General features: G+C 42.5%; 1 protein-coding gene and 1 non-coding gene across 5 annotated transcripts; one reads left to right on the top strand and one right to left on the bottom strand.

Moving 5' to 3' along the window:
• Positions 1 to 41,938: 41,938 nt before the first annotated feature.
• PRDM5 (PR/SET domain 5) lies at positions 41,939 to 122,008 on the bottom strand. Of its 4 annotated transcripts, XM_069459085.1 has the most exons (16): positions 121,799 to 122,008; positions 109,585 to 109,668; positions 103,008 to 103,130; positions 97,625 to 97,793; positions 94,305 to 94,479; positions 92,811 to 92,903; positions 92,431 to 92,552; positions 88,421 to 88,500; positions 86,312 to 86,396; positions 84,898 to 85,055; positions 72,213 to 72,306; positions 71,356 to 71,516; positions 67,714 to 67,807; positions 62,224 to 62,309; positions 44,355 to 44,459; positions 41,939 to 42,464 (listed from the first exon to the last, which is right to left on the bottom strand). In XM_069459085.1, exons 1-16 carry the CDS (start codon positions 121,889 to 121,891, stop codon positions 42,300 to 42,302), a joined length of 1,887 nt encoding a protein of 628 aa, XP_069315186.1. In that variant the 5' UTR covers positions 121,892 to 122,008; the 3' UTR covers positions 41,939 to 42,299. The 4 variants fall into 4 exon arrangements, with proteins under 4 accessions (XP_069315186.1, XP_069315187.1, XP_069315189.1 ...); XM_069459086.1 differs by lacking the exon at positions 92,811 to 92,903; XM_069459088.1 differs by lacking the exons at positions 62,224 to 62,309; positions 92,811 to 92,903.
• On the top strand, positions 86,908 to 87,017 carry LOC138375534 (U6 spliceosomal RNA). Its single transcript, XR_011231527.1, has one exon. It is a non-coding gene; the product is annotated as a U6 spliceosomal RNA (small nuclear RNA).
• Positions 122,009 to 144,179: the final 22,171 nt, after the last annotated feature.

Here is a 144,179-nt window from a genome sequence, read left to right as displayed (position 1 = left end):
GATCCGGGTTGATGGGCATCGGCGTCCGGTATGGCGAGAAATCTGACCAGACCCCTGGGGGACTCCGGCCACAGACAGGACACACCGTAGTATTCGAGAAAAAAAAAAATCTTTTAAAGTCACGTTCTATAAAGGGATAAAATTTCTCATTTGGGATCCTTCGGCTCTCGGGACGGCAAATGCCCCACAGCCACTGCCTGACACACCTTCTAGTAGGTTCTGGCTTCTGACAAGTCCCCATCTCACTCAGCCGTGCATGAAAGGGGTGGTTTTTATTGAAAGTCTTACTCAAATATATTGCACATGGTTTTTATACGTGCTGTCACCAATGTCTACCTGCGTCTCTTCCATTCCAGTGCCAGAAAAACAGGCTCCTACTCACTCTTTGCAGCCAGGTCTTCTCTACGGCGAATCTCCTGCTGCCAAATCCAGGCACAGGAACTTGTCTTCATTTTGCTCAGCTTGCTGATGACTCACTGCATCCTAGAACCTCCCCTCCGTCCCCTTCCTGGACAGCACCCTCTGCGGGGGCTCGTCCACCCCGCTTGCTACTCCCTCCCCCATTCCCTGACTGCCTCTTCCTTCTCAATCTCGTGCCTGAATTCTGGAATGCCCCATGGTTTTTTTTTTTTCCTGAGGTTTCCTCTAGGTCTACATTCTTGCCCTAAGAGATCTCACCCGGTTTGATGTAAAATGCCATCTAAATGTACCTCCCCGGAGCTCCAAGCCCATATTTTATTTTGTTTATTTTTTATTTTTTGAGACAGGGTCTCACTCTGTTGCCCAGGCTAGAGTGCTGTGGCATCAGCCTCGCTCACAGCAACCTCAGACTCTTGGGCTCAAGCGATCCTCCTGCCTCAGCCTCCCGAGTAGCTGGGGCTACAGGCATGCGCCACCATGCCCGGCTGATTTTTTCTGTATATATTTTTAGTTGTCCAGATAATTTATTTCTATTTTTAGTAGAGACAGGGTGTCGCTCTTGCTCAGGCTGGTCTCGAACTGCTGACCTCGAGCGATCCTCCCGCCTCGGCCTCCCAGAGTGCTGGGATGACAGGCGTGAGCCACCGCAGCCAAGCCCGTATTTTAATTTGCTTCTGTCATCTCAACGAGACGGTCACAGTTCAACGTATCCTCATGATCTGTTTCCCCTCCCGGCTCTCTCTGCTCCGTTCCCTGCCCCATCTGAACGCGGCTGCTGGGGTGAGAGGTGCCTGGATGACCCTTCTCTCCTTTCCTTATCTCCCGTCTCCAGCCCATCTGCAATTTCCGTTAGTTCTGTTGTCAAATGTCCCCTTGCCTGTGCATCACTCCCTGCCCATACCTTAGCCAAAGTGCCTTTGCTTTTTTGCCTTTGCTGTTGAAATTTGTCCCTTTTACTTTCGAATGGTCTCTCGGCTTCCATCCCTTTCCTCGGAATCCATTTCCCACAGAGCAACCAGAACAACCCTTAGAAAACTTAACTCCCATCCGTTTAATTGGCCTCCCTAAAATCATGCCCAGACTTTTGTATTTACGTATAATAAAATCCAGCACGGTAGGACGGGCAAGAGGCTCTGCAAATCCAGCAGGAGGCCTCCTCCCCTGCTGCCGTATCACAGCCTGAACCTCACGCTACCCTCGCTCTGTTCCAGCTCCGCCTGGATCCTCTTCGTGCAGCGACCCGCGCCAGCCTGTATAGTACTCAGGGCCTTTGCACGTGCCGTTTTCTCCTTCCATCCTGTCTGGTCCTTTGGATGCCTGTCCCTTTTCGCCATTCCAGCACCAACACAATCATAATCCCTCAGAGAGTTTGACCCTGGCTGTCCCAGCTCGGTGGACCTCTGCGATTAAAATCCATCCTGTCACCTTGTTCGTCTCATTTAAAGGACCGATCAAATCTCTAACTCTCTTGTTTACGTGCGTGGTCGTGGATTGCTTCTGCACGGTGGAAAATGAGCCTCTTGACACCAGGACTGCCACGGTCCCATTGCTCCATGCGTCCCCAGTGCCAAGGGCTATGCCTGTTGTATCTCCAATCCTGTAAACAGTTATCGAGGCCGGGCGTGGAGGCTCACATCTGTAATCCTAACACTCTGGGAAGCCGAGGCGGGAGGATCGCTCAAGGCCAGGAGTTCCGGACCACCCTGGGCAACATAGTGAGACCCCGTCTCTACTAAAAATAGAAAAATTAGCCAGGTGTCTCGGTACACCCCCGTAGTCCCAGCTACTCGGGAGGCTGAGGCAGGAGGATCGCTTGAGCCCAGGAGTTTGAGACCAGCCTGAGCAAGCGTGAGACTCTGTCTCTACTACAAATAGAAAAATTAGCCGGGTGTGGTGACGCTTGCCTGTAGTTCCAGCTACTCCGGACACTAATACAAGAGGATCACTTGAGCCCAGGAATTGGAGGTTGCAGTGAGCTAAGATGATGCCACAGCACCTTAGCCTGGGTGACAGAGTGAGCCTGTGTCTCAAAAATAAATAAATACAACTCATTAAAAAAAAAAAAAAAGAATGTAAAAGAAAAGGGAAAATAGTAACCTTTTGGTTGCTCAAAACTTGGCGCAAACTTTGATGACAGTCCTTAAACAGATTTTTTTCATCAGAATAGGGTCAGCACACACATTTGCCCCCTTATTGTAACTTATTAACTACTCATCCTCACTCAATTAATGTGTTTATGCCCACTTTTTTCCTAAGCAGCAGTTATAGCCTTTTCATAAATGAAATTCAGTGCCTACTTTTCTCAGAGTAAAAGCCTTATGTACTGATTTTCCACAAAATTGGTTGAGCAGAAAATGCCCTCCTTTCTGCCAGTCGGGATGGGACATCTCATGCCTTCGTTCCTCCCACACAATTAATCTCAGAAGACATTAGTGGAAGGAAAACGGTAACAGATGGACAAGCTTTTCGTTGATGGTGTTTTTCTTTCTTTTTATGTAGGAGTACATTGTAATCTGTTGCAGAAAAAGAAAGGGAGGAAAAAAAGCAACTAAGCACCTTTTTCTCCCCCAGATGGGCTGCGAGGATCTTCTTTTGCACGTGCTTTTGGTTGCTGGTTCAGCTTTTCTTCGGAGGTCGGCAGCGGGTCATTCGCAGAGTGTTGGCAACGTGTGCCAGGTTCTTTGGAAACAGGGTCCTCCCTGTCCACTGGGCTTCCAACACAAAGAAAAACGGTCAGTCGAGAAGCCAAAAGTCATGTGAAAAATAAAACGGTCAAAGTTTTTTTTTTTTTTTTTTTAAAAAAAAATAACGTGCAGATCGATTTTTATAACTCACTCCCTGCTTTTAGCTCTCTTTCTCTCTGTACACAGATCCATCATTGAATTTATCAAGTCTATTTTGAAGCCAGCTGTCTTGTTCTGATGACAGCACACGACACAGGCAGACTAAGGTTTATAACCTCACCGGAGATGCTGGTGCAGAACCAGACTTTGTTAACTATTCACGGCAATCGGAACAGCATTGCTAGAAATACCAAAAATATATAGTGACCACATGTCTCTAATACTCCAGATTTTAATCTATCTCCTGGTTTTAGCTATATTTGCAGGTCATTCTTTGAAAAACGAGCGTCTGAAATGACGAGGGTATCGTGACAGTTATTAAACCAGCATATTCATAATCTGTCTTATTAGAGATTGTCGAAGTGTTAGAGACTTATTTTAATCTATTACCTTTCTTTCCTGATTCCTCAAGAGAAGCCAAGTAACTTATTATTTTATTTAAATGTGGAAGGTGTTTGACCATTTCATGTAAAAATCCTGAGAACCATAGTAGTAGTGAATATTTATTGATTACCCACTATGTGCCAGGCACTGTGCTACATACTTTATGTCTGTGATCTCATTCAAAGAACTGTGAATGCTTTATAGTCCCGTTTTCTTGTCCCCATTTTGTGGACATGAAAATTAGGAAACCCCACCAAGGTACAAAGCCGCTCCCCTGCCTGCGGCTGCAGAGAGGAACAATTGAGCAGGGGCTCCCAGGTGCTTCCACGGAGAGCAGGGCTCGAACCCTTCCTCCTAAAGACCTGCCTAGGACCAAGGGGTGCTCGGACTGGGAGCTCCCCGGCCCTCCCTGGTGCTGCTCGCCCAGCTGCTCCATCAATCTCAGCAGGGCACACCCCAAAGCGGGGGGACATCAGACCTGCTTGAGCACCCCGCAGACAGCTCAGCACCAGCTCGCTTCTCCCTGGCATGGTCAGGGGTTGACCTTTGAGGACCTGGGGTCAGGCCCACAGGCCAGACCCAGCACCCTCATGATTTGAGCACGTCGCTCGGGGGCATGGAAGGGAGATTTGGAAACTCATCTTGGGAGGCGAGGGAGTCCACATGGACAGAACTGAAAAAGGGCTCGGTGTGGGGCCCACAGCAGAGCCCTCGGGGAGCCCCCGGTCCCCACAGCAAAGCTGAGCTCTCAGCCCCGGTGGGATCCTGGACAGGGAGGCTCCCGGCCGGCAGCGCCGTCGCTGGAGAGCTCGGCTAATCCGAGCTCCCGGCTGCCGGCAGATGCCAGAGGAAAACCGGGGAGCAGAGGGAGGGGGCAGAAGAGTTAAACCCACTCCCGACAGCCAGACTCCGAGTCTCAGAGGGCTCCACGTCCACAACTCTCAGGTTACAGAATCAACGTACACGACTCAGTGGCGTTCCTACATCCCGATAACCGTCAAGCTGAGAGTCAAATCAAAGACTCAATTATCATTCGCAATTATTTTTCAGGTCCTTGGGCCCTTTTGATCATTTTTCTTAGACTTTCTCTTGCATAGTTTTTACACTTTCCTTTTGTAGTTTCATTTTTTTCAGTTTCAATTTTTCCCTCCCAACCACTGCCCACATTTGCTGTGAGGTCTCGTTTCCAAAATTACACAGTAACAAACCGAATTCCTTCAGATTCCTTCTTGCATTAGTGGAATGTGGACATTGTCACACGCTAATCGGTATTTACTAGTGGTTCTCGCACGATGACCTCCCTCAGCACCTCCGGGTCCCAGGTAGGATAAAACCCAGGATTTGCTTCCTCTCCTTCCAGTTCAAAAAGGCTTTCTCTAAAAAATCACTGCTGTGCCTACATCTTTCCTTCCACAGGTGCTTTTTTTGGACTCTTGAATTCCATCATGAACATTCCAGGATCTATCTTTTAATTTTCCCAAAACTCTTTTCCAGTTTAAACTCATTGACCTTATCATATGCTTCCTATGGCGACTGTCGCAGCACCGTCATTATTTAAACTAGGAATATTTACACAATGAATTTGCAGGAAATCTTGAACTTAGCAATACTGTGTTCTTCTGGCATTTATATTTTCCCTCACAAGCAGTTTATCTTTTTCTCCATCTACCCATATTTATTATCGCATACGTAACTTAGAAATATCACCAGATCTTTGGCATGGCAATTGTAACACAGAATCATGGAACACTGGAAAGAAAAGTATATTTATGATTTATAATTGCAATGCCCTGTCTTTAAAATGAAAGAATTAAGTGAAAGTCCTACCACAGGCATCTTCCCACTGTGATGTTCAGGACCACCTTCTCCCACCGACGTGTGTTCATTGTACTGTTCGAGTATACGATTGAGTGACGTGTGATGTATTCGCAGAGGTGTGCAGCCATCCTCATTGTCTGTTTCCAGAATGTTCTCATCACCCCCTAGAAAAAAAACCCAATACTCATTAGTAGTCACACTCCATTCCCCCATCTCTCCAGTGCCTGGCAACTACTAATCTACTTTCTGTTTCTGTGGTATTACTTGGTCGGGGGATTTCATAAAAATGAAGTCATATAATATGCAGCCCTTAATGACTGGCTTCTCAGCATGTTTTCACGGTTCTTCAAGGTTGCACCATGTATCAGCACATGCTACATGTATCAGAATGTGCTACACGCATCAGAATGTATCAGTAATGCTACATGTATCAGAATGTATCAGTATGCACTACACGTATCAGAATATATCAGCACTTGCTACATGTATCAGAATGTATTGGCACGTGCTCCATGTATCAGAATGTATCAGCACATGCATGCTACCTGTATCAGAATGTATCAGCATTCATTTTTATGGCTGAATACCATTCCATTGCATGGATATACCACATTTTGTTTCTCCATACTTTATCTGATAAACACTTGAGTTTTTTCTACTTTTTGGCTATTATAAATACTGCTGTGAATATTCACATACAAGTTTTTATGGATACATATTTTCGATTCTTTTGGGAGAATATACCTAGAAGTGGCATTTCTGGGTCATGTATTATCGTAACACTATGTCTCTCATTCTGAGGAGCTGACAAGACTGTTTTCCAAAGTGGCTGCACCATTTACAATCCCACCAAATGGTCCCATTTGTAAGGGCCTCTGGTTTTCATACAGAAACACTCAATCACAATGCCATTAGGACCTTCAGTAAAGGTAAATTGTGCAATTGAGAATCATTTACTCTTTCACCCCATTTACTATAAAGCAGAACCATTCCAGCAAAGCCTTGATAAATATGAGCCTACTTTTCTTTTATTTTCTTTAACTTCCCTGACAGTTTTCAAGTCTAAACTTTTCCCACCACTGTTTCAATCTTGAGCATTACAACTTCGGTGCAATACTGATCTATTTGGAGCCCTTGCTGGGGAGGCCCTGCTTGGTCCTAAATCCCTGAGTTACAGCGAAGATAAAAATTCCCTCGTGAATCACTGTGGAGAGTTCAGCACTGAGGCTCCGGCCCCCCTGCCCCGTCCCACATGGCTTGCGTTTCGCCAGACGTAAATATAGACATTAAAGTGATTCATGGACCTTCCTTCAAATCCAAAGTGGAAAAAACAAAAGGAAATTTGATGGTGAAACTTATCAATGTCTTCGCCTTAAATTCAGTTTATACTACACAGGCAATGAGAGTAGCAACTGAAGAGAAAGAATCACCCAGCATTGCTAAGGACATCTCTATTGTAAGAGACTAAGAATCTGAACAATTTTTACAGTCTTTCTGAGCTGTTCTTTTTTATTTAACTGAAGTTCATAACATCACATGATATACAGAAGACAGAGCTATTAATAGTAAACCCTCTGGGGCCTGCTTTCTCACCCACACACTCCCTGTAATTTTTTTTTTTTTTTTTTTTGGTTTTCAATGACTCAAGTAACAGGATCTTACCATTTCCTGTTGGTAGTAATTTTACAGGTTGGTGGTGGCCCTAGAGGTTACAGTTATTCATGTCTGATATTCAGTTGGACTAGATAGTAATATGCTCAATTTCATTTTGTTACTTTAACTTTTTTATGATAAAAATCATATATTTACATACTGTTTTATTCCTCCTTTTTAGCTAATACATAGTCCTGATTTTATTTCTTTTCTTTTTCTTCTTTCCTTACGTATCTCAAGATTTCCTGAGATGTCAGTTTTAAGATTTGAAAAGTGGAGAACCAAGGGGGCAGAAAGCAAGTACTGCTGAATTCCAGCACCTTGGCACCTGGGGGAAGGCGTTAACCATCACAGTAGTCAACCACGGCACTCGCAGGAGGCCAGAATGTTCCAGATTCGCCACGTGAGCTGCCATAACGCTCAGAAGTGAGTTTCAAATTCCAAGAGCTGTTTTCTTAGAGGTGCTTTGAGGGATTAGATGAGAGAAGAAACTTTCAAGTGCAAGTTTGTAAAATACCCAAGATGATAAAATTCTCCCTAACGGTCCAAGCTGTGCACACTTCATATATATTTTGCTCTTACAGTTTTACTTTATTTGTCCTCATGTGTGGACTGTGGTGTTACCCAGGAATTCATCAATTTCGAGCAGAAACTGTTTTTTTTTTTTTTTATATTGAACAAACCATGCAAATGTTAACCTTTAGGGCTTGTCACCTCTTGGTTGCATTTAGGATTTACACATTGCAGCCCCTGCAGGGAAACTATATTAGATTCCGCAGACCTCAGAGGTCTGATCCCTCAGTTTCTATGGAATTGTTTCACTGCCCAAATGGAGGTAATAGAAAACAAAACAAAACAAAACAAAAATCAGAATTATCTGGTTGGGAGATATTTGGAAAGAACGAAGAACATTACAGTATAAGCCTACCGAGATAACAACGGGTTATAAGTCACTAAAGAATTATTTCAGGAAACTGTAGTTTATAGAACAGAGGAACAGAATTGGAAAACTGTGCTTTGCTCCTTTTCATAACATAATTGGAGATTAAACATTTATGTTTTATCCCTGATGCATTATGATGAGTATATTCAACACTTGAAAAGTTAGAATTTAATTATTTTATTTATAAGGCTGGGTATGTAAAAATCTGAGTATTCATTACATATAGGATATGTACAGGTAATACAGTTTATTATGTATTAATATATGCTGTGAAAAATACATGTAATTAATTTATCAAATATCAGAATAAAAGGTGTTTAATTATTTAAGTATCTTATTTAATCACCACATATTTTTAGAAAAAGTACATTGATTTCAGATGTCCTTTCTGAAGACATGCATTCTTTGTTCGTTATAAGGTACTCTGTGGTCCTCTTCACAACCATCTGCATATTTCAATCTATTTAAAAATGTTTGTTACAGAGTGGGAAAAAAGGAATGTATGCACAGTATAATGTGAATATGTTTGTGTCCAGAGATCTTCTACATCTAAGAATGTTTGGGTTTTCAGTAAATTTCCACGTGTTCATTAGAAAAATGAACGTGTGTCCAACCTGAATGTAGTGATAGACTTTAAATCATATTATCGTACCAGCAACTAGCATGTGCTCTAGCACCTTTTTATGAGAACGGGACAGAACGCTGACATTACAGCTGCTCCTGGGAGTGAGTCTGTCCAAAGGTGACGAAAGCCTTCCAACCAAGTTTGTGAAGAGGAAATACTATTTCAGTATTCGATATTAATCAATGAACGTTCCTAATTTTTTAACTGCCAAAGAAACAAATGAAAACACTTATACTTGCCAGATTCTTCGAAAGCACCAATTTTTCTTGTCTTCAATATCATGAAGAATAGATTTTAAGCATTTCTGAGTAACAATCACGATGGTACTGCATTCGAAATGTTTTAAAACAAGCACTTCAGAATAATCACATTGTGAAAAGAAAGAAATCCATGGTTTTGTGTTGTCTATATATCACCAGTGAGTGTTACTCAGAAAGGATTTGAACTCCCTAAGCGTATGTGTGTCCACCTCCACCATTAAAGTGGATTCAGGTGCGCAGCACGGCCGTCGCCAGACAGGCTTCTTTTAATAATTAACGGCTGTGGTCTTATGGCACCATCCGACTGTATCTGGATACACTCACGTTGCTTTTACAAGAGTTTCATACAGTTCCATGGTCTGCAGAACATGTGGGAAATACCTCATGGTTTCTTTTATTAATATAAACTATTTTCACTTTCTCCAATGACAAATTGCCCCAAATTAGGTTTTTTACACCTATTATGACGGAACCTGATGAGAAATTCATCTGTAGACCACAGCTGTGTGTACTGCAAGCATCATAAACCCCTTGGTGGTCAGGGAGGGGATTGTTCATGCAAAGACCAAGCAGAAAGAGGCAGTTGTTTATTTTGCTGGGAGACAGAAATCCTAGTTTTTCAAAATTTTCAAAGAAATTAAAAACATTTGTTCTTGATATTCAAAATCGCCATTTTTAAACTCTGTCCAAAAGTGTGTTGTTGCAATATATTATGAGATAGTGTTTGAAATCTTCTGCTGAGCCACTATAGTCAAAAAGAAAAAAATTCTACTTTTTTATTATTATTTCAACATCTAATGAATGCCAGAATTGCGGCGAGCGCTGCGTGCCGCAGGAGCGATGCCCGGTGAACGCACCATTTACACGGAGCAGAGAAGACAGATCTGCGAGGGGACAGGCATGTGACCCACGCACACACTGATGCCACATGCCCGACACGCATTTGACACACGCGTTTGTAGTTATTCTTACCTGGCACAGTCGGTATTGTCTGGTGATTTCCCACAGACGACAACTGCCCTCCTACAAAAGAGACCAAAGGAACATAATGGTCTGACTTTTGAAAAATTACTGACAAGGAATGAAAACATATTAAAAAAAAATCAAATTAAATACTCACATCAAAGACCTTTGCAGCAAAAATTAGAAAACCACTGAGAAATCACAAATAAATTCCATAAAATTGAAAGGGACTTAATTAAGCCCCTTCTTTTGCTGGATCATTAATGCATTTATTAGAGACGCTTCTGATTTGATTACTCCACCGCGGAGTAAAACCACGTGACTGGTTGTTAATAAGTGTTGTCATCAACACAGGATGAGGCCAATCTCTAAATTTCATGGGTTTCAGGCATTTTCCTTTCACATGTCAAGAGCACCATGAATATCCTCAGTGTCTGAAGTATACTACAATAAAAATATATTAACACTAATACTTCATGAAATAATTATAAAAACGCAACAATATTGCATTCCCTGAGTAACCATTTACTAGATTCGTTATTTTATTCTTTAATTGTAGGTATGGGAAGGTAACACTGTCCGTTGAGATGTGTTTCTATAAGAAATACAAGATAGAGAATATGTATTTGTAAAAATTCTAACATGCTTTAAGTTAATTATAGTCGACCATAGTTTTAATCAAGATAGAACACATGGCAGTAAATAATTATTTAGGTTTGCCAGCATAAATACCAAAGGAATACAGATTCTCATAATTTTTCTGTTTGTTCCATTTTATTTTAACATTAAACAATGTTTGATATTAAGCACATCATACTAATTTTCTTTAAAACTTTTTAAACTATTAAGTTATTAAATTGGTTCACAGAATATCTCAGTGCAATTACAATTTACTAAATTCATCTCATGACTCAAAATCCTTTTTTTAGAAATTAGCACACCAAAAACGTTTAAAATCCAACTCCACAAAACATGCAAAAACAAAATATCGAATGGTTGACCCTGGAATAGACCTAATAATGAATTAGTAAATTATAAGTTTTTTTTCATTTTTCATTTCAAAAAGGGCAATGAACATTATAAGTTTAAAAATTAAATAGTGTCTGTCAAAATATAATGGGACATGGAACTTGAAAATTCTAAGTTAAAAAATATTTTTGTAAAGATACATTTTTTCAGACCAGAATATGAAATTGTTTTTGGGATTGTAATTCTCTCAGAATCATGGAGAATCAGACCCCAAAAAATAGAAAAAAATTCTTCAAGAATGTGATATATGCTTCAATTTATTTTTAGAATAAGATAGATATAAACAAACAAACAAAAAAAAAATCCACATTCTGTAAAGGAGGTTACACAGGTTTTCTTTAGAATATAAATAACAAGAAAGCAGGAACTATTTCCTCTATATGTTCCAAATAATAAATACCAAAATGCTCAAAAAATATTCCCTCACTAACAAACCAGCACAAGTACCAAGTATTAAAAATAAGAACCTAACATAAAAAGGTGCTTCAATTCATCATCTTGAAATAAATCTTAAAGGACTTTCTGTTGTGGGGTGGTTCTTTACCAGGTACATATAGGCATAAGGGACCAAAGTAAGACATTGGAGGCTGGAAAATTTTTAACTCAGGCAAACATTTTTTTCCTCTTAAATAGATGCAACTCAAACTTAGAACATTTAAAAATCATACTAATAAAAAAGCCATGAGACAGGTTATTAAAAGGTTATTATATAAGAATTCACATTCTGCCAATTGAACACTTACTAACATTTATTTACATAATGCTCATTAAAATACTTTAAACTGTTGTGTATTAAAGAAACACCAATAAGCATCGATAGCCCTTTATAGCATAGAAAAGAAATTTATTGACATGTTTAGGCAACATAATTTTCTATTTAAAATGATCTTATACAAATAAAATATTTACACTTGGCAACATTGTGACGCTGTAGTTCTAACTGACTTGGGGTGTTTCTCTTTGCCTGCTACCTGGACTGGGGGTACACACAGCCATCTGCAAACACAGCCGTCTGCAAACACACTGCTTAGTCTCAAGACCTACGGGGGCAGGTACGTCTTGTCACCCTCTGGCCTACGTTACGGGCCTGCCCTTTTTATCGTTCCGAGATGAGCACTGATGTGAGTATAATCAAATGCCCTTTGAACCAAGTGAGCAGAATTTACTGCTAACACATTTTACAGTTTATAGGGTCATCAGCTTCTGAGACTTTTCCAAGCTTGCCTTTGCATCTATAAATACAACTGATTTATATCACAAAATGGGCATGAAATATAACACTTAGTGTTTTATTTTATAAAATTCCTTACCTTCTATAGGAAGTATAATTTATAAAAATCGTTAACAAGATTCTGTTTTTCCTTCCGTCATCCATCTCAGCAAGCAATAGTAACACAATTCTTCAACAGTGAATTTTCTGTATGGGAGAAAAAGATGTCATAAATATTGTCAATTTTTGAGTAATTATAAAAGTATCTCATAAGCCTTAATGAACACTTCTTAGGGTTATCTTTGAAAAATAAAATAGTAGATAAATTAAATAAAAAGAGGATATTATTTTGAAATACTATAGAAATTTTATGTGTCTACTTTTTAGTTTTACCAACCACAACCTTTAACATTTTTCTGAATATGCAGAAATTCAGTTTCAAACACTGCAAGCCACGTTTCCGTTGAGCTCCAGTCTGAAGTCAGTGGTCTAAGGCAAGAGCAAGGTGTATATAAATGGAATCCAAGTCTTGGAGAAACCTCAAAAAAGGAATTTTTAAATCCTTTCTTATAACAACCTAGCTGTTCAAGTTAGTTTCCAATCATTTCAATCTTTCTAAATAAAACTACTATTTTTATAATAAAAATTTAAAAAATAAAATATTATCTATTTGCCAAGAATGTGTGTATTTTGATATAAGGTCTGGGATTTAAATTAATAATGGCTTGGGAGACAAATATTTCTAAGCAAGAATAATTGAAAGTATTCTTAAATTCTAAGCAAAAGAAAAAAATGAAAATGAGTAATATCGATCCCATAACTTTTTCTGAATTTGAGGTCAGTTGGAGTTGAATTCAATGATACATATTACATAATCATCCTATAGGATTCATTTGCCCAGACAAAAGTTTAGTTTACCTTAAACTCAATTGGTAGCAAAACCATTTTAGTTCTAGTACAATAGGAATCTGTTCATTGAAGTGGCTGTTTTAACATTACAAGTCCAATTAAAGAATTTGCTGAATGCACGCCACTGAATTATTGTCTTATTTTTAACTTAGGATGAAGCCTGGAGATGTCCAGTATGACGGAGTACGTGTGCTTACGAGTGTTCTGGGTTATAAACGACAGAACCAACTCTGGCTAACTGCAGCCAAACGGGACTTACTGGATAGTTTCCATTTGTAAATTTGGAGAAACGCTGGCAAATAAAGCTGAGAGAACAAGAAGGAAACGAGGGAATCTAGGTCACCAAGAACCCAGGCACAGTTCAAATGCTCCCCTGGTGCAGTCCCTCCCCGTGTCCTCCCTGCTGAGCCCCTTGGCTCTCAACCCTGCTTGCCCCGCTCTGATGGGACTCGACTTACCCTACTTCCTGACACCAGTTGTTCAGGCTCAAAGTCCTATGGAAAAGGCACCTCGCGTAGGTTTGGAGAGATCAATCCCGTATTGAAAGCAAATCTCTAAAGGGTTTTGGATTGAATTGTGCCTCCCCCAAAACGTACACATGGAAGTCTTAATCCTGAGTACTTTCGAGGGTGACGTTATTTGGAATGAGTGTCTTTGCAGACATCAGCAGTTAAGAAGAGGTCATGCTTGAGTGAGGTCCTCATTCCACATGCTGGTGTCCTTATACAAAGGGGACATTTGGGGACAGACACACAGGGAGAATGCCAGCCAAATGTCAGGACAGACTGTGGTGATCCAGCTACCAGCCAACAAGTGCCAAAGACAGCCAGCAATCCTCAAGAAGCTAGGATGGAGTCATGGAGCAGGGTCTTTCTCACAGTCCTCGGAAGGGACCACCCTGGCCAGTCCCTTGGCCTCAGACTTCCATCTTCCAGAACAGTCAGACAACACATTTCCATTGTTTAAGCCACCCGTTTAATTTCATAACTATCCTGGGGATCGTGGAAGTTCAGTTCGCAGAAACCTCAGACCTGCGTGGAGATCGCATAGCTAGAAAATGGCGCGGTGAGTTTTCCAAGCCAAATGTGTCTGCCTGCGGGTGCCCTGTTCTCTCTGCTGTAGCGAGGAATCCCGTTCTCCCTGGGAGAAGAGGAGTTGCCGGGAACCGAGAAGAGTCGGGAAAAGACGTAGAGGTGCTATGACGTTTGGAATAAGAAGATATGCATGAGACTCACAGGTCATTTCACTGGGATTGTCCCTGCTGGGGACAGAGATCTACCGACAGGTAGACAGTGGTGAGCACGGAATGTTCCAGGAATGACACGAGCATTTCGGGAGCTTGGGGAGAGGCTAGAGATCGGCAAGATCCGCTAATGTAGAGGTTGACAGGGAACAGTCACAAGTGGCCTTCCGTGCCACGCCAAGGAGCTGACTTTATCACAAAACACAGGACACACTGAAGGCTTTGGGGAGGTGAGATAACTCTGGATATGAACTTCTGCAAGGACGCACCTGGTAGCACAGTGGAGACTAAGCGGTCAGAGCAAGCGAGGTAGAAACTGATTTGCGATGTTCCAAGAAATGACAGTAACTTGGGTCAAATAGTGACAGACAGAATCAACAGGAAAGGATGGATTCTAAAGATCTTAAGAGTATAAGCCTCATAAGCTTTGGACTTGAACATACAGAATGAGGTGGGCTTAAATGCCATGGAGGGCCCATCTCTCTCTTTTTTGTCTTTTCATTTTCAGTTATTTGATACATTTTGGTGTATGATTTTCAATCAGTGATCTGAAAGGAAGACTTTTATATGGAAATAGTAAAAAAAAAAATCAAACGTACTTGCTATTTCAGTCTAAAATAAGGATTGTAAATCATTGCAGGAAGAATGTGGGAAAATTCAATTTTATCTTTAAGTCAAAACAAACCATAACACATGTCATTCTATGTTCAGAAAGGGGTAGCTTGTGAGTTGCCTTTTCTTCCCCGTTGCAATCAACTTCTACATGTGGGTACTACGAACACAGAATACAAAAATATGTTACACATGCACAAAGATATGCAAAGAACCACAAGATCTACCTCTCATGGAAGAACACTGTGACATTCCAATTTGTTTCTCTGGAGGAACTTCTCCTTCAAAACACAACTCCTTCACTTGGGTCTGGAAGGCATTATAAGACAACGTCCTAGCCTGTGCAGAAGGTCAGATCAGCTTTCCTGAATCCACAGCCAGCTCGGAGAGCATTCCCAAGGAGTAAAAGCCACAAATCAAACTCAAAAAGGAATTCGAGTTGGTGGGAAAAGGTAGAAAGTCACAGAGCACATGCAAGATGGTGACGAGATGAGCAGCTAAGCTGTGAAGAGATAGATGCTCAGTCGCTTCTAAACATATTATCTGGATTTATGCTTTGCTCTCTGTTGATCGAGTGTTGGGACAGCTGTGAAAACCACCTAAGTCCCAAGGCATTTTGGAAATGTAACCCGAGTAGGAAAGTTCAAACTTAGGTATAACCGTCACAGGCCTGAAGACACAGCCGTGAACCAGGATGGCGTCAGTAAAACTCACCTGATAGGCACCACTGGATTAATCCTACAGCATTTTTCTCCCATTATTAGTATCCAGATGAATTTTCAAGCTCTGTTTCCTTTAAGATTTACCATTCATCTAAGGAATTTGAGTCTTCCAAATTATTGCTGGCAATCATGTACTACATAGTGTGTTAACGGCATGGTACAGAAACCATCTTTTGCAATTCACTGATGCCAATATAGATCACTGATACTTTCGATGCTTCTTATACCATACGTTTATCTTCAAGCCACCATGGAAGCACAGGTGAACACTCAGTGGCAAGGCCTGGTAAAAACATATCTTACTTTTCCTCTCCATCCTTCCCCGTCTGAAAGCAAGCTGAATCTACTTCAAAATGAATCTGAAGATATCTCATATGCAAAATAAGGGGCGATGATGCAACATATTTTATATTTTTACCATGTTTACTCTGATATACGCCTGTCAGCATTAATGATGGCATGAATGTAAGTCTAATTATTTTTTATCCTTTTGCACCTTTGTAATGTCAATGAACATACTCGTCATTTTTCCCTCTAGCTAAATGACATCCTCTAACCTTTGAACACCTTGTGCTGAAAAAGTGAGATCACAAAAGTAGTGAGGTGTTAAGACATACTGTGTTTCACATGCTTATAAAAATCGTATCCACTTGTAGACGCCACTTGGTTTCATTTTTCCTTCCATCTGATATTATCTTCCCTCTGCGGGTATCAGAGGGAAAGGTCACTCCACTGGGCGATAGAAAATTGTGGAAACGCTTATGGAATGGAACGCACAATACAGACATAGGAAAATTGTCTCGGGGGCCAATCCCAGCTGGAATTTGAAGTTCTAGGAGGGTCTGGAGCCAAAGGAACCATTTTAGGGCTGTTGAACACATTTCTCTTTGTGAAACTCGGTTGGCATCTCAAAATGAGAACAGCATCGTCCACAGTTCTCTGCAAAGGTGAGAAATATAAATGCAGAGAGATTCGATCTTAAAAATAAATCCTGTATTCTCACATTTTGTCTCTCCTTTAAGCTCTTAAGCATAGTCCGCCATGCTTCCTTACGGATCCTGGAGGTGACAGAATCCCTGTCTCCCCTGCAGGGTCTTCGGTGCAGCTATGAGGGCCTCAGCCGTCTTCCACCCTCACCATCACCCCAATGAAGCCACAGTCTGTCGGAAGATGCAGCTAAACACCAGGTGAACGAGGGCTGGAAGAGAGATCTCTGTTCAGGTGCTCTGGGGCAGAGCAGCGTACCTCACAGACAGCTGTTTTTTCACCAGTATCCTCTCCCTGCTCTAAAATTGACTTGTGTTTAAGGATCAGAACTGCTCTTAGATTTAAATGCATTCTGGAGATTTTGTCTGGTAAGAAACAAGGCCATTTACCCTAAGGCGTCTGCGAAACCCAAATTCTAAAACCACATTAACATTTCCTTCTTGTTGTCTTCTTCATCGTGAGCCCCAATCCCAGGCAAAGAAGAAAAAACACATAAAGCAAAACGCCTGTAAAGAAGTTTCTAGAAAACATCTTCCATGAAAGAACAGCCTCCATTTGCGTGATTTTTTAAATTATTTCTTTGTTCACCACCCGCAGAGATGTCTGTAAGTAGAACCACATTTGGACTGGCGTAAAGTGTGATTGCAATTTGCTGTATCCAAACCTCGCAGAATACAATGGTTCTTCTACACCAAAGTTCAGTCCTGGGTGAGGAGGAAGAAGACGGGCAGTTTCTTCTGGGAATAATCTCAGAATTTGTGCTGAATCAACAAAATTTTTCAGTTGTGTGTGAAATAATGATTGTTAGGAGGAAAAGCATCAGAAAAACCTTGTGAGTCACTGTGGGACACAGAGACAGGAAAGACAAAGCTTGATACACTTTTGCCCCGAGCTTGCTTTATGGGAAAAAAAATTTTTTTTTTTTTAATTTCAGCATATTACGGGAGTACAAATGTTTAGATTACATACATTGCCTTTGCCCCACCCGAGTCAGAGCTTCAAGCATGTCCATCCCCCAGACGGTGCACACTGCACCCATTAGGTGTGAATATACCCATCTCTCCTCCCCCTCCCACCTGCCCAACACTTGATGAATGTTACCACCGTATGTGCACTTAAGTGTTGATCAATTAATACCAATTTGATGGTGAGTACATGTGGTGCTTGTTTTTCCAGTCTTCACTTAGTAGAATGGGCTCCAGCTCTACCCAGGATAATACAAGAGGTGCTAGATCACCATTGTTTCTTATAGCTGAGTAGAACTCCATGGTATATATATACCACATTTTATTAATCCACTCACGTATTGATAGGCACTTGGGTTGTTTCCACATCTTTGCAACTGTGAATTGTGCTGCTATAAACATTCGAGTGCAGGCGTCTTTTTTATAGAATGTCTTTTGTTCTTTTCGGTAGATGCCCAGTAATGGGATTGCTGGATCGAATGGTAGGTCTACTTGTATCTGTTTAAGGTGTCTCCATATTGCTTTCCACAGGGGCTGCACTAGTTTACAGTCCCACCAGCAGTGAATAAACAAAAACTTTCACGAAGAAAAATACCAACTTCAAGATAAATGATGAAATGCAATCAGTACTTTAGGTAAGGGAAGAACAATAACACTTTGCCCTTAAATACAAACCATAAATATTTTGATGCTGATGGGTAACTTCCTAGGACTTGGGTAGAAACATTTATCTTATTTCACATAGTAAATCACATTTCTCTCCTCTGTTATAGCATTGAATGTGACAGTATGAATCTCTTCTCTTCAAAATATACTAAATTGTTCAAATAAATCTGAGTTGCCGTCAGTCCTGCCCTTAGGCATAAGCCAAAGAGGCTTCATACTTTCGAGTTCCCACATAGCATCAAAACGTAAAGGAACAAATGTCTTTACTGAAGAACAGAGGGACCCCTCCGTACGTGGTGTTCTGCCAGGACTGTCACCTGCCACCCGAAACTCCAAACATCCTTTCTTATTCTCGAGACTGTTCCGGCCTCAGCGAACTATTTCTCCGCATCACGAGCCAGGCATCCTTTCGACTGCATCTAAACGCCATGAAGATCCTAGGTCATGCATTTGCCGATTCCAGAAATACGTAACGCTTTGGTTAGGTCGATGTTTTTATTCCACTGGACTAGAGTCAATCATCATTACACATTTTGGGCAGCAGGTATGATTAAATACCTCTGTGCTTTCAACTCCGCAGACCCCCGGAGAACCCCGGCTGGGAAGTGCTGAGTGGGATCTGTCCGACAGAGCAGGAGACGTTAACATCTCTGATTGCGGCCCGAGTCCAGACTCCTTGCAGTGTTCATCCCACACGGTAACCGCCACGCAAACTGAAGCACCTCAGCTGCCATGCACCCCGCCCCCAACACATGAAAATCATTTTTCAGCAATCACAGTCAAACAATCCTTTCTTATTTAAAATGCTTTAGGACAACTATCCCCTAAAACATGGACAAGAAGCGTGGACCAACAGGTTTGCATACAACAAAGTATAGGGTAAGCAACATCCTACTAAATACAACATGGAAATTACATGTTGGGTTTAAATGTACACGAAATAAGTATTCTTTCCTTCTTACTGACAATCTTCACTCCACTTGAGAAAAAGTCAGTGGCCCTATGAGACCCAGACTCCAGTGAATAAGTAAAAAGAGCTGGCTTTTTGCGTAAAGCAGAAGTTGGGCAGATCCTCTAGGTGGTCGTTCCAGCCTCGTTCTGCAGGAATCTGCCCAGCGGAAGACCTGAGGCACTGCCGAGACCACCGGCACCGGCTCTTCCATTCCACACCTGTCCCCAGCTGTTTGTGTCTGCCAAAACAAGAAGGTAACGATTAGGGTAGGGGACAGCCAGCCAGGCGCAGAGATCCATAACAGGCTGGCTGTGCCAAGACGAGAGATGTTCTGAAACGCCCCCAATGCTCCCCCCAAAGCAGCCTTGGAAACCACCATCCACTCACCTGCGTCCGGAAACCACAGCTGCTTCTTGTAGAACGTTCTGGGGCTGAGGCTGGCAGCGGCAAGTTCCCACACAGCGTTCGCTTTTTACAACGTTAACTAGCATTGCTGACTCTCCACCGCTGATAGAAATGCCAGATTGTCAAGATTTCCCTGGGAGAACCGCCATTCTTCTACGTCAAGAAATGGTACATAAAATTATCAATCGACACACCCAAAGCATCAGAGTGGGCATAAAAGAGACAGAGATCTTTTCTGAAAGTAAAACGTTGCTGATGTGTGTGGCTCTTCCTTCCAGCCATCGCCATTCTCTGGACCATCGCAGATGTCTGGAGTTGTTGGAAGGAACCTTCGCGACCAGTTGGGCTCCTCTGGCTCTTTGCCGGGCAGGACGAAGAGATCAGAGGAGTAAAATAACTGCGTCAAAGTCACAGAACTCATGGTAGATCCAGAGTTAGGACTTGGGTCTCTCGATTCTCATGTCACTGAATCGGCATCAGGGCGTGAACATACAGTGTCCAAACCACACGTCCCGACCCCAGCTCAGCGGAGGATTCCACCCTCCGCCCTCCACAGTCCCCTTTGCTCCGGGAAACTGAAGGACACTTCAAACTGCTTGTTTTCACCATGACCCAAACAATCCCCTCTTAATCTAAACTTCAGTCCCCGACTTCCGCTTTCTCCATAGATTCCAAAGTCACAATGATACGAAACTTCCTTCCTTAAACTCGTATCAGGAGCAAGTACATCCCTTTTGATCCCGAGCCTCTGGGAGCCGTCGGAGAGGCAGCCGAGAAGGCTCAAGACCTGTCGAAATGGTTTCTCCTTAAGGCGAATACAGAAAATGTTCCCGTCTTTCTGAACAACTCTCCCAACAGTTTGATTCTTCATAAAACAACAAACCTCCTAGATAATTTCTCTGAAGTTCTATTTTACATTCCATCTTGCCATAATGGCTTTAGTCCCGTTGTTTTGCCTTGTGTGAACGCTGTTGCTTCTTCCTCTTGTCACAACCTTACCATCTTTTCTCTTTAAGACCCCCGCTAGGTTAATACAGTGATTTCCATCTTTGTTCCACTTTGAACCCCGTGCCCCACGGGTCCCAGTTGGAGCTTTTAACCTGAGACTTCCAGAGATCTAAGAACCGCTAGAAATCTGATGCAACAATTTTGTGTATGTGCATATTTGTTTTTATGGAAGGATTAACCACAGTTCGGATCAAATACTCAAGAGACTGACATTCAGGAAAAAGTTAAGAGTGATCGCCCTGTAAAATCAGACCCACACAGCACGCTGACCTTATGCCTTTCGTGACTGTTCCGTTTGCTCCTGCAACTGTGTCCTCTCTCCTTCCATGTGTGACTGTCATCTGTCACCTCCCTGCTGCCCTGGCCCGCAGGGCCCCTCAGCCTGGAGCGTGGAATGCACACAGCCCGCCTTTTCCTGTAGCGTCTGAAAGAATTATTGCTAATTTAGCCTGAAACTATTTTACCAGTTTGATGATTCAATACAGGATTATAAAAGGGACTAACTCTATAGAATGATACATTTTGGTTGATTAGCAAAATCAGGTGATGGATCATCGAGTGAAAATATTCTGGGAGGAGGCACTATCTTGGTTGTGTTTCATTACACAAATAGCCAATATCATAGTGCTAAAATTCAAGACCAGAAATAGCTCTCGGCATTCAACAGTGGGTAACCACGATGCCCAGTGCACAAACTTAGGATTAAACAGGGGTGGGGAGGCCGGCACGCTCGAAAAAGATGAGGTCGTCGGGGGTGCACAGCCCAGTCAAGCTGGTGAAAGAAACATTTTGCTTTCTGATAAAGTATTCTCCAATTGTGTGCATGCTGGCTACATTGTATACAGTTCTAATTAACTTCCAAAGCAATTTTCAGAAAGTAACAAATAGGAAACATTCTATATAAGATGGAAATGTGTTTGTTTATTACCTTGGTGAAAGAAAGACAGCTACTCTATTTCCCCAGTAGAAATTATTATCAGCACTGTATCATTATAATATCATACGACACTCCTGCCAAATGGCTTCTTTTTATTTACTTCATAGTGAAAACAAGAAAATCATGAATAACTTGTTAATATATCCATGATTGATTAGCTGCCTGGTATTCGAGAAACTAGTCATGAATTATCAGCCTCTGCTGGAATAAAATGTTGGTTTCAAATTTATTTCTTCAATAGAAAATCAACGTAATGAATTACATGTCTTATGCAGACAAATGACAGAAAAAAAAGGTGGTTTCAACACATTATTGTCACTAGAACAATGATTTGAACAAACATGCTACGTTTTGAATGTTGCTGTTAGGTAAGAATCCAAACTTTGAATGTTTGCAACTCTTTACGTGAGGTTCAAGGTCACCTTACAACGACAGACTACGACTGATGTCCAGGGCATTTCTAGTTCTCCCTGACACTGCGTCATAACAGCAGCTATGATGACTTTTTGCTCTATGGTGCCAACATGCCAGGCACTGGCCATTGCTATTTAGGACCCCAGAAAGGTTTCAAGATGACCGTGGTGTTCATTTTGGGATACTTGGGACAGCAATTTTAACTTTTGATGTTTTTATCTGATTCTTTCTAATCAGCAAAAATAAATACGTAGTTGATTTACAAAAGACATAAAGCTTCTTCACTGGCATTTCATGACTTCTTTAAATAATAAATAAATTTGAATGCAGGCTAAATTTAAAAGTCATTTTGCATCAGTTCAATGATGACAATTTCACTGCAGGCATAGAAAAAAAGCTCTACATTGCTACTACAGACAGTGTCTACTCTGAGGTATTGAGTTACCATGCAATAATGAATATTTCCAAGACTTTCGGCTTTACTGAACATCTGCTTTTCACAACCACATTTTAAGGGGGGAAAAAAATCTAAGAGACAGAAAAACATACAAAAATCCCCAGGACGGGAAAAATTTTCTTTCTCATCTCTTCCATAAACCAGCCCAAGCTTCCTAATGGAAACCACCGATCACGTGAAAATATTTTAAATGTCGCTTTGTGCCAGTCTCTTTAGTGAAACAGAACACAGGGGTGAAGGTGAGCGTGGTTTTCAGAACACTCTGCAATAATCCGTGTTTCCAAACCAGAGCAGAGAGGCCACAGTGACCAGACAAACAAATCTCCCTTCCTGCTCCTTCCAGGGCCGAGCCGGTCTGCTCTGTGTCTAAGATGCACACGCTGAGTTCTCAGAAAATGCACAGACAAAACACGAGTTGCCAGAGGAGTGAGAGACTTTTCACAGATTGTGAAAATGCTTTCCTGAAAAGTGGGGTACGTGGTCCACTCCACGTCGAGTGAGAAAATGAAAACCGATCCGGTGATTCTTGTGGACGTGAGCTGGTCACACAACCCTCCTTCGCGGGGCCGCAGCAAGAACCCTGCCTGAGTCATCAGGTCTATCTTAGCGAAAATATTTTTCTTCTGGATTCCTATTTTCTGAGTACCTGCTTCTAAAAAGCCTATCACGTTTTCTATGTCCTAGAGGTTTCACTGACCAGAACGGTCTTACTTTTAATGATTTGAGACAGATACATCCACCGATAGGAAACCGGAGTAACATTCTACTTTATGTTTACTTCGTATTCTGTTAGGAATGCAATTATATTTACATTTTAACGTGATAATGGTTATAGAGTTATGTCAGTTATAGAATGACCCCAAACCAAAAGAATAAAGAATAGGGCATAAGTTTTAAGCTAAAAATAGTTTGATCATCTTTGATTTTAGATCCTGCATTTTGCAGAAGAGGGAAGAGATGTTTGCTGAGGGTCTCAAGGATTTCTCCTATGGCAGCAGTTTCCCTTTTTTTATGGTTATAGCTAGAAAATGAATATACAAAGGTGATTTCAATGAATATACAAAGATGTTCTGGGGTCCTATTTTTTTTTTTTTTTTTTTGAGACAGAGTCTCGCTTTGTTGCCCAGGCTAGAGTGAGTGCCGTGGCGTCAGCCTAGCTCACAGCAACCTCTAACTCCTGGGCTTAAGCGATCCTACTGCCTCAGCCTCCCGAGTAGCTGGGACTACAGGCATGCGCCACCATGCCCGGCTAATTTTTTCTATATATATTTTTTAGTTGGCCAGATAATTTCTTTGTATTTTTAGTAGAGACGGGGTCTCGCTCTTGCTCAGGCTGGTCTTGAACTCCTGACCTTGAGCGATCCACCCGCCTCGGCCTCCCAGAGTGCTAGGATTACAGGCGTGAGTCACCTCGCCCGGCCGGGGGGGGGGGGGGGGGTCCTCCTATTATATTAAAAAATAACCTCCTTAATAATCCCTGTATTTCTCCTTAAGGACCACCATAGCCATCTGCTACCTCCAAAACAAAACCCGCAGAGAAAGGTTTCTACAGCGGTTGTCATTAACTTTCTCGTCTCCAACTCTCTCCTGCCCCGACCGTACCCAGGCACCCACCACACCGCGGGAGCTGCTCCTTCCACATCCTCAGTGGTCTTCCTTTTGCAACCACCTAGTTCTGATATTCTATGACCTATCAGAGCTGTAAGAGCAAAATTAATATTGATTAAGAATCATTTTGTTGGTATCTTTCTCGCTGACCTCCTTAGCCTGCTATTTAAATGATAAAAATAATTGAAACAATTTATCAAGTGTTTGCTGTATGTTGAACACGGTGAGACTTCCAAAGAATATTAAAAAACAATTTTCCCAAATAAGCTTCCTTTCTACCGTGGCGTGATGGGTGCTCGAGTCCTTGAGGAACCGGGAGGTTGGAACTTGCACCTACTGGACTTGTGTTTCACACCTGGTCCGGCTGATTCCGGTGCCTGGCGCCCAAGTCCCCACACGCTGCTCTCCCCAGACCTCGATTCTCCCCTTTGTGCTCTGTTCTCCACACTGCTCTCCAAGTGCTCCCCCTGATAACAATGCCCATCACGCCAGGCCCTTCCTGAACCCCCACAATCACTTCCTGTTGCCTGATGTTTTAAATCTGTCCTGCTCTCCCTGGTGTCATTGGCCTTCGAGAATTTTCTAGCCTTTTTCAATTTCCCCGAGTGCCTTCCACGCTCCCACAGCACCTCAATCTTCCCCAGAAAAGCAGCAAATATTCTGTCTTCCACATCTTAGAGACCACACATTTCAGCTTCCTCTCATCCCTGAATATATTCTCCAAAAAATAACAAAACAGAGATGCAAAAATCACGTTGGCTTTCATTTCCGAGGGGCCGAACCAGAGTGAATGAAGTAGTCGCTGCACAATGAGAACTTCACATCGTTTCATTGAAAAAAAAAAACCCTAATTTTAGCCAATTAGAACTTAAGTGACAACTAACTGTGTAAGGAAGACTGAAAGGATTCCACGCCGTCAATACAAAGCTTTGACACCTTTTCTGATTTTCACATACGCGGTAGACAGGTTAAAAGGATAAGTCCTAAATTCTCATCAGTTCAGCAACTGGGACCACACGCAGACACACTCAGCGGAAGGAGGAGTTTTACTGCCTGTGATTTGCAGCATTTTGGGAAATTCTAAAGCATTCTTTCCCCCGATTTTTCTTGTGAGTTGCAAAACTAGCTTTTGATGGGAAAAGAGAATTTGCTACTCACCCTTGCAAGGTGTCTCTTTCACGTGTGAAAAGCACACAGGTGACAGTGTCAGATGTTTCCCGTGTCCTCTGGCCTGTGAAATCCAGGGCTGTGAGACCTTGTTATTGGTGAGACTCGGGTTGGAGGGGCTGGAGCATCTCCTGCCCGGGGTGTCTGCCCTCCCGGTGCTGCCGTACCGTTTTATTTTCAAAAAGCAAATATTAAAGATTTTGTTCTTCCATTTCGAGTCTAAAATCGCTATTATTTCCTTCTATTAAAAAATAAAAATTATCCTGGAACTCTGAATTTGTGATTAAAAAAAAAAAAGCAAATGTTATATGACATCTAATTGCTTAGAGCACTTTAAATCCAATCTCTTTGTGTAAGTTCAGGACCAACTTCTGAATAATAAGACTCTGAATACAAGTACAATTTCTAGGTTGGTATGAATTTGCCAACGTGTCCAAAGTATGTCCATCTGTAACTCATTCAACTTCCACAGTCATTCATTCATTCATCCAATCTCGGTGCCTAACAGCCAGCAGCTGTGTATTAGTGCTTAATTCCTTCTGTCATTCCTGGAACTCCAACAGCCCTGAGTCACAATGACAGTGTGTCACAATGACAATGCGTCACCCACACACGGGCTGAACACTTGTGTGCAGAGCTGAGCTCCACGGTGACCGATACCACCATGACTTAGTGCCTCAGTTCCTCCCGTGCCCTTGGGTAGACAGCATCAGTGCGAGTTTTGGGTCCCTTTGAAGATGCAGGAGAGGTGACAGCCACCTGGACGGCAGAGATGCTTGACCAACCAATGAAGTATTCTGAAATCTGGGACGTTCACGTAGGTGAGGATAAATTAGTCTTAAAAATAAACTAAGTCTGATAAAGCCTCAGGAGTGGAAACTAGCCAGGATCTCAGCTAATAAAAATAAAGTTGAGGCTGAGGCGGGCGGATCGTTTGAGCTCAGGAGTTCGAGACCAGCCTGAGCAAGAGCGAGACCCCGTTCTCTACTAAAAAATAGAAAGAAATGATCTGGATAGCTAAAAATATATATAGAAAAAATTAGCCGGGCGTGGTGGCGCATGCCTCTAGTCCCAGCTACTCGGGAGGCTGAGACAGGAGGATCGCTTGAGCCCAGGAGTTGGAGGTTGCTGTGAGCGAGGCTGACGCCACGACACTCTAGCCCAGGTGACAGAGCGAGACTCTATCTCAAAAAAAAAAAAAAAAAAAAAAGACTTAAGCAACTGTTAATTATGTCAGGCATGAAGGTCGTCACTGAGGTCATCACTTACAGTGCATTATCACATTTAATTTCATCAGATGTCAGATTTAATGTCAAATGTAGAAGTAGGTATTATTGTGCCTATTTTTTGGATAAGCAAACCGAGATATCAACAGCTCTTCAATTTTGGGTGTGACATGTAGGATTAAGATAGCTTCCAAACTCACGTGGGATTTGAAAGACCTTATTCTATTCTGACTTTAGACATTTGGGTGTATGCCTAACAGTAAAATAATATAGACTTTCTTGTTCATGAGGAAGACACGCTTCTGCTGGGAATCACCTCTAACAAGCTTGAGGTCTGTGCCTTCGTCTACGAAACACTTTAAAAACCACAGGGAGCTTAACCATAAAATGCATCTGAGAAACCACCATCAAAAGCATGTCCTAGCTTTTCAGTAATGGTATTAGCCAGCATTTATTAAGTGCTTGCTCTTAATATGTGACCACCCGATAAGCCAAGTCATTATTTCTCCATTATGCTGATGGGGAGACAGAGAGATAGAGCCACAGGGTCACACGGCGGATCAGTGTCTGAGCCAAGATGCAAACCCAGGCCTTCTGGGACCAGAGTGTGCCCGAAGGCTTCCCTTTTCAGTCACATTAATTTTACCTAAATAATATTTCCAGAGATCCTACTATCTAAACAGACCTGGGGTTGACAGCCTAGAGAACACACACACACACACACACACACACTACACACAATCACAGAAATGAATGAAAATAGCACATACTGTGTGCTAAGCCCAATGCCGGATTACATGGGCTTAAAGCAAAATTTCTATGTCATAGGATAAAGCTGTCTCTTCCAAAAATCAAATGATTTTGAGAGCCGTGACATTCACAGGCTGTCACGCAGCATGCTTTACACAAGCCCAGCAGCTTGATCAGAGCCAACATCTGGCAAACGTACATTAGATGCCAGGTCTCTGCAAATCCAAAACTGATCGTCCCTTCCTTGTACTTTGCAAGAAGTGTAAGCGAGGTTCCCACTCAAAATTTATCTGGAGAAGTGAAATGTAAAAATACTACAGTAACAAAATATTTGAATAGAGATTCAAGCCAACAACGAAAGTTGTCATCTCACTACATTTCCTGAAAGCCAAATGGCTAATCCTCTGCACATCTTCGAAAAAGTTAAATATATACATACATGAATGCTTATATTGAAAGAGAGGAAACTTGCTATTTCTGTTCTTCGAGACTACTTAGACTAATTTTCGGAAGTTTTCTTTTCCCGTGGATCTTCTATTCATGCAGTAGCAAACTCTTTATTATTTCCTAAATAATCCATATCCTTGAAAATTCTTTGGAATGCCCTTCCCATGTGAAATTCTATTCATGCTTCAAGACGGTTTACATGCCATTTTCTTGGACAGTGCCACCCCAATTTCTCTATCATAGTAAGCTGGCAATTACCACATTGTGCAACAATTATTGCTGTATGTATCTGTCGCCTATTAGTGCATAAGCCATGTTCCTTTGGTTATTTTCTAAATTGTTTTATGTTAACATATTCCCTTTGGCTCACCTTTTCCTGGAATTAAACAACTGTATCATAAAGTATTCCAGGTGTATCTTTAAAAGATTTCAACATTTGTTCTGGAGAACTTTGTTCACTGCCTATTTCGTGTGTATTTTTGTGCTTTTAAAATCTCTTACGTTCAATCCTTATTTCAGTTTTTAGCCTTTGATTCCTGAGAATTTTATTTCTATTATTTCTACATTTACTACCCTGGAAATATTTTTTATCTGACTCATCTGCCTTTTCACCTTATTCATTCATTGAACAGTTTTTTACCGAGCAAGACTATGGAAAGACCAGTAATGAACTAATCATCACCCTCATAAAGTTTAAATCTTTATTCTGCAATTATTTGCTGGACTTTCTGTTCCATATCTTTTGTTAGCCTGTGAAGAATACTAAAGAGTTTTATAAGTCTTTTCTTCCTGCTCTCATATTTAAATGTTTTCTGAAATAGGATTTTGTTGTTCTGAATGTTCAGGGAGACACACAATTTCCCTTGTGCCGTTTAACATGCTTAGCTCCTGGCTAGATCACTGGCGTCTACCACAACTCAACTCTCTATGCGGCTCCGCTGCCTGTGTCTACATCTCCTTCTCCTCTACCCGATTGTCAGACGGTACAGAGACCAGCACCTGGCAGCATAAAATCAACAGCCTCTCCTCCTACAAGGACACTCCTAGGTCAAGTGCACAAGGTCCCATCACCAGGCCCTGCTGCTCATCGCTCGTGCCCAGCGCTGACCACTAGACAAACCTCCTGTCCAGCAGTTTCCCTGAATATGGGGAGAAAGATCCCAGTATGGGTGCTGGGGCAGGAGGAGGGAAGCAGCACTCGGTCCACCTCCAGAAGGGAGTGCCCCCGCTATGTCTTTTTTCTCTTTTTGAGACAGAGTCTCGCTCTGTCACCCGGGCTAGAGTGAGTGCTGTGGCGTCAGCCTCGCTAACAGCAACCTCAGACTCCTGGGCTCAAGCGATCCTCCTGCCTCAGCCTCCCAAGTAGCTGGGACTACAGGCATGCGCCACCATGCCCGGCTAAATTTTTTCTCTATATATTTTTAGTTGGCCAGATCATTTCTTTCTTTTTTCAATAGAGACGGGATCTCGCTCTTGCTCAGGCTGGTCTTGAACTCCTGACCTCAAGCGATCCTCCCGCCTCGGCCTCCCAGAGTGCTAGGATTACAGGCATGAGCCACTGCGCCCGGCCAGCCCCCCTATGTCTTAAAAGGCTCCTTTTCACTTTCACTGTCACAAGAGCAAACAGACAACCTACAGAATAGGAAAAAATTTTTGCATGGTACACATCCGATAAAGGACTGATAACTAGAATCTACGTAGAACTCAGGAGAATCAGCAAGAAAAAAAATCAAACAACCCTATCAAAAAGTGGGCAAAGGACATGATTAGAAATTTTTCAAAACAAGACAAAAGAATGGCCAACGAACATATGAAAAAATACTCAACATCTCTAAACATCAGGGAAATGCAAATCAAAACCGCAGTGAGATATCACTTATTCCCAGTGAGAATGGCCTTTATCAAAAAGTCCCAAAACAACACATGCTGGCGTGGATGTGGAGAGACAGGAACACTCATTCTCTGCTGGTGGGACTGCAAACTAGTGCAACCCCTGTGGAAAGCAATGTGGAGATTCCTTAAACAGATTCAAGTAGATCTACCATTTGATCCAGCAATCCCATTACTGGGCATCTATCCAAAAGAACAAAAGACATTCTATAAAAAAGACGCCTGCACTAGAATGTTTATAGCAGCACAATTCACAATCGCAAAGATGTGGAAACAACCCAAGTGCCCATCAATGCACAAGTGGATTAATAAAATGTGGTATATATGCACCATGGAGTTCTACTCAGTTATAAGAAACAATGGTGATCTAGCACCTCTTGTATTATCCTGGATAGAGCTGGAATCCATTCTACTAAGTGAAATATCCCAAGAATGGAAAAACAAGCACCACATGTACTCACCATCAAATTGGTTTCACCGATTATCACCTAAGAGCACATTGATGAATAACTTTAATCGGGTGTCGGGCAGATGTGGGGGAGGGGATGGGTGTATATGTACATAAAGAGTACGATGTGCACTGTCTGGGGGCTGGACACGCTTGAAGCTCTGCCTTGGGGGGGGGGGCCTGGGCAAGATACGTAACCTAAACTTTTGTACCCCCATAATATGCTGAAATAAAAAAAAGAAACAAAAACCAGCCACAAAGAAAACTTCTTACCTAAAGAAAAAAAAGAAGGAGTCAGGGAGAAACGCCCGCACCTTCGCGCCATCCACCGCAGGGCAGGGTGCTGCCGGCTGCCCTGGTGGCCGTCCTTGTCCTCCTGCGGCCACACATGTGGCTACGGGCAAGGAAAGCAGGGAAAATGGTCCCGATTTTTATCCAGCTGTATCACTTTTAGGTGAAGAATGGGTCAATAAGTTTGACAATAAACATTTTAAATACATCTTTAGATATGATTATTGAAAAAATAGCAACATGGTAAAACAGATGATGTTTCACAGTCATTCCTTTAAATATTTGACCTTCACCATTTGGCAAAGATGAATCCAACGTCGTGACATGCAGGATAAAACGATGGAATGCATTTTCATGCCACACACATGTGGGCATCATACTTCTGTTAATTGGAACCCTGTGCCACATAAGCCCTGAGTGACACATTGGAATCACATTTGTCTCATCCATGCATCTTTAGAAAACATGTCCAATAAACTGTATTGGAACACATTTTTTCCATGTGGGGATTTGAAATGAAATGCAAAGAATAGGCAAACAAACCCACATTTTGAAAGTTGCAATCTGTATCCAAAGAACAGTCAAGCGTGCAAACAAAGCCACATTGTGAGAGTTGCGATCCCTATGAGAAGAGTTTACAAACTGTATCCACCCAGCGAAGAGCCAGAACAGGCTCTGCGTTTGCAAAGGAGTCTGCGCTGAGCACACAAACCGCATCGCTTAACGCTGTGTGGTCGATGCTGCAACTGTGGGCAGATAATGTGGGCTGGAAACATTGTTTCACCCACGGTGTCTGGTGATCACAGGCACATTAAAGCACTTTTGCTGATCACAGGCACGCACATCCCTCACTGGTGGCGACCATCTGACACAGGGACCCGCACGGATCAGGGGCTCATCAGCACATTCCTCTGTGTGTGTCCCCCTCTCCCCCAGAGTCTTCTTGAATGGCTTCTCCTCCCCCTACTCCCTGCACAGACTACAATGCAAACACCACCCTGGGACAGATGTTCATCTTTTCAGGAGAGGAAGCAAATACAGCAGATTTTATCAACTATTGTTCCCCCCCCAATACAGCAGATTTTGTCAACTATTGTTCCCCCCCAATACAGCAGATTTTATCAACTATTGTTTTCCCCGAGCTTGGTCTGATAGGAGCAATCTGAGTGCTTTGCCCAGGACAGAATCCTAGAGCTCCTTGTAATCAGTGGCCCAAACGCAAACAAAAGGAAGACCTTGGGTGTCAGGCACCCCCCCCCCAGACTATCTTAAAATCCCTTCTGTATGCTCTAGTCTGCAAGAATTGCAAAAATAATCATGCCCCACAGCATGCAACCTCCACGCTCATATGCCATTCAAAGTAAAACAGTATTTTTTAAAGCAACACAAAATGACCATGCAAGCTGATATTTGAAATATCCCTTTTGTAAATCTCTGCTGTTAAAGTCTTGGGTAAATGCATTGAAGGTGGGCTTTTAAAACTCTACTTCCCTTACGTTGCCCTGTCAGCTGGTGCCCGGGCGAGCACGTGGGGTGCTGATGGAAGGTCTGGCCGCGACCCGCCTCCGGCCACCTGCGTGGAGGCCACATTAAGACATCTTACTATGCCGCCCGTGAGACAGATAATCCCGCTCCTCACAGGCTCGCACTGCATCCTGGGCTGTTCCTGCCCGAGCAGTCGGCTGCAGTCACACTTGCTGTGCGTGTTCCAGTGCCTGCCCACGTCCCCGTGGGGCGGAAAGAGATTAAGCCCCTGCGAGGGCCAGATTGCGGGTGTTAAACGCTCCACTACTCGGCCTTCTGCGGGCCCAGACGTCAGGTGGGCACCACGGCTTCCAGAACACAAGTGACGCAGAGACAAGTCCAGCCTCCGTGCGTCAGGGCGACCCCTGCTCGGGAAACACGTGCCGCCCAGGGAGCGTGATGGAAAAGTCCACGCGTTAGACACGTCTCAGAGTTCTCCTGGGCCATTAGGGGATCACAGGCCGCCTGGTTCTCACAGCCCCTGTGCCGTCTGCCCCTCTGCAAACCGAGTGCCGACGACGGATATTTCTGGTGTTGGGAAGACGACCCTCCTGCATTTCTGTCTGCCTCACAAGCAGGGACACCGGCTCCCCCTTTGTTCTAGAATATCATTCTAAAAATGTTGATTTAGCGAACAGCCTTGTCAGACAGAAACGGCGCCTCGCTGCAGAGTGAGGGGCAAGTCTGAGCACTGTCCAGTGTGATAAAAAGAACGTTTCCCTCCAGAGCTGCGGCCGGCAGGCTGATGCCCGTTACAAAGGATCTGGGTTCCCTGGGGCCAGGGCTGCTCTCTTACCGCAAAACCTAGTCCCCATGCAGTTCCACCTGGCATTCTTCAGATTGTCCTGTAGGACTTGGGGCTCGAGAATGAGCACAAAAATGATGATCCTCTGGCTGGTGTAACTGGGAGTAATAAACTGTCTTTTGTCTCTGACCCAGGAGTCCCGAGTCTTCTGCTGGCATCCATGCAACTGGCAGGTTAACTTACTTACCACATTGCAAGCTGAACAAAAATCTCGGACCCTTCAAAGTTTTTGACAGAGTTTTCAGTCCTTATCATTTTATAAGGGCATAGCTATTACACGTTTGAATGTGTGTATTGTGCATTTCTCCATCTCTTGATCTGGCTATGTGCATGCACACGTATAATAAGTCAGTATTGTGATATATAAATGTCTGTGCAAAAATCTTGTTTAATAATTCTTAATGTGACAGTCGCACCTTTATGGCCTGAAAAAAGTGTCGACTTGCTCATGAGCTATTTATGAAGAGAGAACTCAGAACTCCATGTATTCCCCCCTCCTTTTTTTTTTTTTTTTTTTTTTGACAGAGTCTCACTCTGTCACCCGGGCTAGAGTGCCGTGACGTCAGCCTCCCTCACAGCGACCTCAAACTCCTGGGCTCAAGCGATCCTCCTGCCTCAGCCTCCCGAGTAGCTGGGACTACAGGCATGTGCCACCATGTCCCGCCTAATTTTCTATCTATGTTTTTAGTTGTCCATATAATTTCTTTCTATTTTCAGTAGAGACGGGGTCTTGCTCTTGCTCAGGCTGGTCTCGAACTCCTGACCTCAAGCGATCCTCCTGCCTCGGCCTCCCAGAGTGCTAGGATTACAGACGTGAGCCACCGCGCCCGGCCCATTTATTCCCTTTAAAAATGTATTTACCTTTGTTGGTCCACTTACTACCAATGATCATAACAATAACTACCCCTTGAACTCCAAAGAGAGGGAAATGATTCACTTTTTGTCAAAATTACACAGCAAATAAATGCACCTTTAAATTGTGCACTAGCAAATCCACTATAATGTTAAAAAGTAAGTCTTAGGCTTTTTTGCTTGTCTTAAAAAATGACATGGTGTATTGGCATGAGTGGTCATAATAATAAACATAACCCCCACTGGGTTCAGGGAACTTTGAAACCTCAAAAAAGATTTTGTAGGATCAAATCATGGTACCATAGAATGAGGATGGTGAAAGACAACATCCAACCCCTATCCAACATCTGAATCTTAAAAATCTATACAATCATTGAATAGTAATTTCCCAAACACTGTGTATAAATCTATAAAATCACTGAACGGTAACTTCCCCAACACTATCTCCAGGAAGAGAGAAGCCACTCTCTGGAAACACTCCGTTTGAATATTTGAAGGACAAGATTCTTTTGAATTCTTCATCACATGGAAGGAATGTTTAATTTCTCTGAATTTCACATCCAATTCTGCATCCGATGGAACCAAATTTTCTGCTACGGATTCCAACGTCAGAGCTGACAGTTTTCAGCTTGGTGACGTACGACATCTACCATGTCCCAGCTCAGTTTCCTTATCTGTGTCAGGGGCACAATGATGGTGGCTTCGTCGTGTTGGGGGGGGTAACATGAGCCTTGGCACATAGGACGTGCTCAGGTGACGGAGGTGACGGCTGTTACTCACCTTCATTTCAGGTCGTGTGTGTGGGCGACACTGATGTCATTTCCTAGTGACGACGCTCGGGTGACAGTCGGACCCGCGTGCACCACTCTGTACCTCGCTCCTCATCCGCCCAAGCTCACATTAACTCGGTCTTGGTGTTAATCCTCTGCTGGTCTCGGTTTCCATTTTGGTTTCAATTTGATGCTAGTGGGACATTTCTGCACGGAAAACGGGGTCTTTAATCTTACACAAGTTATTGAAGACCGATGGTTACCTTTGTTCAATTTGACTATGGCTCTTACGTGGCATCTTAGGTTTCTAAGATCGGAAAAAAAAAAATCTCATAATGACTGAATTTAGGTTTAAATTGTTACTGAAGAAAATACAACTCCAGAGCTATTCCTGTTTGACACTTACAATCTCACTAATTCTTCATACAAAATTTACTACATTTTATGTTGAATATGAAAAACATCTATATTCGAATGCACCCTCAATCGCTTACATTTTTTGAATATGTACCCTTGATAAATATTAATTCATTAAACACATACACACCCTGCCATATATTAACATATACTATAAAATATATAAAACTATGAGTCTTAAAGAAAGCAATTAAATTTGAAGTAACGTATTAAAATTTTAATTTATTAACTGCAGTAAATGGTGGTGGATGTAAATCCTGATTTCAAATACTCTTGATAATTCTGAATTGCTGTGGCCATTCTCTCAGAAGATCTAACTGCTTTTCTCTTGCAATGTGGCTGACAAAGAAATGATCATAGAAGAGGTGTCAGTGTTACTCTTTTACTTGTTGGTTGCTTTTCTTCCATTACTGGGATTGTTTATAAGGAAATCATGGATAGAGATTTTTTTCAAGCCTGTGTTTATCTTGCGAGGTATGGTATTCAGGACCAGATAATGATCCATCTACCAGCTTCACTACCCAACCTGCCCAAAGCCGATGAGCGAGGACACCACAGTGAATCCTCTCCATGTCGAGGAACTGTCACCTCCCGTACCTGATGCAACATGGGACCCCTCACATGGAGCCCGAGTAAGGGGATGAGTGTCAATCCCTGTACTGAAAATTAACAAGGCTCATTCTTTTGTTACAGTTCAGAATAAATTCTCAATAGAAATTGCTAATATTTCCTTCTTGCCATTCCCATGGATCCTGTTTCCTAACTCTGCTTGTTGTGAAGATCTGTGTTGTGCTGTGTTACACAGGGAAAGCTGCCTTAATCGGGTGTGGAACTTGGAACTGTCGTCTCTGTGTAGGATTTCACCTTTCATCAGAGCAGAGGTGCCTCGTCAGTGGTCTCATCGCCCTTTGCCGGTGGGGGGACACTCACCACGAACCTGTGTCTAAAACAGTGGCAGCTACATGAGCTACAGCTACCGGGCCGTGAAGAGTCTGCACGTCCATTGTGTTTTTCCAAAACTGACAACCTCGATCAGATGTTTCAAGCCGACAGATAAATTTCCTAGGACTCTGAGTGATGGAGGCCACCTAGGTCGGCAAGATGCACTGCAGATGAACTGGCCCGTCCGGCTTGCATCTGGGGACTGCACTTGTTAAAGTAGGTGACACAGCACCACTTGCCGAGAGGCCAGAAAACGGATGATTGCTGGGACGCCTCATGGCGTGCGATTTGTCCCAGCAACTCTGACTTTATGAAGCGTCCGTCGGAGTAGCGATTTACAACATGCCTTAATGCAGCAGCAGCTGAGCGAAAGCCAACGAGATTTCCCGGGGTGCCGAAGTTCCAGATTGTGTCTCAAAGAACCACATCAATTATCGTGACTCTTTTTGGTCAGCCGTGCGCCGTGATTAATTGGAGGGATCCAGAGTTCCGCGTGTCCGATGTCACACACTTCTTCGCTTCCCATCTGTCTTGTTCAGGGTTGACCAACAAGTTTCACTTCTCGTAGCTGTCAACGCCCCGGCAAATGCCTCACAATGGGGGGGAGGGAAGCACCAAAGACGGTGGCAATAGTGACACATAAATGAATAGCAAGAGAGCAAGGATTTGGTAGAGAGGCAGGCTTGGAAGCATTCAAAAGGGAGACGTTATTATTAACTTTGATTCTCTTCAGTAATGTGTAAAAGGCAAAGCCTTCTACTGGATCCAACCAATTTACATGGAGATGTTGAGTCTCGTACCCCCGATTAATAGCATCAGAAGCAGGTAGAGGCTTTGCCTCAAATAGAAACTAACAACTGATTAGTGATATAAACACATTCGTGGGAACGAAAAATTAATACATGGAGAAGGGGAGTTGGATCTCTGATGTGAAACCGCTTAGCAGAATGGAACCTTTTTATTTTCTATTACCCAGCAGATGATGCACAGAGAATTATTGTCTATCTCAGGCTTTTTGAGGTTTCCAGGCATTTAATACTCTTAACTAACCTCCATCAAACATTTCCACAAATAAAACCCTTCCTAAGCCACCTAAATCCTTTTTTTGGAAAATGGAAGGTTTATCAGCAAACAACGAAAATGAAAACCAATGAATCAAATCTAGAAGTTTCCTGTTATTTTGAAACGTGCTATCTTCAAGTGGGAGAGAGAAATAGCGTCTCCCCCTCTTGCATAAAGGACAGTCTCCCTGCAGGGGTGGATTCAGCCAGGGCTCCGGCCACAGTCGGCGACCTTTCCTCCCACACAGCTGGTACGACATAGGGAAAACAAGGCTGGAGAGCTTTGGATATTTAGTTTAATTTCCCCGAGTCAAATATGCTCTTGACTAAGTGAGTGAGATTTGAAGCCTCTCACCCTTTCCTCTCCTTGCCTTTGAAAAAGTTTTAAAAGTGGGCTGGGAATCACAAGAGGCTAAAGCGAGAAAGACAGTCCTTATTCAGTTCGGTCAATAAATCTTTACTGGATATACGTGATGCACCAGCCACTATGTAATTATCCTAGACTAGAACCTAATTCTAGCATATGCAAACATCAATCATTTTGCAGTTTTAATATATCCTGAATTTTTCAAGACCGTAACTTACCATTTTGAGAAATGGTTGCTCTTTGTTTCGTTTTACTCTGTTTGTTCCGAAGTTTTCCAGGAATTACTCCACGTTTCTCAGATCACAGTCAAGGTGCTGACGCAGCTCATGGCCTCTCGGCCACCAACGAGCACACGTGGGTTGGGCTGCCCCTGAGCTCTCCCAGTCACTCAATTCCACAGGGACGTCCTACTATTCCAGCACATTCCGGTGAAAAAAAACCAATCCTCTCCCCACTGAATTCCCTTTGCACCTTTATCAAAAATCAACTGTCCCTATATGTGTGGGTCTATTTCTAGACCTTCTATTTTATTCCGTTTTGATATATTTGTCCAGTACTTAATCCTATACTGTCTTGACTAGAGTTTGAAGCCAGGTAATGTTAGTCCTCCGTTTTATTCTTCAACATCGTTTTTGCTATTCTTGGGCATTTATTGTTTTGAGATCAAGTTAAACTTTATTCTGACAAGTTCTAACTTTTCTCATGCCCTCATCTGTATTATTGTTTTATGACATCTTTGTGTAATTATTGAATAAATTGCCACGTTTAAAATACTACTTGATTGCATTCAGCAAAAAAAAAAATTTTTTGTTTTCTATATGAATTTTAAAATCAGCTTGTCAATTTCTAGTATATGTATATTTTACATGTATATGTATATTATATATATATTTTAAAGGCCTGCTAAAATTTTTGTCTGGACTGCATTGAATCTATACATCAATTTGGGAAGAATTGGCATTTTAGCAATATTGAGTCTTTATCCCATGAACAAAACCTATTTCTTCATTTATTTAAGGCTTTAAAAATTTTTTTTTAGCCATGTTTTATAGTTTTCAGATCTTCTGTATCTTTTATTAGATTTATCCCAGTTTAGATGATCAAGCTTCTGTGGTTCTACATCCTTTTTCAATTTAAGCATATGCATTATTGACATTATTTAAAGTCTTCGTTTCCTCCTGCCATCTAATGGGCCAAGACAGCAGGGGTTCAAGGACTGAGACCTTATTCTAATTGCCTAAAAGTCTGCATGATTAGGAAGCTAAATGTGCTATCAAATAGTTGCATAACATTTTTAAATTTTTATTTTAGATAAATACTACATATTTTGTAACTAAATAGAAATATTTGTTTTAGTATCATGTTAAGCATTTTTTTTTAAAAGGAAGAAAAGAAATTTGAACACTAGATCAGCACCATTTAGTACAAGATAGCTGTTACATTTCATGCTATTCCATGAGCCTAGGAAATCTAGAATATTCTGACATGCCCACACTGAAGGTTCCAGAGGTAATTTTCGATTCTGTCATACAACACATTAATAACATGGTGATAACCCAGTTTTGAGCCCACGCTGGCCTAGGCTGCGACTCAGCTCCAAAGAACCAATGCCCCAGGGGATTCTGAGAGCTCAAAGTTACATGAATGTGTCGTTTTTAAATCCACTACTCAGGTGGTGATTATTTTTGGTATCTGGGAAACCTCAGAAGATGGGGGCGGCACCAAAATAATAAAACACCCCCTTTAAAAAAAAAAAAAAGAATACCTAAAACATTAGCCTTAACTTTCATTACCTGAAAATCGTATTTGTGAGCATCGGGTTATTTTTGCTCAAGATGCTACTATACATCACGTTTCATTCATTCAGGTTTCTTAGTCCTCTTCACATGCTGTTCTGTGCGTGACCAGGAACGAGATGAGGGATAAGGAAGGTGTTTCTCTCCGACACCAACATGGCTCAACTTCAGAGAGACGTTTCAGATTTTAAAATGGTTAGATGTGCAAACTCTAAAGGCACGAGGTCCAGAGATAATGGTGATCATATTTCCTTCTTTCATCAAAAACAACTTTAAAACATTCCTTTAGATTTTATGATAGAATTGTACTAGTCACAGTTCTATAGTAGAATAAAATACTAACGCCAAGTCTGGTAGGGATATTTATTATAGATTTATAATAAAATAAAAAAAGCTATTGGAGTTCTGCTCTATTTACAAATGCTCCGCTGATATACATGCAAAAAACGTCAATATTTAATGGTGAAATCTTAGGGCTTTCAAGAGGCACATTTCTGCCTACCTACTTACCTTCAAAGATTCAAAATCTCAAGGTGAGTTTTCATAAGCAACATTTAGGTTTGTGAAGGAAAAAAATGAATATTTGTAGTTCCTATCCTTCTTCCCTTCTGGCTTTAGGAGAGGAGGCCGCATGCCACATTTAAAGCACAAACTGAGGCTGTGCACGAGACTCCCGTGTGCGACCCACGTGACACTGCCGTGAGCCGGCTGCAACAGGTCAGAAGGTCTATGAGCAACGTAGGCACCTGTATGTGTAAGCACCGCACAAACGGATCCTCTTCAGACAAACACCCCCTCAACACATGCAGAAGTTACAAGAAACACGTTTCTTGAAAGTAGCATTTTAGCTGTCCTGTGCAATGCCAAGAACAAATGACCAATAAATCCTTTTATGCCACAAGTGTCGATCATGATTAAACAATAAAGCCTTCGTGGCCAATAACACACACACACACAAAAAAAAAAAGAAAAAAAGAGGAAAATATTAATATAAGCCAGTGATTGCGAAACAAGAAATTCAAGATGCACAAATATCACAAATGTTAATATACCATGAAGACAGTAATTATGAAGGGATATCCGAATCCACCCACCTTACTGAATACTCGTTAAAATTACTTCGCCAACTACCAATTCTGAGTTCCTTAGACTCCATGGGCACGTGAGAGGTCGGCCTTTTCCTGAGAAACGTAGCTGAGCCAAAATCTTTCACAGCAGGAAACGGGAGAAAGACATTTCCAAGTGGGTACCTGGACTTCAGCCTGTCTTAGAAGACACTTCCTCTGTGACTATCTATTTACGTTTTTAATTTGTCAAACAGGCTTTAAAAAGTTCTCATCTTTTTGTTATTGCTAAGTGATTTGAAAGCTGCAGCACACAAGTGCTAATAAATCTGAAACCATAAATAATCATCTTTTGGAGAAAAGGTTTCAGCAGTACCAACAGTCTTGTGACGGCTCGTTTTGGCTTCAGTCCTGCGATAGGAGAGGATGACGTACGCGTCGGTCCTTCCACACCACCTGCTGAAGATTCTCTTGTCTATACACCTTCAGCAGGATGAGGCCCAGCACCTCTTCCTGGGTCAGGTCCTGCCAGGGTGACACCGGGGTGTCGAGGGTGATCTCCCAGCGGCCCCGGGAACCGTGATGCGCTGAGACCACACAAAATCGGTGTTTGGCCTCCCTGCAAACGTCACAGTCAGCACATAGTTGGGACACGAAGCGTCCGAAAGAGTAAGCACGACACATTCCAACAACACACACCACCAAATTTCACAGCTGTCCTTTCATATTCAAATGGTATCAAGCACACTGTCATGTTCAACCGAAAACGTTCTGTATCTAAAAATACATTGTTGAAACAAATGACACAGTGAGAAGTACGACGGAAATTTATTTTTATAAAATAGTCTATAATTTCAGGTACAAAATGCTATAGATAACCATACTTAAGGTACCTTCTAAATTAAAATTCTAGGATTTGTATTTTTAAAAGTTATCTCTGGTGAGTTTCCAATTCAATACAATTCTGTATTTTACAGAGTTTACATGTCTACATTGAATCTTTATGTTTCTTTTTAAAGCTAGATGGAACTGGGCATGAATATATTAATTCTAAAATGAGATTCCTGACGTCAAGAACTGCGTCTACGGATAATCTTTCTCAACTCCTTAGAGCCAACAACTTCCTTAAGATTATACTTCATCTCTTTTGAGTGGGTTCCAGCTAGAGAGGTGCAGGATTTCAGTTGCATTTTAACTTTTTTCTGTTTTTTTGGATTCCTTTAGGTTATTCTGACATCACAATTACACTGTATCGTACCGACTCCCCAGACAAGCTGTTCATTGTGTGCTGCTGCCGAGCGTAACGCTGAAATACAACCTCAAGAAATTACACTTCTTGCTTCCAACTTCCCTTAAACATCAGTAATAATTTCAATCATAATGGCTGCCAGATTTGTATTTTTTATTCTGGATTCCTAATTATATGGGATGATTGAAGATAATTCAGGAGGGTTTCAGAATCACCTGCTGCCAAGATTCTGGAAAATGTCTTTTGCAAATGGAATGTCTGTGCGCTGAGGACGCTGTGCCCGTATGGAATGGGAGAGAAAGGACTCGGTCATCGAACTAACGTGGCCAAGTCCCCACTGTCCTGCCACTCAGTCAGTCGACAAAGACGAGGGAACGAGTCTGTTTCTGCTTTCAGTTATACGCATTTGTACATCGTTGGTTTCTAAATATCAACAGTATAAACTCAGGAGAGGCAGCCAGATGACTATTTAAATGTTATGGTCATTTCTGTGTAGATCTTATAAAGGTCGTCCAGACCACGAACGTCTGCATCTGAATAATGAAATGATGCTTCCCAGGAAGTCTCTAAAATGAGCAATGTTTTAATAGATGGTTTAGTTCTCGAATATCTTTTTTTTGAACTCATTTTTGGATGGCGCTAGTAGATAAGACAAATTCTTGGTTTTATAAAATATCAGGTATTAAATATTTTTATTCCACTACCGTGGCTTGAGACTTTGATGACTCTCACCCTTACCCTTATTTGCCAAGAAATAGTTGGATATCTTGATTCCTTTCTACTGAAGTTAATGATAGCCAGCCGAGATAACCAGTATTTGTAAGTGTGTGCACACACACAGAGTAACAACAAAACAAGCAGGTCTGTCAGGGGAGTACATTAAAAACTTCATTACAGAGAGGTGGCCAAGAAGCAGAACCACGATTCTTTTCTCCGTTTTTACAAGACAGAGTATTTATAAGACGTAGGATTCTGCGAGGCCATGGTGTTGTTTTTTTCCATTCGTACCATTGTTTTTTATTTTATTTTATTTATTTTTTTTTTTTGCGTATGCGTCTTCAGGGTCTACATCTACAGGCAAATAAGGACTGCGGAGCCAGCAGGTCACTTCTGGCGGCTTCTGCCGCGTCGATCAGGTGAGAAGAGTCTGGGATCCCCATCAGGACCCTTCTGAGCAGTTTAGTTCCTAACAGCCCCCACTTAGCCGTCAGCGACGCCGTGGATATTGTCCATGTGCACTTTGAGGTAGTCGTTCCTTGTAAACTTCTTGTGGCAAAACTGGCATTCGGCCAGGGGACGATTGGGATTGTGAGTCATCTTGTGTCGGATCAGCATTTTCTTCAGGCTAAAAGCCAAGTCACAGACCTAGAAAAGACCCAAAGACACCAACCACATTACAGTGAAAACCTGAAGAGACACCAATTTATCAATGACACGATACACACTGTGCAAATTTTCTTTTCTTTTTTTTTTTTTTTTTGAGACAGAGTCTTGCTCTGTCACCTGGGCTAGAGTGCTGTGACGTCAGCCTCGCTCACAGCAACCTCAGACTCCTGGGTTCAATCGATCCTCCTGCCTCAGCCTCCCGAGTAGCTGGGACTACAGGCTCGCGCTGCCATACACCCGGCTAATTTTTTCTATTTTTAGTAGAGAAGGGGTCTCACCCCCTTGCTCAGGCTGGTCTCGAACTCCTGACCTCAAGCGATCCTCCCACCTCGGCCTTCCAGAGTGCTGGGATTACAAGCATGAGCCACCGTGCCCGGCCATGTTTAAAATATTTAAAGGCAATAGAAAATGTAAAGGGAAGAAAGAAGAATCATAAGATCAACACAATTTAATCTAAAATATACTGAAAATAAAAAGTTTAACTCTATCTGAACAAATAAATGAGAGAAATGTCAATAGAGCAACATTAGTATCAAGTGACATGGGCTGGGAAATTGAGGATCATGTTATTTTTCTTCATTTGTTTCTGCATTTTCCTCATGCTTCAGGAATTAAAAAGTAAACTTTGATAATCAGAAAGAAAATATTGTTTTGGCATGAAAAAATACAGTTAATGGTGTGACGGTTCTATGTGCTCCTCGCCCATCCAGCAGTGAGACTCCTGCCCTGCGTGTTTTCACTCCCCCAGCAACTCTCGGGAAGGTCCCCACGGCGCCCACACTGCAAATGCTATGGGTGCTCTCGAGCTGTCACCCAAATGAATTCCCAGCATCGTTTGACATTCCTGGGCACACCCCTCCTTCCCTTAGCATTTCCATAGCGACCCACTGTCCCTGTTTTCCTTCCGATTCTCCAGCCGTTTCTCCCTCCCTTGTCCTGTCCGGGCCCCTCTTCCATCCCAGCCCTGCAGTCTGGACCTTGGCGCCCTCCGCTCCGTTCACCTGGTTCTCTCTCCCCTGGTGATCATGGTCATGCCTTATTGTTAATCATTTACGTGGAGATCTCAGCAAATAATACCTCTGCTCCAGTCCCCTCTTCTGAGCTCACTTTAAAACGGTTCATTTTGGCCGGGCGCAGTGGCTCACGCCTGTAATCCCAGCACTCTGGGAGGCCGAGGCGGGAGGATTGCTCGAGATCAGGAGTTCAAGACCAGCCTGAGCAAGAGCGAGACCCCGTCTCTACTAAAAATACAAAGAAATTATCTGGCCAACTAAAAAAAAAAAAAAAATATATATATATATATATATATATATATAAAAAAAACTAGCTGGGCGTGGTGGCGCATGCCTGTAGTCCCAGCTACTCGGGAGGCTGAGGCAGGAGGATCACTCAAGGTCAGGAGTATGAGACCAGCCTGAGCAAGAGCGAGACCCCGTCTCTACTAAAAATACAAAGAAATTATCTGGCCAGCTACAAAAATATATAAATATATAGAAAAAATTAGCCGAGCATGGTGGCGCATGCCTGTAGTCCCAGCTACTCAGGAGGCTGAGGCAGGAGGATCGCTTGAGCCCAGGAGTTAGAGGTTACTGTGAGCGAGGCTGACGCCACAGCACTCTAGCCCGGGTGACAGAGACTCTGTCTCAAAAAAAAAAAAAAAAAAGAAAAGAAAAAGAAGAAGAAAAAGAGGGTTTATGTGCTGCCATGAAACCAAGGTAAGTCAGATGACTACAGTGTGGTTACGTGGATCATGTGATCAAAAGCTACAAACCGCACGAGACATTGACAAGTCGAGATGAGTACTACAAACACACACACACACACACACACTGGAGGACGCTATGGAGAGAAGAGAAAACCCGAACTCACGTCACACTGAAAGGGCTTCTCTCCAGTGTGCGTCCTCCTGTGCTCGTCCAGCCCCCGCTTCTGGCTGAAGGCCTTGCTGCACTCCGAGCACTTGTACGGCTTCTCCTGCAACAAAACAGACCCCAACACGCCCATCAGTGGCCAGATGCAGAGCCCCCCTTTGCCAAGCTGCGCGTGGAGGGAGGGAAGCGAACTTACCAAGGTCTCGGGGACGCTGCAGTCAGTTCACAGGGAGGCTATGAGCCATTTTAAATTTTCAGGGGAAAAAGCAACGTCCAACGTCTGCCAGACGCTGCAGACTCCGAGCTGCAGGTGATCGCGGTTTCACCATCAGACCGTGCTACGTTTCTGTCCGGGAGTCCTGTCTCTGCACAGCTGGATTCTGGGGGGTGGCTGAGATCTAGCTACTTAAACTCAACTCTTGCATGATTTCTTTTGGCCCAGAGGGACCATAAAAATTCCCTGAGACACTGAGGGGCAGCAAACAGCCCTTTTCTGAGATGCCAAGATGGTCCGGGGGGCTCTGATCTGGATGGTGCCTCCTTTACTATCTCAGACGGATTCCTGGGAATGAAAACCTCAAAACTAATTTTTCTACAGAATTTGGGGTAAGTCTAAAAACTAGAGCTCAACTGTGATTTATGTATTTTCATGTCTATTTACCCAGTATTTTTCCCTGGTGAATGTTCTCTTATAAAATCTAAATTGCTTTTTAAAAATGTTTTTATGGTAAAAACAATAAAAACCCTCTTAAGGAAAAGAAGTGTCTCAAAAGGAAAAGAAAAATGTCCGAATTCCTTAGCCGTCTTTTCTTTTTTTTCCTCTCATGGCCAGGACCCTAGTTCATCCTTAGCCATCTCTGATGCTGCAAACCTAATTACATCACTATCTTAAGTCTGGATTGAATTGTGAAATAAATCAGTGAACACTGTTCCATTCAAACAGCCGGCAAGTTGCTACTTAGCACATCAATAAAAAGTTTTGTTTAGATTTAAGTAAACTCGCAATGCGATTTTTTTTTTTTCAAATATACCTTTAAAAATACTGCTCTAACACTTTTTTGGATTTAGGCAGTGTATGTGCCTGTTTCCTGTTAACAAGCTGTACTTCTATCTTCTCCTTAGTATTAAGAAATTTTAACTTTTTGCAGACCAACAAAACAGTATGTAAACAGGCAGACAGAGAGAGGTATGCCCCCAGCTAGCTTAGCAAATCAAATAATCTCAATACAGGCGCCCCAGCTCCGACCTGTAGCATCTCCCACCTGCTCAGGAATGATCCCTGCCTCAGACCTGCTACTTAGCATTTCCTTGCCTTTCTCTATATTTTTACTACCTACATGTGGATAGGACCCTAAGCCAAATATAGTATTATTTTGCCTTTAATCGTACATAAGTATTAAAGTACCAAACTGTGTGTATTTTTGTGTGTTGATGTGAGATGTACTCAGCATCACCTTCATGAGCTTCTAGTCCTCCCGTTAGTTCTGTGAACACGAGTAGCTCCTACTCAGCAATCTCTAACGCTGTGCAGTATCACATTTGATGGACGTATACCACATCTAGTTACACACGGTCTTCAGTGACAGATAACTAAGTCTGTCCCAACTGCTCACTCTTACAAGTCACGATGCTCCGCATAATCCCGTGCATGTACACTTGGACACAGGTGAGGGAAACTCAGTCAGGGACGTACATCGAGAAGCGGGATTGAATCTTCAACTTTTCTACGCATGGCCAAATAGCTCTACAAAGTTAAACCATTTCATGGTCCAATATTCAATGCATTCTTGGGATTCTATCACTGTATCTTACTAAATTTGAGACTCATTTGTTACGTGAGTATATATATAAATCCAAAACTATTATGTTCTTGGATAATAGGATTTTTTTTTATAATTCTCACTAGTTACATGAGGGTCTAGAAATTTAAAAGCATTATGTTTTAGAAAATAGGATCTTTTACAATTTTGAACTGACTTCTTATGAGTAGTCATGGTTTTTTACCTTGAAATTAATGTAGTTGTAATATAGCTAATAAAAGCTTTTGAAAATTAGTATTTGCCTGGTATATCCATCTTTTTGCTTTCAGACAGTCTATATTCTTATGCATGAGAAATGACTCTTGTAAACAGCATACAACTGCATTTTTTCAATCCAACCTTTTCTTTTTTTTTTCCTCTCTTTTTAATTTCAATCCAAACTTTTCTATGGTTCAAAGATGACTTTTTTTTAGATGGCCCCACGATCACATTCTACGTCAGTCGAGCAAGAAAGGTTCCTGCTCCCTCAGGCCAGGACCCAGGACCGTGAAAAGTGGCCGTGTTTGCCCTTCAAATATCCAACTCTGCGTCCCAGATCTTAGGCAGAGTCTACACTGTGCCTAAAGGTATCACAGGAGGAAATAAAATTCCTGACTGATACCGGTCAGACTGTGTGGTGCCCCTTGGAAGATCCGCTCAAGCTCACCCTGGAGAGGAATTCCGATACGCAGTGAATGTCATCAAATCCGTGTTCGAGAATCCCACATACACCAGGGGTAGAGCCAAGAGGTCACCGGCCACGTAGCTCAGGAGTTCAGAGAACCAAATAAACTGAGACAGGAAAAAATAAATGCATTTCCTGCCACCTCCTGGCTTTCCTTACTGATCTCTTCTCATTACCTGTAACCAGCCGTGTCAAGAAAACAGCAGCCCTTACGTGGCCATCGGAGCTGAACGGAAAGGAAAGGCACAGAGTGGCTGCGTGGAACAGGGAGACACCTGCTTCTGTTCCTGCCCCTTTCTCTGAAAATCGTGGAACAAGTCTTGTCTCCAGAGCATTCCTGAACATACTGAGCCCTGACTCTCCAGTCTAGAAGGATCCGTGCCTAAGTGCGAGGGTGCAGGAGAACTTCGACTTCTAATCTCCAAAGCCCACCCTCGTCACAAAGCCCACCGAGGACCATGGTGGTCAGGGTCATCCCATGGTGGCTGACACGGGAAGGGACCGTGTGACACAGAAAGCTGAGGACATCATCACAGAGCTGAGGCCAGGCCGCCTGTTTCCCTCCCGAGGACACATGGGCAACAGGCCACAAGTGCGTGTGGCCGGACTGTGCAAGCGTGTCTGCTGCCGCCAGACTTCCGAGGACTCTCCCATTCCTCCCCCACATGTGAACTCACACAAATCACCTTAACATTAATCGTGTCCTAATTCCATTACTGCTCTTCCTCTATCTTTCACTCCATTACGAAGATTTTTTAATATGAGCACAAAATCTGATTCAATAAAGTATTACGGAAATTGTTTATACCACTGTCAGAGTGGAAGAGGTAGTATAAATTACACATTTTCAACTCATTAGCTGGATTTAACTGGAGACAAAATGATTAGAGGTTCTTGATTAATTCTGTTTCTGAATGATTACGCAATTTAACTGACAAATAGCTTGTCCTTTGTCAGCATAACTTGGGCACCATTACTAACTGGCGGCAATCTATTTGTCAGTTAAATCGTGTCATCTATCGGAGGCAGAATTAATCAGGAGTCTAATCAGTCTGGCTTTAATCAAACGACGTTTGTCAGGATTCATTCAGAAGGTCGGCTTTACGGAGCTCTGTGCCCTGTGCCCTACGATATAGCTAACAGAAAGTCCTATTTTTGTGCTGCTAATACAAAAGAAAAGCAACTTCACATGTTATATTTTTTGTCAACATGAACTGAATTAATAAATCCCAACATCATTGGAGAGGGTTCTGGAGAAACAAAGTTACACTTTTGATGAATCTTGGAGGGATCTGACTGTGAAGTCCTTTGAAAGAGAAATTCAGTAGAGGCTCTCTTCTCTGGTAGTTAAGCTAAGGACTGTTCCCAAAAAGTGCCAATCCTGCCCCAGCTACACAGCCGACCAAAGACAAGGATGGCTCCTACTCGGGCTGTTGGAGGGATCCGTCCAAGGATGAACCATGGGCAGATTATCTGTATACAGTAGGTGCATCATATCTAAACAGTCCCTGTGGTTGCTTCCTGTGGTTTACATTAGGCCACAGTCAAAGAGAAACAAAATACAATCAATGAGCTCGTTCTCTTGCAGTCAGAGGCCAAGGTCAAGGTGTCAGGAAGCCCCAGATGCTGAACACATGTTCTTTCAGAACAGTGAAAGCCCGACTCCAGTAAAATTAAGAAAGGAAAATTAGTAAGCAATGAAGAGAAAACGGGCAGACATGGCGAGGAACGTCAGAGCCTGCGGTATTTTGCATCTACATGAGGTTGGCTTAAGACAAGGTTCAACTGCAGAGCGAAACACTAGCTCTCGTGCGGTTATATTTTAAGTGAATACACTCGACAGAGCGCGTTTGTCTTGCTCAAAGCTGTAACCAAGCCACGGTGTCCGCACTTAACGAAGTAACTTACACATGAGCAACCTGAATATCAAATGCAATTAATTCAGAGAAGAAACTCGGCAAACAGGAATCAGACATGGGAGCGAGGCTTTGTCTCTCTCACACACACAAGGATGTATCAGAATGTAACAGTTATCTTTTGTTCCCAACTAATTTCACTTGGTTACTTTTTCTAGATTAAATTACTTTATAGCTATTAATGTTTACCCTATTATAGTTCAGAAAAATGATATCCTTTGCCAGATGATCATTTCCTGTTTTTTTCCTTAGAGACAGCGTCTCACTCCGTTGCCCAGGCTCGAGTGCCTTGGCGTCATCATAGCTCACTGCAGCCTCCACCTCCTGGGCTCAAGGGATCCTCCTGCCTCAGCCTCCCGAGTAGCTGGGATCACAGGTATGTGATCCCACCACACCTGGCTAATTTTTTGTTTTTATTTTTTGTAGAGACAGGGTGTCTCTACGTTGCCCAGGCTGGTCTCAAATTCCTAGACTCAAGTGATCTTTCCTCGTTGGCCTCTCAAAGTGCTGGGATTACAGGCATGCGTCACTGCGCCCAGCCTCATTTCCTATTTCTAAATTTAAAAAAAATCTTTAAAAAGCAAGAAGCATATAAAATTTGGTATGAATTTCCTCAATATGAAATTTCTAAATAAACAGAAGTTTTATAAATTTCTAGTTTCCCTTTTTTTTTTTTTTTTTTTTGCTGCTATAGCAGCAGTTGATCTTCTCTTAGTGGACACACTACAAACTGCCATAGACAAAATCGGCAACTTATAAACAAATGGGCTCCATTATATTTTTAAAGGATTTGGGAAAAATTCATTTAACTCTCAAACCTGCTCACATCTGCAAAACGGTTTCCTAATTTCCGATGTGGAACATGGAGCCTCAGGTGTAAGGATGGTCACACACAGTCTCAGTCTCGGTCTCTTTCCAGCCCCACCCCGGCAAGGCCCACTTGCCAAACCTCCCCAGACGAGGCACAGAGCAGCTCACACCCTCCGCGGCGGAGACTGTGAAACCCATTCTAGTATTTCCAGATTCTTCCACGTTTCTAGATGCCGGGTAAAATCAGTGATCCTCCCTCAGTAAGAAGGGCGCGGTGACCCCAAGATGACGACGACCTGCCTTTATAAAACGTCACACGGGCAGCAGAACTGCAGGTGAGATTTGGAGGAGCGTTTGCGAGTTTGGCCCCAGGGATTTCTGTCCCACAGGGCAATGGGGACAGACATACGGCTCGCAGTGCAGCGTGTCACACCCCTACCAGGGCCTCTCGGTGGCCCTGTGCCACCAGCCACACACTATCGAAACAGAGTTTCCCTCTAACAAGCAGCCTTGCCTAGAAAACTTCTTTCACAGATGTTTACGGCCTTTGTGGCTGGCTTTTCATTCACCGGCTTATTTTCATAGCTGGTGTGATCTTTCAACACATGACAAAACGTACCCATGGCCCAGTAAACAATGCACCTAAAAATTACAGCTCTCAGGAAGCCTACGGAAAGGTAGGAGGATATTTAGAGCAGGTTTCGATGTAACACGCCCATGATTGGTTTTGCATTGTAGCTAATGGAAAACACACTTTCTATAAACTAGGAAAATGAATTGCACAATCCATATATAGAAAACTAAAAATAAGCGCAGTAAATAGGATATAATTTTTCGATTAAAGTGTTGCATAAAAATCTTTAAATAGCAATGAGGCCCCTGGTCCCTTTTTAAACAATCCTCTCGAGGCCCACGGAATGATGCATGTAAGGGAAGTGACCGGCGGCCAGAAAGCCCCAGCCCTGGCCAGAGGTGACAGAAGAGCTCGCCTGGCATAAAGCAAGCGGAGGGTCATTCGATCCAGCTCAAAAGCCTTATTTCCCTGCAGGGGTGGCCCTGATGAGTCCATTCGGAATAGTGAGTCAAAACGGACCACACTTCTCCCTCATACACTCCCGATTTCTAGTCCAGATTTCAGCCGTAGCTTCACATTCGAAATTTTAATCTTTCTAAAAAGCTCCCTGGGGCTCACCCCTAGAGAGCCTGATTTAATTAGTCTGGGCAGGGCCAGGCCCTGGCATTTGAAAAGCCCCCGAGGTGCGATGAGAAATGAGAACTTCTTATCCGGTCCGGTCTGCTCCGCTCTAAGGGAATCCTCGTAACAGTAACAGTTACAACAGCAACAGTAACAACTTCTCCTTTTCCTCCTCCTCTTCCTCACACTCTGCCACCACTGCCCTGTGCACGAGCTGCCTGCTTTGCACTGGCTGGCGAAGCGCTGAGAACTTTTAGAAGCTTCCCCCTGCCCCCCATGTAATTGCTAAGCGATGCTGCAAATTCGCTATGGTTATTCTCACTTTACAGATGAAGAAACAGTAGCTTAAAAATATCACCAAGGTTACACCATCGGGTAGAGAGGGCACAGGTTGAAATAAGGCACTCCTAATCCCAGGACGCCGTCTAGAGCAACCCTGCCAGCCCCCTGCCGAAGCCCCTTCCCTTCCTCCGTCCGTGCTGGCAGAATCCCGGCTCTGTTTGCTGCTTCCCTGCCGCTGGGTTCAGACCCCTGGAGGACGACACGCCCCGGCTCGGCCAGAACCCTGACCCTCGATCAGGCTCAGCCAGTGCCCGTCGAAGCTCCTGAACCTGCCTGCACGTTGGAATCCTCCGCGGAGCTTCGGGAAGCGCGATGCCTGGGACCCACCCCCAGGGACTGCGAGGTCACGGTCCTCGTTGTGGCCGGGGTTTGGGCGTTTTTAAGCCCCCGGCCCCGGGGTTCTGATCTGCAGACACATTTGGGAATCTGGGCCAATGATGGCAACTCCTTAGCTCAGACGGAAGCACAGTACTGCGACAAAGCACAGGAAACTCAAAGCCCAGAGACTGGCTACTAACAATGATCACGTGCGACAGTCTAACAACACCGGCTCTAAAAATGGGAGCAGGTGGTCTCTCGTGCAGCAACATTGTTCTTACACACAGAGTTATAAAGGGGAGCTGAAAATGTATCTGCTGATAACAATTCTGAGAACAGCGTTAGACGTGTGCATTGCAAAGAGTGTCCTTTGTAATCCTGGAAAGAAAAGGAATGCTGGTTAAGTCAAAGTGTTATTATTTAAATGATCTAAACGTAAACTGTACTCGCCCTGCATAATGATGGTTTAGATTTTATTTTCAGAAATGTTACAGAAGAATACTAATCATATGAACAGGAAAATTTTATTATAAGAAAAAAGATATGCTCACCATCTTAAAAAACTATGAATCGGACTTTGAAATAGAAATGCAAATTATAACGAAAATATAAGGAAATATAAAGAGAAGAGCTAGAAAAGAATATAATAGAAGTAAATATGATAAAAACTATAGGAGATATATAGAAAAGATACCAATATATGTCACACCTACACAAACACATCCCTCTACACACAAAGATGCATGTAGTGTCCAAGACAAAAATCTCGAGTTTCAGATAACAAAGTGAAGTCAACTATGAAAATAATAAATTTTCAGATTTGTATAATAACAGCATAGCTCACTGATGGAACTACCTTGGTTCTCTTGTCATGCATTGTCTTCATTGCTTTTGTTTTATGCTAACATTTCGCTAACGAAAATCAAAACCAGTCTTATAAATTTATGATCGCCCAAGTTCTTTTGCATGGTGCAGAGAACTTCATTTATTTACCAATGAAACATTCCTGACAAATTTACCGTCTCAAACACACTAATCCACTATACAGGAGAAATGTAGGAAGAAAAAAACTACGTCCTCTATAAAGGTCTTTTCCTATATTTGAACAAGTACGTTAAGCTTACATACCAATTAGTTTAACTGTTACAAGCTCTGTTGACAAAGACAATCTGACAGCAATCAAGAGAATTTCCATGATTGCGTGATGTAACTGAGAGTAAGCTCATCAGCAGAAGTCTCCGTTGAGTATAGAGCAAGACATTGTAGCAGGAACCGCGGAAAACAGAAAGGTTTAAAGTGTGTTCCTCATCCTCGAGAATAAAACGGATTTGCCAAGAAAACCCAGGGCGGATGGGGTAGATGGACTCGCAGTGCAGTTATCCAAAACCTTCAGCGTTTGTTGCTACACGGTCTGAAACGTGGCACGTAGCAAACACCAAATACCCCGTCAACGCTGGAGGATGAGGTAGGAGTACGGACAACGGCGTGAAATGAGAATTCGACACTGTCACAGACCCTCACATTTAAGAAGCAGACCCAACCCGTCCACAGAGAGCTGAATTCATTCGACTTGCCCACTTCCAGAAACAACAAGCACACGCTCTGACACACATGACCGTGGCAAGTATAATCCCTCTTTGAATAAAACCACAACGTTTATGTCGGGGTCTGTAGGAGAAAGGAATTATGCAAATGCTGAGCCTCAGAAATGGGATCTCTCACGCTCAAGAAATAACACACGTATCCCATTACACAATTCCGACAGTAACGAGAGAGCACACAGCAGAACGGCGCTATCGCACATGCCGCTAATTCGCTCGTCACCGACGGAGCATTCATTTCGGCCAAGTTTACGTCAACAGGTGAAACAAGCCCGTCAGAGGCAATCACATCGTCGCTATAAATCACATCTCCCAGTCACCACACCACACAGACGGCAGGGGGCTCGAGGCATACCTGCCCCTTCCAAACTCCAAAAGTGCTGAAAACACAGCCTGTCTGTTTGCACAGGTGAGGAGTGCATGGTTGTCCTGGCAAAGATCTGGCTAGATCTGAATTTGTTCAGAAAGTCATAAAATGTTTTGACAGAAATTCGGCACAAAAGGGTAAAAACGGTGGGACCTGTGTGGACAGAGAGCCCCAGTCACTGCCACTCCCGAGTGGGACGTTGCATGTCCCCAGCTGCCGTGGTATGACAGCCACCCTGCCGCAGCCTGTGGTCTTGTGACTGGCCCAGGAGCCTGCCGAGGTCCCGTACCCTGCACAGGGACCACCAAGGTCCCACGCCCCGTGCGGGCACCAGCCACGGTCCCACGAGCTACTCCACAACAGGTAGCGGTCCTATGACACACCCAGGTGCCCGCCAAGCTCCTGCAAGGTGCTCGGACACCCTACAAGGTCCCACAACACGCCTGGGAGCCCACCAAGTTCCCGTGACCCACCCCGGGGACTGGCCAAGGTACTGCGACCTGCCCAGGTGCCTGCCTACGACCTGGGACCTGCCCAGGTGCCAGACAAGGCCCCGTGACACACCTGGGTGCAGGCCAAGGTCCCTCAACCTACGTGGGTGCCGGCCACGGTCTCCTGACCTGCCCAGGCTCTGAGCCAAGGTCCCACGACACACCCTGGTGCCACCCAAGGTCAGCCACCCGCCCCCATGGAGAGGGACTTGCCCAGCCCCCGCCCGAGCTTCCAACAGTGGCCTGGGGACCCACCCACCAACCCAAACGAACATCCCCCGATACTGGCTTGTACCCCGACAACCGCAGGGGAACAGCCGCACTGCGGTCTCGGTGCATCTGCCCCTCTCCTGCCAGCCAAGCATCTGGAAAAGGACACGAAGGGCCACCTAGAGACCTCGCGTCCTCCTCACCAAGCAGGGGCACTGCCAGCAGAGGAGGACAGGTGTGCTGCAAACCCACCAGCCCTGAGCTGAGAGAGGAGCTTTCAGACAGGAACAAACCAGCTAAAGAATTTTCCTAACATAAAAAAAAAAAAAAAAAAAAAAAAAAAAGCTAGTTTGATTATCCTGAAAGGATCACAATAGACTAATGGCAATGAACCTCAAACAAAAGGAAATGGCGAAGATATCAGTAACAGATGTCGGAGCGTGAATCCGGATCCCACCTACTGGGGAAGCCGAGCGGGCCCGAGAAAGGTTGTAGCAGTGACAAGTTGTTATTTCTCTGAGTGAGAAACTGACACCAGCATTCTTAGAGTTTTTCTAGAGGATTGGTTCATACGATACAGACCTCCACGCTCCAGAACTGCGGTCCCCAACGCCCGGCCCGCGGCCTGGGGCTGGTCAGCAGGTTGTTGGGAACCCGGCCTGCAGCTCCGCCTCCCCCACCCCCGCCGGTCCGTGGAAAAATCCTCTTCCATGAAATTCCACCCACCCTGCTCAGAACATCCCAATGGCTGTGTGCATAGTAATAAAGAACAAAGTCTTGGCTGGGCGTGGTGGCTCACGCCTGTAATCCTAGCACTCTGGGAGGCCGAGGCGGGTGGATCGCTCGAGGTCAGGAGTTCGAGACCAGCCTGAGCAAGAGCGAGACCCCGTCTCTACTAAAAATAGAAAGACATTATATGGACAACTAAAATCTATATAGAAAAAATTAGCCGGGCATAGTGGCACATGCCTGTAGTCCCAGCTACTCGGGAGGCTGAGGCAGGAGGATCGCTTGAGCCGAGGAGTCTGAGGTTGCTGTGAGCTAAGCTGACGCCACGGCACTCACTCTAGCCTGGGCAACAAAGGGAGACTCTGTCTCAACAACAACAACAAAAAAAAAAAAAAACAAAGTCTTTAGAGATAGCGAGATCCAATCTCCAGTCCTGGTGCTGTGGGGACTAGTCTTGGCATTAATGACTTAGACAGGGACAAGCTACTCACCCTCCTTTGCAACAAGAGATGGGACACCCATGTCACAGGGTCTTGTCTTCATGCTCGGCACCCAGGGGCCCAATAAGCATATTTTATGTATCATAGTAACCTACTTTCCTCTATTTATTATTGCAATATGCATACGAACAAATAACATAATTCAAGATTGAAAAAGGCACACAAATCATGAAAATAGAACTGTGTGACTTTATGAAGAAAGAAAATTATGCATGAACTTCAAAATAGCATTGCTCTTGAAATATATTAGCAGGACCTTCATATAAATAGCTCTTTATTTCCAGATTCTTGTGGTATTTTAGTAATTAAAACTCTATGAAGAGAGTGCGAGATGAATATAAAAGTCTGCTTCAGAAAGAAAACAGTACAGAAAAATGTATTGCTTTTCTAAGAAGAATGCACTCCTTTCTTTTAAAGATTAATTGTATATTGCCTATCTCAAAAACAAAGCAAAGCTCTCTTTATGTGTATTTCAGACAGCATGTACTTTCCTTTAAGTTCTGGAGTATATTATTAAAGTCTAAAGATAACAGAGTGCTGCTGAAGCAACAATGAGCTTAAATGCTAAATATTTATAGAGTTTTGTTTTAGGTAAATCTGCAAACTGCTCTACATATACTCTTTGTGGATAAACCAAGTTCCCAGAGGAGTTTGGTAGACACCCCTGAAACACAACTGCAAATGGGGCTCCCTGAGCCAGAGAGGGGAAGTTGTTCTCTGACACCCTCTGCCCGGGCCCTGCCAGGTAACGCGGAGGGGCCGGACAGGCACCCGGGCCACAGCCCACAGGAACTGCCGCCCTGTGATTAAGCCACTCTGGCCCCCGCCTAGTGGAGGCTTCAGATGACTTAGGCTGCAAATTCAAGAAAGAGCCCAATCCACAAACCCATGAAAAATAAGTTATTTTAGATTTATTTATTTATTTATTTATTTATTTTTTGAGACAGAGTCTCACTCTGTTGCCCAGGCTAGAGTGAGTGCCATGGCGTTAGCCTAGCTCACAGCAACCTCAAACTCCTGAGCTCAAGCGATCCTCCTGTCTCAGCCTCCCGAGTAGCTGGGACTACAGGCATGCGCCACCATGCCCGGCTAATTTTTTCTATATATATTTTTAGCTGTCCATATAATTTCTTTCTATTTTTAGTAGAGATGGGGTCTCGCTCTTGCTCAGGCTGGTCTCGAACTCCTGAGCTCAAACGATCCGCCCACCTCGGCCTCCCAGAGTGCTAGGATTACAGGCATGAGCCACCGCGCCCAGCCTATTTTAGATTATTAATCAAATAAAGTAACAGTAAACAAATATTAAACAAACCAATAACGCATTAAGTCTTAGAATGGTTTCTTAGGCAGCAACAGATAACTAGAACAAGTGCTACATAGTGTACAATGCTGAATAAGTAAAATTTTAATTGCATAGTATATTTCTGTATTTTAAAGTGATTGACATTTCTGGACAGTGTTTAAAGTGAGCACTTATGATACTAAATGTTCCTACACAGAAGTTAACTGTTATATCAAAATGTCACCATTTACCAGTGGGAGCTATCTGTTTAATTAGAAATATACTTAAAATTCAGTTTTAAAAAATTACTCGTCATTGTTTAGAAAGGCACATGCTATTCTGAAAAAGATCTGAGAGACCTAGAAATCGGTGAACTTTAAGGCTCTCATGTTGATATACTATATTTCATCCATAAATCAAAGACTGATGGCAAATTTGCTTATATAACACTGAAATCTGTACAAATAAACTAAATTAAGGGCATTCTTTTTAAATAAATCATAGGCCTTGCAGGTGGTGTGATCTTGGGGTGGCCGAAGTGAATAGGTTTGTCACCATAGGGACATTTTCTCTTCAATACTTTTTCAAGTGACAACCAGAGAGTCTTCAACTGGGTTGTCCAGTAGTAGTGAGATTAGAGCATTCATCTTGGGGCACCAGGAATGTAATTCTCACTGCCAGGGTGGGTGGTCCAGCAATCTCAACCCTGGGTGGCTCCCCTTGTGCCTAGACGGTGGGTGGGGGACATTCTACCTTCTACTTTTAGAACTTTCTACTTTTTAACACTTCCTGACTGAAGCTGTTCAAAATACACAAAGCTCTGTTTTTGAACTCAGCAAACTTACCGTTACAATCTGTTTCTGTTTCTCCTTTTTAGATGGTGGCTCCCGTGAGGATGGGAACCACATCTCACACCCCTTTTTCCCCAGCAGCTACGTGCCCAGGAGGTGCCTGGCACCCAGCACGTTAGCCGGTTTGTTGAATTAATGAAGTGGAGCTGGGCGTCCGCCGTTGGCTTAACTCTCGCTTCATCAGAGCTTCCTTCCCACTTAACACGTGGCAGGCAGGTGAGCGTGCGTCCCTTCAGCGGGTATGTGTGACCTGCCTGCCGTGTGCTCCGGTCTGTGGGGCCACAGGGCCTCCCTGGGTCTGGCAGGAAAGATGAGCACGAAGGACGTTGTTTTAAGCAACACAATAGTGACACGTGTGCCAAGTGACGGGGCGGGAACGCACTGAACCTCGAGAGCCACAGCAGAAGCTCCCCAGCTTCTTATGCCCTGGCCTCAGGGGTTCTAGAATATCACTCCTGCCGCCTTCTGTTGGTCAAGCAAGTCCTTGCGCCCAGCTCCGATTCTAGGAAGGGGATGTGAGACTCCAGCTGCTGATGCCAAGAGCAGCTCGTGCCCCAGGGAGGATGGGGCCACTGGCACCGTCTCGGAGATGGCCTCGCCACACCGCTACTCCAGCGTCCCGTGTTTACACGGCAGCACGAGCTGCCCTTTCCACCCCAACATCTCAAGCTGGGCAGGGACACAGTGGATGAGAACGCAAGTACCGTTAAAAGATTCCATGGAAAAGTAACATTTGGTACTCGGGGTTCAGCTTAGTCTCTCACATCAGTGTGACACTACTCTCGTAACCCTAAATATAGCGAACAGAATTTAATGCCGCGAAAGAGGTGTGTCTATTTTCACATGGGATAATTAACCAACCCAATGAATCTGGCGAGAGAATGAAATCCAATTTATTTTAAATTTTCTCCTCTTACAAAGCCTACAGAAACCCAAAGATCAATCACCATATATCTAGTAGAACACGTAGACCCGAAGTCCCTATTTTAGGAGTCTCACTTGGCGTGCCAGAAGAGCAAAGTCCACCGAACTAGAAAATGGAAAACTCTTTGTGGGCGATTTTAAGAGGGCAGCCTGGCTCACGGCGCACGTCACACACAGAGTAAGAACAAAGGCTGCTCTTGCCAGCACGCTGACCGTCAGAAAGCGTTTTCACAAAAGAGCAAAGAAGAGAAAGAAAAGGGGAAATCATGCTGTCAGGCCTTGAAAAGGAAGCGATTTTTCAAATGGTCCGATTTTCCCTTTTACAAAGGAAAAGCACCTTCTTGCAATGGAAAAAAGAATGCTCAGTTTCACGCAGGTATATATCGTGAGCCAAATGTAATACAATGGTATTTTAAAGTCATTTATCTTAAATTATTTGCTTGGCAAGGCATGTGAAATTCCCCAAGAAATATGTGGGTTCTAGAAACGATAGAAGATTTACTTATTCCAAAATCTAATCAAAGATGTTTTCAAACGGTGGCCGTGGGCCATACCCTGCTTGTTCCCCTAGCACAAAAGCTGATGAAGTTTAGAAACTTTAAGAAATTTTACATTTTCTCTGACATTATTATAAACTATTTTAAAAGTTATAAAATTGGTTTTTCATCCCTTCTTCCCAGCTAGATATATAAAAGCAGAAACAGTGGCGTGTGCTCCAGTTCCGAACCCGGCCGCCCTCCCTTCCCCGCACTTCTGCCCTGAATCTACCCGCTGCCCTTCCTGATGCCACAGGGGACATCCCCACACCCCACAGTGCCCCTTCTGGCCCCCCAGGTTCATCTGTGACTCTTCCCTCTTCCTCGCTACCTGCACGCAACACACGTGCACACCTCGTCAGCACTTGCTCAAAGGTGCATGCGTGTCCCGACTCTCAGATCCCGTGGGCCTGGTGTGGGCCCCCATGCACTGGCTCTGGCACGACTCCTTGCCAGGTCCCCCTTCCGTGACAGCTGCCTCTTCCCGTTCTCACCGGAGGGTGACTTCACAGCAACCCTTCTAAGGGACAGTGCTGAGCACGTCACTCCTCGACTCCAAACCAACCCAAACACACGCGCAGAATCGGTACCAGCTTCAGTCCCCACCGGTCTCCACTCCAGTCATCCTTCCACAGGCACCCTCAGGCCGAGTGACAGGCACAGGCCACCCTAGCTGTGCCTGCGGGGGCTCCTCTCCCTTCACTCAGGCCACCACCTCTGCCCGGCCTGGCTGCACCGTCCTCCTCCAGACTCAACTAAGGTGTCACCCTCCCTCTCCAGCATTTCCCGAAATCTACTCACCCTCCCGCTCCCCGACTCAAGACACTTGCTTTTGCCTCCGTATCCTGAGCTTTTCATCCAGGCCTCGCAATGTGTCCCTGAGGACCCAAGCTGATGTTCACCCTTAGGAGATTATTTTCTGTTATCAGCCAAGGCCGCGTGGACCCTACGCAGTGCTCCTGCAGGTGGGGAATCCTCTCACCTCTTCCTCCCGTCCGCGTGCGGCCCTCACTCCTCTCGCTCTAACATCCTGATCCGCATAGAACAAACTCTTTCCTTTTTCCTTCAACATCACGCTTTCCCTGCACCCGCAAAGTTCATCAGCTTGATGCACTGGTCACGATCTTTTGGACGGTGTTCAAACGCTCCATCAATGCACCCCCAAAGCCCCTAGGTGAACCCAGCAATGCCCGATGCCCACGCTCCCACCCCAGCACGGGCTCAGAGCCGCCGGCTCTACTGCAAAGTGCCGGGGGAAAGTGCAAAGGGCAAAGGTCTGCTAAACCCAGACCTAAAATCTGAACCACCTGAGCATCTGGGATGGGAAGATTCATGAAAGAAAAGTAACAAAGCATAAAACAACATAACAGACTTGTTCCTTGTAACCAATGGCAATTCCGTTTTAATTCTGCAAGGACTGATCTGGCTGTTCCTACCAACAAGGCTGAAAAGAGCTGTGGTCTTAGAACCCTGAAACTTGTATAAGCTAACTGGTGCTTTACGTGGTGTTTGAAATGTAGGGTTTCTGGAATAACTTTCTAACGGGTCCAGGTGCCTTCCGTGTTGAAATCAGAAGTAAATTAAACAAGACATGAAGCTTTCTCTGGGAAATGGTTACAAACAACAATTTCCTTTGAACCTAACTTAGAAAATGGATATTTACGAACTTGTGCCCCAAACTCCCTGAGCAACTGTTTTGGCTCCAAATGTCTAAGACAATGCAAACATAAATCCCATAATTTCCAGATGACAAATTAATTGAATTAGAAATAGCACACTTTCTTGAGAAAACCCAAGAAGTATCCCCCCCCCCCCCCGCAGTGATTTAAATAGCCTCGCATCTATGGTATAAGCATGCCTATCTTCAGTTATCAAATGAAACAAAATACTATGCAAATTTTGGTTAACATCACTAGTTTCTAGTAACAGAAACCAGGGCACTTTTGCCTGTATATTGGCATCTTTTAAATAAATACATTATTGATACTTTTTTGACAACTGCTCATGTGTAAAATAACCTCCTAATCTAAAACTAACTTAAAACCCTTTATTCATACTCAGTGTAAAATAAACATTTTGAATATTGTACATTTAAATTATACTAGTAGTAAGAGTAATAGTTGCTTAATCCTTTATAGTTTGTGAAGTACTTTTATATTTAGGAAGTATTCTAATTCCTAATATTCCTAATCATGTAATACGATATTACAAACCAGAATGAGAAAAGTGCTGGTGGGTTTGCTTTAATGAGTGGAAAACTTCCTTTCTTTGCCATGACAAGGACAATTAGAGTCCCTGTCCCTTCAACAGGACCTCAGACGGCCTCTTTTATGCACTACAGAACTGATGTGGAAGTCTAGAATGACATTACACTGAGAAGGACATTATTATTACATGTTTTCTCTAAAGTGTTTATTTTACAGCTAAGGTAAGAAGTAAAATCCAGGAGAGGCCTAAATTAGAATTGCTCTAAAGGCGATCATGCACGTCTCCTAAAATTTGAAAAAAATGTCATTTATATACAGACCACAAGCACTTTTACAAGGCCAAACGGAAAAGGAACTGTGAGGACAAGAACGCACTGAGAAGGTATGCAGAGCAAACTTGAGACCAGCTATGGAAAACAGCCCAACGCATCCAAGTGGACAGCCCAGAGCAAGCGCCTAATTGTGCCCCAGCTGGAACAGAGAGCTAAGAGACGTGTCTGGACGGTGGCTGAGCTGCTCACATGCTTTTAGAGGCGAGAGAGTCAGACGCTGGAGCCAGGGAAAGCCACACACAGCAGGACAGCCGTCCAGCGCGGGAGCTGACAGCCAGGAACCAGGGGCCCTCGCAGGAAGAACGCAACCCAGTGCTGGGGATGCCCCGCAAAGCACGGAGCCGCGGGTCCCGTTTTCCACCTCCCCTCGTCATTTCAAAGATCGGAAGCTCCTCTCCTGTAAACGTACTTGCTCGTAAGTATGAATGGCCAAATGCTGACAGACTGGCCTCTACTCAAACACGTTCCCATTATCGGCGAATATTCTGAAAGATAAACCCTTTAGTGTTAAATGTTAAAGTCTATTTATCTAGCAGTTTGTCCTTTATCATTCCTGAAAATTGGTTCACAATTCCAAGAATGGGTAACCCTTTGGGATTTGAATTTCTGTTTTTCTTTTCCATTGTTTTGCCTTTAGAAAGATCCTCCAATGTCCATCATGAACGTAAACACAGAATTTCAGATAGGTCGCCTTTGTTTTCTCACGGAAAGCTAAAGACATTTCTTTTGAGGTAAGTGTGGTTTACCTGACCGGCGTGAGCGAGAGCCTTACCCTGGTGTGGGTGCGGATGTGCATCTTCAGCCCGTCGTTCTTACTGAACCCTTTCTCGCAGTACGGGCACTGGTAGGGACGCTCGCCTACAACAAAGGGAAACAGAGTCGCAGGGTCAGCCCTGGGCCACCAGCCGCACGCTCAGGTCACGGCCACCGCACGGCCCCCGGTCACCGCAGGTTCAGGTCCCGGCCACCGCACGGCCCCGGCTGCTTCAGCAAGAGGCTCAGGCACAGCCGGACACACACCCCTGCGGGCCGGGTGGGACGGCCCTGTCCCAAAACCCGCGTCCCCCTGGGGAGGACACTCGGCCCACGGCACGTCCCGGGCTCGGGCGTAAACGACACTCTCACCGCACATGCCTCTTAACACTCGACCCCAAAGTCAGTCTCCTAATTTTAAGAATCCGTTAAAAATATTTTATAGTAATCAAGTTATTCTGTCACTAGACTGCTCGTTCCAGGGGTCTTTATTTACCTGGTCCATTGATACTTTAAGTTTCATATAAATGAATCTGTCTCAGGATTATGAGTTTCAGACTAATTTCGTAAAATTCATGTGTGTTAAACAGAACCTTTGGTGGTTACAACACTAGACAACCACCGATCCGTACTTTCTGATACAACTGGCACCTCTCCCCTAGATGTTATCATTCAGAGAAAAGCCAAGATTTTTTACGGCAAGCAAACACACATACACGTTGCATTTGGAAAAAAAAAAAAATCATCCAAAGTGCAACAAAGAACAATCGATTTTAACGTAACAGAAAAACTTCGCTAATTTCAGATCACGCAACAAGTCTTTAAAAAAAAAAAACTACCACTGTGAGTTTTAGTGTAATAACTACTAATGTCCAAAATGCTTTGACAGACTATTAAAATACTCTTCCCTTCTAACTGCGTATCTGTGAGGGGCCAGACTGTCTCCACCTTCTGCAATCGAAGAACCTACTGCAACAGGACGAAGAAACAGACACGAGAATCCAGCCGTCTCCTCTCAAACCAGACAGTGATTTTCAGAAATATAAAATAACGTCTTCCTCCTCACTAAATGCTTTCTGGTTTGGAAAGTGCAATTATTTGTTATAAAAGTATGTTACGTTAACACGTAATGGGATTGGGATTGGTATTTTTTTTTTTTTTAACAAACTAGCAAATATTTTAAAATTCTCTAATATGGTAAACAGCTATAATGTAACCCATGCACACAAAAGCTTTCAGAGTCGTTAGTTGTTAAGAGTGGTGTGGAGTGACGAGGCCACGACTGAGCCCCTGGACCCTGAGGCTGCATCAGCTGTCCTCTCCTGGCTGTCCCCACCCCACCCTCCCTCACGGTCCCCACCACTTCATCGTGTCCTCCCTAAATGATACACAACTAACTACTCCCTGCAAAATAGGGCGTGACCCTGATCCATGTCATGCTATAACACAACCATCAACTCGCTGGGCCCAGCATTGAGAAAGGGACTCATAAAACCACATGACTCCAGAAGGAAAAATAACACAAGGAGAGAGACAAATGCATTTGCAGAACTCAAAATGTCATGAGCGCTGCTGTCACGGTAGCGAAATAACCGCGTACGTCTGAGTGGTCATGGAGCCGGGCTGCAGCCTGGGAGGATAAATGTACGGGCAGCATTTGGGGGACAGGACAGAGCAAACAAAAGAGAAGCAAAAGCATCGTTTGTTCACGCAGGAGAAGAAATCTGTGCCAGCACCATCACGGAAACCCAGATGCCAGCGCCAGCCAGGTTTCTGCAGTCAGCCACACTGTGCAGGCCCCGACCACGGCCAACACGCTGAAGCCAGGTGCCCGGCGGTCGTCACCAAGCGCGTAGGCTCGACACCAAAATGACCCAAAGCAGAATTATAAAATGAGAAAGTAAAACAGTCTGATTTTAAACCGAAAAATCTAGTTTTAAGTAAATAACTAGATGAACAATTGGTTACATAATTATTTGCATAGACATAAACAAATACATAAACTAACCTCTCTTTTTCTTTCTCTCCCCTTCTTTAAATATTACACACACACACACACACACACACACACACATATATATATATATATAAATAATCTCTATGTATGTATCTATCTACCTAACTGTCTGTGTTGGTTCCCTGTGCTCACACTGATGTCTGGATTTAGGTGGACAGCTCTCTTGATCAGAAAGCCACATTTCATAGGACAAAATCTGCCCCAGTTGGCCCAGATTCATACACACACTAAATAAATCATACCTAAAATTATGTTGATTTTAGAAAATTCTTTAAATTATATACAACATAGAACATGGTGTAAGACAACAACAAAAGCATGATATATTTAATATTTTTAACAGACAGAATTCTTGAAGCTCAAAAGAATCCTCTTATTGCAACTTTGCAGAGGATGATAATTAAAATTTTAGGAGCAATTACTAGTTTAAGTGTTTTATTCTTCTCCACTGCCCATCCTTATTATGAGTAAAATGAGATGTAGGCACACAGAATTCTCAAGGATGGAATTATGTGGCCTAATCAAGTGCTTGACTCGATTGGTTTTGTCTGTTCTGTGCTGGAACCTGTGTTTCAAACATCCTGAACAATGTAAGTCCTTGGCTATAAAAACACACTGTACCAAACGTAACACAATTACGTCATGTCTCGGGGCATTATTATAAACTTAATATCCAATGTGCAGATACAACGCACTTTCCCTGCTCCCTAACTGCCCCCCACCCTGCACAAATCGCATGCACGAGCACAGACAGACACGAAATCCCTAACTATGGCACAGAGACATCTTCCGAGAATCACTGACACCGAGTGGAGAGCTGTCGATCCCACTCTTGCCCTCACCTCACCCCAACTCCACACAGCCCCAAGTGCACCTAGGAGAGGGCGGCCCCGGGACACAGAACAGACCACTGGAGTGCAGGGGCTGGCTCCCACCTTCACAACTCCGTTCCTTCTTCGCCGATGACTTGCCGCCTCTGCACCCTCAAGCAACGGTGCCAGCAGCCGGCGCCCCTCCGGGCACACCTGCCCTCAGCGCAGCTCTGCTGCTCAGGCCCTCGTGCTTCTCTCTACTTTCCTTCTTGCCACTCTCCGCTTCCGCCACACTTTGTCCCGAAAGCCACACTTTCCCTAGATGACATCTAATTCAGAAGACCTTCCTCTCCTTCCTTAGAGCACCCGTTATCCCACAGCCAGCTGCTCTGGGTTACGTGTTTCATTTGAAGGTGCTTAAGTGGCTAACTAAGACAACGAGGACCAAGTTGACTGTGTGTCTTTTAGCTTCAGCCAGAAAATTTCCAAAATAAGAATCTATGTTCCATTGTTGTCCTTCCTCCACCTGTGTCTAATATTCACCGCATTGTTTCCTGGGTCTGCTTAAACCATTTCTTCATGCACAACACAGCTGCTGTGCTGGACACTGTGCCCGGTGCCAGGGACACGGTGACACAGAGCAAGCCCGACACCACGGCTCTCCAACAGGAAGCTTCAGCTACACAATCCAATTACACAGTTCACCGCATAACTGGAGTCCAGCTACTAAAACAGTTTTCAGGCTAATGTAAAATCCTCTGGTTATCAAAATTAACGGTATTCTTTCAAGTCTTTCTTAAATATTTATCTACATGATAGATGAAATCCAGAAAAGGTTCTTTCACGAATGTTTAGTTGTTCATTTACCCCTCACTAGGGCGTGGCCCTTTTTCACTGGAGAAACTGCACAGAAACTGGTAAGAAAATAAGTACCTTTTAGGGAGAAAATCCATGGCATAAAAGATATCACAGTCACACCAACCTTGTATCCAGTAAAATCCCATAGCTTGCAAGCAACATTGCAAGGACTTTTTCAATTTAAAAAGGTCACATTTGACAGGACCTACAGGAGGGGATTATAAGAGGAAGCTCTTAACCTTCCATAAAAAGCCAAACTGTTACTCCCTATTCCATCCATTAAAGTCATATGTAACATAAATCACAGTTACATCACAGTCAAACATTAAAAATCTTATGTTCACTTTAGATGTTTCACTTGATTTGGGGGGGCGGGGGGAGGTATCTGGCTATTAAGTATGAAATGTCTGATTTCCGTAAGTACTAAGTTTGACAGTTGGTATCTCTGACATTTCACTTTGACACTTGTTTTATTTTTATTGTGAAGGTACATCCTCCTTCTTTCAAAATGCACATTTTGGTTTGCAATTATCTTTCAAATTTTTTAGAGCCATTTTTGTGAAACCATAGATACAAGTTTGAATCTGAGTTCCATCGTGGAACCAATGCAGTGCAGACAGCTCGAAATCTCAATGGAGTGTTTGGGAAGGACGTGGCTAATGAACTCAAGCACATGTACGGTTTGAGAAGTTCCGTTGTGGGGATTTTAATCTTGACAATGAGCCGTGTGAGCGACCTGAGACCAAGGTGGATAATGACGAGCTAAAAGCTGTAGTGGAAGCAAATCCATCTCTCAACCTACGCGTGGATTAGCAGCAAGGTTTGATATTACTATTTAAATAACACTGGACCATTTGAAACAAACAGGCAAGGTAAAGCAGCTGGATAGATGGGGTCCACACGAATTAAATGAGCATCACAAGAGAAATCGTCTGGAAGCTTGCCTTTCTTTGCTGTCACGACATAAAGGTGAACCATTTTCACACTGTATTGTTACATGTAATGAAAAATGGATTCTTTATGACAATTGCAAGCATTCAGCACAATGGCTGGATAAAGATGAAGTGCCGAAACATAGTCCAAAACTGAATATTCACCAAGTAAAAAAAGCTAATGGCGTCTGGTGGGCCAGCGCTGGTATTATCTGCTACAGCTTCTTAAAACCTGGTCAACTGATTACAGCAATGTCTACTGCAACCAACTGGATGAAATGATGAGGATACTTGTGATTAAGCAGCCGAGATTGGTCACTAGAGACAGGCCAATCCTCTTGCAAGACAACACTCAACCACATGTCACACAAACAACTCTGCTCAAACCACAGCAGCTGGACTTGGAAACCCTCTGTCATTCACCGTATTCACCAGACCTTGCACCAACTAACTGCCACTTCTTCCAGGTTTTGGACCACTTCTTGCAAAGAAAAATATTCCATTCTCAACAAGCTGTGGAAAACGCCTTTTGCGATTTCATCACCACTCGTTCTCCAGGCTTCTCTGCTGCTGGCATGAACAAGCTGCCATTAAGATGGCAAAGCTGTGTGGCTAGTTTAGGTGCAGACTTTGATTAACTACACTGCTTCTTGTTTGAGATATCAATATCATAAACCACACTTTTGATTTGAAATCAGACATTTCATATTTAATGACCTAATATACTTATTCAAAGTTTTTCCAAAACTGGGTTTTATAACACTATGAGGGAGAGAAAACAGGCAGAAATCGCAGTTAATCTCGGGGATTTTGTGCTGTTACAGTGTTTCCCGTCCGGCAGCGCCCGACGTTTCTGCGTTTGTTTTTCTCACCAGGTGCCGGCGTCCTACCTGTGTGGCTGCGGATATGGACCCTCAGGGTCCCGCTGCTGGCGAACTTCTGGCCGCAGTACGGGCAGACCTTCTCCTTTTCTCCCGTGTGCGTCTGAACAGAAAGGAGCAAAAAGGAACGTGAAGAATGAGGTAGGGATGATTAAGTGCCTCTGACAATAGCAAATCCTTTTTTTCCAGGATTAGGTTTCATTAAAATGATTTAGTATCACAATGAGATTTTAAACAATTTATCATGGATATTTCCACTGACTCAAAAAAAAAAATCCTTAGAATTAGGCAATAGTGTTACTTTGAAAATAATTCTGTAGTTTACTTTCGAAGCCCCTGTGGAGGCCCATCTAAACATGATTAAGTGATGCAGAGCCCAGAACGTGCCGGCAAAACCACACGCTCAAAAACGGGGCTAGGGCTGCCAAGAAACACTTCCTCTGAAGCATTTTTCACATTCTTTGTGTGCATTTAACTCTTGAGGACAGAATTAATCTTAATAGAGTCATCTGTTACTTTCATTGTGCCGTCGGACTAGACTGGTTTTATTGCAAAGTAGAAGGAAATACAAATCTGACTCGACCTTCACAATCGGCAGGTGTTAACGGGGCCGTCAACGTGAAAGAGCAGTTCTGCCCTCAACGTACCTTTAATCTAGGCGTGAAACAGTCACAGGGGAGGAAAGGTGAGTGAGCACCGTCAAAAGCAAGTTTCAATAAATGTCGGAGGAGAGTTCAAGGAAAAAGGAGCGGCCCTTCCCCAAAAGAGGCGGCACATGGAGCATTTTAAACTGGCCTCAGGATCTCATCAAGAGAACAGTTTTCCTCCATCAAAACAGAACGTTCCAACACACGAGGGGCTGAGCAAATTCTCAAGCTCTTGTGTTTCTCAAACTCAGGAGGAGAAAAACAGGGAACAAGAGGCAATTCCTGCAGGTATCTGAACACCCTCCGCAAGATGCTTTTAGAATGTTTTTCAATGATCATCTGAAATTTTATAAAAGCATATAGTGCATCATCTGGATTACAATCACAAACAGCTCCCAGGGCCTGTGTCTCCATCTGCTCTTATGCAAATTACTGCCAAGTAGTATTATCTGAATTGCCATGGACAAATGAAAAAAAGGCAGGAAAGGGTTTTTAGAAAGGACATGTTCTCAGAGAGGAAAACTGGCCGGGATAGAGAAAAAGGGGTGAGGCAGTGACCTCATCACCTGACAGCTTCAAAGAATAGCCAATACAGCAAAACATCATCATCTTCCATATTAGATTCATTGCTAATTTCAGTGTAATTGGTTTCGTAGCCTTCTTGGTATTTAATTTGCAAATTTGCAATTACGTAATCTGCATTTCGGTGTGTACCGTTGAATTTACAATTTGTAAAAGCATGAAAACTAATACCTTAAGTCAACATCTGTGTCTTTTAGAGTTTTTTTTCCCTTGCAAGGATTTATGTTACACTCAAGTTTGAGAAACGTGGTCTAATCAACTGCTACGCCAGCCAGCAACACTGCACAACAGGCATCTCCTGGATTCTGCATTTGGCAGGCACCTAACTTTCCATTTTCACTACAAGCTCTTACACAAAAGGCTTACACATCTTTACACACAGCGAGAACCTTTACTGCCCTGGTCCATGTTACGGTTCAGTTTAAAGGAAAAGGTATAACATCTTAACTTATAACAGACCTATCTTCTCATTCCCTGACACAAGGGGGAAGGAAATATGGCAAATCTTTCTTGATCAGTATAAGGTTTTTGTAGAAATTATATATACATATATATTATTATTACTGGATTACTCCAAACAGGTAACAACCAATTTCTTTGTACTATCTTTCTAACAATCACAGGATTTCTGCTGCTGCTACTTAAATGTGACACTGCTTACCTCTATGACCTAAGGCACTTGTCAGTGGTAGAAGTTTTAAACTAAAGGATGTTAATGGTGTATCAATGAAAAAAACTGAAATATTCCTCTCTCAAAGATAGGTACAGGATTTAAGACATTAATGGTATGATGTGAAACCACCTTAAGCACGGTAAGAAAGCAGGGCGTCAGCTCACTGCGAGAACAAGGATGGGTGAGAAGAGGGGGTGAAAACCTCAGTGGAAATCACGGGGGGGGGGGGGCGCAAAACCCCACCTGACGGGTACAGCGAGCACCATGTGAGTGACAGACACACACACACAGCTGTGACTCCAGCATCACAAAAGTGACCCATGTAACCTACAACATTTGTACCCCCTGAATATTACGAAGTTTAAGAAAAATTGTTTCTTAAAAAGAACAATGCTGGATAAATGCATGATACGAAAATAAACATAATACTACAAAATATACTCTGAGACAATTATTATTGCAGACAAATTACAAAATCTCTTGAAAACTCATACTTTCCCTCATTTATTGAAAAACAACAAAGAAATGTGTTGAATTTATGCAAAAAAGTAATTCAAGCAAAGAAAGTTGAAGGACTATCATATTCAGAGATTTTAAAAAGGAAGACAATATCATTACTGAGCATTAAAGACAGAGGGAAAGACATTTACTAAATCAGTCCTTTCGAAACAGCTGCAATCAGTACAGGCTCTCCGGCAGAAGTCACACCGAGGCAGACGTCATCTCTCCACATTCATTCAGTACCACCCTGACTGCCAGCAAACTGCCACACTTCACAGTTACTTCTAACGTTAACATTAGAACCCTTAACTGCATTTGATAGAAATTTTGCTACTTCAAAAATACACTTAATGTGGGCACTAAAGTTATTTTAAAAATATCTTTAGGGGATATTGGCTTACCATCATTAATATAATAGTGCCGTTACATTTTTTTTTTTACTTTATTTTCAACAATACTCCAACCCACGCAAATATGTTATAGCAAATTATTTTATAGTTTTGAGAACTCTATAGCTGAAATCTATACATGAATATCACCTCTTTCAAAAACTGAATTAATGAATTCATTGTACATTCTTTCCAATGATGCCCTACACAACAAAAATAATGAACTACTGCTGTGAAAAAAAAACACACTTCAAATATATTTATTCCACAAATAAAAAGCAAACTGTTGATCTGCTTGAGGTAATTATCCAATTAGCATAATGTAAAAAAAATAGACTCCCCAAATCACTGTAAGTGAGAACATCGTTTTATTGGAGTTAAACACCCACTTACCAAGTCCCTGTTCGGCACCGGGAAACTCCCTGAGCCCTAGAGATGCAACACGAAGGACGAGTCCAGTCCTAGAAGGGCTCAGGCTAATAACTTGCCAATAAACACAGGAATCAGTTTTCAAAAACAAAATTATTAAGGCACTACCCATATTTCTTCAAAAGAAAAAGCCTACGTTAATCCAAATATGTATAAAAATTGATAAGCTCCTGCTCAGTGAGTACTTTGTACCAACCACCTATGAGCCCAGCTAAGAGTTAGGGAGAATCTGCATCTAACCCTGAGGTTCTCTTTCATGGAAAAAGGTCTAGGCTGAAAAATGAAGGAAGTGAACAATTTCTGTAGTGCTGACATAAATAATGCATTTGTCATTTTAAGTCGTTAAACGTAAAATTATCACATGATAATATATACGCCCATATTGCGTGAATATATAATCCATTCAAATTAACAGAAAGCGTCTACTTACTTTCTTATGACTTCTCAGCACTGACGGTGTAACAAACGCCTTATTACACAGCTCACACCTGTATTTCTTGTGTCTTTCATGGACCACCTGGACGTGAACATTTAACGTATCCTTCCTTTTAAAGGTAGCGTCGCAGTGATGACACTTGAAAGTCCTCTCACCTGAGCAACAAAAACGTCAAATAAGAGAAACATCAGCTGCAACAGCAGGGTCCTATTAGCTCCTCCTAACGTGTACCAGACTTAGTGTTGTTTTCTCCCAATAGCTCATCTGTTTATTTCTTAAACATATAGTAGTGATTTATTAAGGAAGATGGAGAGTTTTGCTAGTAAGTTCTGGAAGCTGGAAGCTGGATGCAGAATTTTCATTCCTTTTTATATTTAAAAGCAGATTACAGGCCGGGCACAGTGGCTGACGCCTGTAATCCTAGAGCTCTGGGAGGCCGAGGCGGGAGGATCGTTTGAGCTCAGGAGTTCGAGACCTTCCTGAGCAAGACCAAGACCCCGTCTCTACAAAAAAAAAAAAAAAAAAAAAAAAAAAAAGAAAGAAATTAGCTGGACAACTAAAACTGTACATAGAAAAAATTAGCCGGGCATGGTGGCATATGCCTGTAGTCCCAGCTATTCGGGAGGCTGAGGCAGGAGGATCGCTTGAGCCCAGGAGTTGGAGGTTGCTGTGAGCGAGGCTGACGCCACGGCACTCTAGCCCGGGTGACAGAGCGAGACTCTGTCTCAAAAAAAAAAAAAAAAAAAAAAGCAGATTACATACCTACTCACAGGTATGTCATCTGGGAAAGGCTCTAAGAACAAAGCACAAGATAATTCCTTCTCTCCTTGACTGCCGGCATTGAGACTTACTGTTATGTATCAGCAGGTGTCTCTGCAAAGAAAACGGGGTCCGGAACAAAGCCTTGCACTCCTCACACTGGAATGGTCTGTCCTCAGAGTGGGTCTGCAGAGAGAACACAGAGTCAGGAGGATCTAGAATCAACTCGTCACTACGGTAATTAGAGCTGGGATTCATGCTGTGAAAGCGCAAAGAAGGGAGGCTGGACAATAGCTTGTTTCTTCCGGGGACATTCTTCCACCATAAAACGGGAAACACAAATATGCTGTGTTCACAAGGGGAAAATAACTATTTGTAATCCCTCACATTAATAATTTGATACACAGTAAAGGAAATAATTCCTATTATTTTAAACTGCTAATTTCTGGATACACACAGATTTCTCAGGACCAGTTCTGCAGAGTAAATTGGTGTGTGATTTCTCTAAAATCTAACCCCCCCAGGCTTTACGCTGGTATGACATTTGCAACATAGACAAAGGAAACTGTTTTCGCCCTTGTCCTTCAACTTCACTGAATAACTGCAACTAATTTTTAGTCGTAGGCACTGCTTTCCCCCTAAATTCCATCAGAGCATTTCTTCATGGTAGAATTAACCCTAAGTAACATTAGTTAAATATTTCGTTTGTGGGAAATGCCATGGTAAACACTTTACATGATTTTTTTTCATTTGATTCCAACAATAACTTGATGAATAAAACACTATTACTGTCCCCAGTTTACAAACGAGGAAACTAAGGCTCAGAGAGTTCCGGTAACTTGTCAAAGGCACAACAAGCACAGATGCAGTCAACACTATTAAGCAACAAGACTAACAAAAATTAAGTGATAAACAAGAAACAACAAAAAGTCACCAGCTAAATCTAAAATTCAAAATATAAAGCAACCAAAACCGCAAAAACGTTGTTTACTCCACTTGTTATCCATTACGGCACTGGTATAAACCAATTTGGCACAAATTCGTAAATAGCTTCTTATTCTACCACGGATGGCAAAATAAAAAGTCTCATAAAAAATATCAAAAATTGAACTATGTTCTTTTAATATTATACAATGAAACAAATCACCTAACAGTTGTGTTTTTAGGACACATGTGATATAAAAATGAAGGCAATAATTTAAAGGAATTCACTTATCCCAGCACATTGATTTACATATTTTCTTAGTTTAATAGACATAGTAATATTCAAGTATTACTCATTAACACAATGTGGATGAGGAAGAGATTGCCATGTTTGTATTCAGTTGTGAGAAATATAGAGAAAAAGGATGAAGGGAACAGATATTTAAGCGTCAGCATAAATTATAAATATTCAAATGTGCTATTTAGCCACAGAAATTAAAATGACAGCATGGAAACACACACATAAATAAAACAGAAAAAAGAGAAATTTTCTTTCATTATGCAAAATATATTAACATTTAGTATAGAAAAATATGGCTTTTCAAATTGGTGAGAGAAGAGCGAAATATTTAGGAAATGCTTTTGAGGGAACTCTCTGGAAAAAAATTAAGTTGGGTCTATTACTCACCTCTTACAATAAGATAAATTCCACATCAATTCAGGTATATTTCAAAAGTGAAGAATAAAACCCTAAATGTACTGGAAGAAAATATGAGTGAATTTTAAAATAACCTTTTAGTGGGAAAAGGCTTTCTTGCATGGCAGAACACCAGGTATTTAGATGAGAGAAATACATTTAAAACTGCAAAGCAAAAACTTCCGTGACAAAGAAAACATGTGCAACATAAGATGAAGTTTAACACTGGTAATATAAAGAGGTATGGTATATTAATAAGATAAAAACTCCAAAAGAAAATGGGCAAAGGACTCCCTCCCAAGCAGCACTCCCACACATTTCATTCATTGTTTTATTTCGTGCCTGATCTATACTATGCACTTCACCCTCCTAAATATAAACCTTATTTTAGATGCTGCGGATATAACAGTGAACAAGAAAGAAAGCCCCTGCTATCATGAAGCTTCTATATTAGAGAGAAAGACACTCAACAAATAAACTGTGTACTGTATCAGAAAGGGATACATGCTATGGAGAACAATACAGCAGGAAAGAGGACAGCAAAGGTTTCAGAGGATGGGGTGGCCATTTTAAACAGGCGTCAAGGAAGTCCTAGTTGAGGTGGTGACAACGGAGAGAAGCCCTGGTGGACACGAGGGAGCAGGGGCAGGTACCGTGTGACCCAGGAGACCCGCGTGGCTGGAGCCGCGTGGGAGGCGGAGAAGTGGGGAGATGAGGGCGGAGGAACAGAAGAAGTTGGGGGAGAAGTAAATCACAGAAGCACTGGTTGGCCATTGCAGGCACTTTGTCTTTTATTTGGAGATAGACGTGAATCCCCTGACGGTTTTGAAGGGGCGAGTGTCATGATCCGCCTGACATTTAACAGGACTGACATTTAACAAGACTGTATCAGCTATGCTGACAACAGGATGCAGGGGACAAGGAGAGCAGAGAAGTAAGAGCAATACGCCAAGCAATAGGTAATTAAGGCTTATTATCTCTGACACTCCCTGGGTGGTGGCCACAGATGTGAAGAGAGGTAGCAGGATTCTGTATATCTTATCAAAGTGAAGAGGTTTTGCAAAGGGACTTGGATACAAAGCGTGAGCCACAGAAAGGAAGAAGCATGCGTAACTCCAAGATGTGTGACCAGTGCGAGGACGGATTAGCCACCAACAGATACATGGAAGAGCGGCAAGAAACAGTCTGGGTAAAACAGAAGGGGTTCAATTTTGGACAAGTTCAAATCATATGAAAAGAAATCTAGTAAACAGTTCGGCATCTCAAGTCTAGATTATGGGATATAAAACTTGGAGATGTCAGATTACACATGGTATCAATGTTTAATATCACGAATAGAATAAAACAATGAAATATTAAAAACATACTATCTGTGATCCATCAGACTGCCGAGGATGAAGAAGATGGGCATCACTGAGCGCTGACTGAAGGCTGAGAACAGGCGATCTCACACGCTGTGCTGGGGAATGTAAACTTTCCGGGCAGTGTGGCTCTACGCACCAACATGACAAGTGCGCACACCCCTGACTGGCCAATTCCCTTCACAGAAACACACCTAACGAGTTTTTGTACAAATTTGTTTAAAAGAAGGAAAACTCTCAAATGTCCATGACGAGGTACAAACCTGGTTGACTAAATTATAGTGGATATCATAATTACATATTTATTTTCTTAGATATGGAAAATCATGACATATTTTGAGTGGCAAAAGCCGAATGCACAGTGTCGTGTGCAGAGTATCATTTGAGCTGTACACACATATACACTCACACAGAATGGAATCTAGGAAGACACTGTATAAGCCACTGAGCGGGGTTTTCACAGGACAGTAGAAAGGGGTATTGGACAGAATGTTTGCTTTCTTCTTCATACCTTTCTTTGCTGTTTGAATTTTCTACAATGAGTAGACAGCATTATTATAAAAAGAATGAATCTATTTTATTCTTAGAGCATCTAGATTGGAACAAAAAACTGCTACGGTCTTCCAAAAATATTACATTCCATGCCAGATCATTCTTTTTCATTTTCCCAATCTAGGACAAAACAACTTGTGGAAATGACTTAGTAGCCTGATGAGGAAAGAACCTGGGAGGCAGAACGCCTTTCAACTGTGTTCAACCAAAGCCACAACATCTAGATATTGGCCTAACATCAAAAGCAAATTTTAAGTAGTAAGCTGTTAATATACACCCAGGGGAATAAACACTTATGTCGAAACTATCCCAACACCACCATCTGGGCTGAGATGGCAGACAAGCTGTGCGTTCAATCCGTAGGAAGACCGAGACCATCTCATTTAAGTAGAGTGTAGTAAAATGCTTGTGTGGTGTAGAGAGAGAACCCCTGTCGCCAAGGTACAATTTATTTTACAAGTACCAGATGAAATTAAGCTTTTTAAAGGTGTCATGATCCAATTGTTCATCTCTGAAGAATGCCAAACTTTTCACTGATTTATTAATTGAATGATCCTTTACAGACCTATAATGTTCTACAGAGCATAATTTGTTTAAATGCCAAGTCACTGCAGATGATACCAACAACTGCCAGTGTAACTAACGAACTAGTCCGTTAACAAATACTACGGACGGTATCTTTTTATATACCAATTCTTTTTGTAGACCAATTCTTTTTATGTACCACATCTGATTACTGTTGCAGATGGAGAGAATGCATTAAGAAAATCTGTTGCACTATTTATAACACCTATTAAAACAGAGGTCAAGCTATCGCTTTTCACTAATACGACCTTGTTCTAGAAAAATCCCAAAGACACCGCCAAGAAACTCCTGGAATTGGTTAATATATTCAGCAGAATCTCAGGTTATAAAAATCAATGTACACAAATCAATAGCACTTCTACACCAACAACAGTCAAGCTGAGAGTCAAATCAAAAACTCAATACCATTCACAACAGCTACAAAAAATAAAATAAAATACTTAGGAATATACCTAATCAAGGAGGTGAAATACCTATACAAGAAGAACTATGAAACACTGATGAAAGAATCCACAGATGACACAAACAAATGGAAAAACGTATCATGCTCATGGATTGGTAGAATCTACATTGTTAAAATGTCCATGCTGCCCAAAGTGATTCACAGATTCAATGAAACTTCCATCGAAATACCAGTGTCATATTTGATCTAGAAAAAATACTTCTGTGCTTCATGTAGAACCAAAAAAGAACCCAAATAGCCAAAGCAATCTTAAGCAAAAATAAATCTGGAGATATCTCATTACCAGACTTCAAACTGTGCTAGAAGGTTATAGTAACCAAAACGGCATGATATTTGGTACAAAAATAGAGGCACAGACCAACAGAACAGAACAGAGAATCCAGTTATGAAACTATCCACCAACTGATCTTCGACAAAGTATTCAACAACATACACTGGGGATAAGAAGCCCTATTCAGTAAACGGTGCTGGGAAAAGTGGACAGCCACGTGCAGAAGAATGAAACAGGGTACATCTCTCTCACCACTCACAAAAATTAATTCAAGATGGATAAAATACTTAAATGTAAGGCATAAAAATCATAAAAATTCTAGAAGAAAATGTAGGAAAAACTCTTCTAGATACCATCCTAGGCAACGAATCTATGACGAAGACCCCAAAGACAATTATACCAACAACAAAAATAAATAAATCAGACTTCATTAAATTAAAACTTCTGCACAGCAAAGGAAAAAAATCAACAGAGCAAATAGACAACCTGCAGGATGGGAGAAAATATTTGCAAACTGTACATGTGATAAAAGTCTAATAGTCAGAATCTATGAAGAACTCAAGCAAATCAGCAAGAAAAAAAAAACTCCATTAAAATGTGGGCAAAAGACATGAACAGAAGTTTTTCAAAAAAAAAGATAGACAAATGGCCAAGAAACATGAGAAAATGCTCACTAATCATCAAGGAAATGTAAATTAAAGCCACAGTGGGATATCGCCTTACTCCTGTCAGAATGGCTATTATTAATAAAGTCCAAAAACAATAGATGCTGACATGAACGCAGAGGGAAAGGAAAACTTATACACTGTTGGTGAGACTACACATTAGTATAACCTTTATGGAAAACAGCATGGAGATTTCTCAAAGAACTAAAAGTAGACCTACCATTCAATCCAGCAATCCCACTACTGGGTATCTACCCAAAGGAAAAGAAGTCATTTTATCAAAAAGACATCTGCACTTGAATGTTTATTGCAGCACAACTCACAATTGCAAAGATGTAGAATCAACCGAAGTGCCCATCAATCCATGAGTGGATTAACAAAGTGTGGTGTATGTACACCATGGAATATAACTCAGTCATGGAGAAGGATGAATTAAGGCCTTTTGTAACAATTTGGATAGAACTGGAGACCATTATCCTAAGTGAAGCATCTCTCAAGAATGGAAAAACAAACACCACACATACTCTAATAATCTGGGACTAATTTATGGGCACACATGGGCACAGAAAGAAGGAAAAAATCATTGGAAATCAAGAAGGGGGGAGGAGGGAGGAGAAGAAAGGTAAATACTTACCAAACAGGTACCATGAACTTTATTTGGGTGATGGGCACACTGATAGCCCTGACTTCAGCGTTATAAAAGCTACCCATGTGACAAAAACACTTGTACCCCCTTAATACTTTAAAATTTTAAAGAAATGTTTCAGAAGGTTTTTGGCATAGTGTACATCAATTATCAAATTAGTACATGTCTAGCCACATATATCAAATATTAATTTCAAGAAAGCAGGGTAAAACTTTCCTCAGGGCCATTTACAATTAAAAATTATAAACTTGGTTCTCAGTAACATACATAGTATTAAATAATAGTATTGCTAATGGTATTTCTTATTTGGGTTATGTGCAAAGCAAGAAAACTATCAAAAAATTAGAAGAAACAACTAAAGATAAAATAAATTTGGAGAAAATATTCCACATGGATATTTGTTAGAACCATTACGTAAAAAAGAGAAGAGTTTGGTGATTGGAGACTCAAGTCTGCATATCATAAGCACATTACTGTCCCACTGGCCACATAATAAACCTAAACCTACATAAAACGCACGTCATCTGGCTGTTTATACGGTCTGCGGATTAAATTTTTACTGTCAAGTTTATAACTGGCTTCTTTAAAAGGCCTCCTCCTCACAAAAATAAACTGAAACTGGAAAGATACTGAAGAATTCAGTTTCTTTAAGCTCAGTACAGAAATGGCTAGTTCGTTCCACACAGAGAAGTTTAAAGCATAAAAATCAGGTGATTTTCCTGCAGAACAATGCCTTGCACAGCCAAACGCAGCTTTCCAATGCTTGGGAGTCACAGCTCCGTGAGTATCAGGCCGGAACCCCACAGAGCTAACTACGGGGTCCTCACATCCGCAGGGACGCCCACATCAGGGCAAAGGGAACATGCCGAGAGAAGAAATAAACGGACTTTCAGAAGAAGCCTTAGAAGGCAGCAACTGAGATTCTCACTAGGGAATTCTTTCCCTGCACAACAATGCTAAGAAACGGAATCTCATAACTCTCATCAAGAAAGCGTCTAACAAATGCTGCTTTGGACACACACACGACTTCCCAGGCTTACTCTTCTGCAATGTAGCTCTTCAAACGTGGACACAGCAACCACGTCACGTCACGGAACTATCCAGGTAACAGACACCTGTAGCTTCACTCAGGAAGAGAAGAGTTTTCACACTAATCACAGTAATTGTAGAGCAGAGTTTTCTGCATAATAACTCACATGTAACAATTCATAGTAACATCACTAGCTCCTCTAGTGGATACCTTATTTCCCAGGCAGGATGGCCAAATAAATTTGTAACTTTTCATTGAAATTTATGTACCATCCATAAAGAAACAAGTGCAGATTCTTAAAGCACAAACAACAATAGGGCAATCTAGTCCTACCAAAAAATCACACTCTCTAAATATTAATGCCAGTCCTTGAATAGGAAATAGTTTTTTATATAACATAAATACCTAGAATTGTTACTAAGCTAAGATTCCAAATGTTTGGTGAATACTGGATCAGGCAAGACAGTTAGATAAAGTCAAATATTAAAATGTGCTTTGTGTGTGTGTGTGTGTGTGTGTGCACGCACATACATGTGTATATGTGTTTAAGCCACCACACAACTGTCTGAAGTGTCACCAATGCTAGAAGACTTATTCTAAATGAAACCACATATAACAAGCTGATCTGCTTGTCCGAGATCATACAGGTGTCAACTAATGTCAAAATATCAGACTTCAGTCAGCTTCTGACTTTAAATACAGAACATCTAAGATGAGACATCGGGGTCAAAGCCTGTTTCATACAGAAAACACTGGCCTCTGGCATGTGCAACACACAGTTCCCATTTGTGCATTTCCAGTTCGCATTGGTTCAGGTTTGTGGCATCTTCTCGTATGATAAAAACTGCTGTGTAACAGGGAATATTACATCTTATTTATTTGAAATAATTTTTCATGAATTTTATTTACTCAGAAAATACCTGCCACATTCAGAGCACACTGGTCAGTAAGTGCTATGAATTAAAGTGCAGCATCTCTCCTCAAAGCTTATAGGCTAAGTGCATGTGTTGGAAATCAGAACCCTTATGTACACTGTTGGTGGGAAGACAAATTAGCATATGCATTATGGAAAATAGTATGCATAGTCCTAAAAAAAAAAAAAAGTTGAACAGGAGGACTACCCTATGATCCAGCAGTCCTCCTGGGAATGTGTGCAAGGGAAACGCAATCAGTATGTCAGAGTGAGACCCGCATGCCCATGTTCACTGCAGCACTGCTCACAACCACCAAGAAATGGAATCAACCCAGGAGCCCATTGATGGGTGGGTGGATGGATAAAGAAAACATGGTGGATATACACGATGGAATGCGATTCCGTCTTAAGGAAAGAAAATCTGTCACTGTCCACAGCATTGAGGACATGAAGCTAAGTGAAATAAAGCCAGCATGAGACAAATACGGCATCATGTTAGTTACATGGGAAACCTAAAGAAGATCATGGGGAAACATTGCGGATGGCGGTTGCTGGGGACAAGGGAGGGAGGAGAGGGGACAGGCGGGGGTGGGGGTGGGGGTGGTAGGGAGCTGTTGGTCGGAGGATACAAGGTTTGGGTCAGAGAGGACGGATACGTTCTGGAAATGTAACAGCACAGCATGGTGACTATAGTCGATAATAACGTATACTTGAAAGCTGCTAAGAGAATAGATCTTTTTTAATCTTTCTGATTCAACTGTCAAAAATCATATACATATGGTCTACAACATCATGTTTTGATACATGTATACCTTGTGGAATGGTTAAGTCAAGCTAATGAACATGTCCATTACCTCACATCTTAATTTTAAATGTTCTCACCACAGAAAAAGAGAGTAGACTTTGAATGTTTTCACCACACACAGACAAAAAAGATAACCATGTGAGCTGATGCGTGTTACTGAGGTGGCGTCCATTCCACCATGTCTGCATATATTAAAATACCACGTTGTATACCATAAATATATTGTCAATTGTGCCTTAATACATACATAATTTTTTAAATAAATTATACACTACTATCTTGCCATATGCTTGAAAAAACAATTAAAGTAGGGTAAGCCCTTGGCCATGAGCTAAAGAAGCTTCAGATAGTGGCCGGCATCTGGTATCCCCTGTCAGGTTCGAACTCTGCGGGCCCCTCGCGATGCAGCATTTCCCACTGTGAACCTGCGTCTAGCACACAGACGGTGACTCGGTACAATCCGACACCTTAAACAAATGAGCACTGCTTCACCCACGGCGGGACTGAGGAAGAGGAACCGGGTCCAAAGCTGAAGGAAAAAGTGGCTGTGATCTAATTATTGACCGTTTGTCTCCAACCCGCATCTTATTTACTTTTTTATTTTTTACTATGTTAAACTTACACCGTTTATTCTGGTTTTAGCACCTAATGCATAATCTTTGTAGGAAGAAACTTGTTATTTCTAACAGAATTCCCTCTAAGGAATTTCTGAATTATATTGTCTTTTAACTTGTTTGACCGTGACTAAAGAAATACTTTTTATTTATAAATCTAATACACGTGCACACACACACACACACACACACACACACGTATTATTTCATAAAATGACCTTTACTCTATTTTTTTTATTTCAGCTCATTATGGGGGTACAAAAGTTCAGGTTATGTGTATTGCTCATGCCCCCCAACTCTTCTATTTTTAATGGCTACTTGTGACCCAGTAACTTGATTTCAGAACTCACAGAGTGGTCATGGCCCGAAGTAGAGAGTCATCACTTAGACCCAGTGGGATTATTACAGGAGAAGCCGAGACTAGATTTCCTCATAAGCCTCTGAAGTTCTATCTCCCTGGCAGGCTACGTAAGGGGCCAGGAAAGAAGGTCCTGCATTGGAGCAGACACACACCTGTCCCCAAGGAGCTGGTTTACGGCTGCACCAGGGAAAGCCCGAGGTGCTCACTTCCATCACCAAGCAAATGCCACCAGCCCTGGGACCCGGGTGGTCTGGCCCATGCAGACACCCCCACAGCAGGAGGGCAGCAGCAATGTGCACCCCCCGAACTGCGCTTTGCACTGTCTGCGGGGAGCAGAACGGACAGCAAAGACTAACTGACCAGTTTCTGTCGTCTTGTTTGTGAAACGTTTGTCCAACTGGGATTTAAAGAATCGAGGTAAAGTTGGATCCAGATAAATAATCTCTCTATTTTAGCTAGGTCCTAAAATACAATTATAAATTATATCAAATGATTACCAGAAAAGAGCAGGGAGATAAACTAACCTTTGAACCAGTATAACTAGCAAGATGATGAAATAAGTTCTAAAAAAAGAAATCACTCCTTCAAAATTTCACTCTATATCATCATAATCACAACAAAAAATACTTACTTTTTCGAGCAAGTTTAAATGTTAAAAAACAAAATAACTCAAATATAATAGAAATGCACAGGTTACATACTCAAAAAAAACAAAAGTAGAATTAATTTATTTAAATACCAATGCTTGGACATGCTACATGATGAAGATCACACTGACTCATTCTGACTTCCATCGTATATCCTTATTTTCCGTTTCCTAACTGGCCATCAAAGAATGATGATAGAAGAAAGGGGTTGATGTGCTGTTTTTACATGATTCTTGGAGAATATTTCAGATATTTTCATATAACCATACCAAACATATGCTAGTACCGTAACAGTGTGAAACATGTTTGTCTCGAGCAGAAGGCTTGAACACGCTTTCTATTTTGCAAATTATAGGCATTGTTGTTTCTGTCCTCCCGGAGACATCATTACTTCTGCAGGATTTATGGCTGAAACTGTGAGACACGGAGCAAAGATTCTGAGCCAAGTTCCCATCTGGCAAACTGTAACATAATGCAAACTGTAAAAAGCTCATAAATGTGGGCAGTTTCATCAAAGACAAGAGCTAGAGGGTTCCAGAGACTGAGGAGGAAACTAGCCAGATAATTTTTTACAGTCATGTAATTCCGAAGTAGCAGCAATGAACATAGTTCTGCCCCTGAATATACCATTGAGGTAAATATAAAGATGGTATGAAAGAAATTAGGCAGAGATGATTTGAGACAGTATCAATCAACTCTATTTATTCTTTCATAAATTTGCCTTTTATATTTCTCCTTGGACAAAAGCTGAAATGGATATGATAATTTTTTAATCATTTTAAAAGAGATAAAATGATTTCATTGGAAAGTGCCCCATAAATACTGAAGTGACTATAATCTCCGTGGACTATTACAAGTGAAAAAGCAAGTAACAAGTTATTTTTTAAAAGATTACATACATGCTATTTAATAGCATGCTAAAATATATCAACCAAAAATCAATAAGCACACATTTGTCACATCACAATTATGTTTTTACATGCATTCCTAAGGATGTTGAAGATCTTTGGACAAACCTCCTAAATTCAATTCCAACATTATTTATTTACTTACACAAGGTAGATAAAACCAATACATTCTGAAGCAAGAAGTTCAGCAACGGTAAAGTGTAAGAAACGAAGACAAAAATCAACAGAAGAAACGAGTGTCAAGTTCTAATGCAGAGAATAGAAAACAGCTGGACAAGCAGGCCGAGGTCACTGCAGAGAACTGTGGATGACAGAAGGTGCACTGTCTATCACGTGCACATCGCACGTCTACCCTAACATTAGGGTACGCGAGCGACACACCAGAGCTGTGTCTGGGGACAATTTACCTGGCTGCACGGATTGCAGTGAGAAGCGACAAGGACCAAGAAAGCCCCTTCAGATGAGGACCGAAGCCATCCAGAAGAGAATAATCAGGACACGGAAAGGTCAAGGTCCAGGACGGGACGACTGGGAAGGTGAAGAAATCACGTAGAGGATGGAGTCTTTATGATTTGGTTTCTAATTTCATAATGTGGCCAAGACTGAAGAAAGAGACTGGGATGATTATATAGTTGTGTCATTAACAGAAAGGGGAAACCCCAAAAGGGAAGTTATCTGGGGCAAAGCGAATGAGAAAGTCATCCTGGGGCTGCCGAGTTCATCCTGTCAAAAAGACGCCCAGCTGTGCATCGAGGAAGAGTTAGACGTGCGTCTAAAGCTGGGAACCAAAGAGGATCAGTCATTTGGAATCCGTCAGCATGGCGCTGGAAACAGAAGTCACAGAGGGAGCGGACATTTCTCAGGGAGCGAGAACACAGGAGAGGCCACAGCCAAAGCACCCAGGATAACCCCCTGGGGAGGAAGGGAAATCACAAAAATGTTGAGAGAAATGGGCAGCAGACCTATGAAATTATGCCACAAAGATGAAGAGAATTTCAAAAAGGTCGCATAAACAAGAGTGTCAAACTCTATGGAATGAAGGAAGAGAATAACTATTTTGCAATGAGAACAACCCCGTGGCCTACAGATTGACAGACTGGCCGAGAGTCAGGATGCCGCAGGCTTTGCCTGTCAGGACGTGTCCAGAGAGCACGGAAGACACACGGAGGCCGGGGGGTTGGGGGGGGGTCCGGCCAACAGAGCAGGCGTCGCCAGGAGAAGGTCCCCAGTGGTCCCAGGACGTGCAGTGCACCCCAGATACACAAAAACGTCTTTAAACAATTGGAAATGATATCAGCAAATTAGTAAGAAATAGTAAGATTAATGAGCATTTACCTTCTTGTGATTCTTGTAAACATTTCTGTGGGCGAATCCCTTTCCACAGAGCTTGCACTTGTAAGGTTTGTCTTCGCTGTGTATCACCTTGTGGGCACCCACTTGATCGAGCCTCTTGAAAGACTTGTTGCAAATCTCGCAATGGTAGGGCCGTTTTTCTGTGAAAAGTGAGTGGAGACAGTCTCGTATCTAACAAAGGTGAAGGCTGAGGCAGGAAGTGTGCTCACCTGGTACTGCTTCCCGCGGCTGAGCAACCGAGGCACGGCCCAGCACCCAAGAGGGACCCACCACCCCATGCCCCGTGTTGGGAAAGTTCACCTCCACTCCCAGATGGCGCCTGAGCCTGTTCTCTTACACAGCCGGTTTGTAAACTGAATGTACCAAGTAGCTTAGAGATAAAGAAGTTTGCATTCGAGAAAGAAGTCCTATTTCCAGACAAAAAGGGCTGATCTGTATGAGTACATCAGAGTCACAGCCCTGACTGCCGAGTGGCCCGACAGTGACGGAGAGAGGCCAGAGCAGTGTCCCGCGGGGCGGCTGGGCCCGAGGAGACAGAGCTTCCGACGCGCCGCAGGAACTAGACACTCAGGCATGTAAAATCCCTATCTACGTAATATTCGTACAATGTTGACAACTAAATAAAAATGTGTATCGAATAAAGCATACTTGAAAGCCAACGATTTTTTGATCTCTGATTTTAATTTACTAAAATACCTACAACTATCTCCAAAGTGGACATTCAAAAAGATTATGACTTCAATGGCCTCAAATTAGCGATCATATGCGGCACTTCAGAAAGGGAATCCACACAGCAAAAATTATTTTCAGAGCCGATTTTTCTTCAATTTGTATAAGCGACACAGACCTATTACTCAAACTTGCTTAAAAACAAACTATGGCTTAAAAAAACTTACGTTCTCAAAACCTATTTATAAATTTCTCACTAAAAAGCACCAAATAAGATGCTTTATTAGCATCTTATTTGGAATGTACAAGTGTCTAGAAACGTAGGAACTGCAGTTGTTGAACCTCTACCGAACGTCAGACGCTGCACCGTCACCGCACACGATGACCTCGTCCAACCTGCGTGGCCATTTTGAGAGACAGGTGCCCATTTCAGAGGAAGAATAAGGAAACTGAGGCTCCAAGAGGACTAGGTGACACATCACGTGGTAACTCTGAAGATCTTCAATATCATTTAGTCTAACTACCTCTGCTTTATAAATAAACTTAGGTCTAGAGAATTAAGTCACTTGTTCAAAAGCACATGACTAGTTAACGTCCAAACTAGACTAGTTAATGTCTAAAACTAGAATTTATAGCCAGGACTCCCGATTACCACTCAGAGTACCTGAAAATGACAAACCAATTTCTTTTGTGGCGATTTCAGTATCAACAAAAGCATGTAGTTTACCTGAGTGCGTGATCATATGACGTTTTAGCTGATTGGCCGAAATAAATTTCTTCATACATTCTTGACAATCAAATATCTCGTGAATCTGCGAAAGGTTAAACTGACAGTTCAATCAACTGTCAAATCCTAACAAATTACATACAGTGTGAGCAAAAATGTAAGCATGTGGACAGTTGCTACTGTAACATCCAAACTATATATTACAACGTAGCCCTAACTTACTCGTACTAGCCTACATAAATTGATAATGTCATGAATGTAAGTTGCCTAGTAAGAACTTATCACTAAAAGAAAACGTAAGATTCACAGTCCTTAATTATGTAATATAGCTGACTTAATTAATACATTAAATTTATACTCTGTAAAGATTTATACCTAGTAATTCTGAATCTGTTGTCACGCACCAATTTAGACTTGGAAATAAATATGTAACCTGCAGGTAATAAAATTACCTTTACAGTAGGCAACAGTATTTTAAACTTAGATATGTATGTCTCAGACTAGGGCTCTGCTTCAGAAGCCACAGAGAGGAGGGGCAGGAGAAGGAGCCCGAGCAGACTGGCTTTCTGTGCACAACGCCTTTAAAAGCAATCCTGGTGCTGCTCACTTCGGCAGCACATATACTAAAATCGAAACAATACAGACAAGATTAGCATGTACCCTGTACAAGGATGGCACACAAGTTCATGAAGCATTTCATATTTTTAAACAAGCTGATCACTTCCCAGCTTTTTGGCTAAAATCTGATACAATCTAATAAAATCACCACTTGGAAACTGAAAAAAAAAAAAAAAAGGTAGTTCCATGGCACTCAGAGGGCAAACAAAATCACACCCATCAGTTCAATGTCCCATGTCATAAGTGAGACAACAAAGGCCCAATGTGACTTTGGGGGCAGTGACAGAAAAAGAGGAGACCCCCTCCCCTGACACCCAGTCCAGCACTCGTCCCCCTATTCCTCCCTGAGGATCAAAGTCACCCAACAGACAGGATATAACGCAACAGTTTAACTACCATACATGTTAAAAGTTAAATCCACAGCACATGATCATAGCAACTGGATTAAAAAGTCATATGAATTTTAAGTCTTGTCAAATCACTTTGGAATCCAGCTATACATACATAAGCAAAGAAATAAAATTCGTATTATAAATCATAACAAAAGCAAAATTTTGTTTTCACTAGAACCATGTCCCCTCTCCTTTGGTATAAAAATCACTAAAATAAAACATTTCAGGCTCTAAGCTATTCCAAAAAATATGTGACATTAGAAAACGATCATTTATATCTTTGTTATAATAATAAAACACAATGTGAATATCTGGACCCAGTCACGATGCAAACGAAAATCAAACTTCTATTATAATTCTATTTTATTGTAAAGTCTAACTAGTTGCTAATGTTGTTAGAGTTAATAACTGTCATTTATTTTTCAGATGAACTTTTCACATCAAAATAATAACAGCAACATATACTTATTAAAAATGTTATTTTATTTCCTCCTAATATGACCATTTGTTTCTGTGAACACTTGGGCATACAAATCTATGAGTTCATGCTTAATCACCTTAATGGGAAAAATGGCAGAAAGTAAAATCAAGTTCACTAAACATTATGTTGGCAACTTTACGTTATTATAACATAATATTATATTACTTTTATTTTTAGCTTGTCAAACTACTGCAGCTTATCTTTGTTGCTGCAGACGAAACTAGAATATGCATTCATTTTAGTAGCCAAATGCCACGGCCCTGCACATTATAAATACATAAAAATGTACAGTTTCCTCATAGATTTATATTTCCTGAGCAAGTAGCAACTGACAAAGCTGGAAACCAAGCTGGGGTGTTATGAACGAGGAACTCACCTAGACCTGACACTGCACAGTGAAGAAATAGTTCCACTAACTCTGAATAACAATAAACAATTTAAAATATCCTTATGCAGTTTACTTTTCTGCATGTTGGCCTTGCATTCTAGAATATATTAGTGCTTAAGTTAATGACATAGCTCTGTCTTAACACAAAACAATCAACTAAAAATTTGCATGGCCGACACTATAAATGACCAGAAGATCTCATGTTGTGATGACTGTCAATGTCTACTGACCTTTCTATGTTCCTGTAGGCTTGATGCTGACGAGCACCTTTTATTGCACACGGAACATACGAGCTTTTTCTTAGGATCTCCTAAAATAGAAATAAAATACCATCATGATTTGAACGAGACTATTAAGAGGAGCAACAGATACAGTTTTTCTAGGTGATACGTAATTTAATCTTCACAATTCAGAATTCTAAACTATTCAGTGTTGTAGACACATCCGCTAAACTCAAAGAGTAAGTTGTATTTTAAACCCTTTCTTTTTAAATCTGAGAAATCTTCCATTTCATAGACTGCTTTCTACTCTTATAAACAGGCCTTTCACTTTTCCATGTGCTAATTACTGTATAATATTAAAAGAGAAAAGCACATATCCACAAAGAATTCAAATCAAAATTAACCAAATGTGTTTAAGAAAAAATTAGATTTATCAATTCATAAATTGATTTTGCTACTTCTTTTACATTTCCATAGCATGTTTTATTTAATCAGCTAGGTTTTTAAAGATGGAATTCATAGATTATGCTTTTCACAGCACCAGACTCTTGTAAAATCTATGAGCAGATGCTTCATCAAATTAATGTTAAGAAATAAAATAAAATCAAGGACAGTAAAACATTATATTGACAATTCATATTACACAAATCAAAACAGCCCAATTTCGTCTGCTCACATAATGATTATGCTTATAATAGCTCATTTCATATTTCAAATTTCACAGTGGTTATAGAAATGAAGAGTCAATAAAACATTTTTTTAAAGTGACGTAAAAACAGTATCATCTGTACCACAATAATAAACCACAGAATGGTTTACCAACTTTTAATTGGCTGATTTCAAATATACAAAAAGCACAAAGCACACAGTACAATGAACCACCAGGTTCTTGTCACCGGCCCATGATGACAAATCCATGGCCATGGTGGCCCCAACCTGAACTCACGCACTACCCCACCCCCATTATCCTAAAGCAAATCCCAAACAAGTAAAACCAACATTACAAAATGATCTGACTGTATTATAAGACTATGTTTATGAAAGAGAAACACATTTGTAGAAAATGGAAAATATGAATTTTTGTGCTATTATTTGAGCTACCTATGTCCATGTTTTTAATGTGCTAAATATTAAAGCCAAGAGAAACTTTCTTAGCGATTGACAAGCAAGGGGCCACAAAAGGGGAAAATTCTCTCCAGCAAAATGGGACCTGGTGGCCTGTATTTGGGCATCGATTCCCCATACATGTCTTTCACACACGAGGGGCCAACTGAGAAAGAACATTCCCTCCTTCCCAGCTCCCGCTGGTTGGGATTGTCCACCGCCCACCAGCAACGCCTTGTCACCCACCCCAACCCTCAGGGCAGCTGCTCCTCAAGACTAGGCCCTGTCCTGCCACCAGGCGGGTCACAGGAGGACAGTAAAGCAAGGAACAGATTTCTCCACCAGCCCTCTCACTTAAACCCCGTGCCCCGCCACCCCTCGTCCTGCAGGGTCAAAGGTAACATATCCAACCCCCAACCCCACTCTTCAACCTTTCTCCTCCTCACACCTCCTTTTCTTCTTCATCCTAGAACTCAAATCCTAGTTCCCCTGAGAAGAAATACAGGAAAAGCTTATGCTTATTCATCTGAAGATGCAGATAGATATCATCTCCCTTAAATCCGAAGTCTCTCTGTTGGCACCCACAGAATCTGAGCAAGAGAGAACGATGGGAAGTAGGCTGAGGAGCTGAGCTCCCCCGACCTGTCTCTAACTCAGTAAGTGAGGATTCTCACGCCCTCCCAGCTGCCACAGGTTCAAGGACAACAGCATCCACAAAGCCACTGTAGCCCGTTCAGATTCAACTTACAAAGGACTCAGGAAGACGTCACTTACAGCAGTAGAGGGTGGTGGAGGAAACCAACACAACTGTGCCAAATCCATATTCACTTAAGTACTCGAGTTTCAGCACACTGCGAGTTAAGGATGGTTTCAGGAGCTGGGCTGAGGACCTACCTACCACATATTACGGTTTCTATGGAAAAAATGTGGTCCACATTGTAAAAAATCAGCTTCTCTCCTGATTCATCACCTAACAAGCACCATTGGCCATCACAAGTAGAAGCTGCAAGATCTTCTCTTTCCTTGAATATCTTTGCCTTTTTCTATTGCAAAACATTCTACAATCACATACATGAGTACTGCTTTGCTTGCTATTCCCAACAAGGAATATTCTTTCCCAAAACATCTGTGTAGCTCATGGAAGAAAGGGGACTATGAATGAGACAATGAAACCATGTACCAATTCCAGCAAGAGATATGGCATAGTGACCTTCAGCCAAAATACGGCAACATTTCACATTTGGTATAATCCACAACATAGGAAAAATAAGAAAACAAAATTTCCTTTCATGAATTATTTCCTACAATTATTTCTGAGTTTCCAGAATGAGTTAACAGTGTAATAATATCCAAGGACAATTACAAGAAGCGTCAAAGAAATGTTCTTACAGCACAGCCTGAATACCACATGCCCTGTAGCAAGAATGCAGAAGTTTCCAGAGTTTCAGAACACAGCTGGCTTTTCATTTAGTGCAGCAAAGTTAACTTTGAAACAGACATGAAAGTTCTGTTACAATATATTGCAGACATAGATGAAGAAAATTAAGAATAGCATTTTAACCAGAACGGCATTTAAAAAAAAAAAAAAAGATGGCAAATCTATCAAAAAGTTGTGCTTGCCTTTTGCAGTCATAGGGAAGGTCATCCACTTCCCAGAGCCAAGCGCAGAAGTCAACACGTGAGAAAAGGACCCGCACAGCAGAACACGCAGAGTCCCGCGAACCTCCTTGCAGGAGGCCTGAGGCAGGAAACAGTCGACCCTGACAACGCAGCTGCCGCTTCAACTCAGCACATCCCGGCCCTAAACGCAGGCACTCGGCAAAGCACGTCCCGGCCCTAAACCCAGGCACTCGGCAAAGCCCGTCCCGGCCCTAAACCCAGGCACTCGGCAAAGCCCGTCCCGGCCCTAAACCCAGGCACTCGGCAAAGCCCGTCCCGGCCCTAAACCCAGGCACTCGGCAAAGCCCGTCCCGGCCCTAAACCCAGGCACTCGGCAAAGCCCGTCCCGGCCCTAAACCCAGGCACTCGGCAAAGCCCGTCCCGGCCCTAAACCCAGGCACTCGGCAAAGCCCGTCCCGGCCCTAAACCCAGGCACTCGGCAAAGCCCGTCCCGGCCCTAAACCCAGGCACTCGGCAAAGCCCGTCCCGGCCCTAAACCCAGGCACTCGGCAAAGCCCGTCCCGGCCCTAAACCCAGGCACTCGGCAAAGCCCGTCCCGGCCCTAAACCCAGGCACTCGGCAAAGCCCGTCCCGGCCCTAAACCCAGGCACTCGGCAAAGCACGTCCCGGCCCTAAACCCAGGCACATTCGCTGCCCGCCAACCCCATCCTGAGCAGGTAACATCCAAGTGACAGTCAAATTTTATATTTGTTTTACTGTTTAGGAATTCATACAGTGTTTATTAACCCAAATGCATTCAAATGTCTGTGTCGAAATGTAGTTAAGGATTTTCTTTAATATAGGAGAACTTTAAGCATTAAAAAAAAATAAATCAGATTTTAGTGTAAAAATATTAAGGCAGAAGGGTGTCACTTAGTAGTTTCAAAATGTATCTACAATCATCAACCTTAATTTATAAAATAAATTTCATATGCTAAAACATTAAAATTGTTGTTCAAAAAATATTAATTCTTAATGCACCTGACAAAGTCTATCTAGCTACACCAAGCACAACTAGACTCGAGCGAAGGTCTATAGTTATGACTAGTTCAGAGAGGGGAAAAATGACAAATGCTGCTGAAATCAACCTAAGAAAGAGTTTTCTGCGAAAGAAAAAACCCACGGCGGGAGCCACACATCTGTGTGAAACACAATGGAAAAGCCAGCTCTCTCCCCGGGAGTGAGAATCAAACACAGATCACCACGGCCCGGGGAAAGGAAGCCCCTTGAATAATGACACCCCCATGACTCCTCACCAGTGTGGACGTTTTCCTGGTGCCTTTTCAGGGCATCCTTGCTCTTCAGCCTCTTCCCACAGCTGCCGGCCTTGCACACGAACCTGGCGTCGCCCCGGCACGTCCCCTGATGCTGCTCCAAGCTACAAGACAACCAGCAAGGGGACAGGGAGAGGCAATGGCCAAGACGTACCTAGGGAAGTCAAACTTCACAGCAAGCTTTGGTAACACATGCTCCCTGTGGAGTCTCGGGACCATTCCATGCATTACCTCTGCGGGCAAGAGGAAAAGCATTTACGTTCTGAAGCCATGGGACACGGAACTGCTAACAAGCACGGAGGCCGCATGCAAACAGTGACCCACAGCCATACGACAGTCATCTGAGAACTCAGACACAAAACCTCAATGCTGAGCTGAAGGAGGAATTGCAAACAGAGCACTGAAAACCTCGCGAGGAATTCTTCAGACTGCTTTTCGCTGTGCACTGAAGAACACTAAGGGGAAATAGGGAAAAAAGAGAAACAAAAACTGGAAATATGAGACCAAAATGTATAAAAATACGCCAACTTTGAATAAAGTCATATTCATAATCCCCTTTTTCATTCTGTCTTTTTTGCCTTTTAAAAATTTTAGCACTTTAAGTCCCAGCTTGGCAAGGGTAACTTTTGTATAAATATATGATACTAATTGCAACAAAAGCTGACTAGAATGCAATTTAAAGACTCTTTAAAAGTATAAAGCCCTTGTTTTTTTAAGAACCTGTAAAAGAATCTCTAAATATGTCATCTCTTGCTATTATATAAAGTTTTGATGTTTTAAACATTAAGCTGAAGTTTTGAGCAGAAATTTTTCAACTCAAATTTTATAAGTAAAAGCTGATGCATATAATATATGGAAATAATCTTAATATGAAATATAGCATATTTCAAATTTTACTTTAATGAAACAAAAAATGTAACATTAAAACTATGTTAAAGATTTCTTGCTCATATGTAAAGTGACATTCTCTTAAAAATAGAAGTTTGGAGAAAAAGTAAATGAAGGGAAGGGAATGCAAGAGAGGAGAGAAAGAAGTATATTGATGGTGTGGGATCATGTCACTTATATGAATTTCATATTGGAATTAATTGGTTTCAAAAAAATGACAGCCTACAGTGGCATTGAATATGCAAACATGCTTTTAAACTACTTAAATTCAATTATCTAATTAAAATAAAAAACCTGTAGTTAGTAAAATAAAAACATGTTACAAACACATGTACCCACTTTCTCACATTTAATAATTGGTGATCCTATAAAATATTTAAATAAAATGATAAATCTTATGTTGTAAATTATAAATTATTAAAATAATAAAGGCACAGAGCAATGGCTGGGATCATTAACTCCACGTGTTGTCACATCCTGTACCTACTCATCTTTCATCATTCCTCCAAAGTGGCTGTCAACCACACAGTGCTTCCCAGAATGTCCACCAATTCTTTATACTCTGAACTCTCTCCATTTCTTGAGCTTTTCTTTAACTGATTCCAGAGGGAATAGAAAACATAGACAACTAAAACTTGATCTGTCACCCCAAAGGATTAGCTAAATTAAGTACATCTGAATTTCAGATTAAACCAGTAAGCTTGATATTTGATGGCAAGCTATTAAATGGACAAAGATGAATTAGCACAAACAATATGGACTTGTTAGAATTGATGACCGGAATATTTCCAACATCAACATACACGAGTTAAGGACAATGACAATGGAAAAGGCTTAATTTCTCTGTCACTCAAACACACAAACATGTGCACACACACACGTGGGTTAGAAACTCTAAGTCAAGCCAAATGAAGTAGTTTAATAAAGTGTTAGCTTATAACTTTACAGACGTTCTTTAATATACGCACTGTCTTTGCAAGGCCTGCTTAACGGGGAATTTCTTCCCACAGTTCTTGCACTTGAATTCCTTCTCCTCCGTGGGCTTCTGGTGCAGCGTCTGCAGGTGCTCGGCGAGGATGTCCTTGCTGGCAAAGCTCGACTCGCAGTGGGGGCAGGCACAATCCTCTCCCCCACCAGGGTGACCTGCAGGTCGTGGGGAAAAGCGTTTGCTCACAGCCAGGAACGGCTCGGTTTCACTCCCATTTTAAAAATCAAAATTAACGTGCCTCATGGTACCATATACATAAATTCTTACTATCTCTGTGAATATTAATGGTACTGTCCAGAAAACAGGAAGTGTTACTGGAGAGAAATACATTATTGTTTAAATATTTTTATATGTGTTTTCACCAAATGAATCCAAAATCAAACTCAATATGTAACCTATTCCTATAATGTTAACTTCCCACAGTTCTTACAAATGTTAAATTACAAAACAGAAGTTTTCCCTGCAATGGGTCATTTTTAGCTCACCTTATCCTTTCACAAGGGGAAAAAAATCCAACCGAGCCATACTACGTTGAATTATCAAGGAGAAACCCACATAGAATTGGAAAAAAAATCAGGGTCATAAAAACATTGGTTACAATAGGTATAGTGAGTGAGACTCTACCGTCCCATGTGGACTGATGCAATTCTGCCTGAATTTATCAGAATGCTACGTAAATTACACGTATTTTTTTCTAATTATCAAATAAAATTACATTTAGAAAATACAGAAAATATGAACAAAATTAAAAACACCACTAATCCCATCTTTAAGAGACAAGTGCTATAACGTATTTCCAAGCCTGACTTATCTTTAGGGCATATACATTTTATGCAATCTAGGAACAGGTACATGTATGATCATACTTAATATGCAATTTTACATGTTGCTCTTTTTTTCTCATTTATTGTCTTTTCAAGTCAAATGTTTTGGGTTTTTTTGTTTTTTATTTACACTTAAAGTGCCATAATTTATTTAACTAAACTCTCCAGTGTTAGACATTTGGGTGGCTCTTTTGCTTCTTTTGCCGAGTTTTTGTTTAGTCTCTGCTTTTCTAAACAAGACACTAAAAATTCTAAAATCAAAATAGCAGCAAAGTACTTCGTCTGTACATTTAAAAAAATTTGTTTCGGTTTCTGTTGATTTTTTTTATAAGGATAATGAAAACTGGTATTTTGATAACTAAAACAGAAAGTAGGTCAGTAATAGATAAGTAGAAGACTTATTTTTAAATCAAAATAATGGACATAATAACTAGCCCTGAGGGTAACATAAAAACAAATGCTACAACGAAGAAAACACAGAATACAGAAATAATTCCCATCACCTGGAATCTGATATTCCAAACAGCATAACGCATACTTGAAAACCAGCACAGACCATAAGCCCGTCCTTACCTTCCTCTTAAATAATTCAACTAAAATAAAGAAACAGAAGCACAAGCTGGCAATGGCGAGAGAATGTTCATACTGTCTCATGTTAATGAAACAAAAGCCAAACTCCGTAAAATAATTTAAAGAGGTTTATTCTGAGCCAAATTGGAGGACTGTGACCCGGAGCCACGCCCTAGAAGCCTTGAGCAAGTGGACTGGCTGTGGCTGGGTCACAGTTTGATTTCATACATTGCAGGGAGACAGGGGTTACGGGTAAAGTCATAAATCAATACGTGGGAGGCTACATTGGTTTGGCCCGAAAAGGTGGGACATCTCTAAGCGGGAGGGGGTGGGGCTTACAGATTACAGGTGGGTTTAAAGATTCTTTGACTTGTAATTGGCTAAAGACATGAAGCTTTGTCTAAAGGCTTGCAATGTTTTAACACAAGGAGCTGTCAATCAGAGACAAGCCACAGGACGTACATTTGTTGTCCTGTGGAGCTGCAGGTCCGTCTTGCACACCCTTAGGCCTGTTAGTGGGTTACAAAGGTGTCCCCAAGAAGGGAGGGGGCGTGATGAGGCAGGTCTGACCTCCCTCCTCCTGGCAGGATTGTTTAAGGATGTCCCCTTGGCCACGAGGGGGTCCATTCAGTCAGGGTGGTGGGGGGTGAGCCTTAAGGTTTTATTTCGGTTCACACTCAGCTGATGACGTACGGTTAGAATAGAAAACTCATATGAAAAGCGTTACTACCACTGTGACTAATGAAACCAGGGCCACTTCAAGTGGCTTATGCTACACAGAATGGAAAAATGCTACATAGTAAGCACCAGCCTGCTATGGTTTAAAGTTCATGTATCCCCAAAATTCATATGCTGAAACCTAAATTCCAGTGGAACAGTATTAAGAGCTGGGCCTTTAGGAGGGGCTGGGTTATGAGTGCTCTGCCCTCGTGGGTGGGATTGGTGCCCTTATAAAGAGGGAGCTCGTATGCCCCTTCTTTCCCACGAGGACACCACTAGAAAGTGACACCTAAAGAGCGACGGGCCCTCCCCAGACAGATCTGCTGGCACCTTGATCTCGGCCTTCTCAGGCTCCAAGACCACGAGCGATAAATTTCTGTTGCTTACAGAGAACCCAGCCTGAGGTATCTTGTGCTCATCGCCCAGTTGGACTAAGATACAGCCCGTTACCAAATGTGAATACCCAGAACATCGTTCATCTACCCCCCAACTTCCCGCAGGAGTAAAACAGCATCACAGAAATGAGGCCCAATAACTGATTGTTCCCCGGATGCGGACAAGCGAGTGACATCTGTCTCCTGGGCTGCAGGACTGATTTAGTGAGCCCTGACTACGGTCCCTAGTTTCGGTCATCACACTAGGGAAACCCGGCCACCCCACAGGCCTATGCTAAGAATAGGAAGAGATGCCCGGAAGCCCCGGATTCCCCAAAGATTTCAAACGAGAGACCAACCCAGATCCCGCCTCCAGGGACCATCGCCCTCAGACCCTGCAGGGCCTTCCTGTCACCTGCCCTCACCTCCTCCCAGGTGCAGAGAAGGTCACGACCCGGGGAAGGAGCGACTGGCCCGGTGTTTCCAGACGGGCAAGAGGTGGAGCGACGGCAAGAGGACAGAACTCCGCACTGCTGGCTGTCCCGACGTGAGAGCAGGGACAGCCAGGGGCTGCCTCAACAACGCCGCACCCCTGACCCTGGCAGTTCCACGGGGCACCTCCGTCCCCGTCCCCGTCCCCAGCGTGCTTTCCCTGCTGTGAGACAGACGAGCCCACAGCCGGGAACCCTGAGAGTAGTTTGGACAGAAACTTGCTGTCAGACCGTATCACAATGCAACTAGGATCCAACCCCAGCGCAAACCACGCTGCGTCTGCACCCTGTGCTCTCAGGTCCCCGTGGAAGGTGCGGTACCTTTTCTGCCGGCGGCGGATTCAGAATCCTCAGCTTCCCCTTCCGTGAGGACTGTCACGATGTGCTGCTCCTCCTCATCGGCCTCCCTGTCGCTGTCCAGGTAGCCGATCAGGAGTTCTGTGTCCGTTTCTATGTCTTCAACTGCCAAATAGAAAATGTTTTCCCCTTCCTGAAACACAATGTTTTAAAAAGCTGAACCATTCATTTGTTTCTGAGAGTGATTAAGAAATCGTTTTAAGACACACTCAGGACCATGTGCCCAAGAAAAATCACTATGACACTTTTTTTATATCTCCAATTGATGTGGATGCTGAAAAAAGGAGAGTGACAATATTGTCACCTGGCAAATAAAATATAAATATATATTCTAAGAAGATAGTGGCACTTATATATACACACACGTGAAATATGGATAATTATGTCAAATTTTTAAGTAAATTTTGCATCATGAATTGGCCTTATGCAAATAACCCCTTGGGGAGGCCTATAAATGCAGTCTGTCAGGCAACGGTGGCATTTCTACATCCAGACAGAAAGCGATGAGACAGCAATGATTTTACTATGATTTACATTAAATGCAAAACTGAAAGAAAAAACAAATTTTCACGTTTCAGAGGAACTGCAAACAAATTTTTTCCCTGAAAGAATGTACAAAAAGCTAAATCAGAAATAGAAGAAAAGACTAGACATCCGGCGAGTCCAAGGTGTTGACTGAGCTGGCACCTAAACTCTGGCCTCCTAAACACCGCTGAAATGAGAGAGGAGAAGGGGGAAAAAAAAACAAAAACACCAGGTCCACCTTCAACATATCAAAACTTGTTAGAAGATCGCAGAGGACATGGCTGAAATGAGAGATGCCCAATGCAGAGGGAACCTCAGCCAGCCTCAGGCACGGAGGGGGAAAGCTGCGAAGAACCACCTTTCCGAGGAAACCCCAGACAAACTTCACACTCGGAATCAACCGGCGCAGAAAGCCCCCCTGGCCTGGGGCCAATCCCCGGGGAAGCCGGGGCTGAAGCTGCCAGGCTGGCCGGCCCGGGACAAAGCTCCAGCCTCGCTTTCCTTCCATCGCTGAGGGTTTGTTCCAGGAACCTTCCTGGCTGGACCGTGGAGGAAAAAGGGAAGCAAACCACAGCCGGGGATTTACTGAACCTTCCTGCTGGGCAAACACGCTCCACCTGTGAGTGAAACTCAAAGTCTTCTCTCCTCTGGCAGGACCCAGACGTGGGCTGCAGAGAGGGAGGGGGGCGCAGCGGGGAGGAGGCCAGAGAGGGAGGAAGAGTCACGTGTCACGGACGTACAGGTGTGCATGTGTGTACACACACAGAATGCTCGTGGAAACTGGAAAGGTGTGCATCAAATTGTTGATGCAGTCATCACTGTCGATGGAAAAGAAGCCAAAGTCTGTAAAATAATTTTAAGGAGGTTTATTCTGAGCCAAATTGGAGGACCACGACCCGGAGCCACACCCAGGAAGCCTTGAGCAAGTGGACTGGCTGTGGCTGGGTCAGTTTGGTTTTACACATTGCAGGGAGACGGGGGTTACAGGTAAAGTCATAAATCAATACGTGGGAGGCTACATTGGTTTGGCCTGAAAAGGGGGGACATCTCGAATGGAGGGGGGCTTACAGGTTACAGGTGGGTTTGAGGATCCTTTGACTTGTAATTGGCTAAAGACATGAAGCTTTGTCTGAAGGCTCGGAGTGTTTTAAGATAAGGAGCTGTCAATCAGAGACAAGCCAGAGGACATACACCTGTTGTGTAAACTGAGGACCTGCAGGTGTATCTTGCATACCCTTAGGCCTGTTAGTGGGTTACAAAGATGTCCCCAAGAAGGGAGGGGGCGTGATGAGGCAGGTCTGACCTCCCTCCTCCTGGCAGGCAGTTTAGTTTAAGGATGTCCCCTTGGCCACTAGGAGGGGGTCCATTCTGTCAGCCAGATGTGGCCACACCCCCTACTATAAGGTATGAGAACACAGGGGTTAAGAGAGAGGACAATGAAGACAGATGACCTGGACTGAAATCCAACCAAATGACTCCCTGGCTGTTGGTCTCAGGCACGTTACTTAGAACTCTCTCGAGTGTCAGTACCCCTATCTGACAAAGGGAGATAAAACTGTAACACCTTCTTCATAGGGTCACAGTAAATATTAAATTAATAAATATAATTGTTTGCTAGCACGTAGCAAGCATTCTGTGCTAGCTGCCATCATCATTAAGGATTAACATGTATTTCAATTTTATCACTGTACATGACTTATGAATGTTTCTATAAATACCTACTTTCCCTGCCCATAAGCTACAACCCGAATGAAAATCATAAATTAAGAAGTAATGAAACTCCCCTACATATGCCCACAGCAGAGCTGGTATTTACAACCTCACAGGACCAACTGCTTGCAATTTTACTTTAGTTTAAAATTTTACCTTAATGAAAGACAATTATGTACCTTCCTGGAAGACAACCCATTCAAAGACAGATCTGCAAGTTATTTAACTGATATTTTTACATTGTTATTGAAGAAAATTACTAGACAGTTGTACCTGACTATTTTGTAACAGGTAGATTCTAGGAAATATTGTGGAAATACCGTTTACATAAATCTGATAAGAAACAGAAATAGAGAACCAGAAGAAACTAATTTTGTGTGTAAGTGATAAAATCTTTTTGCTATTTTTGTTGGTTGTTTGGTTGCTTGATAGGTTCTGTTGCTATTTGAACTCTGCATCAACACTCTGATGAGCCTGTGGATCTTGGTGGCTTGGTGACAATGTAAAAGTCCTATGTGTACTTTAAAAACATCAAAGTTGCTTCTCTCTTTAGAGATCCATGTCTGACCTTCTGGCTCTTTCATACTAGAATTTCATGTGTTGCCAGAGAAAATCCCAGGATAAACCAACTTCAACCGTCACCAAGGGAGGTGGAGATGGGAGACCGTCGTCTGTGATGAAACCTCTCCCGGGAACGGAGAACCTAAGCAACAGCGGAACGAGAGCTGAGCTGTGCCCACCACCTCAGTGCCCAGCCCTTCTCAGCTCCTTAGGACCATCCCCACTTCCCCACACCCTTCGTCATGTTGACCAGGGCCCATTTTCCCAGATGCTGCTTTTTCTTAGAATATCAAACCACCTTTTCACTTATGTTGATAACATATGGCAAACAGTCCCAGGGAAGACATGTCTGGGAAAAATGTTCTTACCACTCTCATCTCTGAAATTTTCAAGTCATTCATAATTTCAACTCTAAATAGTGTAATACTGATTTTAACAAATAGTTGTCTCCCAAAAGATCAGAAATTTTTAAAAGCCTGCAAAACACTAATTAGTTCAAATATTTTTTCAAATACTATACATACATTTTTTTCTATTAGTGTGACAAAATTAACATTTAATAAGAATCACTCCTTTCTTATGGAGCTTAAGAATGTTTGGATTCATTTTAAGCTATATCTTTCACATTCAGAATTTTCCAGTCGTAGCTGGAAACTTTTCAGAATTCTGAATGTACCGTTCAAATGATTATTCTGAAAAGTGTGCATGTGGGAAAAACTGTTTGCTTACTAGATCCTTCTTCGACAATCCAGATACTTAAATCATTTCCAAAGCAAATTTTACAAAATCAAATGAATTGCAAAACTAGAAATGTAATCAAGTCTTCAAGAAGGAGTTTCGATCCTCTGCCAAAGCAGACCTCAACTTTGTAATCCCTCGTTCAGAAAAGTTGGACCAAGTATTGACATTTTCCACCAAGCGAGCCACATGGCCACAAACGTTTCTCATTTATTCCACTCCTGGGACATACGGATCAAATAAAAAATTTCCTGAATACCCCAAATTTCAGATGCAATTTGGAATGCCAGAGATTCATAATGTCATGCAGGAAACATGATTTTCTCTTGCCGACTCAGTGTTTCTGGAATGCAATCCTCAGGAGACCATTACAGCCGATTAGAAGGCTGACGTTTCTTTCAGCCATGTGACCCAACTATTACGCTGTCTGCCCTCGTTCAGATGTGGCTGCGAACCCTCAGCAGTCTGCAACTCTAGCTACTGTTCAAATACCAGAGGTGTCACCTCCAGGGAGCCAGCACAGATCCCTACTGCTAACAGTGTGCTTGTGATTGTCCCTCGTGCCACTGATTTTATACTCAGAATTGAATGAAATCAGTGCAATCCTCAACAAATTATCAAACTATAAGAATGTCTACAAATAAACGACCAGATGCTTATGAAGCTTCTAGAACAGGATCTATGGTAGATAATCCAGCACTGTTAGTTCCTCACTCTTTTCCCTTCCCTTCTTGCTTCTGCCAACCACAGCTTGACTCCCTGTTCTGCAATTTAGGATTCAAAAGGCTGAGCTTTCTCATTTGATCAGTAAATTCTTTGCCAGAACTCAATGTTCCCTTATGCTCTTAGTCATCTGATCAATGCATTTTAATTAATGGGTCACTCTGAAAACTGGATCTTTTTCTCTTCTTAAGTTACACTGAAGGACCACCTAAGCTCAACCATGGTCTGCATGAGAGCCTGGTGTTCTGTGCGGCAGGACACAGGCAAACAGGACTCGATAAAACACGGCTCCCCCCAGTCACCCCGCCTGGGCAACACGGTGCCAGACAGTGGGTCTAACGTTACGCCGGGTACTTCTGTAACAGTGTTCTGGATGAGATTAACATCTAAATCTGGGGGATGGAATAAACTACATCCCCCTCCGTCATGTAGGTGGGCGGCATCCAGTATATTAAAGGCCAGAACAGGACAAAGGGCTGACCCACCTTCAAGTAGGAGAGAGTCACGCTGCCTGGCAGCCTTAGAACTGGGACCCTGGCTCTTCCTGCCCTTCAGGGCTCCGGACTTAAACTGGTGCATCAGCCCTGTCGATTCGGGCCTTGCTGGCCACCATGATCATGGGAGCCGATTTTATATACTTGTTGCATAAATATTATTATTACATATATATGTTACATACACACACACATACACATATGCGTATATGTATCTCCCCTATGGGTTCTATTTCTCTGAAAAACCCTAACACCATAACACACAGAGCATAGCACTAAGAACCAAATAAACTTCCAAACCAAAAGTACTATCAAGAAACATTCCCAGAATGAAATAAAAGTGCTTGAAAAACAAGATCTGCCAAGGTCGGCGACAGACTACATAATCCATTCCCTCAAGAATTCCCGTGAAGCGAGCGACCTGGCCCGCCCTCTCCTGCACACGCTAACTAGAGGGGACGTCTCTGCTTCTACCAGGCAGTGACTGTTATTTGAAGCAGGTCACGGGGAAATAAACCTAAAACAGGCAGCAGCGTCATACATTCATTCATTGCCCCCAACAGTGCACAGGACCAACGAGCAGCAGACGAGCTCACCTGAATGGCAGCCAAGTTCTTCTGCTCCTGGGATGGCGCCTCGTGCACGAAGCGGAGCCAGTTGGAGTGCCGCGGGTTGGTGGCGTCCAGGATGTACAGAACCTCCCCCTGGCTCCCACGCACCTGCAACACACAAGGCCCTGCGTTTACACCTGAAGGCAGGATAAGCCGTGCTGAACACATCGAGGGTATTTTTTCATACTTAGATACCTTTTCTATCGACAGGTGTTCCATGCTGGATTAGCACGCACGCTTCCTTCAGACATGCGTACAAATAGGGCCTCGTATGTCACCTGGCAAATATACAGATGACTTACAACTGCAACCCACTCTCAGAAATACAGCTGTTCTCTAGCCAGAATTATTTCTCTCTGTACGTGTATTTTAATGTATGTGTTGCAATCGCAATTGTTCAGGAGATAAATCACAATTGCAACCTTCTCTCTATAGAGGTGACTTCATGCACTACATCTTTTGTAAAACATTTTCTTTTCAAAATTATTAAAAATAACTGAAAAAATTTTATTGTACTGGATGATTTCAGGAGATCTATTTCATGCATTCTTTTCTGAATATTGAGAGGAAACTTGTTATCAAATTGACTTCAGCAAATAGCTGAAAATATCTTTCACACTGTTACCTTTATTATTTTATCCAAAAAAAACTTTCTTTTACTTTACCATAGAAAATACAAACGGCATTACTGTGCCATTTGTGGCAAACCTCCTATATTCACTTTGTCCTTTATTGTTCTGGTACTAGCTTCTGTATTTCCATTTAATTCTCCACTTAATCACTTTCTTTATATAATTTTTTCCATAAAGTTTTTATACTAGAAAGCTATGTAACGATATAGTAATTAAAGTATCCATTTTCTAACACATATATGCAAAACATACTACATATATGTAAATACACGCATAACAAGAGTTCTATATAATTGCAAATTAGAATCTACGAAAGTATTATTGTAAATCATGCTGTCTGCATAAAATGTTTAAACAAACATCTTAAATATGTTACATCAACATGTAGGGAAAATTATTTTATTGATTTTCAAAAATTATTGGAATTATTCCACTGACATCCATTAAATCAGTGATATGTTTCTGTGTAATACTAAAAACAACCCACATGCCTGGTACCCTACAAGATAGTATTTCACAAAATGTGACAGAAAAGTAAAATGTAGTCCTATCCAAGAATAAAGCTGTTTATTGAAAAGATATTAGATACTGCTTCAGTTTTTAAAACTAAAATAAAATCGAAAATTCGGTCTGGATTTCAAGGGCTCAACAGCCATGCAGAGCCAGTGGCCGCCATCTTGGGCAGTGGCCATTCGTACACTTAAGGTTAAATGGGGTTTTATAAAGTGTTATTCTAGAAAAAAAGGTTTGACTGCAAATACGTTACTTAAATTTTCCTCCTTTGTCCCTCACTTTGTAGCTCTCGATGCAAACCAAGTAAAATCATGAAGTAGGATAGAGTTCGAAAGTGTAACAAAAATCAGTCTAATCACCTCAGCACTGCACTTTCTTAAAGCTGGTTTTCTTTTCTTTTGCCAAATGTCTTCTTTTTCTAGCACACAACAATTAGAAATCTAAAAACATAGGGACCCTGATTACCACTAATTTAATGACACTCTTTTATTTTCATTTATTCAATAAATACTAAAACTGATAACCTATACCCATTAAAATTTCCTGCACTGCTAATGGTTTTACTTCCAAAAATGCACACATCCATCTCCTGGAATTCTAAGGATCTGAAATACATTCTCTGAAACTGATCCTAAGAAGTTAGCTGAATTTTTAATGTAAGGATTTAATGTGTTTAGAAGATTTCTTAGAGAAACATGACTCTTCAAATGAAATTTTGCACAAAATATTAATGGGTACATAAAATAGTCAAAAATAACCGCTAAAGGGTACAGGGTTTCTTTCTGGGGAGATGAAAATATTCTAAAATTAGAGAGTGGTGATGGTTGCACACTCTATGAATATACTGAAAACTACCAAATTATACATTTAAAAGGGTAAACTTTATGGTATGTAAATTGTATCTCAATAAAGCTTCTATTAAAAATAATTCACAAATGCCTGCTGAATTCATGCCTAAACTATTAGTGAAGAAAACAAGGCTCTCAGTGACCACGTATCAGATAAGCAATGTTTACTAGTACACATACTGAAATAAGATTTACTTTAAGAAACTCATAATTGTTGGTCCTATAGAGGCTTAGAAATATACACAAAAATATTAGCAAGAGTGGATACACAGAAAAAACATGTGGGACTTCATCTTCATATGCATTGCTTTAATTTTTTACATCATGGGTGACATGTAATTAAAAATAAATGTTTTGAAAACATAACCACCTGGTTGATATAAGCATCCCCCTTAATTTACACTCTTCCTACCCTTATTTACACTCTCTCCACTTGAAACACTTCCTCCAACCTCTAAAATTACATAAAAGCACTGTTCTTTGAATAGCTCTTATAACCAAAAACACTTTCATTAAGTGCGCTTTCTATGTTCCCAATCAAAACATCTGCATATCATGGAAATAATGAACGACACAAATATTAGACTCATTATCAGCCATTAAGTTTCACCTTCTCTGCCAGGTATCTTTTGATCTAAGTAAACAAACCCAGCACCTAACATCTCCTATCTGGGACCGAGCAAGCATTCCTGACACACTTGTTGAATGAAGAAGTAACAAATGTGGTCACTCCCATGGGGACAGTGCTTCTCAGTATCCTCCCTGACCGTCCTCCCTCATCAAAGGACGCTAGATCTGTTCCTATGTCCACCCTTCTTTGAGCTCTGAGAAAATGGCGACCTACACCAGCTCCAGGTTATTCCTGACCAAGGAAGAGCTATCCTATTCCCTTTGCCAGTGTAAGAACGGACATGTTACCCACCTCTGACATTTTACGGGAGCTCTACCAGGGGAAAAGGATTTTTGAAAAGATATCCTTTTTCCTTATAGACACTATCTTGTCTGAAATCTGCCTGATACTTGCCAACAGCTTGAGGACTCAGCCACCTTGGAAGTGGGAAGAACTTGGGTGACAGCATCCCTGAAGCCTGCTCGATTACTGGATTTCTCTCACTTGACATAACATCTGTCCTCATTATTTAAGCAAGTTGGAGTTGCTGTTATTTGCAACAAAATTCATCTATTTCATAAAATGCCTGTGGTGCTATAAATAGTGATCAGAACCACAAAATGGTGCACAAGTACTCTAACGATACAGAAGTTGTTTTTTTCTCTCTCTTCTTAAGAGCACTACTTGGCCACAAACTCCTAGCATTCTTCTTATCAGACCTCAAGTTTGGCTCAATGGCCACAAGTTGGCCGACTGACTTAGGTAGGCGCCACAAAACCAACACAGAACTTTCAGAAAACACAAAACATCCGGTCGCTTTGCATTTACCCCAACTAGAGGGCTAGTGTCAACGGAAATATACTGTGACGTTTGTTTTAGGAGTCCCAGCATCCTATAAGGCTTCATAGGTGGTATTTTCCCACAAATGTCTACACTAATTGATTCCATTTGGAACCTGAAACAAAATGTTATCATCTGCAAAAGAAAAACATTTGGTGGAGAGATTTCTTTGTTCCAAACACCTAAAAGGACTCCCATAAACAATAAAGAAAAATAAAAGCTTTTAAACAATTGAAAACATTTTTTCCAAAAACTGAAACACACTGGAAACCTGGTACTGAATCAAGTTCTCAGCAACATAACAGCTGTAATCACAAAATAACGACAAACAAAGAGAAAAACATATAAACAAGATGTCTAGTCTCATGTCTAACCAATCAGCTCCTTTAAAAACTGTATTTCAGTGAAAGCACCGTCTTCATGAAAAAGAAAAAAAATGTCTACAAAGTAGGCAAAACCCAAGTAAAACACTAAAGGAGTCATCAAGTTGTTTTTTTAACCTTTAAGTTACATATTTTCTAAGAATGCCAATGGTAAAAATAATTTATGATTATTCAATCCATTTATTGCATCTGAATGATTTATTGAATGTTGAATGGGAAATGAACTTTTATTCAATTACAGTTATGTTCTAGACACTGAGCCAAGACCTGGGGAACAAAGATAATAATAAAGCAGTAATAAGACTATGCCCTTTCTTCAGAAGTTCACAATAGCGTCCACCCACGCTGCCAACCCTCCCATTCGTACTCTCTGACCGCCCTGCCTGGGATATGCCGCCATCTTCCACTCCACCCATGTGGCTCAAGCCAACTGCGTAAAGTCATTCCCGACTCTTCTCTTTCAGCACACACTCCAACAGCAAGCTCCACGGATGTGTGTCGCTTCCAACACACAAGGCGAGCCAACCACTTCGCACAACTCCATCGCGAAGGCCCAACTTCAGGGCCACCAAATCCCTCCCTAGACTCCATGGCCTGGGATTTTCATCCCAGTGTTCGGTTGTTTCAAGTAAATTTTCATTGAAGTGTAACACCATCACTTAAGTGCGGAAACATCAAGCACACAGCTCAACGATCCCTCACGAAGTAAACACACCCATACACACAGATCAAGAAACAGCACCCCAGAATCTTCCCAGGTCCCCACTTCTAATCACTACCCTCACGATGAGGTAACTACAGTCCTGATTTATAATTCTATAGATTAACTTTACGCTGCATTTGAACTTTAGATAAAACAGAATCACATAATTATATTTCTTTGTCCCCAGCTTCTTTCCCTCAAGGCTGTTGCTTAGATTCATTCATATTGCTAAGCATAGTAGCGATACATTCATTATCATAATAGTTACACAATACTCTATGAATATTCCAAAATACATTTGTCTATTTACTAGTAGAAAGAAATTCGAGTTATTTTTAGCTTGGGATAACTTGTGATAGTGCTGCTATAAAAATTCTCATGCAAGTCTTTTAGTAACATACACATTTCTATTCACTATTTGCCTCATGGACTTGCTGAGTCATATCTTGGGCTTATTATATTCAGCTCGAACTATTAATGCTAGATGGTTTTCAAAGGGATTGGACCAATTAAAAAACCCAGAAGTCGTGTATGGGAGCGTTCAAGATAATCCTCATCTACCATCAGCTGACTTTAGGTAAAGGAGATCCTCCTCCATAGGTGTGTGGCCCTCATCCAATTGTCCCCAGCCCTAATCAAAAGGAAAAACTGAGGCCTTCTGGAGAAGAAATTCTGCCTCACGACTGCAGAGATTCCAGCCTGCAGGCCTGCCCTTAAGGTTTCATACTTGTCTCCTCCACAAAAGTGTGAAACAATACCTTGAAATAAATCTATTTGAATATATATACACACACATACACACACACACACACACACACACGCGCGCTCAACAAAGATACATATAAAATACTTTTGGTCCTATTCCTCTAAACACCCTGACTAATACACACACAGGCAGAGACTCTCTGTGTGTAGCTCTCTCCTCCAGTTTTCCTCCAACCTTTCCTGATTTCCTGAGTCCACCCCTCTCAGCCCTACCTACACATATGTCAGGCCTTCGCCTCCTCACAGAAACCACCCAAATAACTCAAATATAACCCAACAGCCTTGGCCACACGGCAGTGACTCAGCCAATAGCGGACCACACGCACAACAGTGGCCCCATGAGATGATAATACCACATTTTTACTGTACCTGGTCTATATATTTAGATATATTTCGATACGCAGACACTCACCATTGTGCAACAAATGCCCACAGTGTACAGTACAGGGACACCTAGGAGCACTGGGCCACACCACACAGCCTAGGTGTGCGGTAGGCTAGACCATCCAGGTGTGTCAATACACTCTATCATGTTCACACAATGACAAACTTGCCTAACAATGCATTTCTCAGAACATATCCTTTTTGTTAAGCAATACATGACTGTATAATTCTTGAGGCTGAGTTTTCCAGATTTTTGTTTCAACAGTTTCTACACCTCCGCTTTCCTATTTCTATCCCTCAGACCCTTCTTCTAATAGCTAGAACAGAACAGCAACAAATGTAATTGGCATGACGAAGCTGAAAATTCTCAGAATACACAGACACTTGCATACAGATTCCCGCAAAAGGGAAACTTTAGATTGCAAAAGACTGTCTACGGTATCGCAGTTCTTTAATTATATGCTTTTAAAGGTAAGATACATTTTACGGTGAGATTTTTGTGCCAACATGAAACTCAAAATTACTTCTATACAATTAGAAGGAAATACGGAAATAAACATTAAAGGAAAAGTATAATTTCATTTATAGAAATCAAATTCTAAATCGAATGCATGCCTGTTTTGAAATCCAAACCACCTTACACATGAAAAACTTATTTTTCAATGATGAACTATAAACTTCAGTTCGAAAAGAATTGTCTAGTAAGGTATTTCAACAGTCTTTTTTTCTAAAAAAATGCTAAACTTTCAAGTTACTCATGTTTAAAATTAAAACATTTTAAAACTTAAATGCTTAACTGGAATCGATATTGATTCATGTAGCCTTATAAGTACATTAAATAATATATAAGAATACTTTTAACATTACAAGTAAGTCACACTCACCTCCCACATCAACCTGTAATCCATATTTTCATCCAAATCTTCAGGCATTCTCTTCTCTCCAGCAAAGGGTCCAAACTTTTCACCCTGAGTAGCAAGAATTATATTGAAAGAGGATTAGTACAACAATCAAGTTGCTAAAATAAACCATTGTTTTCTTCTGGATTTTTTTTCCCTCTAAACCTTCATGCCCCATGATATTAACCAATTTGCATAACACAAAATATTTACATATTTAAAATCCAACTTAATCTGTCTTGAATCTCAGACCCTGCATCTACAACATAGGAGCCCACATAAAAGGGTTAAATCGCTTAACCTTCAACTCCTGGCAAAGAACTGCGCTGTGAGCTTCACGTTTCAATCTTCTTCACGGCCTGTCAAGGGATCTTGAAAAAGCACCGAGTTTTGCTTGACTTGAGAGACAAGCCCACCAGGCAGAGAATCACCTGGTTTCCATAAGATTTATAAATTCATCCCTATCGTGAATGAGAGGGAAGTAAGGCCTGCCATTCTCAGAGGGAGACTGTTCATAAATAAACTTTAAATTCACCCGTCGATCTTTCCATCAGCCGAGCGGGCACACGTTAGACCGAGGTTTCGCCAAGCGTGTGCTCTGTGGCCCACCTACGTGACAATCGCCAGCTGTTGCTTCCAGACACGGAACCCTGGGCTTTGTACAAGTCAGAATCTGGGAGCAGGGTGTGGGGAGCCCCGGGCATAGCCCCTGAGAGGGTGAACTACGAGTGGCTGGGGACTCACGAGGACACGCACGAGGGCAGGAACATGCTTTCTCTCTGCAGCCACCGAACCAGGGACTGCAGAGACAGAGGGGGCCAGTCGTGTCTGTCCAACCAGGCACTGTGCAAACACGTGTGCAGAGAGGACACAGACCCACGCGTGCCTTTGTGAGCCGCCTCCACACCTGCCTAGGACCACGTTTCCCTAGAATCCGCCCCTTCACATAGATGCAGTAGGAAAACAAAAAACAAAAAACAAAAAACACCACCCAACAAAATCTGCAGGGGAACTTCTGATGAACATTGTTAGGGAAAAAATAACCACTGATGTGATGTTTCAAGGAATATAAATTACTTAATGAACAACAGAAAACCCAACTCCCGGGAATAATAAAATTTTAAAGTTGAAAGAAATTACAAACAGCTAAGCCAGGCCCTCCATTTTACGGCTGGAGAAAAGAGGTCCTAAGACGTCATCAATGCTGGCAAAGACTGTTTCTCTAATGTTAACCTCAGGGCAGGAAAGACCTAGAGGATTCTTCAAATTCAGACTATAATTGCAAGTAACTTAAACACAGGCATAGCAAAGCAGCAGGGAGACTGCCGAGTATTCATAATAACATTAGGAATGTGAACACAGAGAGCAAACTCAGGAGAAGCTGGGAGCCGGCTCTGCGTGGCAATCCTCTCTGCTAACGTGGGCTCTCAGTGACACGTCTCAGACAGCACCAGACAGCACGACACCCCAAAGACGGTTTCTTTGAAAGGTAATCATTCCTCTCCTCGAGATGGGGCCTGACCAGTCTTTGAGGGTAGCTAAGAAAAGCTGCATAAGAAATGAAAGAATGTGGGAGGGGAATTAATATTTACTTCACTACTCTGTGCCACACTCCCCACCTGAGAAAACCAAAGCTCAAAGAGGCTCAATGACGTGCTTGAGGTCGGTCACCCAGATGATCAGGGACAGGATCTACTCCGAGTGGAGGCCCAGGCACCTGCCGCTGTACCGAGCCACCGCCCCGAATCCTGACGCTGGCACCGATGGCTCAGAGCCCGGCAGCCTGGTGGCACCTTCCCAGCTTCCCACTGACCACGATCCAGTGGTACCCCGGGCCGTGCCTTGCTCAGTGCACAACCTCAGCACCCTGACTGTCGCATGGAAGAAACTCAGTGAACTGATGTGAAAACTAATCTAGAAAACAGACCAAAAAAGTAAAGTGTGTGTTTTTTGTTTTTTTTTTTTTGTAATACATTGGATGATTTGCTATTAATGGAAACGGTTCAACTTTCCGTCTACACAGTCGTGGCCTTTATCAGCTACTGCAGAAGGTAACAATGATCTGAGCACACACGTTCCAAGTAACTGATCTACCCAAGCCAGTCAGTTACTCTTTGAAGTAAAAATCTGGAGGAAAGAAAAACTGAATCAATCAATTCAGCAGCATTCGAAGGACTCAAGAGGAAGGAATGGGAACCCAAATAAATGCAGTGGGGTCAGGGAATGCAGGGGCCTGCTTGGATGCAGGCCTAGTAATATTATTAAAGGACTTCAAGCTTGGAAAACGCAAACTAAGAATCAAAACGCTGACATTAAACCTTCACCATTAATAGTGAATGGTCACTATCATAAACTCAAACCACCAGGTTACAATAAATAGTGGCTTTTAATTTATTCCTCAACTCTTAGTAAGAAATACGTTTTGCATCTCAGCCTAGCACATTCACACATACACACAGAAACACATTTATAAAATTAAAATATTGTATGTATTCCTCAAAAAAGTACTATCCTTACTCTGTACAATGTACTCCCATATTCTCTACTCAGTTACTTTGTTTTTTAAAAAAGTAAGTCTTTTGGCCCAATAAATTAATTTTAGAATTTACCAACGAGCTGTTCAAAAAACAATGACATAAAAACACAGATAGAGGGAGTGAATTTATTAACATAAGTGTATTTAGCTCTCTGGCTTTGATGAGATTTCCTTCAAAGTACATTAGTGAGTGTACCCGAATGATTTGATCAAATACACTTGAGTTTCTGTGCTGCAAGATTATAAAAATGTAAATAGCAAACTCTCAATTATCCATAATACTTGTGGTAAGAAACAATGCAGATATTTAAAATATAATTTACGATCAGCTTTAGGTGAAGATTTCATACTGACTAGACCCACTCTCACTGCCCCAAGAATTCCAGCACCAGGTACATCCACCTTTTCTTTGCTCATTGTTGTCTCTATTACACAAATAGCATTTTCTAAAAGTTGGGATTATAATTTTATCTTTGGTTGCCAACCATTATCCTATGGAGATTCTAACTTAAGCATAAGCCTATTCTACCTCAATGGGCTTCAAACCTGCTTGGGTAGCACAGCTATTTTTTTATGAAAAAAAAAATTGGGAGAACCTGCCCCGTAGTTAATTATTTTTTCTCAGTGGAATCATATGAAGTTGTCAGTATTTGACCATTTTCAAGCTACAGTATGAAAGTTTTTCGTGTGATTCATCATAAATTACATGCACGTATATTAGTATATTAAACATCTATGGGGAGGTTCATAATTAACGATAGGAAGGAAACCCGTATATTTCAAATAATCTTGAAAACTTCAAACATATCTGGCTGACTTCCTGTCATTGTTGGTTTTACTTTTCGAAAAAAAGCTGCTGAAGATCTCACACGAGCAGCAGCAAAACTGCCAGCGCTTCCGTTTTCTTGCTTTCCATTTGTGCCTGCATTACTGAATTCCCTTCGCTCTGTGGTTGTTTTGCAAGAACCGTCTGAAAATTCTTTGCTTGTAACTGTCTCAAGCAACCTCCAAGGCTGAGCTCAGCAGTGAGGAAACAACACCAGACACCCCACAACCAACAACAAATATGTAAATGATGCATTTGGGAGTGGCCAGGAGGTGAGTTGGAAAGGACACGCCCACCCAGAAAGTTTCTTCACTCTAACTGAATGTTGCTACATCACAATGTAGGCCCAGCATTGCCAGATAGGTGCAATGACTGACAACTCAAATTTGCATGTGAAAATACTACTTTCCCATATTGGCAGTGAATTTCAAGTTTTCAAAACTCTGTGCAGGTCAAATAAAACGTAGCTTCAAGACAAATTCAACACATACATAGTCTGAGTCAAACTCACTTCTCAGACTGACCCAGGGTCCAGCCCAGAATGGTGCTTCTTTGTTTACTCAACTGTTTCTGAAGAAAGCAGATAATTAACACATTCTATCTGTCATGCACTAGACTGGACGGTAATTTTTAATTAAAAAATGTACAACTGCAATAATGTGGGCCATTTTCTCTCATTTTGCTTCATACTAGGAAGAGGGTGAAAGCAAGATCGACTGCAGGCGTTTCTGTTAGATCTGTGGGAAACACACTAGCTGGGGCTTCGAGAGACTCGCATCCTAATCCCTGTTCTAGCCTTAAATGATGGCACAAACCTTCTGAGCCTCCGTTTCCCCAACTATAAAACTTAGGGATCTGAAGTAGTTAATTCTAAGATTTCTTCTAGCTCTTAAATTCCATTAGAAAGGGCTTCCACAGGACAAATTAGAATAATATGAGAATCAAAGAGAACTGGAGTGCAATTAACTGGAAACACATTAACAAATTCCATAGCGATTGTCAGATAGAGAAAAGGAAATTTAAGAAAACACCTCATTGGCCATCATTAGAGGATCATAATTTATGATAGAAATTCGTGAAGAGAAGGCGGCATTCTGTCCGGCCTTTTCAGTAGCAACCACAGCTCAGCATCACCAGCCAGCAGCTGGGGGTGACGGCAAGCTCTTCTCCACAGGGAGATGCTCACTGATAAACAAAGGGCAAATATTCGATTTAGCAAATCACCGTTTTGAAATCTGGTCACTGATCCGGGAAAGTATTATCCATGGATGCCAAAACCACTGGGTAATATGCCGATCGTGAAAAAGATACCCAGGCAGAACCAGCTCACAGAGTGCTTGCTAAGCGCACAGGAAGAACAGTACCTGTATGGCAAAAAGGGGACCGCAAGCCAGCATTGGCATCACGCACAGCGGGGCAGACAGACACGGCCCCGGGATAACGTAGCACTAAGTCAGCCAGCGTCACTCTGTCAGCCGTTCTTGCCAAAAATACGTATATCTAACTTCCAGACCGCAGGAAATACAGAAGATAGGGAAATAAGTGAAATAAAGCCCTGCGAAAACAATCAGATAAATCCAGATGTGAACTAGTCTACCAACAACCGGCCTTATGTGTTCAGAAAGTCACTGCTATTAAAAAGCGGGAGGCACCTGGTGAATGGACATAACTAAATGTAACGTGTCGTCCTTGATCAGACCCTGGTTCAAAAATAAACAGCTATAAAAACATTTTGGCAACAACTGGAGTCATTTAAATATGGGCTGTTACTTGAAGACATTAGGAAATTACTATTATTTTTGTTGGCGTTAAAATGATATTAGGGCTATTTAGGAGAATGTCCTAATCCGGAAGAATCGAGGGGTAAATCGTCATAATGTCTATATTTACTTTGAAATGGTTTAGCAAGTAATAAATATAGATGAAATAAATTACATTAAAGGGAATCAATCTTCTGCTGCATCATTTATGTTTGAAATAATGATGGCTCTTCACAGGAGTCTAGAGTCCCGGCTTAGAACATAATTAGGTTTCAATGTTAAACTGCGGTGTGTGTTCTTGCGATACAATTAAGCCTCCAACAATGTATTAAATACGTTTCTCAAAGGTTCAGTGTGGAAAATTTCCAACTTCTTTCCCTGCTAGGGATGCTGAGGCACCGACTAGTTGCCTCCGTGTCCATTCTCCCGAGTACTAAAGCACTGACCTTGTGAAGGGTACTTAGCGTCTCCAGGTAAAATACCACGCTCACCTGGAGGAGAGGAGAGGAGCGCAAACTACCGGCAAGCAGAAATCATTGTATGGAATTATCACAAAAGTTCTTAAATGAAGCCGAGTCAGCTGAAAAGTATACCCAATACCAATACTTTGGCTACTTCCTCTTTCTCCCCACCTGGGATAGGAGCGTGATAGCTGGTGGAAAGAGCTATTTGATGGTACACACACATGCAGAGAGAACACCACCCATGTGATTTAATGAGAAAAAGAACCACAAAAAGTCTCTGAACAAATGAACCGAAAAGAAAATACAAGATGCATAACTGGTGTGTATACACACACAGCTGATGTGTAACAATAACTTGGATATGTGAAACATGTAAGCTAAATAGCAACTCTTGAAACAACAAGGATATACCTTTAAAAGAAATTCTATTAAATAACGCAGCATTCATCAAAACTGAGAGAAGTTGTTGGGGAAGGCAGGCAGTAAGGTAAAAGCATTCTAAAAGTTTTGTCGGGGGAAAAGGCAGGAAGAAAGGAGAAGAGGGAAGTAATAGGAAAATGGAAAAACTTGTGGGGGGGAAAAGTGTTTTGTGGGAGAAGCACCTGAATTCTAGCTATCAAATGGTAAAATCATGTGCAGCTGATAATGAAAAAAAAAGTACAGCTAACAAAGCAGTACGAGGGGAGAAAGGAACAAACAGTAACTTGAACAGACAGCAAAAATAAAAAATAAGTTGCAAAAATATAAATAATGAGCATTAAAAAAGATGGCAGGAATAAAATCAATTATATCAGTCATTACACTAAATATGAGGGAGTAAAATTCTCCCATTAAATGAGGGAAACTATAATACCGCATTATAAAACATAATCTAGCTACACATGATTGTGAAAGGCTAAAACAAAATGATTAAAAATGAACTAAAGTGGCTGGACAAGGAGATAACAAATAGAAACAAAGGGCAATAGTGTCAATAACAGATAAGGTTAAATTAATGGCCAAATGCACTAAACAGGATAAAGAACATTGTGGGATGATAACTATATTTTATGAAGAGGATACAGCCCTGAGAAACCTGCAGCACAATATTAGAAATTCAAGAACTACAGTGGGAGATTTTAAAACACTTCTTTCAAAACTGGTGTTAAATCATAAAATTTGTTAAATAATAAAAAAATAAGAATATCAAGTAAATACCATTTCATTTTAAAACTCTGTATCTAAAAGTTCGGGTTCCACCAAGAAGCTGGAAAGAGCATCACTCCCATCCTAACCATGAGAAAGGCCAATAAACTACAAAATCAGGACTTTTCTTGAGAGCACGGGCTCACCTGTGCCAGGTCGCAGAAGGAAGAGCTGCCAGCCACCACACAGGCAGGCAGAAAATCTAACATTTTAACAACTTGCTAAAGGCAGAGCGTGAGACAACAGGAAGAAAGTGTGGAAATGCTGCCAGCCGGAGACCGGAGGGGAAGCTCACGGGCACACATGCGCGCGCTCTTCCAGGGACCTCCCCACGCGAGAGGGGCTGGGGAACAGACAGAACAGAGGGACCCCCTCAGCCGTGCCAGCAGGAGGGAACAGCAGCGGCTGGAAAAATGGCTTGAGAGCCCACAGCTTTTATCCTGGCCTTTTTCTCATGTCAGGAGAAAGCCTTTCGCCACTGCAAGAAAGAGCCAACCACGTCATGCCCAGGACCAGTGAAGACCCTGCCGGGAGCGGGGCAGCCAACAGCACAGGCCACAGCCATTTAGGCATTCAGACCACAGCCACCAAAGGGCTCCTACCTACCCCTGGGGAAGCGCCCACAGAAGTCCACCCACTGACGGGGGCAACACCTGGCTCCCAGGGGGAAGGGAAGCAGGAACACAGAGAAAGCCCAACGCCCAGGCCCAGGCGGATAAAGCCTGTGTAAGAATGAGGCCGGAACACAACCGAGAACCCTCCAGCCCCAGCCTCCCGCCCACCCCTGCCCGCGTCCCTCCCCATCAGCCTGCCAAGCACCAAACACAACACGCACACGTCTGGAGCACCGTGGGAGGACAAACAAGGAAATCCATGGCCAGCACACCTGCGATAGGAGAAATGTGAAATCAAGGTCTTCGACAGATAAAAACTTAGTTCAAAACAAAGAAATGAAGAGCTCCCGCTATGGTAAAAGCCAAAGTAAGTAACAATTTGTCTCAGTTTTAATTGCCCTAAAAGATAGCCTAAACAAAAAAATAGTAAAAAGGTACTATAAGGTTTATAAGAACAGCCACACCTGGATGGTCACCCCAATAAGGGTCTCGGTGTCTGGAGTCACACATACCACCGGCCCCTCCTGTTTCTCAATACCAGCCCTAAAACTGCGATGGGGAATACCTTGCTCTCCCCACCGTAAATCTTCCTGCCAAAGAAACCCCCACCCCCAGCCCTAAAAACATAAATAACCCCACTCAAAACTTCTGGGCGATGCGACTTCCCGGGTCTCTCTCTCGGGGCCCGTGAACCTAGTCCGGGAGTGCCCCAATAAAGCCTCGTTGCTTACCCCTTTCCACTCTGCTCATCTTTCTTTCTCTGTTGCCGGCCACCCCAAAAAAACCTTACATTTGGGGCTGAAACCCGGGAGGGTGCTTTGACTTTCAGCTGTGGCGCCCCTCCCGTGGACTCCGGCCTCAGACCTCACACAGACCATTTCCTCTACCTCCCTCCAAGCCCCCTGAACTCCTCTTCCCCCATACTCTGCTGGCTGGCTCAGCTCCTTCAGTCTCTGGTCGCTGTGGCCACACCTCACTTACTCTCTGACGTCTCAGCCTCTTTATTGCCTTCATTTAATCTAACACAGGCTTCAACTATCCTGGTAATCTTCCTTTTTCTGCTTGTTTACTGGCCGTCTCCCCACACGAGAAAACAAGCTCCTCGCAGACAGACCTTGCCTGTTTTGCTCATCTGCAGATCCTCGGGGCCTAATACCGTGCCTGCCACGTACGGATGATTAAATGATTAAAAGTCAGGGAAGAAAAGCCTACAGCTGAAAATAAATGGGAAGGGAATGGAGGTGAGTGGTGGTCTATTCCCCACCTTAATCTCTTCCTCAAAATCACAGAATCTGAGAGTTTGAAGCAACCTTAAGCTTTACCTTTCCACTTTGCAGGTTCAAACGTAAACGTCGAAACCACCACCCGCTGGTTATTCACATAAACTAGGGAAAAAATGATTGTGATACAAAAAAATGCAACGTAGTGAGGTGTTGGCTTAACTTTGACTTATTATTGTATGTATACTTAACGTATTAGCTTTGAGTAACTATTACTAGTTTTAATCTGCAGAGCGCTTTGCAACCTAAAATCCCACCTCTTTAGTGAAGCATGAAACTGCTCGTGAAGTAACACAGCAAGCACTTAGAACAGAGTCTGGCAAATGGCACGCAAAAAGTGACAATTTTGTTATTTTTTCTTATTATTAGCAAATCACAAGGTGTAAAAGTGTGAATGAGCTCAGGCCTCCTTTTTCTACTCAAGGGCTTTCCACAAGACTCCCTTTGACTTTTCTTAATGTTGTCACTGTGTACATTTTATAATGAAAAATAAAAAAATTAGAAGCAATAGGCCTGCAAGAGAAATCCAGTAGGATTAAGGTCGAGCCGGGGAATTAAGTGATCCTGCTGCGGACACCCCACTCTAGGAAACTGCACACAAAAAGGGGTGAGTCTAGAGAAGGATTAAGGGGGTCCTGTTGCCAAGGACACCCCAACTCAACGTGGGGAAGGTAATAGGGGTGGAGTTGCTAGCAAGATTCCCCAAACTTGGTCTGCATTAGTCTCGTGAGTTTGAAATCGACAGATGTTTTGAATTGTAATAGATTTTTTAAAACAGGAGTACTATACAAGCATATGCGTTATAAAAATGTGACAAAACATCTGTAATTTCCAACACATGTCTCTGAAGTGGTATATTCCAAAATTTGTTGAGAATAAAGAACACGAAAACTTTTAAGGAAGGTCCTTAATATAGCTGCTGCTAACTCTCTCTTCTCAGATCCCTTAATTTACGGCCAGAGTTAGGCCTAGTACAAGGTGACTTGGAAAATACTCGAGAATTGAGAGACTGACTCGACACAGACAGGTAAGGGGTGCATTGCTGTTCAGCTGCAGCCTCATAACTTGGCTAAAATCTACGATTCAGCTTCAGCTTTGTGCTCAGCCTCTGGAAGGCAAAGGAGCTGAAGTTTGCTTTAAGGTCATTTCTGGCATCAAGGAACCTGTCTATGACCTTGGGATCCTAATTAATATCAATAACAGTTTAGATTTATTGCAAACATCTGCATATTCACTTTGAGATACCGGTAAGAATTCTAGATGTGATCTGGATGAAAATCTCTCTGTGTTTTATATACGTTTTCTTGGCCAATTACACTAGTTTATCAGTAAATTACACCAGCCAGGACAAGATTAAGTATCTACTTATTGTAATAGTACGATGATGCAATAATATATGATGATTCTAGAAGCCATTCAGTCCATGCAGCAAAATAAAATACTTTCAAATAACCAAATAAATAAAAAAATTGAAATTAATAAAAAAAAAGAATCAAAAGAAAGTACATTGGCTAGTTGTTTATAAAAACCTAAATACTAATATTAGGCAAAAAAAAAACCCAAAAAACAAGGATTGTGCAATAATTCTAATCCTTGTTAGGATTGTTTGGTATATTACTATGCATTAAACAAAATTATTTTTAAGAGGCCGGGCGCGGTGGCTCATGCCTGTAATCCTAGCACTCTGGGAGGCCGAGGTGGGCGGATCGTTTGAGCTCAGGAGTTCGAAACCAGCCTGAGCAAGAGCGAGACCCCATCTCTACTAAAAAAAAATAGAAAGAAATTATATGGACAGCTAAAATATATATAGAAAAAATTAGCCGGGCATGGTGGTGCATGCCTGTAGTCCCAGCTACTCGGGAGGTTGAGACAGGAGGATCGCTTGAGCCCAGGAGTTTGAGGTTGCTGTGAGCTAGGCTGACGCCACAGCACTCACTCTAGCCTGGGCAACAGAGTGAGACTGTCTCAAAAAAAAAAAAAAAATTATTTTTAAGAACTGTGTTTAATTTTTTAATTACATTGAAGCCAAAGACCTTCAAGAAAAGTCCATTTGGGAATTTTTCACATCTTGTGAGAATGAATTAAAAGAAGAATTTCAACTCTGTACAGAAGTCATTTGATGACAGCTATATTTAGCTTTGGAAGAATGTGGAATTTGGCAACCTCTGTTCAATACACCTCTAATTCCTATTTTCCACATTGGAGCGTTCTCCCAAACTCCATCTGAAAAAGTAAATACGCGATGTATTTTTTCCAGTTTTGCCCAGAAGTATGCTATGGACCGTGGTGTCAATGGAGCCGTTTTTGGAGATTTGGGGGCAGCGTGCGCCCCCTTCACCTGCTGCGCAGGTCAGAGGCAGCGGGAAGAGAGTCACGCTCGGATGAAGAACACCTGGTGTCTCCGCGGGCGTTCTCTGAACTGTTAGCATCTCTCACCTGGACAAGCCTGCTCTTGCCCAACCTCCACTTTACAAAATACCTGCTAACAAAGGGGATGGGGGGGAGGGAGAGACTAGGAAAACGGCAGGGCTGGAGGTTTATAATGCCCATTGTTCCTTAAGAGTCAACAAGTGTTCTGGAAAGAATGTGACTTAGAACTTTAGTGAGACTTAAGTTTGGAGTTTAACTCAGCAGAAGATACAACTTTACAGAATTTCTGCTTTTTCATCCCTACATGAGGATTAAAACTGATCTCAGGGGAGGCTTATGCCGGAGAAGCTACCAGGAGAGGGAAACTTCCGAGATGGGCCCTGGCACAAAGTATCTGCTCATTTAATGGTTTCTCCGCGGCCTTCGCGGCTCCGGAGTTCACGAGTCCCGTGAAACCACGACGACACTAGTTATGGGGTTATCAACTTCAACTGCAAAGCTTCAGAATGTTCCTGCAACCTCTTCTTCCAGGCCTTTGCTCTCCACATGCAACCTTTCCAGGCCATTCCTAGATGGAAACAGCAACGTGCTTGCTCTGATAACGGGCCTTGAACTAACGTTCTGGAAGGAGAGAGCAATCCGATGCCAGAAAAAAATCCAGAAAAGCAGAGAAAGAAGATACAGGGATGCAAAGACGATCTAGCTGGCACCTCCCAGAAGGCCCGTACATTCTAGAAGGGAGGAAAGCGGGTGTCTGGGCGAATTCCGAGCCCGTGTTGAGCTGCCCCCCGGCTGCTCTCCCCACCCCCACACGGAGAGCCGGGGGTTGTCGCCGCGCCGACTCGGCCCACGGGAAAAGGCGGCGGCGAGGACCCCGCCACGGTGCCTCCCGGCGCAGGGACGCCGCCCGCAGCCGTCACCGCGGAAGAGGGAGGCTCCCTCGCGCTCACTTCCTGCGCCAGCGAGGAGCGACGTCCTGCCCGCGCCGGCCGGGAGCGCGACGCGCCGGCGACACCTACGTGGCGCGGCCCTCGGAGGGACGGCGGGCGAGGGCCGCCCCGGCCTCGGCCCCCGCCGGACGCCGCCGGGCCGGACAGGGGCGACCCGCGAAGCCCGCGGCGGCCGCTCCGGGAGGCGCCGGGGCAGGGCCGCCGGGTCACCCACCTTTCTGACGCCGCGGGCCGTGTAGAGCCCCATCCCGTCCTGCACCCGGGAGGACTTGAGGGAGAACCTGTCCGGCACGTACATGCCCAGCATGTTCCCGGCCGCGCCGCCGCCTCGCTCAGCGCCGACGCTCTGCGCCCCGGCGGCGGCGGCGGCGCATCGAAGTCGGGGTGCCGGGGCGGAGGGGAGCCGCCGGCGGGGCCGGAGGAAGTGGAGTTTTCCTCCCACAATCCCCACCTCCCTGCGATTCCAGGATCCCCCGCGGCTCAGCCCCTCCTCGGCCCGGCTCGGGCTCGGCCCGGAGCGGCCGCCGCCGTCGCCGCCGCGGGGGCGCGGGCCGGGCGCCGCGCTGATTGGCCTGGACTCGGCGGCGCGGAGCGCCCGGGCGCGGAGCCCGGAGCCGGGCAGACCCGGGCCGCGAACCCGGCCGGCGGCGCGCGTCCGGCCTGCGTCCGCGCCGGGTTTCGACCCTCGCCACCCAGGACTGACACCCCGCGGCGGGGCGTTCTGCCCGCCGCCCTTCCGACGCGGAGCGCCCCGGCCCGGCCGCCGCGGGAGCCTCCCTCAGACGGCCTCGCCGGTCGGCGCCGCGCTGAGGGCCGCCCGCGCGGCCCCTCAGACTCCGCGCCCGCCTGTGCCCCGCGGTGTGCACTCGCGGGGGGTCACAAAGTCTGCGGAAGACGCGCGCCGAGACGGGCGGCAAATAATTGAACGCTTAAAGCGCTAGAAACTAGTGCTTTGGGGGCAACGTGACCCCTGGCAAGTTTCCCACGTCCCGAGATAGGCTGTTCCCGTGTCCCCCGCGCTGACCGCAGCCCTCGAGGCGGGAGCGAGCGCCCGAGCGACAGCTGTCGCCACAGACCCTGTTTTAGTAAAGTCGGGAGGTCGCGCCGGGTGCTCGGGAGCTGACAAAGCCCGCTCCGTCGTCTGCCCATTTCTCCCTCTCGAGAGTTTCGGGAATTTTCTACGGGGGCGGGAGGTCGTCTCTTGGAAACCATTTGATGCTCCCAATTCGTGTTCTCCTCAACCATTAAAAAAATACACCTAGTTCTGACAAAATGAAAGACACCACATGCACACCGCACACACCACACACACGCACACCACACGCGCACACACACACCACACGCGCACACACACACCACACGCGCACGCACACACACCACACGCGCACACACCACACGCGCACACACACCACACACACACGCACACACCACACACGCACACACCACACACGCACACACACCACACACACGCACACACACCACGCACACCACACACGCACGCGCACACACGCACACACACACCACACACGCGCACGCACACCACACACGCACACACACCACACACACCACACAGACACACACCACACACGCACACACACCACACACACCACACACACACACCACACACGCACACACACACCACACACGCGCACACACCACACACACGCGCGCACACACCACACACGCACGCACACCACACACACACGCACACACCACACACGCACACACACCACACACACCACACAGACACACACCACACACGCACACACACCACACACACACACCACACACACGCACACACACACCACACACGCGCACGCACACCACACACGCACACACACCACACACACCACACACACACACCACACACGCACACACACCACACACACCACACACACACACCACACACACACACCACACACGCGCACACACCACACACACGCGCGCACACACCACACACGCACGCACACCACACGCGCACACACACACCACACACGCGCACGCACACACCACACGCGCACACCACACACGCACACACGCACACACACCACACACATGCACACACACGCTCCCGTGGCAATGATGCCTGTTTCTCTAGAGAAGCCTCGGAACACAAACAGTTCCCAAGTATTAATGGAAAAATCCGATTTACGTTTACAGAAAGGCTTAAAAACAACAAAAAGAATTACAGAAAAAAAAGACCTGCGATAGCGATATTCAGAGAGTTTAAATAACAGAATCAATGAATCCTCTTTCTGAGCAAAGCAAGTTTGACAGCTGAGTTTTGGCCCCTCTGCCTCGCCGTAGAGGTGGATCCCTGACTCCCGTGGGGGAAACGAGTCCGATAAACTCAACGTCTGGGGGGGAGTGGGCAGTTAGATGGTCTCGGAGCACACAGTAGGTGTTCAGTAACTGTTTCCGTAATTAAAATCACGTCTGAGACGGAGCTGACATTTTCGGACTGGTCCATGGGGAGCCTGGAACGTATCTGGCTCTTGGCTGGGCCTCACAGGGGTCCGGGCTACGCGGTTTCCCAGCGGTTTTGAACCCGGCTGAGACCTGGCCGGGCAGGACCCCCCGGGGAAGCCAGACCGACCCTGGCATTTTCCTCGGGGCATTCGGCGGGGTCAGACCGTCTTCCAGCCACCCCCAGCCGGACAGGGTTCTCGGTCCGACGCTCTGCCATGTTTCCTTGGGCACAGAAGTTTCCAGAACTTTCGATCGCCAGAGAGGAAAAGAAATGTCTGGCACAGCCCTTGTTATTCACCGAGGACCCTGCCTGGGCATCTCTCTCTGGGCTGCACACTCTGTTTCTGGGGAGCAGGGCTGCAGGTTTGAGAACGTTTCTCTCCCTGAACGTGGGTATCTTTCCTAATTAGGAAATGGTAACAAATAAGTAAATAAAATTTAAAGATAAGTCTGAAATCAATACCCTGAGAAACTTCCCAGATCTCTTATGAATCTCGGTCAGAGATTTTTTTTTTTTTTTTTTTTTTTTACAGTTGACGCAAACACTGTCTTTAGGAAAGCATACAATGTTCTTTTTATCTATTTAATAGAGCGCCCTGAAGATCAACTGACTAAAACATGGGAGCCAGCAATAAAAAGTTCTTAATAAAACGTTCCAATACAACACATAAAAAAGGATACATGTCTGCCAAATCAAAATGCACGATACCGACCGGAAATTTGATTTTGAAGCCTATAAGACAGTGAGAGTACACTGAGTCATTTCTTAAAACTTTCAAAGCTAGAAAGTGACCTTTCAATAATATCTTTGAAAAACGGGAAATTAAAAGTCTGCTTTATATCAAGAGTTTAAATCCGGACTTAAAAAAATAAATAAGAAAATCAAAAATTGATATTAAAGTACTACCATGCACCTGATTTACTTATTCTAGAAAATATTGCACTATCTTGACACAAGAGAAATTACTCAAAATAACATTTCTCCTTACTTTCAGATTTGCTTTTAGAGGATTTTTTTCCATTGGTATGCCTAAAGCAAGCTCTACTCATTGAATTCAAACTTGTATGCTTGTGTGGGCCTTGTTTTCTCATTTTAGGGAAGATTTGAATTATAATTCTATATTAATTATTTTACCACACATACTGTTGAATTCTTTTAATTGTGCCTCAGTTATTGAGACTGAATTCCAAGTGCCATAGTACACTAAAAGCTTGATAGAAAAAAAAAAACAAAAAACTGAGATTTATTTGTCTTTAGTTTCCAGAGAGCCAGAGGGATTTTGTAGTGAATGGATATAAAACTAAGTTCCTAAAGCAGAAAAGAATAAAGATTTATTTGGTATGACTCAAAAAAAATCGTTAAAATAAAATCCAGAGTATGTGTGTCAGATTCTTGCTCTTAAACCATCTCTCCTAAGCATTGATTCTACAATAGCAATAGCACCATGAAAAAATGACTGTGAAACTTGAAAAAGTCTGAACATTAAACTTTCCTTAATCTCTTGTTTTTAAGAGATGGCACTACACACTTGAATGCAGGACAAAGACGACTCATAAAAATTGTTAACTTTCGGCCGGGCGAGGTGGCTCACACCTGTAATCCTAGCACTCTGGGAGGCCGAGGCGGGTGGATCGCTCAAGGTCAGGAGTTTGAGACCAGCCTGAGCAAGAGCGAGACCCCGTCTCTACTAAAAATAGAAAGAAATTATATGGCCAACTAAAAATCTATATAGAAAAAATTAGCCGGGCATAGTGGCGTGTGCCTGTAGTCCCAGCTACTCGGGAGGCTGAGGCAGTAGGATTGCTTAAGCCCAGGAGTTTGAGGTTGCTGTGAGCTAGGCTGACGCCACGGCACTCACTCTAGCCAGGGCAACAAAACGACACTCTGTCTCAAAAAAAAAAAAAAAAAAAAAAAATTGTTAACTTTCTAGTTATAAACTCAAGGTTGTCAGGACTACAGTGAATAACACTATGCTATAGTTTGACTGTTTCCCCCAAAAGTTCATGTGCTGGAAACGTAATCCCCAATGCAACAGTGTTGGAAGGTGGGCCCTAACGAGAGATGCCCGGGTCATGAGGCCAGAGACCTCATGAACTGATTAATGTCATTACTGCAGGACAGGGTTAGTTATCTCAAGAGGGGGTTGTTATAAAAGCAAGTTCGGCCTGATTTCCTCCATCTCTGCTGCTCACTTCTGCCTTCTGCCCTTCTGCCGTGGGATGACCCTGGCCAAAGGCTGGCAGCAGCATCTTGACCATGAGCCCAATAAGCTTCTTTGTGAATTAAGTGGTCTGTAGTAATCTAAGCGCAGAAAACAGATTAAGACAGAAAATGGGTTCTGAGACATGGGGTTGTTACTGTTACAAATACCCAAAAATGCGGAAGCAGCTTTGAAACTGAGCAATGGGTAAAGACTGGGAGAATTTGGAGGAACAGGCTAGAAAAGGCCTATATTGCCAGGAACAGAGATTTAAGGGCAATTCATGCGAAGGCTCAGAAAAAGATGCCAGAACTAGGGACATTATGAATCTTCTAAGAAATTATTTAAGTGATCATGACCAGCATGTTGGTAGAAATATGGACATTAAAGGCCATTCTGAGGAAGTCCAGACAAAAATGAGGAACAAGATACCGAACACTGGCAGAAAGGCCATCCTTGTAATAAAGTAGCGAAGACCTGGGCTGAATTATGGCCATGCCCTCTAGGACTTCATGGAATGCAGAACAAGAATGATGAGCTAGAATATCTTGAGGAAAAATATCTTAGCAGCAAGCTTAGATATTCAGGCTGCTGTGTGGCCACTTTTAACCACATACAGCAAGATGCAAAAGTGAAAGAATTAATGAAAAGGGAAGGAGTATGGAAAGATTTGAAAAATTTGCAAGTTGGCCTCGCAGAGTGCGAAGCCTGTTGGGGAGAGAATGCTACAGAGATTCACATGGCTAGAGAGGAGCCAGGTGCTACTATTCCTCAGGACAATGGGAGAAAGACCCCTGGGCATTTCAGAGATCATCGAGGCTAATGGCCCATCACAGGCCGGAGCTGGAGGAGGGCAGAGTGGCTTTGAGGCCTGGGCCCGGGCACTGTCCCTGGGCCTGCTGCCCAGAGCCACCTGAGGTCTCTGCTTGCCCCGTTTCAGCACGGAGCTCCCAAGCTTCCCTCAGCTGTGGCTCGAGTGGGCCCAGGTGCAGTTCAACCTGTCACTCCAGAATTGGCAAGTGGCAAATCTTGGTAGCATCCGTGGGATGTTGAATCTACAGATATGCAGAATGCAGGAGCCCGGCACGCATGGCTTCCTCCATCTGCATTTCACAGGCAGCCTGGAAGCTCAGACAGAGCCTTACTGCAGGAGCAGAGCCACCAGAGAGAAGCCCACGGGGCAACACCTGGTGGAGCTATGGGAGCAGGACCACCCAGATGCCAGAACTGTAGCGCTGACAGCGTGCACAGCTAACCAAGAGAGCTGCATCATGGGCTGAGCCCAGCCGATCTGGGAGGACGTGGCTACCCAAGGCCTTGGTGACCCAACCCCTGCCGGGCTGCTCAGGATGGAGAGTGTGCAGCCAAAGAAACTATTCTCCAGCTTTAAGATTTGACATTACTATTTTCTCTGTTGGGTTTTGGACTTACTAGGGGCCTCTTATTCCTTTCTTCTTGCCTATTTCTCCCTTTTGGAATAGAAGTTTCTATCCCATGTCTGTCCTGTCATTGCATTTTGAAAATAGATAACTTGTTTAATTGCACACGAAACCACGAGGAATGTTAATAACCACTCTAAGACTCAGTTTCCTTTTCTGTACAAGGATGATAATGCCTATTTGCAGAGCCCCAGGTACAAAATAGATAGGGTCAAAATAAATGGGCATTACTGTTAGTACTGTGGATTAGGACTATGTTTCACAGCTGTACTTCAGGGTTCTTCACCAAGCCATCTGGATTTTGCTCAATTACACAGAAGGGAGTCGATTACGGTAGCACATGGCAGCGCCCAATCATTGCTCAAGGGCAAGGAAGGCATCTTCAATATCTCTATAATGCTGGCAGTGAGCCCATGATGCCTACAGAGAGATGACTGGGAGCCTAAACATTTCCAGTGGGAGTCTGCAGGAAAACTTTTTTCTCCTCTGAGCTTATAGATCATTTGTATCTCCAAAAAAAGGTGAAAATAATTCTACCAGTAGGTAAATTCTTAAACATAGTTTGTCATTTTGAAGTTCTTGATTACACTGTCAATTCATTTAAAACTTTGTAAGAAGTTCTTTAATTTTTCGCTCAAAATACGTGGTATCTCTATAAAAACAAACCTTTAAGATCATCATAGATTCCTGCAACAAGTATTTACAGAATTCCTAATTATGTACCAAGCACAAAGAGTAAGCAACACTAGTTATCAGATTTTGCAAACACGAGAGTGCACGAAACTGTTCCTGTGATTGACGTTGCTTCAGGGTGGGGAAGAGGGACAGGGAGCTGTTTCATGTGTACAAAGAATGTCTTATCCAGGCTCTGTTACCGCCCAGTTGGAGGCCGGGTAAATCTGGGCAGGGAGGTGGGGCCAGTCTTCCTAACAAGGAGGCTTTAACAGCATTTCTGTCTCTATAGCATTTATCTTACTATTAATAATAGGAAAAGAACACAGATTTGGAACAGTCGGATTAAAGACAGCACTGTAGTCCTACACAGTAATACAAACATATTGCAGAGCTCACAGCAAAGAAGCGAGGCCTTTTCTAAGCATCCATTAACATATTGCATTTCAGCAAGTGCATAAGCAAAGTCAGATCCGCCAGCAAGGTTCTAGAAGGCAGAGGTTGACGTGACATCTTAACCCGAAAGAACAATTGTAAGGGACATACTCACCATGGTAGACACAGAAGAGGACCCACAAGGGCCGAGTTGCTTGTCTGCACTCAAGTTTAGGCAACGCGTAAACATGGGCCAAGACACGCATGGCGCATACAGTAAACTGTACACATGGCAAGTGATAAAGTATTAGGAGGAATAAAGTGCAAATTGTTCTCATCGAGAGGTTGGGTAATATCATCTTAAACAAGTCATTCATTAGGTGCTAAGAAAGTTCCTCTACGACTAATTAAATATCAACAGAGCTGGATGACCCCTGCCTGTGTTTTACCGCCAAACGTCTGGTGCTCAGAGTGGGCCTTGCAGAATTCTGCCTATCGAGATTGAATATTGTCTGGGTATACTTGTTACTCTAATGTTTAGAAAAGATAATTAAAGTCAACACCAAAAAAAATAGAAATATTTGAAATCTTTGTAATAATTTTCACACAATGAAAATATAAAAATGAAATAATATGACCTAATCTCAAAACTATTTGGTTAATTTATTTTGGATTCCTGGGTCTAATATTTCACACACATTCCCCTCTTCTAGCCCCTCTATTTCTTCTCCCTTTTCCTGCCAATCTCCTGGAGCTCTAGTGTTATTATATGCTATAAAAAATATTTTACTCATGCAATTGCCTGCTTCTTAACTTTCAAGCTCAGCAGGGGAAAATGTGGAGGTATTTATTCTCCAGTTTTGTACTTTTTTCATGGGAAATGAAAGTTGAAATCTCAAAAGTAGCAACTTGCAGCAAAACATTATTTTTCTTCTTTTCCTAATATGTCTAAGTGACATCAAGTTCAAATACTTTATTACAGATAATTCTAGCCAATTTAAATGTTCAATTTCTCAATAAAATATGAATCAGGAAAACTCAATATCTTTGCAAATATAATTCCAAATTTTGCCCTCAGACAACCTAAATTTCCACTCACTTCTGTGGAATTTATACAAAATAGATCTGAGGAGAGAATTTGGCCCATGAAATTTAGAACGATTGTAAAGTGGGCGGGATAGGTGAAGAGTTTTAACTTGTTTTAAAAAATATACATAATATAGAATGCTTTATTAATTCATTCAAAAATATATATTCATAGCATCGCTTGGTTCAAAGGATATTTTCTAGCCCAATAATGTTCCATGTCACAACTAGTTTTAATATAAAACCTCAAAAAGCTCCAAGTACTGCCTAACATATAGTGGGAAAGAACCATTTTGATCCATGGAATATATTTAATTGTAAGCAAAAGATCCTAACACTGATTCTAAGAAAAATAAAGACACATAGTAAGATAATAAAAATAAATAAATAAAAATAAAAACTGGCTTTAGTTTTTCACTGAATTGATGAGTCAAAAGTTTATTTTAGGCCTTTAGTGACACAACCTCATTATTAGATTAATTATTCTGATTTTGCTACCCTAGAAATAGTTCTGCCGGCATCTATGCTTGAAATGCTGACTGCTTGTTTACCAGACGTCTTTGATTTAGATTCATTCCATTCTTGTCTTGCCCATATCCCTGGCACTACCCATAGTTTAGACCCTAAATCCCAGTATTTGTATATCTCTACTCTAGCTTCTTTTTGTTTAAAGACACTGTAGGCATCGCTGCTAGATTAATATTCTAAAATATCACTTTGATACTCCCTTTTTCTAATAAACTGAATGAATCCACATGCCAACTGGACATTCCTAAATTTTTATCCTGAAGTCACATATGCTCAAGGAGAATGTTGTCACAATATTCATGTAACTGAAATTACAAATTCATACCAACAGAGGAATAGAAAAACAAAGTGGGAAGGAGTCACAGATGGATAGAACAGTCAGAATGAGAATAAAGTACTGTGCTAGGTTAGAGTACAGCAGTAGATGCTAAAAACAAACAAACAAAAAAAAACCCAGTTCTCTCCCTTTCCATTCAATGAAAACGGTGCGAGCACAGTGGTGTTTAAAGCCTTTCTACGAGGGTGCACCTAATCTGTGGATTCACAGTCGACCTCAGTCTGTGGCTGAGAAACATTTGACAAAGAGGATGAGGGAGACCCGGAGACTCAAGCTCAAACACGATTCATTAACCTATATGCACAGCTTTGACTTCTCTTTAAAATGCACCTGAAAGTTTTAAGACACTTTGTTTTCCATTCAAAAGAACTGAAACATTATTATACTAATTGCCTTAGGAAACTAGAGAAAAGAACCAAAGGTCTTTGAAAAAACGTTTTTGCCTCTATGACAAATATTTCTAGGCACGGTAAAATTAAATATCCCATTGTAAAAAGGTAAAGGCCCCCAGTTGGGATATTATTTTCTGAATAATCCTGTGGATATTCCTGGTTTGAGCACCAAATCATAACTCACTCGTGAGGGGTTGCTAGAATCGTAAACTGCCATAGTCCAGTTTTACGAAGGACAGAAGGACCTCAGACTGAACCTGCCCAATTAAACAGATTAAATTCTAGCTATGAATTCAGGCCAGCGCCGTGCACTATTGTTTTACTACAGAATAAACATAAATTTACCAACGACGCAGTGAAGTTTGCAGCTGGTGAAAGTCTATGATTTTCCCCATGGAAACGTTTATTTATTTAACTCCAATTATAAAGTTAAAAAGGAATCTAATGCATCTAAGGCAGAAAAATGAGGAAAGAAAACATCTGTAACTTAGAGATAAACATTGGGGACTAAATTTATTCTCATTTATTTGTGAACTATTTTAATCTGAGTTCAATGCAAGTACTTGAGGTGCATAATTCCAGGGAGTAATAAAATAGACCTTAAAAACACAGTGTACCAGTGTACAAGTAGCAATGAAGATAATATGCCTACAAAAATATATGGCTTTAAGAGCTGTACCTAACATATGTTCAAATGCAATAAAGGATGAAACTTTGTGGTTTAAGGTGACCCACATATTTTCTTCTAAAAAATTGTTGTAGTCTGTACAGGCTGCTATAGCAAAATACCATTAACTGGACGGCATAGAGACAACAGAAATTTATTGCTCACGGTTCTGGAGGCTGGATGTGCAGGATCAAGGCTCCAGTAGATTTGGTATCCGGTGAGGGCTGCTCTCTGGACCACAGGCAACAGCTTCAAGCTGGGTCCTGACAGGGTAGAAATGGTGAGAGTCTCCAGGCTCTTTTATAAGGACACTCATCCCACTCATTCACGAGGGTTCTGTCCTAACGGCCTAATCACCACCCAAAGGCCCCTCCTAATGCTAATCCTATCACCTTGGGCATTAGGATTTCAACATATGATCTTTGGGGGACCCAAACATTCAGGCCATAGCAAAAATACAAATAATAGTCTGAAAAGAATTAGAATAAATTAATATTTATAAAATCCTTAATAATTTGGGGTGGGAAGGGATGAGGCAGAACAGGCATTATTTATTACATAAAGTATTATTGCTTTACTTTGAGTTTTATTAGTCCTTGATTCAAAAAATAATCATTTTCCCCACACAGTGACTTAAGGTATCAGAAAGTCATTAACGTTTCACCTTGTGATTACATATATTTTAACATACATGTATGTTAAAATAAATCACGATCCTTTTGCAGAAATTGCCACATGTTCTAACTGGCTTGTAAGAAATGCTTGCAAGGAGAGTACACTGAAATTAAAATGTGTATCTTGACATTGCAAGAATTCTTCATGCACGTGTAATTAAAATGGTCATTAATGAGTATTTGCACAATGCAAAACCTTCAAAAGAATTTCCCCCTGAGAGATATACGAGGATAAATAGACATAACCCCCTTTAAGAGCCAGTTCTCCCACCTGGGAATGGTGGAAGGTGCAAATGTTCTGCTTCAAATAGCAGATAGTCTTAAGAACCGTGGTTCTCTTTCTTGTAGTTTTCACAGTCTTTTCTAATGCCCAGAAAGGCTTGCAATCAGCTAGCATAGACTGATCCTTTTTGCAAAAAATTGTAATATTTGGGGGCTTCACTTGAGGATCTCTCTCCTGTGCCGGTACATACATAAACACACATGCATTCACTCCAACAACAAGGTTGGAGAAATTAAGAGCAGGTAGAAAATCACAGTAGTTCCCAGATGCCGTTAGAATCAAATCTCTCCCGCCCCCAGCAATGCCCAATGTCACCGTCATGCAGCATGGCCCTCCTTCCCCACACTTTGACTCTTGGCAGCAAGGCTTCTGCTGTGCTTTGGATGTTTGTCCCCTCCAAAATTTCATGTTGAAACCTAATCCCCAGAGTGGCAGTATTTGAAGACGAGGCCTTTAAGAGGCGATTGGGTCATGAGGGCTCTGACTTCATGAGTGGATTAATCGTTCATGGATTAATGGGTCGATGAGTGATGGCAGGAGTGGGCCTGGTGGCTTCATAAGGAGAGGAAGAGAGATCTGAGCTAGCACACGCACCCCCACACCACACGATGCCCTGTGCCACCCCCAGGCCCCACAGAGGGTCCTCACCAGGAAAAAGGCCCTCACCAAATGCCGCCTGTTGACCTGGGACTCCTCAGCCTCCATAATGGTAAGAAATAAATTTCTTTTCTCTATAAATTACCCAGTTTCAAGTATTCTGTTATAGGCAACAGAAAATGGACCGTGGAAGCCTCTGCCACTTTTCCAATTTTATTTACTGCTAAACCTCCGTATGCTTATCATCCACCAATAAAACTGATCCCTTGTCTTCTTCAAATGCACCCAGTGTGTTCACGCTGCCGTCAAGCATGCTCCCGTTTCCTCCAGTGGAAACGTCCTCCTTTCACCATTCTACTGACCAATTTTGCTTGCCCTTCAAATCCAAAACGTAAGACAAAACACAGACAGAATCATACACACACTCTTTCTCCTTCTCTCTCTCTCCTTCTCTCTACTTCCTCTGGTAAGTGCTCCTTGATCCTCCCAGAAAGGTGACTTTTGCCTGATCTGAATGCATGATACACTCATCTGTCTTGTCCACTTTATTTAGAGCAATTCTTGACTTTCGTTATCAGTATTTTTCTCTCCGACTAATGGCCAGCAACTGAGAGAAGGCGGCCAGAAATGGGAGTCTGTCTTGTTCAAACACTAGCTTACATCTGCTACAGAGTTTTCTCTGTAACTCAGTTCCTCAGCTGCAGAATCAGAGAACTGGACCAGTAAATCTTTCATGTCCCTTCAAATTCTAAAAATTAATACTCTAGCATGTTGCTGGAATCAGGAAGTTCTTATTTCTTAATTTCGTACTTTTTATTCATCGTATTGGTTTGCTAGGTCTACGCTAACAAAGTACCAGGAATGGAGGAGCTTGGACGACAGCAGTGTACTTAGCGTCTTACAGTTCCGGAGGCTGAAGTCCGACGTCAGGGTGTGGGCAGGGCTGGCTCCTCCTGGGGCTGTGGGGAGAGTCTGTCCTCTGCGTCTTCCCGGCTCCCCGACTCCTGCCTTCATCTCCACACGGTGCTCTTCCTGTGTGTCTGTCTCAGGATGGCGCCAGTGACATTGGCTTAGGGGCCACCGTTCTCCGGTGTGACCTTACCATGACTGAAACATGAGCAACAGCCCTATCTCCAAGTAAGGTCACATTATGAGGTCCTGGGGGTTAGAATTTCAACATATGTATTTAGGGGAGACAAAATTCAACACATAGCATTCACCTTTCCAAAAATATAATCTAAACCCAACACGGTGGAATAGGTCTTAAATAGAAATTAAATTCACACCAGTTAGCCCAAACGTCTTACCCAGCTACAATATAATCCTTTTATTGAATGAGGAATATGGAACTGAGCTGGTTCTCCGAACCTACTTTACCCCATGGAATTTATGTTGTCAATGACATTTAATTATTATGTGATTTGAAGCCACAGCTTCTCCGAGTCTTTCAAAAGAAAATTCAGTCAATTCTTCATTATTGAGTCTATAATTACTGCAGATTGTTCCAGTCTCTTTGCTCCCAGCACTTCCATCCTTGGAAGTGAAAGAGAAAAAAAGAGAATCAAATAAGCCGCTCTGATAAGTAGTTTCCTGGAGAGCACACACAGACACATACGGCTGCGTCTGAGTTGGTTGCTAACCACAGTCCAGACAGAGCTAAGTGCTTTGAAATATATATTTTCTAATCCTCACAGATCTTGTAAGGAGGTAGGATTTATTATTATTTCCATTTTCCATAAGAGACAATTGAAGTCTAAAATCACATAGCTGGAGGTGAGGAAGATGGTCTACATTTAAATCTGTACCCTTGACCATGATTCTATATTACGAAATGAATAACTAAATTGAATTACTTGTCTACTTTGTAGATTTCAACTCTCTTCCTTGTCTGCCATCATGAGGTATGATCGCAGAGCCACCTGCCTCAGAAGATTGTAGTGAGGACGATACAATAAGAAAGGGTGTAAAGCACGCTGGAGACCATTTATCAGGCCCTACCGATAAACAGGGCTATTCACACTTCAAAGACAAATGGACTCTTCCAGGCAATGATAATGTAACTGGTAACATAGGCCCCGATATTAAGCCTAACTCTAACGATACTTAACCAGAAAGATCCCTTTGAAAAATCCGGTTCTCTATGAAAAACAAGTGTCAAGTTCTATTGCGCTTCTCTCTCCAGTCTGATCGCCCCCTTTTAATCTCCTGGAATTTGTAAAATGCACCATCTTTGCGGGACTAATCCGGTGATGAAGATTTGAGAGCGGATTTAAACCAAATATGAAGTACATTTCTTATGTAATAAATGTAACATTGATGGATTTTTAATAAACTTGTTAGAACACTATCATTCGTCTTTCATCTCTATTCTCAATCACTCGATCCCATCTCTAAGCCTGTGCATTTGATACATCCACCCTGAGAACCGAACCTAGAGCAACTAGCCAAAATTCATATTGCTGTCTGCTAGTATTCCCACAGCTCTCAACATCTGTAAAGACACAGGCAAATTCTGACATCGAGGAAATGCTGCGAAACCCTTACTAAAGCCTGGACAGCTTGTCGATGTTTTCTTAGGGGGAAAAAAAAAAAATCTGCATTCTGAATCAAACAGTCAGATTCTGAAAATAAATTCCCCCAGAAATTCTAAGGGGCCAGAGAAAGTCGATGAAACTGGTAAGAGCGGTTGGTGGATCCCACCCTGTAGCCTAGGCCAACTCCACGCCCACTCTTTACTTCCACAGAGAAAACTGAGCCGTTCTTCCTTTCCAAACCCCGCGCGAGTAGGGTTCCGTCCTCTCTCTCAGCTGGCTGGCCAAGGTGCCAGTATTCCTTCAGACTTTAAGTCAGTCATCCTGGATTCAAAGGCGCTCATAAAAAATAAAATTGTACACTCTCCCATGCTCAAAATGCAACTCAGTGTTTCAGTTTTACTAACCAAAGAAGTACTCACTGATTTTTTTGAATGGTCTAAAAGTCATCCATTATTTGAATAACTAAAACTGCAAAATTGCATAGGCTTTTATTAAAATAGTTTAACTCCAATAAATTGGTTTTTTTCAATATTCAATTATACAGGTCACAATACTCCTGAAATTTGCCAACTAGACTTTTAACAATGACTGTCAATGTCTTTCTGTGTTCAAGTTCACAGTTAATGGGATACTTAACCATGAGGCTGATTTTCTTTGCTAATTAAAACTTTGCAATATGTGTAATGCGTAATGATTTCAAAATTCACTTCCATCCCACATTGTTAAAGAGATGATCTAAAAGTGATTGCTAATTCTATTACTATATGTAAAGCTACTAATAAATTTTCTGGCTTTCTCTTCTGCTACTCTTCAAACATTTTTTGTTACTAAAAGGGTTAAAACACAAAATTGTAACACCCCTCTTTCTGGAAGAAGTCAAGTATTTCTTACTGTTGAACTACAGGAATCGCTCTCCCTAGATGAAGTGGTGCCCGGCAGAGAATAATCTCCATAGATATGTGTCTGTGTTTACTGCAATGCGGGAAGTATTGCTTGATCATGTAGAAAACGGTGATTAAAGTCTTCTGTCCCGCAGGATCCTACTGTGCTCCTGTGTGAATGGTCTTCTTTTAGAAGTAAATTGGTCACTGGATTAGGTAATTTAAGCCATATTTACATAAATTTGCGTCACTTTAAAACTAAGTTCTCCTCCATTCTCCCTCTATGTCATAGAAAGCAATGTCAGTAAATACAGTACTTCACAGGTTTACGTGGAAACACCCACCCCAGGGCTCTTCCTGCTGCTTTTAGGACTCCACAAACTTCCCAGGACCTGAGAAAAATACAGCTTTCACCTGTGCAAGTGTAAGAATATTGGGAAAATGTAATTGCAAAGGTGAACTCATCTGTTTTATCAACCTTTTTACTCAATAAATGCTTAAGAACTCATTCAATCATCTTTTTTCAATTAAACTATTATGAACGGTAATTATAAATAGCAAATATTACCTTTCCTGGATTCATGCATTAATATGACTGGAGGCATAACCTCTCTATAATTGGTTCCCAAGAACCCATTTGAAATTTCTTCTCCTTTTTTCCTAAGATACATTTTTTCATAGCCAGGTAAGTCTTCACTCTTTTCTTCTGGTCTTTGCTCATCTGAACTTCCCAGTGAGGAACACTGCCCATTTCTCCTGCCCAGCACAAACCCTGAAGTCTTCCTTGATTCCCTGGCTCCCATTTCCTTCTTTACACACAAGTGGTTTCAGCATTAAGACAGCTAAGAAATTCACATCACTGCTCTAACAATACTGCAGATAATCAATTTTAACGAATAAATAATGTTTTGATCACAAGTATTTTTATATTGATATAGATATTGTACAATCTTTCCTAAATAGAGAAAATTATATAAGATCTTTGAGGAACAGCTCACTCTAAATTGGAATTTGGTTCTTTAGTATTTGTTCCTGCTGTCTACAAAGCCAGATATGGATTTATTAGTACAATATGATACTTATTATCATTTAAGAACATTATCAAAGATAACACTTAACTATTTTAAATATTGCCCTTCTGTTTAGATGAACAGACCCAAATATTTTTCATGTTCCTTCCAGAAGGAAGTTTATAACTGTATTACCTTGCGTAAGTTACTGGAGCATATATACAATTCCTCAGATGTCTCCATATATTTATTTATATCTCCAACATAATCTTTGGCCACAACTTAAGATCCAAGGAATTTTCCTTTAAAAATGGATTCTTCCTTTCTCTTGCCTAATAAATTGCTACTTTCATGGTGAATTTTGTACTTTCTGTTTAAACCCCTAAACTTCAAACTTAATTTTAATGTCTGTATATGATGATGCATATGATTTTAACAGCCTAAAAATTTAAACAAAAAGAAAAATATCCTCCCAGCCAAATAAAAACGTATGAAGAGTTCATTTGTCCTAAAATCTTTCTGTTGTTTTTTTGTCCCTGTGGGGCCTGTTCTGTGTAGGTGTCACCCATGGGGTACCAGGGACTATTCCCACCCACCACCAACCATCAGTTAATGCCGGTTACCAAGCAGGCCTGGCCCTGCCCACCCCATCTAACCCTAGTCCCCCTTTATAGATTGTCCCTGCATCCAACAAACCCCAGGCCACAAACTCATAAACCAAGATATTTAGATATATAGAGTCTTTGTCTGAATCTATGAGATGCCTGTTCTGACCCTTACTCCTTTAAGGAGCACAGGGGAGGGGCCCAAGAACATTGCTGGGAGGTTCAACCAGAGGCAGCCTCACAGCCCTGCAGCACCTCTGGCTGGCTGGTAGCCGTTCTCGGATGGTCAAACATCTGACCTGCTGCTGCTATCCAACCTGGAACAGGTGACAAGCTTGAGAAGCTTGGTTGTAAATGGTTGGTATTAACATCTCAGATATTTCCCAATTGCTCCTCCTTAATTTTGTGTCTATGAATGTGTCTTTTTGCATTGTCTGTCAAGTTGGCTAAAATTACAGACATCTTCTAATAACACAGCACCCAAGCAAAATATAGTAATAAGGAATAACAACAAGAAGTGTTCTTTAGAAGTTGCTATTATTTCTAGCCTAGCCTTATCTTGCAAAATCTTCTCCCATTATTTGTGACTGGGCAGGGGTTTTATCTGTTTTGCTCACTGTAGTATCTCTTGCTATGTAGAATAGTACTGGGATCATAGAAAGCACTCAATAAATACAATCAAATGGATGAATGAATGAGTAAAAAAAAAGGCCGCAAAAAAAGAAGCTAGCATTTATCGAACACTTATTAGTGAAGCACTGGTTAAATTCTCACATGGACTTTCTTATCTACCTTGACAAACACAAGGAACTTTAGATCACTCATAGAAACAATCCAGATTAAAAAAATTGAACTAGAGCAATTAGTAATACTTGGGTTCTGCAAACACTCACAAAGGTGCACGAGTACAACTGCACAGAAAATGGCTCTTTTTAGCTAGAATTACATAGTTCAGTAAAGTATAAAACAGATGTTTTGTCTAAATTACCTTGTTCATTATTTGAGGTTTCCACATTATTTTCTTACTTCATAGCAAAGCTTGGTTAACTAGTGGAAAGCTAAAATATTTAACCTAAATATTACCATAATTGTTGAGTTTGTTATGAAGAGTAAATGAGATGACAAATATAAAACATAGACAGCCTAGCATATAGTAAGTGTTCAATAAATGTTAGTTATTCTTATTATTCTGTAAAACATTATTATCTCACAAGGTCTTGTAAGGGAAATCGATGGTACACTACTGATGGTCAAGATTTGCATTTCAGTAAGAATAGATGACTGTGATAGTACTGTACTTTCCTAAAAAATGATTAATACTGTTTACTTGAGAAAACTCTTGAGGACCGTAATCATGGGCAGTCCATTACGTGACTCATGTTGGTTCATTCCAAGTCCCCAGGAGAGGAGAGGAGCGTAACTTCTAGAACTCAGTGGAGACACAAGTGTGAGTAATCCACAATTAACCCCCTTAGGTCAATATGAAAGAAGAAAAATAAAAGACAAAGTGCAATTTTCCCTTGGAAAGATCAGCTTTACTTAGGTGTGGATAAAAGTGTGATGAACCCATGCTAATCCTTCTTTTGCAGAGAGCAAATATAAGAAGTATTACCCCTGCAAGTGTGGCCAATATTTTGACAAGTATAATCGGGGTAGATAAGACACAATACTTAGTGTTTGTCTTTAAGGATAGTTCTTGAAGCTTCATTAAGTGATAAGCCCTAGAATCTCTACTCTCTGCCCCTTTCAGTATCTGTGGCCAATGGACTACCTTTGTGTGAAGAGGTGATAATGACATTAAGGGAATTCATAAGGTAAGAGGGGTCTGAAGATGGTGTCTTTGAGCTACTGAAAGCAAGCGTTCTTCTCTGAAACCGAGCGAACTTAAGCTAAAGGCTCCTAATGCCCTCTGGATTTTGTTCAGGTAATTGAATTATGTTGCTTGACTGCCCAGCCAACTTCCCAGGGAGCGTATTAGCTGAGAGTTAGTGATAAAGAAAAAAAAAAAAGTGTGAAGAGTTTCCAGAGTTTATATGCAGTTTTAACTTGCTGTTCAAATTTACTTGGTTATGCAAAGCACATAAAAAGTACTCAGAGAAAGACAGGACAGAAACCGCAGAAGGTCAAGGTCTTTAGTATAAAGACAAACCGTGAGAGATGTTAAGTCACCGGAACACACATCACAGTGCCCCACGTTGTCTCTCAATGCTTAATATTTTCACTATTATTAATATTTATTACAGAATAATGAGTCTCTCTTTATTGACTAGCTGGTCAAAAGCGTCTACTCCAAGACAAGGTGCTCAATAGCAGGAACAATAAGAAATACTGAAATTAAACTTTTCTCCCACACTTATGCTTTCCTTTTGTGCGAACAAGAAAATCAGACAAGGAGTGTCTGTTTCCTATTCCTGAAACAGAGGCAGAGACTCTCAGACATGTGCATTTCTTCTACCACACAACAAAAACTACAGGTCCGTGACTTGTAAGAAACTGTAGGTTCTTTTCTGACATAATCCAAAAGAGGCCTGCGAATAGTGTGTTCAGAAAATATGTGAATACTGTTTAACAGTGAGTTATGCTTTCACTCAGCGTTCATTAAAATGGAAAGGCAGGTTAAGTAAGGTCAAGAAAATTGCCAACTGGAAGGAACTACTGGAAGGTTTAAGCTAATGCTCAAAAGAGCAAAATTAGAGCCAGAAGTTGCCAGATAAACCCTCACTAAGCCTTTATAAATGGCAGCGAGCTTCCCCGGGTGCAGGTGAGAGTATGTGAGACCACTGAGCCATTTCTGGCCCTGTCGCAGGGTGTGGGACTTTGCAAAAATTGCCTTTGACAGCTCCTCCGCTTGCACGGTGATTGCTCAGTCCCCTGGCGGCGTGAGGAGGGGTGAGGACGAAGGCCAGGCTGTGACATCCCTCCAGGGCACGGGCAAGGTCATGCAAAGTCTCCTGCACCACGTGCTGCTCCCGAAAGGGCCAGCGCCCTGACTCCCTTTTTCCGTCCCAGTCTGGTGTTGACAGAAGAGGACAGTTGGGGACGGGAGGCCTTGAATGAATCGAGTTGACGTGAACTCGACACAAACCACATGTTCACTACTGATTCCGAACTTTCCGTTTCTCAGAAGAAATCAAACACATAATCTACTTTCCTCAACAATGCCAGGGGCCTTTGTCAGTATTTAAGAAGTCCCTGCCACCTTTGGGGACAATGCCACCCCCCACCCCCGCCACCCCCAATTCTATAATGCTATTTTCCTGGCCTAGGCTTTTGATGACTTAAAAAAACATACATTTTTTTGTTCTAATATATTTTGATTTGCTTGTAAATAAATTATTTATAAAGATAAAAGTTGGTAACATCTGCTTCTAGAAGTCATTTCAAAACCGTTCGACTTTAATCAGTATCAGTGTAGTCTGTGATTTTCTTCAGCCTCAGAAATTTATTATGAATATCATCACATCCCCACGCCCCCGACTAAGTCAAATTTAGGTCGTCTCAGATCTGGGATCAGCAGAAAGACGATTATTAAAGCGACGTTACGCTGTCACTTTGGTACCTTATCTGGAAGAGTCTCGATTAAAACCACTTCTCAATTTTCCAGTATGTTTTCTCCCATCCTCCTCATATTTTAATAGGACATGGAAGATTCTCTTTCCTCTCATTCCAGATTCCCCAACCCTCAATCAGCATCAAAAATGAATAAATAAAGAGGATGTTTAAGGGGACAGACTGATGGGCCCTGGGGGAGAGACACACGCCTGCTCTTTTCTCCTGACTTTTATTTGCAAACGTCCTTGCTCTGGTTCACCAAGCTATTTTGCCTCCATTCCAAGCCCGTACTAGATACATTATAAAGTTCTGTTTTCTTTTACCAAGTGAGCATACACACATGTGAACAAACAATGGCATATTGTTGCCTTAAATAATACCGAAAATTACAAAGGTGTTTAATACAGGGACTCTTCTTGAAAACATTACAAACCTAAACTAATTTGGCATCGTCGTTCTCCAAGCACGGCTACTATCCTCTCCTTACAAAGGGTGAGCTAAAAGGTTAAGTGAAGAACTTATGGCCGCTGAGTGGTTAATACTACTTCTGGGAGTAGATCCAATGCCAGGTTCCTGCCTTTAAGCTCCAGTTGGAAGATCACATTCGTAAGAACAGTCCATTAAAAAGTCTGAATAAGGGCAAATTTTATTCAAGGAACTTTCTCTTCTTGAAATATAACTACATAATGGGGCCGGGCACGGTGGCTCATGCCTGTAATCCTAGTACTCTGGGAGGCCGAGGCAGGAGGATGGCTCAAGGTCAGGAGTTCGAGACCAGCCTGAGCAAGAGTGAGACCCTGTCTCTACTAAAAATAGAAAGAAATTATCTGGCCAACTAAAAATATATATAGAAAAAATTAGCCAGGCATGGTGGCGCATGCCTGTAGTCCCAGCTACTCAGGAGGCTGAGGCAGGAGGATCGCTTGAGCCCAGGAGTTTGAGGTTGCTGTGAGCTAGGCTGACGCCATGGCACTCTAGCCCGGGCAACAGAGTAAGATTCTGTCTCAAAAAATAATAAAAATAAAATAAAATAAAATGTGCCTGATTGGTAATGGGTGGTGCGTATCAATAATAGAATCTTTGATTTCTTGGATTGCTGAGCCCCACACTTCCTTCTGCTCTGTCCCTAGGACAACCATCACAGTTGAAATCAGTATTTAAATATTCTGTATACAGAGTACCAGAAAATAATATGAGATTTGGGGATGAAAACAGTATGTTAAACTATGGAATGGAACTCATTAAGTGTCTCTGTCCAACTTCTCCCCCTACATAGTAGCCATTTGGTTTGGATGAACTTGACGCCAAACTCCAGGAGTGAATCCTGAGTGACAGGTCAGTGAGGTGGACTCTGTCTCCGTGGCCGGGGCAGGTAATTCACACTTACGTTAGCTGAGTGCAAGACACATGCCTGGTCATAGAGATTATGATTCTTATAATCATGTGTGCATTAACCCCTAAGCAATATTCCATATTGTCAGGGAAACACCCCCACGAAGATAATGATGAGGCCAGTGATGAAGACAAGTTCTAGAAGTATCTTTCTTGTTGGGAAAGGAGGCTCCGGTGCAACAGTGAGCACAGCGGAGTTGGGCAGTGGCTCTTCCAAAGAGGCAGAGCATGAGAACCATCCTCCCCAGCACCGGCTTTATCCACAGTCCAGCATTTGACCCAGGGCTGCACCCCTTACGAGCAGCACGAAATTGGGGAAGTTGCTTAACTTCTCAGATCCTCAGTCTCTTCGTCGGTAAAATGTGGAAAATAACAGTGTCTGCCTCATAAGGTTGTCATGTGGCTTAAAGACATAATGCCTTAGCTCAGGATGTAACACTCAACTCAGGGCTTGGCATATAACAAAGGCCCAATAAATATACCTGCTATTAAAAACCGTAACAAAGAAGTCAAATATGTGCACGGACAAAACAGAAACCCAAACAAAGACAACCACAGCCAACTTTTTACACGCTGAAACACAAAAGCATTAAATAACTGTTTATTGACATCATATTACAGACACATTATATCATATGTAAGTATTACAACAAATTCTATATAATGAAGATTTATAAACAAATACTGAGCAAGGTTGCTGTGGGGTAGTATACAACACCCTTAAAATGGGAATGTTCTACACAGTGAGAGGAACTTGGCAACACATTGTCAATTGCTAATATTTGTCTTCTGTCTCTAGCACTCCATATTTATCCATGTCAGAGACAATTTGTTTATAAATGCCCAGGCCAAGACTGAATATACGTCACTTTCCCATGTTATCAATGTACTCATCATGTAT

This window comes from Eulemur rufifrons, chromosome 26, assembly GCF_041146395.1.
Source record: "Eulemur rufifrons isolate Redbay chromosome 26, OSU_ERuf_1, whole genome shotgun sequence".
In the NCBI taxonomy this organism is placed as follows: domain Eukaryota; kingdom Metazoa; phylum Chordata; class Mammalia; order Primates; family Lemuridae; genus Eulemur; species Eulemur rufifrons.
This window is presented reverse-complemented; position numbering and strand designations above follow the sequence as displayed.

What these genes read in the sequence shown, in the direction of transcription:
- PRDM5 (XM_069459085.1), bottom strand. Translation starts at nt 121,891, where the DNA reads ATGCTGGGCATGTACGTGCCGGACAGGTTCTCCCTCAAGTCCTCCCGG. An exon ending in ACATCCGCACCCACACCAGG is followed by an intron (nt 44,460 to 62,223) that starts GTAAGGCTCTCG and finishes GTTTTGTTGCAG; the next exon opens with GAGAAGCCGTACAAGTGCTC. An exon ending in AGAAGCCCTTTCAGTGTGAC is followed by an intron (nt 42,465 to 44,354) that starts GTGAGTTCGGGT and finishes GGTCTTTTCTAG; the next exon opens with GTCTGTGACTTGGCTTTTAG.